At 39.5% G+C, this 142,339-nt stretch overlaps 8 protein-coding genes across 16 annotated transcripts; 6 read left to right on the forward strand and 2 right to left on the reverse strand.

The window, feature by feature from the left end:
* The first annotated feature begins 1,659 nt into the window (after positions 1-1,659).
* On the forward strand, positions 1,660-18,755 carry plat (plasminogen activator, tissue). 4 transcript variants are annotated; one of them, XM_077521975.1, is made up of 15 exons: positions 1,660-1,793; positions 9,135-9,224; positions 9,897-10,020; positions 10,186-10,320; positions 12,190-12,300; positions 13,306-13,480; positions 14,633-14,724; positions 14,947-15,121; positions 15,203-15,288; positions 15,413-15,475; positions 15,569-15,773; positions 16,264-16,400; positions 16,631-16,771; positions 16,860-17,008; positions 17,891-18,755. In XM_077521975.1, the coding sequence occupies exons 2-15, from the start codon at positions 9,168-9,170 to the stop codon at positions 18,056-18,058; spliced, it is 1,818 nt and encodes a 605-aa protein (XP_077378101.1). In that variant the 5' UTR covers positions 1,660-1,793; positions 9,135-9,167; the 3' UTR covers positions 18,059-18,755. The 4 variants fall into 4 exon arrangements, with proteins under 4 accessions (XP_077378101.1, XP_077378103.1, XP_077378104.1 ...); XM_077521977.1 differs by having other exon boundaries at positions 9,897-9,939; XM_077521976.1 differs by lacking the exon at positions 1,660-1,793 and adding an exon at positions 6,270-6,389.
* Positions 18,756-19,304: 549 nt separating this feature from the next.
* On the forward strand, positions 19,305-26,066 carry LOC144019159 (SH2 domain-containing protein 6). Its single transcript, XM_077522024.1, has 19 exons — positions 19,305-19,393; positions 20,566-20,591; positions 20,666-20,694; positions 20,776-20,813; positions 20,979-21,093; positions 21,590-21,660; positions 21,745-21,781; positions 21,974-22,060; positions 22,741-22,769; positions 23,119-23,155; positions 23,264-23,336; positions 23,455-23,481; positions 23,566-23,630; positions 23,847-23,937; positions 24,083-24,120; positions 24,215-24,255; positions 24,330-24,398; positions 25,406-25,564; positions 25,738-26,066. The coding sequence occupies exons 1-19, from the start codon at positions 19,385-19,387 to the stop codon at positions 25,852-25,854; spliced, it is 1,158 nt and encodes a 385-aa protein (XP_077378150.1). The 5' UTR covers positions 19,305-19,384; the 3' UTR covers positions 25,855-26,066.
* A 1,697-nt stretch (positions 26,067-27,763) lies between these two features.
* Positions 27,764-57,521, forward strand: cltcl1 (clathrin, heavy chain-like 1). Of its 2 annotated transcripts, XM_077520902.1 has the most exons (32): positions 27,764-28,223; positions 35,691-35,898; positions 38,614-38,882; positions 39,657-39,818; positions 39,984-40,097; positions 40,175-40,348; positions 40,431-40,628; positions 44,420-44,620; positions 44,739-44,891; positions 45,033-45,155; positions 46,424-46,561; positions 46,640-46,804; positions 46,915-47,095; positions 47,173-47,336; positions 47,434-47,559; positions 47,919-48,061; positions 48,250-48,484; positions 48,599-48,721; positions 48,811-48,956; positions 49,042-49,225; positions 49,573-49,765; positions 49,850-50,007; positions 50,087-50,251; positions 50,348-50,623; positions 51,522-51,671; positions 51,739-51,870; positions 51,961-52,071; positions 52,837-53,007; positions 53,138-53,359; positions 54,080-54,106; positions 55,407-55,482; positions 55,725-57,521. In XM_077520902.1, the coding sequence occupies exons 1-32, from the start codon at positions 28,182-28,184 to the stop codon at positions 55,847-55,849; spliced, it is 5,055 nt and encodes a 1,684-aa protein (XP_077377028.1). In that variant the 5' UTR covers positions 27,764-28,181; the 3' UTR covers positions 55,850-57,521. The 2 variants fall into 2 exon arrangements, with proteins under 2 accessions (XP_077377028.1, XP_077377029.1); XM_077520903.1 differs by lacking the exon at positions 54,080-54,106 and having other exon boundaries at positions 27,765-28,223.
* A 532-nt stretch (positions 57,522-58,053) lies between these two features.
* On the forward strand, positions 58,054-78,708 carry LOC144018585 (tricarboxylate transport protein B, mitochondrial). 3 transcript variants are annotated; one of them, XM_077520905.1, is made up of 10 exons: positions 58,054-58,600; positions 67,470-67,577; positions 69,530-69,629; positions 73,905-74,043; positions 74,188-74,272; positions 74,400-74,504; positions 75,437-75,552; positions 75,616-75,689; positions 76,363-76,522; positions 77,158-78,708. In XM_077520905.1, exons 1-9 carry the CDS (start codon positions 58,489-58,491, stop codon positions 76,475-76,477), a joined length of 954 nt encoding a protein of 317 aa, XP_077377031.1. In that variant the 5' UTR covers positions 58,054-58,488; the 3' UTR covers positions 76,478-76,522; positions 77,158-78,708. The 3 variants fall into 3 exon arrangements, 2 of the variants coding, with proteins under 2 accessions (XP_077377031.1, XP_077377030.1); XR_013283472.1 differs by having other exon boundaries at positions 58,055-58,600; positions 76,363-77,531; positions 77,749-78,708; XM_077520904.1 differs by having other exon boundaries at positions 58,055-58,600; positions 76,363-78,708.
* Positions 78,709-80,045: 1,337 nt separating this feature from the next.
* Positions 80,046-96,756, forward strand: LOC144019675 (somatomedin-B and thrombospondin type-1 domain-containing protein). 2 transcript variants are annotated; one of them, XM_077522883.1, is made up of 5 exons: positions 80,046-80,759; positions 90,125-90,307; positions 90,761-90,851; positions 93,743-93,901; positions 94,146-96,756. In XM_077522883.1, the coding sequence occupies exons 1-5, from the start codon at positions 80,513-80,515 to the stop codon at positions 94,249-94,251; spliced, it is 786 nt and encodes a 261-aa protein (XP_077379009.1). In that variant the 5' UTR covers positions 80,046-80,512; the 3' UTR covers positions 94,252-96,756. The 2 variants fall into 2 exon arrangements, with proteins under 2 accessions (XP_077379009.1, XP_077379008.1); XM_077522882.1 differs by having other exon boundaries at positions 80,047-80,759; positions 90,122-90,307.
* A 3,624-nt stretch (positions 96,757-100,380) lies between these two features.
* On the reverse strand, positions 100,381-104,149 carry snap29 (synaptosome associated protein 29). The gene is made up of 6 exons (XM_077522959.1): positions 104,069-104,149; positions 103,168-103,407; positions 102,889-103,085; positions 101,894-101,979; positions 101,699-101,803; positions 100,381-101,343 (listed from the first exon to the last, which is right to left on the reverse strand). The coding sequence occupies exons 2-6, from the start codon at positions 103,405-103,407 to the stop codon at positions 101,183-101,185; spliced, it is 789 nt and encodes a 262-aa protein (XP_077379085.1). The 5' UTR covers positions 104,069-104,149; the 3' UTR covers positions 100,381-101,182.
* A 193-nt stretch (positions 104,150-104,342) lies between these two features.
* Positions 104,343-132,250, forward strand: pi4kab (phosphatidylinositol 4-kinase, catalytic, alpha b). Of its 2 annotated transcripts, XM_077521033.1 has the most exons (55): positions 104,343-104,535; positions 105,903-106,019; positions 106,360-106,453; positions 107,303-107,391; positions 107,642-107,714; positions 107,788-108,053; positions 108,130-108,196; positions 109,478-109,626; positions 109,718-109,783; positions 109,866-109,962; positions 110,056-110,247; positions 110,350-110,450; positions 110,888-111,017; positions 111,554-111,683; positions 111,775-111,870; positions 111,977-112,160; positions 112,455-112,558; positions 112,737-112,905; positions 112,993-113,043; positions 117,105-117,213; positions 117,541-117,677; positions 117,762-117,895; positions 118,127-118,209; positions 118,287-118,357; positions 118,428-118,552; positions 118,639-118,720; positions 118,818-118,901; positions 119,068-119,157; positions 119,314-119,433; positions 120,501-120,515; positions 120,610-120,702; positions 121,970-122,126; positions 122,207-122,334; positions 122,488-122,646; positions 122,762-122,913; positions 122,990-123,097; positions 123,190-123,317; positions 123,549-123,707; positions 123,786-123,865; positions 123,967-124,166; positions 124,267-124,357; positions 125,038-125,205; positions 125,316-125,369; positions 125,506-125,626; positions 125,708-125,837; positions 126,960-127,103; positions 127,200-127,270; positions 127,858-127,964; positions 128,041-128,145; positions 129,136-129,261; positions 129,334-129,454; positions 129,550-129,709; positions 129,778-129,867; positions 131,272-131,355; positions 131,446-132,250. In XM_077521033.1, exons 1-55 carry the CDS (start codon positions 104,437-104,439, stop codon positions 131,495-131,497), a joined length of 6,312 nt encoding a protein of 2,103 aa, XP_077377159.1. In that variant the 5' UTR covers positions 104,343-104,436; the 3' UTR covers positions 131,498-132,250. The 2 variants fall into 2 exon arrangements, with proteins under 2 accessions (XP_077377159.1, XP_077377160.1); XM_077521034.1 differs by lacking the exon at positions 120,501-120,515.
* Positions 113,331-117,034, reverse strand: serpind1 (serpin peptidase inhibitor, clade D (heparin cofactor), member 1). The gene is made up of 7 exons (XM_077521035.1): positions 116,758-117,034; positions 116,317-116,590; positions 115,609-116,252; positions 115,378-115,526; positions 115,164-115,288; positions 113,863-114,007; positions 113,331-113,785 (listed from the first exon to the last, which is right to left on the reverse strand). The coding sequence occupies exons 2-7, from the start codon at positions 116,580-116,582 to the stop codon at positions 113,594-113,596; spliced, it is 1,521 nt and encodes a 506-aa protein (XP_077377161.1). The 5' UTR covers positions 116,583-116,590; positions 116,758-117,034; the 3' UTR covers positions 113,331-113,593.
* Positions 132,251-142,339: the final 10,089 nt, after the last annotated feature.

Raw genomic sequence — 142,339 nt, forward strand, 5'->3', positions numbered from 1 at the left:
TTTATGAATACAGCACCATTTTATGCTAAAATATGTGGGCCAGTGTCTGATTTCCTCAGGAAGGAGGGAACTGTATGAAAAAAAAAAAAGGTTGTGGTTGTAACAAATGATTCCTGGTGTCTAGTGGTTCATCAGACTGGCATAGAGTCAATAAGAACAACAACCTTAGCAAAGCAAAAGCACCAGAGGTCACAGACAGATGGAAAATGAATCAGGGTGGTAATTCTCTCCAAATTATGAACAGGGAACATCAAAGATACTATGTCACAATGCATTTTATACAATATAAGCTACTCCAACATTAGGAGCCCCTGCACAGTCCACTTCAAAATATTCTGCGTAACCATGGTCGGAGGTCTCAGTAAGGTGTTGAGGAAAAATCAGTTACTTTGTGGTTGGCCTACAGAATTAAGGGCAACAATAGAGACCATGACTGAGAGGAGGATGAAGGACAAAAATCAGGGTTTTCCTGGACAAATCTCCTCACCCAGGAGCAGAAATCAAATTTTCCAACAATCTTTTCGACCACTCCAACTTCAAACTGGCCATGTTTTCTTCAGTGGTGGTAGTAGCTGCTTGGTTTATCAAGAGCAGGTCCTGTTTTCTGAAATTTGTCAAGGATAGCATAAATTTTACAATGTGTTGGAGCAGTGGGATGGCCATAAAGTTAATGGAACTGGCACTGAATTGCAGTCAGGGAGAGAAAAACTTTTTCCCAGTCGGCATTTTTGAAAACCTGCCCCAATTTTGGTTGGGGAGCGTAATGTCATGCTTACAAAAACTGTAAAACCTAAGCTGTAATGTATCCATCCATCCATCCATATTCTTGACCGCTTATTCCTCACAAGGGTCGCGGGGGTGCTGGAGCCTATCTCAGCTGGCTTTGGGCAGTAGGCGGGGTACACCCTGAACTGGTTAAGCTGTAATGTATGTGACCAAATTTAAAATATGAAATAAAATTCAAACTCTTTTAATCTTTTTTCAAAGAAAAAATAGAACACGTGTACTATGCATGTATGATATAGGCCTACAATGTTTTTTTTTTTTTTAAATATGACATAAATTAGTTTAAAATATGTATGACATGATAATTTAATGCTAAGTTATCAAAATACCTGATTTAAATGTCCAGCCATAAAAACGAGATGTTCCTATTTTGGCACTGTTGTATGATTAGCTAAACATCCTTGGGTGATTCAAATTTCTAAGTTCAAATAAGTGTAAAAAAAAAAAAATCATAATTTCTCCTAGAAAGTGAATTTTAATTTTTTGAGAAAGCTAAAGAAATCATCATCAAATACAGTAATACTATGTGTGTTGACTGATTGTTTTGAAATTGAAAGGAAATGATGTTGAAACAACTTACTCATATTAAACTAATGATTTTTAAATCTCTGGAGATGAAATAAAGAAATTTTGAAAATGTTTCACGTTCATATGTGATTTGTGACGTCAATATATAAAAAAAAAGAGAGATGAACTAGAGGGGGAGGGGGGAGGGGCTCTAGATATGTGCGTGGGGAAGTGAGCCCCGCCCTCCCTCTCAGCTGCACCGTCATCATCCAACCGGCAGAGCAGTAGTGTTTCCCTGCTGAGGCCACACACAGCACCCCCCCCCCCCTCCTCCCCACTCATCATCTTTCCTCTCCACTCCTCTCTTCTTCTCTCTCCTCCCCACATGGATCCTTCAAAAGTGAGAACAACGGCCGGAGAAGCTCACTCCCAGCGAGACATCCATCCGGCAAATCACCAGCACCATCATCATCATCATCATCATCAGCTCTAATTTGGTGGTAAGCACTTCTTTACTTTTCTTTGCACATGCACAGCCTTAATGAAATCTTTTTCTGCATAATCGTGTTAGGAGGGTTGAGAGATGCAGTGTTTCATTCTTTGCATGATTATTATTGCTTCATATAATAACTTAAAATTTTGGCTAGGTGTAGTCATTGCTTTAATGCGTAGGTATCGAACTCAAGGCCGAGGGGTCATATCTGGCCCACCATTTCCTTTTATTTTCCTCTATTTTCAAATCTACATCAAAGCACATCAACGTCCATGATTCTTTCTAAAATCTCTAACAAAATTCCAAAATGTCATAGTTAGAATTAACAACATGGACATATTGCCAGCAATTTTCGTGACTGAGCCCCTTTTTACAGTAATTTGAACAACAGTTGAACAAACTACAGCATCATCCTTTGTGTTTCATTAAAAAAAAAAACAAGTTATTTAGTTGTGTATTCGTAATAATAGGACTATGAGTACTGAGGAGGTTAACAAAAATTCGTTTGACGCCCCTGCTTTGTAGGCTTGATTCTGAATATCATAACGCATAATGCTAAATAAAATACAGATAAACCAGAAATGTTGATGTAAAATAATTTAATACAGACTTAATACAATATATACCAAATTTAAAGCTTATTTAAAGCACTAATGTAATTAATTAATTTAATTTATTACATTGTTTTAACTTGCACCACAAGTTTCTCATTTAAAACAAAGAAGAGTGCTATCTATTTATCTATCTATTCATCTATCTATCTATCTATCTATCTATCTATCTATCTATCTATCTATCTATCTATCTATCTATCTATCTGTCTGTCTGTCTGTCTGTCTGTCTGTCTGTCTGTCTGTCTGTCTGTCTGTCTATCTGTCTATCTGTCTATCTATCTATGTCATGTTAATCGTGGGAAAAATTTTGAAAGTCTTTCTGTCATTAAACAAGGGTGTGTAAACTTTTTTTTCTGAATCCAGTGTATCTTTCTACAGTATCTTTTAGCTCTGCAGCTGTTAATTATTTTTTATGAGTTTTTTTTTTCCTGTCCGAACTAAAAATTACTGCAGCATTGTGAGTCAGATTTGAGCCTCCTGCATTCTTCGGTATTCTCGCCGCTGTGGAAGCATACGTCATTCTGATACTTTGCTGATAATGTGCACTGCTACACACTGACGTTGCCATAGTATCGCTTGCGTTTACATTCCAGGCACTGTGGTCACTTGAGTTAATGATGTTTGTGACTTACAAAGTCAGTGGGTTAAAACCTTAGGACTGTTTCTTACATTGCTTATCAGGACAAAAAACAAAAAAACAACAACTCGTAATTAATGTGCTCATCCAGTGTTTTTATCAGAAACCATCAATGCCTTCATCCGTCTCAGTGCAGTTCTGGAAGATGAGATGACTCAGGGCGACTCATTCTTTTTACGCTGACCTCTGGGGTTTTTTACTGCTTCCCATGTTGCAGTTCTCCACTTTCTCTTTTTTTCTCTCCCTTTCATCTCCTGTCATGCAGATGTCTCATCTCCCCATTTTCTCTCCCACCTCTTATTTACCTGTTGCTCTGTGTGTGGATGTTCCCTTTTTTTTTTCTTTTTTTTTTGGAAGGCCTCGTACTGAGCCCCGCATGGGGGGAGGCTTGAAGGCAACAATGCAGCTTTATGTTCCGTGGGACTTTTACAGAGCTGGCGCAGTGAAGCATGCACCATTGCCCTCCCACTGAGTGACTGTGAAGAATGAATAATGCCTGCTAAGTAGCTTTCTGACATAGCATATTGTAGCAGAGTGTAAAGGAACAATGGTCAAATTGAAGCTTAGTCATCCCGGCAGGTCGAATGGGTTCAAAAACATGTTATGACCTGCTGGACAAAAGCAAGTGTAGAGAACAAGGCCACAAATGCAGCCCACAATACACTAAAGATGTTTCCTGTGCCAGTGCCTCTTCTCACATCGAGAGTGTTTGGTCGTTATAAATCCACTCTTGTTTACATGGGCCCCTTGGCAAAGTATGTGAAGCCAACAAGTCTCAAACTTGGGTTTTTAAGTAGACAGTGATTTTAAATTCCATCAGAAAATCTGTATTTAGAAACAGTAATCCATGTCTGTATTACATCTTGGCCGAATTACTGTAATAACTTTATTTTTGGAGTCAGCCAGTCCTTCCAGTTGTCTCAAAATGCTCCTGCTTGCCTCTTAACTGGAGCATGGAAGAGGGAGCACATAATTCAGATTCTGGCCTCACCTCAATGGAGTAGAATTCAATTTTCAAATCACAAAGTCGGCAATTTGGGGGGGAAAAAACTTCTTTTCAGTTGGTTGGTAGGCTTTATTTTTAATATATTATATTTTATTTATTTAGTATCGACAAGTTCAGTAAATAGAGTAAATAAATAGAGGTGCGTATTCATCCTCACACTTCAGTGTGCAGGAGCTAACCTAGAATTAGTCTTTTGACATAGAAATGCAAGTATTTTCCGTGCATTTTCCCACCGTTTTAGGCTTCCACATTTTGTTCTCAATACTGGAAGGCAAGAATGTCTCACCCTCATCTCTTACAACCTCAGCGCTCCGTCATCGTTGTACTTGCTTGCCAACGTGAACTCATGGTAACGAGTCCAAGCAAGTAGTAGGCCTAACGCAATACAGGTCATTTCTTAAATGGGCTGTTGCACCCACTTTTTCACACAAGAAATTATTAAATTGACTTTCCCATTTGTAAACGATTCATCATCATGGGTCCTGATGGAAATGTCACAATGGTAACTCACTACTTCACTCAAACTCCGATTTAATGCATGCCCAGCTGCCTCAGTTGTGCCTCTAATTTAGCCCCCCTTCTGCAAGCCAAGATACACACACTTACAAAAATTGATGAGTAGTCGATCATGTTAAGGCCTCAAAAAAGGTGAAAACACCAAGATGCCAAAAGGACCTTTGCACCGCCTGCTATAAATACAACACAGGGCAAAATTTAGGTCAAATGATATATACAGCTGTGCATGACTTTGTCTTATCCGCCGCACGTGTTTGCCCTACAAACGTGGCAATGTGGTGACTCAGTGTCTGGCTTCTGATCCTCCGACGATGTTTTCACTTGTTCCATTCATGTTTGACCTACTAAAAAACAAAAAAAAACAAAAAAAAAACACGATCATCAAACAATGACTGTATCAGCATCTAGTTAGTGTCTATTAAGTCTACATTCATACTGATGGATTGGAAAATTTTCTTGAGCGTAACTCAAAGGTTGCAAAGGCCCGATTCTTGGATGTCTCCAAAAGATTATTCTGAGTCATTATCCTGTGCTGTTGGGTGGGGGTGTTAAGATGTATATTTTAATCCTTATTGTGCTTGGAAAATCAGTATTTACAATCAAAAGTCTATGTGTGTGTGGTCAACCCCGAATTCTAGTTTCAAATAGGGGTAATGGTTATGTTAAGTGTATAATGTGTCTCATAAATAATTCACCACAATACAAATGAGAAGAAGCATTTGCTAGTACTATTTACCAGATAAGCTAACAGTTAGCCTACAGCCTTATAGTTCTTGTTCTTTGTATTGCTATATGACACTGTGCTGCCTCTCACATGTCATTCTTGGTACTGCAACAGACATATTTCACTGCTCCGTTCTCAACAGTGGTTATCTGGTCCATTAGTAGTTATTATTTGTTACTAGGCCCGAGTCTGTTATCCCCGCACGCTAGCTAGTGGCTAGTGCCTCTTGCCCATTGTGAAAAGCCCTGCCATGACCCGGTGGGATATATTCCAGCTACTGAAGGCTTGAAGTGGATATCCATTTAAATTTTTCAGTATTTTTAACAACACTCTTTTCTGTGTGTCTAACTGTCAAGACACATTTGTCAACTTCAATATGGCTGCTTGTACCCTCCTCAAAACAACTATATAGGCATTCAGTAGAGCAAAGATCTCCAAGTTAAACGATTAGTACAAATAATAATAAATAAATAAAAAAGTGTTGAATGACAACTTTGCACCTGCTTGGCTTTATTTCTACTATACCTGATGGACTATGATCTGAAATTGAAATTAACTAGGTGTATTGTTAAAAATTGGATTCCACATTTTCATATAAACTGACTATGTAGTTGAAGTGTAACTATATTTTAAAAAAAAAGAAAAAAAAGAACAATATGGCATTCAAAACAATACTTCTTGGCTTTGAGTTAGGGAAGTAATATAATTTCATTTTGAGGCTGTGAGCTTAGCCCAAGCAGGGCCTCATGCCTGTGAGATACAACAGGCTTCAAACAGGGTGGGAGGCACATATGTTCACATCTGATGCGGGGGTGTTTGTACGTTGCACGGCTTGATATGTGTTCACCAGCCAGTATTTGAGCAGGAAACACATGTTTTCAACTGACAGGGCCGGTGAGAGAGAGAGAGAGAGGGGGGGGGGGGGGGGGGGGGGGGGGGGCTTAGCTAAGCCACACAGCTGCGCAAAAGGAAAACAAAAAGGAAACTCGCCTGTTGACATGTGAGTCTGTGGGGTTCAGTTTTGGGGGGGTTAAAGCACTCACTGATGGGAAGGTTCATTTGCTTTGTTTTACACATGAACTGGAAAGTGACCTGTCCTTTTAACGGTGAGTGTGTGATTGCTTCAAAAGACAAAGGAGAAGTTCTTATTGGGCTTGTAATTTTTTGCTTTCATGTATATTCTGAGTGTGTTTGTGTGTATACTCGGTGCTATGAAAACACAGTTCTGCTTTCTGTGTGCCCAGTCAAGCAGAGAGGGTGAACCGGCAGACAGCTTAGAATGAAAGCTTTCCCAAGATTAGAGGATCAGACAGAATGTTCAGTTACAATACAAACTTTGAGATGAGGGGGTTGGCAGTACATTATTTGCATTGTACCTTTCAGGGAGCAATGGCTTCCAATGTACTGTTATTGTACCCTTAACCTCACCACATACCTGGAAAGAAACCGACAAAAAAATTCTGTCCCCCCAGGACAATAATTTGACCATTGTGTGTTTGGACTACAGGAAGTGTTGACTAAATTTATTTACAGGCTGAGTCACTGATAGTGTAGTGGTTCACTTGCCTGACTTCCGTTCAGGGAGCGTGGTTTCAGTTCCTTCAACATGAATGGCTGTCTGTCTCTTTGTGTACTCAACTATTTTTCAATTTTATCAACGAATGGCCTGGCTTATGTGTTTTAAAAAGAGAAACAAATTAAACGTAGCCCTTATGCACAAAAGTTTGCCGAACATGGAGACAGAATTTGGAAAGCGCAGAAGAGTACTAAACTACAATAATGCTTTAGTAAAGTCATTACTTCAGTAAATAGTTGTATAAAAACAACTGTTGTACGCCATAAATAAGAAACAATGACATTAACAACAATAAGTACGTCGTTAACTGGAAATGTCACCCTGCACCACATGACAATGTATTTTTACGTCACTGTGTAAAGTAGCTTTTTTACGCGCAATTAGCAATGTCTAAATGTCGGGACTGCTATAAAACAAGGACCTCCTGTAAATTTTAAAGGGTTTCAGAAACGTTCATTAGTTCACTAACTAAAATACACCATGGACACTTGTGCTGTACATAAATAAATGTTGCGGAAAATCAAGAAATAAAAAGGAAGTCTCTGACAAAATATGCGACAATCAATGAAATGGCTCAATTTTTATTGTGAGCTATTTCACTGATTATTGTATTGCATGCATTCCTGCAGCTTTACATGAATTTCTAAACGCTTGTATAGTTTCCTAACAGTAACCTTAATTCAGTTTCCTAAATCTCAACAAACAGTGCCAACTGCTCTTGTATGACTCACGATTACTCAACACTCACTGGAGATTGCCCAGCTGCTCTCTACATAGTAACGTTAAAACGTGTGAAATGGGAGCAACACAAGAGGAAATCGACACATCGGACATCAAGCAATAAAAAGGCAAATAGGGGATGACGTTTTCTTCCTTCGGGTTTCCACTTCTGCTTTCCTCTCATTTCCTGTGCAGTCCATGATTCGTGGTTGTTATGCTGAAGAAGGAATTTTGCAGATACGCTTGGCTGCTGGTTAGAAATTGGGGTCTGCTGATGTAAACAAGAGGTTTTCTGATTAATCTCTGTGTGTAAGGCTTATATGGATGAGGAGGAAATGTATTAATGTATTCTGTATAAAGTCCACATGCTCTTATTGTGTTATCAAAAATTCGAGACAGATAAATTATTATAAAACTTGCGTTATATGACTTCCTGTGTGAGTCAAGGAGTCGAGTCCACACTTCCGCCCACACCTGTCCCACCCTTTCCTCCCAGCGGCCTCCCAGGGACACGCAAGAAGGAAGCAACAAAGGAAACAAAGGAATTGTAGCTAGAATTGTGCAATTATTTTTCCTGCAATTGTTGACGCCACGAGATTCATTCAACAAGGACACACAAGCTGTATTAGTCATCTTCCTGGTTAATTTTCTTGAATCATATATTTATATTTAGTGTCCACGTGTGTGATGATTTTTTAACTCATTCACTCCCAAAAACGTATTTATACGTTTTTTTAATGACCCTTTTTTTTTTTTTATGCAAGAGCATACAGAAGGCTTTCATGCAGCTTCTGACTTGAAGAGGTGGCTTAAAACAATGGCTACTACTACTACTACTACTACTACTACTACACAAAATGGCCAGCAGGTGGCGGCAGAGTGAGATCAGCCAGAGCTATATTGCAACAAGCTCTTTTTGATAGTGTTTTCACCTGGAATGTGAATATCAAGGAAACCTATCTGTATTCTAATGCTATTTGCTACAAAACGGAAACGGACACAAATCTATTTTTTTTTTCCTGTTGAAAGAAAAGACTCTTAATGTTTCTTTTTGTAGGTTCCATGTTTTGATAGCAATAGAACACAATATTCTGTGGGCCTTGCAAAATCAGTCAAAATTCAGTATAACAGCTGGGAGCAAAGGGGGTTGCTTCAGTGAAAATGGCTGGGAGTGAATGAGTTAATAACCCTTACTTACATTTAATTACTTGGCAGTAACCGTGTCAAAAAAAGAGAATTTATTATATAACTGCAAGGGTAATTTCAACAGCATTCCAAACTGTTCCAAAAACAGTGTGTATTACCATTTTTGCTTTTCTGACATAGAGAGAGAGAGAGAGAGAGAGAGAGAGAGAGAGAGAGAGAGAGAGAGAGAGAGAGAGAGAGAGAGAGAGAGAGAGAGAGAGAGAACATAAAAAATTCACACAGGAGAGGATGCCTGAGATGCGAATTAAACCTATGATCTCTTAACTCTAAGACAAATGCAATGTTTGCATATATTTTTACATATTATGAAGTTTGATCGTTCTAATGTTTGTTAATTTTGTGCTTGCAGATAATCGAAGAGCTCCAAAGACCTCCCAAGACCATGACCAGAATACTTGTATTGGTCCTATCTGCTGTTTTCTGCTGCCTTGCGGGCAGTGTAAGTAACAAACTTACACAATCACTATAATTGATTGTAAAGCAATAACGAGACCTCTATTGTTGGCTGTGTGTGGCCACTTGTAATACTTTCTAGTTTCTACCATCAACAAGCTAACCTTAACGTTCTCCCCCAAGTAGAGTTTGTTGAACAATGGAGTGGTCATACTTCATTAATACTGATAACCTCTCACTTTATTGTTTATTAGCAAAATCCTTAAGGGGTCTTAATGTCTCCACAAGGAGGCAAAAATTCCCCATACAATGATTTACATATGATGCTAATATAGTACAATTTCACGTAGCCCCACATATTGTGCATGCCAGGAACCACCACAATTGACAAACGACCCACATTTTATGCATTCCTGCGATAAAATGTCTTCTAGGTTTGGTTCCCCCGTTTGTCCCTTTAAAGTCAAATAAAATCAACAGTCGTCACTTGAAGTACTCTGGCCTGGAACCACTTTTCAAATAGTTTTGAAAAGGTTTAGAGTAGGCTGTCAAAAAAATCTGATCTTAATTATAGTAGACATCACTTGTTGAATTGTGTTTACTTTTATAGAAAATGCTTACCTGTTGTTTGCTCGATAAATTTTTATAGAATGAAAATTGCAGCTACCTAAGTGTCATTCCTGATTTTGAACATTGGTGTGCTTGTGTGCTTTTGCAGGTGGAGCTGCGCCGCTCCAAGAGAGGAACTCGTTTTTACCGAGGTGAGCCTGAGCGGAAGGCATCCAGGCGGGCACTTTTCATTGTTCATATCCAGAAGCCTTCACCTTCCTTTGACACCTCCCGTGAGCCCCTCATTCTTTTTTTCTTTTTGCCTTTCCTAATAACAACATCACCTCAGCCTCAGATTCTTTTGTTCCTCTGTTTGTCCATGTAACAATCACGACTTGTAATCTTCCAGTGTGATTGGCTCATTATTTGCGTGTGCATGTCTGTGTGTGTCTTCTCAGCGCGTTGTGTGGATAGTACAACATCAGCCGTGCATAGTTATGGAGACTCTTGGCTGCGATGGAGGGGACAGCGCGTGGAGTATTGCCGTTGTGCATTAAGAGGACGAGAACTTTGTCACATTGTGCCCGTCATCAGTGAGTGCGACATACTATCGTCAGCAGTCTCCTTTCACATCACAAGTATCCAACATGCACAATCACCATGTTTACATTCTCACAACTTAGCACGGAAATCAATTGATAGTGACCAATTGACAGCTTCGTACAGTTTAAACGTAACATTAAACTTTAATTATTTTAATTATTTTGCCATACATAATAACCTCAGCAGCTTCAATGCAAAAGTAAAAAGTTGGGACACACTGCGGCCAAACATGTAAATCAGGGGAAAAAAGAAACAAATGTTGCTCTTTTCTTCTTAATTAGACTACATTTGGTGGTCATACAGTAGGTGAAGATCTGTTTAGTTGATTAGCTTAAAATGAAATTTACCAGTAACACAGCACAATGTACGTACATCCGAAAAAAATGCCATCGTTGACCCCAGATGACCCTTCCTGTCTGTTTGCTATCCTGTCTTGACTGTGTGTCTTTGATTTTGCCGCTAACTTGCTATAACAAACTATATATTTTTTTAAACTTTTTTTTTGTTCTGCCTTGCTTGTACCCGCTGTCGGCTTTCTGTAGGCGTAGTTTAGTCTGTCATTGCTCTTCCCTGGCGCTTTTTTACCCCCCCACTGACGAATTTTGTGACTTATGGTTGCTTCTCTCTCAGACTAACCACACTGCAGCCGGCCAACTTGTGAGCTCAGGCAGCAGGCGCTGGTTTTATCCTCCAGTTTAGACCTCTTGTAATAATAAATACAGAACCTGACTGCGTGAAACCGTTTTTCCGCCTTTTCTGTAAAGTGATGATGGACTGAGTGTAATATTATTTAAGCCACTGTAACATTATGCGCAGCTTGAACATTAACACTGTGCTTAAAGGGATAAGAAAAAAAAACTAATTAGTACTTTAATTAATATGTATTGCACAGAAAGTTAAATAAAAATGTTGCAAAAATAATTATAAACAAACAATTCTAAAAGATTAAATCCAAATGTACCGTACTGAAAAATTAAATACAAGTAAAGCTTACTAAAAATGTGATGTGCTGGATATAGAAACAAGTTTCGTCTAACATTTTTATTAAAAAACAACAACAACAACAACACTTTTTATAAGCTTAAAAGTAATATAAAGTGACAAATGTGACATCAAATAATGTTAAAAATGTTTTCATTTTATTTTATATTTTTAATATCTTTTCTCCGACGGCGTATTAGGGCCACGTAGAAATGTATTTTATTTTATTAAATTTTTTTTTTAAGATGGCAGGGTAATATGATGAGAAAAAAGTGGCAAATTTGTCAGTTTTTTCTCGTCGCGCGGCTATTTGTGTCAGATGTAGTGCCGGCAGAAAGGAAACGTATGTGTCACTTTGCGCAAGTTACAGTTTGCAAAATGTCTACGGTGGAAGAACTCATTAAAATGTACCGGTACTTTTCGGTCGGGTTTTTAAACAAGGAGATACTAATTGCTTTAGCAGAGATTAACAACATCATAGTTGCCAGTTTATAAAGTGGCAAATTTGCCACTTTTTTTTCTCGTCATATTGCCCCTGCCCTATATATATATTTCTACGTGGCCCTAATACGCCGTCGTGCTTTTCAGTATTTCATTATGATTATTATTATTATTTGTAAGCTTCTGATATGAGACATATGTTTTTAATTTATTATTACAATACGTAACAAATCATTAAATGGATCATGTCATACTTATTTGTCGCTCATTTTTTTTGTCCATTAACATACAATTGGTGTGAAAAACAAAATATTTCAGTGGCTCAGAATCAAACACTTCATCGCTGCTGAACACATCATATGCTGTTTGTTTATTTTGTATGTAGTGACTATGTTGTACATTACATCTAACCTGCTTTGGTTTTCTGCCGCTTCAAGATTGCTACACGTCTCATTGCTACAATGGAGGGACGTGCAAGGAGGCCGTGTACTCTTCGGACTACATTTGTCAGTGCCCCCCAGGTTTCAGTGGCTCCCAGTGTGAGATTAGTAAGTATACAGTAAGGGCCCAGTTCACAATCTCTGTCTCTAGTTGGTGCTGCCGCTAGGATGCCGCCTCGCCACATTATCTTGAAAATGTCATAAAAGCTTGATGTAAGCAAGGCAACTGTGTTTGCGCAGTGGGGTGCAGTCATGCTCGAACAGAGAAGGGCCTTCCCCAAAACTGTCCCCTCAAAGTTGAATTGTCCAAAAGCTCTTATGATGAAAGACTAATAGTCTAGACCAGACCCTGATAAATTTGTGTATCTTAAAGCATTTGGATAAAATATTGCAAAAACTCCATAAACCATACAAAGAGCTCTGATGTATGAATGTTTTTATTTCTGAGGAATTCTTTCTGAGACAGTTAGACACCGCACCCTCGCAGTGGAATAATTACGCATACATCAGTTGTGGCAGTCAGCCAATGATGATCTTAATGAAAGCCAGACTCAATGAACACGATTGGTTTTTAATTGTTTAACGCCGTTGAGGAAATGTTGCAGGTTTTACACATTAACTAGGAGAAAAGCCCCTTAAATTAAATGTACAGTAGCACTTTGACATTTTTTTTCCCATTCAATTTAATTGACATTATGCTGCTCCATCTGTGTGTGCACCTCAGCCACCTGAGGGCAATATAATACAAATTAAGTTCACTGTCACCATACAACATATATATCTAAACTTTTTGCTCTCAAGTCAATTTAAAGGATCGTCTGATTGACCAAAAAAAAAAAAAGTCACTGGAGTCGTATCCTAAGGCACCACTGCAGTTTTATACTGTTTACACTTGAACCATGCACAATCAAGTTCCCTTTGGTATTCAATAAGGAAGTAATGTCAGAGTGATAACATTCAAATGCTGTGAAGAAGTGTTCCGCAACGGGAAATAGGCTTCATCTGCTCAGAATAAATGAATGAGATAAGCCGTTAGAGAGACATTAGTGCCAAGAACAATCAAGGGCATACAGTACCGTTCATGTATCTAATCAGTGAGCTGTTTGTTTCCAGACACCAAAGAGAAGTGCGTTGTGGGAAGTGGGGAGGCCTATCGCGGCCCGTGGAGTATCAGCCAGTCGGGAGCAGAGTGCATCAACTGGAACTCCACGGCTCTCAGGGGAAAGAAGTTCACCGCCAGGAAAGTCGACGCCAGCAGCCTCGGACTGGGCAACCACAACTTCTGCAGGTCTGTGAGCATTAGGAAGAATATATACTTTCAAATTGTACTCTGCCACTAAGGCCTCATTAAATCAACTACTTCCAACGAAGTGTGTGAGCATGTCCCCCATATTGGACCATCTTTTTTGCCCTGACCCTCCTTCTTTATGTTTATTTTTTTCCCCTTCTAAGAAAGTTGGGACACTAGTTAGCGAGCCGCCAGACTTCCTGTTCTAGCTCCCTCTGTTGGTCATTGTTATTTTTTGTGTTTCTTGGACAGGTTGTGACTGCAAAAACAAATCCCTTGTGTGTTTCACCTGGCCAATAAATCTGATACTGATATAATGTCAATGAATCTAGTTAATTGAATACTGCAGATAGAGCTAGGCCAAGGAAAAATATTATATTTTATTTTTTGATGCGATATTAAAATGAGGATTCTTCTTTTTCTTGGTAATCACTTTTGGTCATTTTTTGTTCTACTTTAAGAAAAAACAATCTCATGAATAATTTACAAACCATGATCTCTTGTGATTGTGAACAAAAATATTGAATATTTTTTCGACATGAGGCTGCGATTTCAGATGAGAGATGTGTTTGGTGCACTAAGATATCCACAAAATTAAATGTAGCATAAACAAAATGTATGAGAATCTGGTAATGTTTTTTATTTGTTTATTTAATTTTTAATTGTTGTTATATTGGATATGCTTTGAAAGAGGTAGAGGTGCATCCCAATGAATTAGAATATCACAGAAAAATACTGTTTAAAGTTAAAATTCCCAAAGTGAAACTCGTATGAGGAATCTTTAAACACAAGTGGCCTATTTATAACTGAATTACATTTTGTCACCCTCTTAAAATAATTGCCTACGTCAATTTTTTTTTTGCAAAAATTATCATCGCCTCGTGATGCAAGTGGTTAAATTTTTTTGTTTCCTAAAAAAATATGAAATATGAATCTATATATGAATATGAAATATGTAAAATAGAAAATATGACTTTGGTGATTATTTTTAATAAGGCGTCAATATTAAAAAGTTGATGAATTCCAGGTTGTAACCCATAATCATCAAGTTTATAATAATTAAATGATCCTTTTTTAAACTGCGTCACTCTGTATAAGAAAACTCAGTATATAAATAAAGATGACTTGACTTGACTTGATCCCTTCTCTCAGGAACCCCGACAATGACGGCGCTCCTTGGTGCTACACCTACAAAGGCACTCAAATCATCTGGGAGTTCTGTTCCTTGCCCAAGTGTTCAGAAGGTAACGCTTCACATCAAGTGTGATACTTTTTTTTTTTTTCTGTCATTGCTAAAAGATGATTTTATTTTGTTGTATATATGTACAGTTGTTTACATATATGTATGGATTTCATTTTTTTCCGAATAAAGTTTGTCTGACATTATTTTAAATACACAGTGCTATAGTAGGCCTAATGGATGTTATGTAACCCATACGTGTGCTCCTCTATGTGATTTACATCAGATCAGTACGAAGAATGCATGAGAGGAATCGGTCTGACTTACAGGGGAACGGAGTCCGTCACTAAAAGTGGCGCCCGCTGTCTCCCGTGGGACTCTCCAGCTATCCTGCACAAGTTCAACAACGCTTGGAGGTCCGACGCTCTCGAAGTGGGACTGGGCAGCCACAGCTACTGCAGGTACAAAAGCCGTACTAACGTAACGAAATCGTATCAAGAAATAAAAACAACTCCTAAAATGCATGTGCTTTCTTTCAACAGGAATCCTGATGGCGATGAAGGCCCGTGGTGTCACACCTACAAGAACTTGCAGCTGACCTGGGAGCTCTGTGATGTACCGAAATGCAGTGAGTTGTCCTGTTTTGTTTTGTTTTTTCACAAATGAAATAAATCACCAATAATGTTCCAATTTATTGAATGTCCTCCTTCAAAACTGTGTTCGTCTCACTGAGCGGCTCCTCTTTTTTTCAGCGAGACGTCCGGCCACCGTCACCCCGCTGGGCCCTCGAGGCCCCGTAACCACCAACAACAGAGGTGTGACATCATGATGATGACCTCATCGATCCCCACTCAGTTCGCTTGTGTCATTTGATGCATCATTTCACAACATGTCCGTCCTCTCTGTAGGGACATGTGGCCAGCGTTTGGACAACACCCTAAGCCAGCCGACCTTCCGCATGTTCGGAGGTCGCGAGAGCGACATTACGGAACAACCCTGGCAGGCGGCCATTAACGTTTACCAGGCTCGTCTACGGCAACACTTCCACCGCTGTGGAGGGATTCTCATTGACTCCTGTTGGGTCGTGTCTGCTGCACACTGCTTCGAGGCCACGTAAGAATCTCCCAATAACACACATTTTTTGAGAGTACGAGTAGAAGGACTTGAATATTTGTTGATACCGAGCGCAGATTCCAGATAATGCTAATAAGTCTTGCAATTGTGATGAAAATGTTTTATTTTAATCAAAAATTGTTCAAAAACAAACTTCTCTTAAAATGACACAAAAATAACCTGTGGCCTGTAACACAAGGCATTTCAGTTACATGGTGTCTTTTTCTTATCACTGGGGGACACTAAGAGAAGAAGAAGTAGAGTCTGGTGACTATACAGAGACAGAGAATGCCCGGTTACCACTATGTGTTTTCTAAGAAATAATGTAAGAAAAAACAAATACAAGACTGCTTCTTGGGAATACCTCAAGTTATAAAATTAGACTAATATACATAACAAACGGCTGACGTGACTACTTCTTGGAAGGTATGTTATGTTGATGGAGGGGTGTCCTATCGGAATCATGTAGGCTATGTTCTCATTTGTCCAGGGATAAACCCTCAAAGCTGGAGGTCATCCTGGGCAGGACATTCCGCAAGCAGAATTCCAGCAGTGAGCAGATTTTCAAAGTGCAAAAGTACTGGATCCATGAGAGATTTAACAACGAGACGTTTGACAATGACATAGGTGGGTACAACTCACATTATCAATTATCCTATTATATTGAATTAAGTCACAATGTTTACATATGCATATTTCCCCATTGTACATGTTGTTTTTAGTTTAAGCCACGCCCCTCATTTATGTGCATGAGCAAATTCTCAAATTCACATACAACACACATCCAGCTTCATCAAAATGGCGTAAGCAATACTAAATTACCACACTGATTTTGTTGCATCCAATATCTTCTCCAGCTCTGCTGAAGCTTAAGTCAGACATTGGCGTCTGCGCCGTGGAGTCTCCAGAGGTTCTCCCTGCGTGCCTTCCTGAAGCTGGCCTGGTTCTGCCCGACTGGACCGAGTGTGAGATCTCAGGCTACGGGAAAGACTCCGAGTGTACGCAAGCCGACCTCTGACATTCATTTGACTGTGGCTCTTTTCTCACCTTGGAGATGATGTACAACTTGTCCTTTCTCCTCCATAGTTTCCGCCCATTACTCCGAGCGTGTCAAGAGAGGTTTTGTTCGCCTGTGGCCGAAAGAGCGTTGTGTCCCTGATGTGCTGTCTGGACGTACGGTAACCGCCAACATGCTGTGTGCGGGCGACACCAGAGGTCTGGATGACGCCTGCAAGGTGAGGCACTATAACTAACTAGTCTACAGTATAGTTTAACGATACCTTTATATTTATTACGAGTATTGTAGAACAGCTTGTAAGGTGGAGTAGGGTTTGGGAAAACTTGACCCGACATACTGAGTGACTGGACAAACTAAGATAGGGACATAGCAGCTGCATAACAACTGACCACATTATTTCAACATAAGGAAAATACGAAGTATGTACATAACACTCGGCAAACTAAAAGTGGCTAATATGGCTAAAACGTAATCATCATCATCATCATCATCATCATTATCATCTTCATCACAAAGAACATAGTAACTGCATAACACTTGGCAAACTAAGAGTGGCTAATATGGCTAAATAATAATAATCATTGTCTTCATAAGGAACATAGTAACTGCATAACACTTGGCAAACAAATCATCATCATCATCATCAACATCATCATCATCATCATCAGGGACATAGTAACTGCATAAACATAATACAGCCAAAACATACCCTTTAAATTGGTTTGAACATTTTTACTACCAAAAAAATTGCATTTTTGCACGAAATGTATTATGACAGGCAGAACAATTAAATAATCCTCCACTAGATGGCAGAAGGTACAACTAAATTGTGCGTCCACCTGTTGCCATTCATACAATAAAAAAATAGCTTTGTGTTTAGCTATAGATGCCCAGATTTCACACATTAAATGTGTCATTAAATTGTGACGAGATCAGTTTTTGGGGCGGTGTCACATGAGAATTTTGTTTCGATAATATATGTGCTCTGGTGTATGTTGGGAAACACTGAATTAGGTATTAGCGCATACCTAATGTTGTTTATGTGCAAATGTACTTTTGTCTAGCCATTTTCCTAATTATCTTTTGACCATCCTTGCAGGGAGACTCTGGTGGTCCTCTTGTCTGCCGCACCAATGACAAAATGACCCTGATGGGCGTCATCAGCTGGGGTGACGGGTGCGGCCAGAGGGATAAGCCCGGCGTCTACACCCGTGTCACCCGTTACATCGACTGGATTCATAACAAAATGACGGCCAACCCGATCTGAGTGCCAAGATGACGACGCGTTCACTTCTTTATGCGTGTTGTATCTAAATCCAAATGGTGGATGTTTGAGACCAGCACTTGTTTAGAGGCTTCAAGGGACCAAGAGGAACTTATGTTGCGGGCTCTTAACACTGAACAATTGCTCCACGTTCTTCACTTCCTGTGCTTGAGGGCCCGGCGCATCTCCCCCCCCCCTTTGAGGTCATCTATGTTTGTTTACATGCACGGATGTGTTTAGTTGTTTTTGTCAATTCACCTCTGTGGCGCTGTATGAGGTTGCAGTGGTAAAGGTCAGAGGTCGGCCAAGGCTCAAGACAGACTTGTGCGTCACATCCAGTTCATAAAATCTGCTGGTTCAGATTCCTGCTCGATTTTACACTTTTTCATTTGGGGATGTATAACATGGACTTTTTTGTAACACAACACTCCTGACACATGGATAGAGCCTCGCATGTACAGCAGCAAGCTCAATATAACGTTTGTATGATTGCCTATTTTTATATTTTCATTAACAGTTATCTCCATGCAAATTATTTTATTTGTATTCTCCACAAAGCTGTGTGTTAAACAAAACAAAACAAAAAATGTTTCTACTAATTTAATATTTATGTGTATTTTATAGAAACATACATGTGCTGTAAATAATTTATTCTATAATCACATCTGGGGAAATACAATAAATATTTGGACTCACTACACTCTTTGTGTTTTTATTTTTGGTGCATATTATTATGATTTATGTGATTATTATCAATTCTTAAGACTGTCATCATTCTACAGAACTAAATGATATGATATTGTACTATTACAGGATGCAATTCTTGTTTCAATAATATTTTTTTGGCCATGCAATATGCTGAATTTCCAAATCACACATTTCTTTATTGACACAGTTAGAAGTTAAATAAAAATCAATATACAGTCGCTTTCATCCAACGTTTGATAAAAACCTACTGATCCACTATGCAAACACAATTCCCCTATGTGAAATGGCTCATTGTGTTATAAAAGGTCTACACACCCCTGTTTAAATGCCAGTTTTTTTTAGATCTAAAAAACATTTTTCCCAACATTTATGTGAACTGTAACATGTACAACGCAGGTCAGTTAAAATGCCTGATTGAAAAAATGTACAAAGGGATATCTGATAAACTGTGTCAAGAGGCGGGGATCAATGGCAGGTAAGGAAATGCAAATGAGTCGAGTTAGAACTGTCGTCTGTATAGTCATGTGAGTGCTCTCGCTGCTCGAGTGCATTTGCCTGTGGGACACCAAACAAAGACGCCGATTTCCTCATCACTTGAGTCAAGACACTTCATCTCAAATCATGAAAATGGTAATGTATTATTTGACCAACAGAATGTTAATTTATTGTATCATGTCATTGAGTTTGGATTTTGAATATGACGGATTAAACCTTTGAGCAATTTTGTAAGTCAGTAATTCAATCATAATTTAAGATGCAGTTTGGTATATCTAAGAAGAAAATTGCTCCGCAAAAATTGTTTTACGAAGTCTTTTATGAATGAGTGTAAATTGAAAAGTACTATGACTGATTTTCAAAAAATTCAATATACTGTACTAGATAGTAGACACAGTCATGCTTCTCTTGTATGCAAAGGGCATCATTTGAATGCTGCAGATTTCACTCCATTGTTAAGGGTTTTTATTTCCTTTACCCCCTTTCATAGCACACACTACAGTGTGTTGTTTGTGTGGGTTGTTGGGATATCTCCTGTGATGCAAATTTTCACATTTTTACCATTAAGTAAAAAAAAATAAAATAAAATTCAATTATACGTGCAATTGAATAATCTGGTGAGGATAATTTACATTTTTTTTTTACATGTTTCTTCCTGGTTCTGTTATGTCATTAAAGCAGCATTGTCTGTGAGGGACATGCTATATGTTGGCATGCAAGTGTAATCACACGTAACAGAAAAAAAATCACCCTCTTTGTCCTTCCGTAATCATTTACTCTAGGTCAACACTTTAATGACAATTTACACATGTGGAGTCATATGGGTGAACAGACGGGATTGTCGCTATCACTTCCTGATTTACAATCTTTAATTTTATTTTTTCCAGCAGTGAAACACAGTTTGGAGATTTTTTTTTTATTTTTTTTTTTTATTAAGAGCCCAAATACACACAAATAGTCAGCTACTGTGTCACACACCTTGCACAATGCATTAATTTCAAAGGAGACGAAAAAACAAACCATTTTGTAACAGGCTTATCTTTTGACAACTTAATTGAAATACACATTATCTATTATTGTTCTTTTTTTTTTCTACATTTAACTCTATCTGTCTTTACAGCAAGAATATGTGGTTATGATTTATCCAGCATTGATTTTACTGCCCAAACAAAGCATCTTTATCCAACAGTGAGAGCTTCTTTCTGACTAGTTTGTTTGTCAAACCAAGTCAATGATTAAAGGCACACATTCAAGAGAGCACAAACTTGTAGTAAACAGTTTTCTGAATGTGAATATTTTTCTTGCAGAGTTTATTTGGCAAACTGAAGAACATGTAAGTATAAAGATGTCAAATGTCTATTTTTGTGTAATGCTAAACTGAGACAGGCATCTTTTATTTCCATTCAGAGTCCCTCCGGCGCCACCTAAAAGGACAGGTGATGCCACTTCCCTCTAAAAAGAGCAGTTATGACTTTGTTTCTATAATTACTGCATTACTAATTGTATCATCGTGTCAGGCAACAATGAAGACTTTGGGTGGAAACCGCATGGAGTTGTAAGTAAATTGTTTTATCAGAGCTGATATTCCTCATACATTGGATAAAAAAAAAAATAAAAAAAAAAGTCTACACACCCTGTTCCAATGTCTGGCTTACAATGTTTGGCAAAAATAACTGTCCTTAAGAAAACAGTGAGCCAACCATGTGTGTAAATATTTCAGTGGCAGGAAGATGAAGAAGACGGGGAGGAGGAAAGTGACATGTATGAAGTTCCTCCCTGCGAGCGTCCAGCTGTCACAGTCCCGCCGAGACAAGTGGAAGAAAATGTTTATATGGGTAAGAACACTCACTCACACTCACACAGAAAAGTGACACCTTGAGATACAAGTGAGGCAACTCACAAGTTTTTTGGTTTTTTTTAAGCTATCCAGCCAATTTTTGGCTTTGTCTTATTAGTGCAGACTTGAGGTACAAGCGCCGTAGCTGTGAACATAATTCACTTCACAATAAGCAGCACTTTGACAAAGAGTGAACTATTCATTAAAGATGAAGCTTCAAGCTGAGTTATTGCCACTCCCATTTGAGATTCACTATAGAGTGGAATCAAACAAAGATAATTACACTTTGTGTATTTCAAAAAGCCACGTGGCTTAGCCTTTCAGTCCTCTTGCTTAATGATAGCGCTAATTAGCATTCATGTTAAGGTCCTAAACCACTTTATGTTGTAGACAAACAATATAACAGTACTCACAGTCATTTATTCTTTATCCTCTGTGAAGAACAAGGACAAGTACTATGAGAAATGGATGGATGAATATTTCTAATTGTGCAGAACGAAGCTCCAGTGCTGCAGTCCCACACTGGTTAGCTACACCTGCAGCAAGACTGGGTGGAAAACTTCAGGTCAATATAGCAATGGTGTCCTGGATGTCTTTTTCTGGTCGTTTGGCAATGTATTTGCAAGTGTTTTTCTTCTGTCCCCTTCAGAAACCTCAACATGCTAAGGAGTCCAACGGCAAGAAACGTGAGTCACACCTTACAGTGGCACCGTCCAATAGTGTTTACTTAGCATGTCTGCCTCATGACTCTTGAAAGATTGTGGGTTCATAGTTAGGTCATTCACAGGAGAGGTAAATTGAAATTCATCGATCCAAAATAAATGGATGGATGTTATTCATTATGAACATGGTCTTGAAAGTCTATTGTCATCCTACAGCACCCGAGGTTGACAGAAACGAGAAGCCTGGCAGAAAAAAGATGGCATCTCCTCCTGCTCCCTTTCTTACGTCTACCATGGAGGAAGGTGCAGTAATACATGTCAACTGATACAACTGCAGTTTGTTTTTTGTTTGTTTGTTTGTTTGTTTGTTTGTTTGTTTGTAATGGCAAGGACAACATCTATTTTTAAATAAATATGCATATTTTTTTTATTTATTTATTTTTTGCCACACCGTGAGGACAAAACTAATGGGACATCTGGTCATTGCCCCCGAATGGAAATAAGGGGTTGGTCGCTCTCAAGTTTACAGCTTCTATTCTTCTGGGAAGACTTTCTGACAAGATATTGGAGTGTGTGTGCAGTGCACTATAAGATAGAATCATACAGTAATGGCGCCCTCTTGTGTCTCTGTGCAGCATTTGAGCTGACATATAGTGACCGTACAACAGTAACGGCAGTCAACTTTGCCTATCTATCTATCTATCTATCTATCTATCTATCTATCTATCTATCTATCTATCTATCTATCTATCTATCTATCTATCTATCTATCTATCTATCTATCTATCTATCTATCTATCTATCTATCTATCTATCTATCTATCTATCTATCTATCTATCTATCTATCTATCTATCTATCTATCTATCTATCCATCTATCTATCTATCTATCTATCTATCTGTCTGTCTGTCTGTCTGTCTGTCTATGTGTCTCTGAGCTCTCTATGCGATTCATCTTTATCTATTTTTTGTTTGCATTTCAGATGTATATCTGGATCCGACTGAAGAACAGGTAAATTAATGAAAATGTACCATGTTCTAGTCATCTCATGATCCAACTTCATGGATGTCTAAAACAACAAACTAATTTCAGCATCAATAGGCTACTATTGTAATTATCCAGCAACAAAAATGGAAATGCAGTACATCAGCTGTTTATACCACTGTTAAAATTAAATAAATAAATAAATAAATACAGAATTGAAAACATATGATCATCTTTTGTGTATTTCTTGTTATCAATTATGTGATACAATTCTCCGGAATAAAAGGTGTGTAATTAAATGCTAAATATTAGCCACACATACAGTACAGTGCAGTTCTCACACGACCATCAAACGCTGTGCGTTCTCATGTTTCAGAGGGATAACGACGACCTGTATTTAGAACCAGCAGCTGGTAGGTCGAATGAATGTGGACTAGATTACGTTGATTAAATGTTTGCATAGTTTGTATGAAAAGTCTTCCAGATAAGGATCTTAATTTCATTCCCTTCCTGCCCCTCAGCTTGCCCTCCGGCCCCCCAGGGCCCGATGAGAATGTCTTCATCCACCAAGACATCACTCACGCATTCGCCCATGTATGTGCTCATCTACCATGGATTCATTTGATCAGATGTCCCTAATGTTGTGACATTTGAATGTACAAAAAACAGCCATATTGCACTACATGTAGCCTGACATGCTTTCACTATGCAGGATGAAGCCTCCACTTCCAAGAGCAAAGTCAGTGAGTTGTCAATGTTCCTTTTCCATTTAAAACATTGGAACTTTTCATTCCATTGATATAGATGACGAAATTGAATACAGACAGTTACTTCTGTTTCTTTCCTTTCAGAATTCCTTCCTGCCTTCTTTGGCAGAGGTGAAAACAGGTAGAAACCCCTTAACATTTTTTTTTTTTTACAATGGATGTAAAAAGTCATCACACATTTGTTCACAGTTTTGACATCTTGCTTCCATTTTATTTAAAAAAAATCACATCTTGTCATTCAAACAGGGGTGTGTATACTTTTTTTTTTTAATATCTGCTGTTCTTGCACTAATTAACTTTGAAAATCAACACACGCATTCACATTCAAACATTTCAGCTCCTAATTCTGAAGCAAGATCCATCACCGTCAAACTGCCCTCGCTAACAGAAGGTTTCAAGCCAGCCAGTCTAAAGGACACTATGCTCAGGTCAGTCAAGTGCAATAGAGTCAAGTATGCTAAATATGTGTCATGTTTACAAGAATTTAGATTCAAATTAGCTTTACTTTACAGGCCAATTGTATACTAAAGCTGTTATTGACATTGATTATTTACATTGTGGTCTATATTTCAGCCACGCAAGTTTTCTCACGCTAAAGACTAAGAATGCAAGTAAGATCCTTTATTTTTCACCAAAAATGCATAAATCATCACTGAATTTCAGGTTTTTAGGTTTTAATAAAAACATTTTATTTTCTATTTTGAGCCTCTGGTGGCGGGAGAACAAGCAAACAATTGGGGAATGAGGTAAAGTAAAGAAAAAACGTTGCATAATATTTCATGTTTGCAATTGGTGAAATGTACTTACGTTCATATTATAGGACAAAGAATGGTTTGCTGGTGATTGCAATAGAAAAACAGCAGAAGATCTTTTACTGAGAGCCAATAAGGTACGATAATGCTTTCATGCAGGACAGCGTTTTGAAGTTTTGATCAACTTTACAGGCACATTTTTCTCATTAATGTTGGTTGAATTAAAATTTGTTCAACCTACACTGTAAATAGCATGTGAAAAAATGCATTTAAATAATGAGAGAAAGCCTTTTTATAGTTTTATTTCAGTAATTCAGGATGAAAAGTGAATTTCATTCCCGGTATATTATATAAATTCACTACATAGAGAGTAGAACATTTATTTACCTAATTCATTTATTTTTATTTTATTTGTTTATGATTACAGCTTACATGTAACTACAAACAAACATTACTCATCTGAAAAAATACTATATATATATATATATATATATATATATATATATATATATATATATATATATATATATATATATATATATATATATATATATATATATATATATATATATATATATATATTGTATAAGAAACAATAAAAAAACAAATTTGATTAAGAAGGAATTAGCCTTCTGCAATGTATTTTTACCATTTTTAATAACGCTGTATAGTATGAGTTTCACTTTTAATCAACTTTTTCACAATACTCACATTTATTGAGATGCAACTGTATTTATCTCGATTGTGATCTGTCGAGGGCGGCACGGTGAATGACTGGTTAGCACGTCGCCTCCCAGTTCTGAGGACTCCGGTTTGAGTCCAGGCTTTGGCCATTCCTGGGTGGAGTTTGTATGTTCTCCCTGTGCCTGCGTGGGTCTTCTCCGGGTACTCCGGTCTCCTCCCACATTCCAAAGACATGCATGGCAAGTTAATTGGGCGCTCTGAATTGTCCCTAGGTGTGCGTGTGAGTGTGGATGGTTGTTTGTCTCTGAGTGCCCTGTGATTGGCTGGCAACTAGTCCAGGGTGTCCCCTGCCTACTGCCCAGAGCCAGCTGAGATAGGCGCCAGCGACCCTTGTGAGGAATAAGCGGTCATGAAAATGGATGGATGGTGATCTGTCGACCTCTTTTTTTGTCATTTGTAGGACGGCGCCTTCCTCATCCGACACAGCTCGGCCCAGAGCGCCCGGCAGCCTTTCACCCTCGCTGTGCTCTATCATCAGAAGGTCTACAACATTCCCATCCGATTCCTGGAGGAGATACAGGGCTTTGCTCTGGGAAAGGAGGGGAAGAAAAGTGAAGAGGTAAACTCAAATTGAATGTTGTTAACCTAGACAGTCTAGGCTCCATTCTGGACCATCCTAGACCAATAATCACAGAATGGCAAAAATGAAAATGGGTGTGACACCTCAGCAGATTAGAGGAGAGATGGAAGCCTGTACGAATGATAAATCCAACATTTTCTCTCATCCATCAGGTTTTCACCAGCCTGGATGAGATAGTGATGCACCACAAGAAGAACCAGCTCTATCTGATTGACAGCAAGAGCCAGGCCAAGCACGCAGTCTATTTGTCTCACTTTGCACGCTGTTAACATCACATTTCACAGAATCAGTCACAATCTTCAAAATGATGTCACACTTTATTGGACACAAAAACTGCTTGAAATGACATCTCACAGCATTAGCATTACAGAGCTAAAGAAGGGTACACGCTAATGACCGAACTACAATAGTGCCTTGAGATACGAATGACTCGATGCATTACCAAAAAAAAAATAATAATGTTTTTTGGGTGGATGATGTAATGGTAATTTCAATTGATTTCAATGGAGAAAGGTGATTTTAGATATGGGTGTTTTGATTAACAAGTATGGTCACGTAAACTGAATTGTACACAGATAATAAAAATGCATTTCTTCCAGACTAAACACATTACCACTAGCTCCTTTCCTTTTTGGTTTTCATTTTTATCATGTTTAGACCAAGTCATGTTGGGGAAAAAAACCAAAACAAGTAAGGGTAAATGAATGGTTGAACCTGAAGCTCAGGCAGGCATACTTACAAATAAACAGATTCGAGCTCGAGAGTTTAGATGGCAAAAGAGGTCAGGAAGGAGGACTGTAAACAAACACGCAAGCAGATAAATCAACTGTACAGTAGTCGCAGCATCATTAAATTATCCAGTCACATCCCGTAATAGCTATGCAGCTGTTGCCATGTTATGTTCCTTTGCTTCATATTCTTTTAGAGGAATAGAACAACATAATGTCTCTTTAAGAGAAACGCCTGTGAGTGGTGAGGCTGCTGCAGTGGCTGGTATAGCCTAATAATGAACACTGAATGACTTCCTGGAGACGCTGCAATTTGGCAGCCTGGTGTGAGGCATTCTGCTGTGATGACGTGCCATATATTTCCCAGACTGGCACTCAATAACATCCTGTGCTCACTATTGATAGGAATATGTCATAGTAAAATATATCTATATAATAAATTAAAAACAAAACAAAAAACAGACTGGCTTCAAGTGGATGTTCTTGATTCTTGGGGTAATTTGACGATGACAGAGAACTGATTAAAACTGAAAAATCAATTACAGTTGATGTTTCATTTGGTCATTTAAAAAAAATGACATAATATGAGCAAGAATGTTATTAAATTAAAAAACTTCTGTCATTTTGGGACACCATGTAAATATTGCATTATCATTACCCCGCTCACAAAGAGTACAGTGTATAATTTACTATTTTCTTCACAGAAACTTGTAAGAAAGACTCATACACACGTGTGTCTGATCCATGTCAATTGACTCGTGTTCATCTTTTAAAGCTGGCAGGACACTTAATTAATTCCTTTCTCACACACAACGTAACATCCAGTAGAAGAACTTGAACATGCATTATGCTCTTAAACAGTAGCCCCTTTGATTGGCTCTGCGGTGTTTACATCCTGTGGGTAATTCTGAGTCACTTTCAGCCTCTGTTAAATGTTATTCAGTTCAGTGCACTAATTGTACCTGTATTGTGACTTTAAAATGGGGGTAGTATTTACGCCCATACAGTTTAAAGGCCATTAATCCACTACATTACTATCCACATTCTCTGAAAAGGATGGATGGATGGATGGATGGATGGATGGATGGATGGATGGATGGATGTCTATTCATGGTGCCTAAATCAAGAGCCCCAATCCAGCCTAGATGTTTCATTATCAGGCTTCTGCAAAGCTTACTTATGAGGTAATCATTTGATTCATGTGCATTGGAGGAGGGAGGCATCTAAAACCCCTGTTCCGTAATGGGATCTGGTTGGGCACACCCTATAAAATGCTATGAAAATGTTGAATGGTTCCATATCGCGTGTTTGTGAATTAGTTTGTGTGTGTGCGATACAATTGTGAGCTGGCGAGTGATTTCAAAGTTGGAAATGTTGGGCTGAGGAGTAAACGGAGGAGGTCTTCGGCGGAGGGGTACACACGCACTACACACTACACTTCTGACCTTCTAGCGTTGACAGCCGTGAGAAAAAAACCTCCAAGGACTCACTCGTCTCACTTCTTACACTGTCTCGACGTGGATTTTCTTTTTTGGACTTCCCCCCACGCGTGTGTTTATTCCGGGGACACACGATGGAGCGGTTACACAAGAATCTTGCGCGTTAACGTGCACTAGTTTTCTCGGCGTAGGTGCGGCCGGTTTCACGACTGATTTTGGGGTGGCTCTGAATGGGAGCAGCAGCCAGCCAGTCGCCGTGTGAGAGAGTGAGAATCAAACGTCTCTCCCACTCTTCTTCTGTCATATATTCCACTTTCTAGGGGACGTTGGGAGCGGACACTTAAAAAGAGCACCTCCAAATCCTTCCTGGCTGCCCCCCTTTCCCCTTTCCTTTCTGCGAGGAGCCTTTTGGCAGAGAAATATCTCGAAATGGCCCAGATACTGCCTATACGATTCCAGGAACATCTCCAGGTAAGGCAAAAAAACGCTCCATAAAACCGAACCCCCCTCCCACCTCCTCTTTGGCGCAGTTCCTCGCCCTTGTGTCCGCACACAGGCGGCACATGTCGCATTTAAATGGGAATGTGAAAGCAGAGCTGCGGGCTGTTGCTCAATATAGCCACAGGCCTGGATTAGCCAAAGGATGACTTGGAGAAATTGAACACTGTGCACTGTGCGTGTAGTCATTTTACCTGTTAATAAATACAAAAAAAAAAGTGACTGTCATGTGAACTGCAAGCGTCTACGTCAGTGCAGTCACTTGCGGTGTTTTGACACTTTACATTGCAGTGAAACCAGCCAAGGCTCAGCTGGTCTCTTTTGTAACTGAGACTAAATGGCTTTAAAGCGCTGTGCAGCTTCCATGTTGTCATGCCTTGCAGCAGCATCCTTACTAGCCCCTGGAACTTCGAAAACAAAACAAAAAACTCAGTTTGATTCATATAGTTACAAAGTGTTCATTTTAAGTAAAATAGAGGAAATAAAAAATTTACAAAAAAAAATTAAATGACTCAAAAGTATTGCACACAATAGTTGTATAACAATTGTACCTAAACATTTTTATCAAGCTAATCTTTAAAAGTGAAACACTTGTTAAAGATTAAATGCTAATGTTTTGACTTTAGAAATGAAACACAACTAAATTGTTCTCAGTCAGTGATTATTTTGCATACCAGTAGTATATCGCTGAAAGAATCACTTGGTTTATCATAGGACAGTGATTTGAAATGCAAAATTAATTTGTAACTGACTCTCAATCTCAGTTCTGAGGTTTAGGGTGAGAATCTTGCCTATGTGGAGTTTCCAGATTTCTTCCCACAATCTAAAAATATGCTTTGAAGCGTGATTTGAAGACTTATAATTGTCCATAGGTGTGAATGGTTGTTACAGCTGGGATAGGCTCCAGCTATAGCGGTCCCATGAGGATAAACGATACAGCAAGTTCATGGTCTTGAGGAGCTAAATATTGTGCCCGCTTGAATTCTGCAAAGTAACAAGCGGCTAGAGAAATTCTGCTGACATAAAATTTGTTGGCTACAGCATAATTTCAGATTATTATGACAAATCATTCCCCTTATGTCCTATACTCGAAGAGACCACTTCTCTCAGGATATCTTAACAGTGAGCCAAGTAGACAAATAATGTATTCATTGTTTTATTCACAGGTATCATTTTCTCCATGGCACACAGAAACCTCGAACCCTTCTCTGTTAGGGTCAGACATGCAGCACTGTGCTTTACTGCTCTCTTGGCGCATGTCTCAGGCACACTCGCCCACTTGTCTAGAATATGGTGAATTATGACTCATCTTGCTAGTTCAACCCCCCGCCTGCATGTCAACGGAATTGTGCTGATCGATGTGTTTTCTGCTAGTTTGTACTGAGGGGTTGTGCACATCAACCTTACTGAAAAGGATGTTTCCCAATGTAGTTGAAGTTCCAAGAAGTAACGTCCCAGGTTTGATACTTTAAGGATCCTATACGGAAGTAAAAAATGCCTTATTCCTAATTATGTTAAATATTTGTATGAAAACACATCTAGGCGATAATGATGAAACAGTGAAATGAAAAACTTGAGTATGGCAGTATCGTGTGCTTTTTTTTTTCTTACACCACTACATCAGCAAGTTCATTGCACACTGTTCATAACATTAAAATCTTGTGCTTTATTGGGACTGTTGCAACCAAGGGTTCATTTTTTTCCTACACAGTAGCCGGTTGAACCCTTTATGTTTGTATCTGCCTGCAGAGTCCCAGCAGGGAAGTTTCAAGGTCACTTCCTTTTTTTCCCCCTTGTCATCACCTAACTGGGATCACCTGAGGGTGTTTAGCATATTGCTCTCCACATATGGCGATTGGTTGTTAATTGCCATCTGTCGCTTTAATACAAAAAGTAACTAGAAACTCGGCCGAGGCTGAACAGTCCTTTTTTTTCTTTTTTCTTTTTTTTCCTCCAGTACCATATCGTACACCTTATACTGTACTGCCTCAATATGTCTACAATTTATTTATCATTAGATTACATATACTATTTACAAGAACATAGAAAATCCAATAAAATTGTCACAACAGGAGGAAAGATTTCTCAACAACCCAACTCTTGGACAACATTTTTCATACTGTCACTTAGCAGTGATATACTGTCTTGCAGTTCATTTCCATACTGCCACAACAGAATACAGGAGTCAGAAAAGGCTCAGTGTTCTTCGCTTGGCCGACTTATGGAAAAAAGCCCCTTTAAACAGTCTGGGATTTAGAAAGAGAAACAAACTGAGAGTTATCTGCTTGTCTGTGGAGGAACAATTTCTACCATGATGTCCCATAGCAGCCCCTCTGCTTGGCGTCTTGCTGCCAGAAGACTTTGTGACGTACCCCCTCCTCCTCCCCTCGTCTGTAGCTTGTTGTTATGGTAACAGCAGGCAGTGAAATGGCCTTTCACTAGAAAAAGCACAGAACCCCCACCTTCCCCTCTCTCTCCACCCTCTTCTTCTGGCCAGCAGCCCCACTTTTGCCAGCCAAAGATCCTTTATCCACCAAACTATGAGTGCCTACAGAGCTTGTAGGCTCCTCTGTTGTTAGTGATGCTTGGTACTGCGCTCCCTCGCAATCTTGGGGTTTTTAGTTCAACTGACTTTTAACTTTTGTGTACTCCTTGGCTAGAGATGGTAAAGCAGCTGCTTGAAATCCCGCTCTGGCACAGTCTTACACCCCTGTGAACAAAGTTGGCTCCAGCAGACTGAAAAATGCTTGGAATTTCAAACCGGGGGACTTTGGGCCTCAAATTGTTGAGCATTTTCTTTCAAGGCCTTGTATTTACTGCTATTTCTGCCGTCTGGGTCGGAGTTCATGGATGTAACAACACGGGTCCGGAACCACTGAGTGTTGCGAGTCGATGTATTTTCTTCTTGACTATGTTTAACAAGGAAGTGTTGGAAGAACTGTCATCATCTTCAAGCTGAGGAGCTCCATAATTTATGTCCATCATCATTCTTTGTTGTCTGCTTAATAGATTATTTAAAATATTGCACATTTTATTGTACATTTAGAACAGATATAAAATTTGTGGTTAATCGTGACTTAACTATTGAAGTCGTGTAGTTAATTACGATTAAACATTTTAATCACCTGACACCTGCCAGAAATTGTCTGAAAGCATCAGCAGTGAGAGTAGTTGTTCACATATCTGACTTTCAATTAGATGCCGTGGGAGCAATTCACTTGCGACAAGTTCCAGGGTGTAGTCTGCCTTTCACCTTGAGTTAACTGTGTTACGCTCCAGCCCTGGTCAGAACCTTAATAGAATACGTCTTATGGAGAATGAATGGATGGATCCGTACAATAAGACGATGACTATAGATCACTGAGGCCGTCAAACGGTGGATAACATCTGTGGAAGGCCTTGCAAACATGACAGTCAACTGAGGTTAATGTGGCTTTGCTGCTGGCTGTCTCCGCACAAAGTATGAAACGTTCGCCGGTTCCAAACCGCCGTGTCAATTTGAATGAGACCCAAACCGACCTGCTGCTCTCGTGGCTGCTAAAACCGCTCGGACGTATCTGCGCTGATGGAACCGCGGCCCCGTGTCAGTCCTTTGGATGTGATATACAGACGAGGTCAGCAAATTGTATCAGGGTTCTTCTCCTCAGGATGTGGAGGAAACGTTGATTTCATCACGCTTGTATCTAACAGGGGCGGCACGGTAGTCGAGTGGTTAGCACGTCCGCTTCCCAGTTCTGAGGTCTCCGGTTCGAGTCCAGGCTCGGACCTTCCTGGGTGGAGTTTGCATGTTCTCCCCGTGCCCGCGTGGGTCTTCTCCGGGTACTCCGGTCTCCTCCCACATTCCAAAGACATGCATGGCAGGTTAATTGGGCGCTCCGAATTGTCCCTAGGTGTGCGTGTGAGTGTGGATGGTTGTTTGTCTCTGTGTGCCCTGCGATTGGTTGGCAACCAGTCCAGGGTGTCCCCCGCCTACTGCCCAGAGCCAGCTGAGATAGGCGCCAGCAGCCCCCGCGACCCTTGTGAGGAATAAGCGGTCAAGAAAATGGATGGATGGATGTATCTAACAGGACATGCCTGTGAATGAACTGCGACGTTAAGGGGCATCTGTGTCCAGTCCTCTAACTCAATCACGGATGTCAAGTCATCTTTATTTATATAGCGCTTTTGAACCGTGTGGAAAGTCATTCATGCACTAATTGGGACTCAAAATGGCACCAGACATGAAATCCCACAGATTTTCTTACTGTAAATGCCAGAATACTTTTCATACACACCCTGTCTTGCTCTTAAGCTATAAAAATGAAATGCCCCACCCCCGAACCTCATCCAAAACTGAATGGAATTTTTCCGGCTCTTCTGTTGACTATTGGCAACTTAAAATCCAAGTAAGAATGATCACTACAATGAAAACCAAATACATTTCCACCAATTGCTACAGGTCAGTTAGGTTTGTCACTGTATGATTTGGAACACTAAACCACGATGTGGCTTTGCTTACCATTGTGGTAAGATGGTGATAATTGATCTGGAAACAACAAATACTGTGTTGTAGTCTCATAAATCCTCTTTATGACATTGATGACTATTTAATCGAGAGTCCCAGTTGCTCTCTTACATATATTGTAAACCTGTGCAGCTAAACCGCCAATGAAAATATGTGCCAGAACTATCGTCTCAGTTGTGTTTTTTTTTTCTTTTCCATCTGCTCATGCGTTCGAAAGCTTCCGCATCTGATGTGAGGCGTCAGCAGCGCATCCACCCAGTCGGTCCAGTGACTCACCAGATACCGTCAACCTTGTGTCATCGCTTAAGTTGTTTGCGATTCTTGTGTCAAGTGGGTGAGTTTGGTAAATGCAGCTGTGGTATTGGGAAGGTCCAACATGTGTATGCATGTGTGAGGGTGTATCGCTAGACGTAGTTTGTGCGGCACTTGTGACTGGATGTTGTAGCTGAGCTGTGATTTCTGGTCTGGAAGAAGAGGATGTGGTGGGAGGTGTTTGTTATGCTGAGTCACTCCCCCTAAACCATTTGGATACCAAAGATCTGTTCTAACTGGAATTTACCATTCCAGCTTTCTTTCTTCTTAGTGGTCTCCTTCAAGCACCCCCAATCAGTCCTAGCAGGATTCTAGGCTGGGAACCTCATACTGTTCTTGTCATCTGCTATCCTTACTGCCTCCCTCCTCCACCCCCAGATAGTTTTGGCACTCCAAGGGAGATGCAGCATATGGCTGTAATCCTGCCTCAGGTCTTCTCCTGGGCTTTTCAAGGAGCCTATCGCTTGTACTCCCCCATGTTGCACAATGTAGTCGGCCTCAGTGATATGATGATGTTTTTTTTAAAAGCATTCGTTAAAAGATTGTTTCACAGTTGTGAGATGGAGGTTTCACACAAGACTTGTTTTGTGGCTAACTATTAGTTAGAGAAAAGGTCACTATTACTGTTTCCATTTTGAAGTTGGATGGGCATGCTTGTTATAGCCAAAACATCAATGGAGCTGGGACAATATATCAGACATATAGTATTAAATATGGTATGTGCCCAACAAGCTGCATTACTGTCTTGCATATGACAAATTCTAAACCCATACGCATAAAGACAAACTTCGATTTCCAACTACAGTCTCAAATTCTCATGCATATAGTGCTTTTTAGTCCTGAAAGTGGTATTTGTGTAAAAGTACAAGTATCCTATCAGAAATGACTTTGTAGAAGTTAATCATCTTGGAGAATATTACTTAAGCAAAAGTCTTATAGGAGCTCACATTTGTTGTATTTGAGTATCAATAGTCATTTTTTGATATTGTATACATAATGAATAGAAATAAAAAATGTTCAAAAAAAAAAAGTGCAGATTTAGATTTTTTTATTATTTTAATTTATATGTATTTTTATTGATTTTGTTTACTTCAGTGTTGAAGAAAATAAAACGGGTAATCAGGAAGTCTTTATCTGGACGTATCGGTATTGAGAGTCTTTCTCTCTGTCGCTCATTTCAGCTTGAGGCAAGCAGACGCTAGTGTGGCCAGGTGTACTTCGCTCATTATCCAACACAAATTTTTAACTACAGTTTTTATCCTTTTCATGTTGATAAAGATACAACTTAGTACATACACACTGTTTCACGTTTAATTCTCACCTGGTGTCAAGGAAATGAAAATATAACTTGCCATATCAACCATGTAGATTCCCTCCACTTTTAAATGTGTCTGTAGTCTTGTTTTGGTTCACTCAACCGGCCAGTTGCGAGACAGCCCAGTCTTTGTCATGTGGATTCCTCTCCGCTTGCCTCGGACTGCATAATGTAGTCAGTTGGTCATCAGAAGGAGAGAATCCACACTTGGTCTAACAGTGTGTACATTGTACAATCAAAAATACAGTACATGGAGATGTCAATTTTGAATGAATTACATTAACTGATGGCACTTAAACAAACCTATAGAGGGAAAGTTCTTGTGTATTTCGTGCAGTTCTACTTTCTAAATCTGGAAAAACTTCTTTTGATGGCAGTTTTTATATCAACAATCGGGCATATTCAGGAAGTTCCAGATTAATTGTGCGTTTGCATGTGAATCAACTATTTGGTATTGTTCTGTAAATACTTCTACAGATTTATAGCTGCTGTGAAAAGAATTTTGTTGTCGGCTACATACTGTTTATTATGTGTCTATTGTTCCATGGATTCATGTAATGCTATACATCATTGCTGCACAACAAACAACTTGTTGGAATGTTTTCATAAAACTGACTTGCAGTACTTTTAAGTCGTTGATGGATTGTCTTGGTTTTGCTTTAGAGTAACATAAAAAAAAGGTCTTTTTGTAGTTGAACAACATTAACGGCTCGTAGTTAATTTTATCCAAGGCCCTATTTAACCTTATAGTATTAAAAAATAGTTTATTTTTTGCTACTATAAAATTAAAATTGGAATAATTTTGCATATCTTTACATGTACCAATGCCATTTTGTGAATACTGAAAATCCGCGTATAATTTACAAACATTGAAATATATTGGGGGGGGGAATTAATAAATAAATAAATTCTTCAAAAACTGCTGATAAACATGTACTATAAATTTTCCACAATGCATGTGGACTATACTAAAACTATATTCATAATTTCATATGTACCTGTGAATGAATGAGTCTCTCATGTGAAATATTTTTTATTATTCTCACCCAAGTCGTCTTTCTGTAGCAAACCACTTGGGCTTGCTAGAGGTGAAAAAGGAAAATATCCTGTATGTATAGCCTCAATAGCCTAAGCACGCTTGACGTTTAAGGTTACATGGCATCCATAGATCACATTGCTTAACATGCAGATGTGAGCCATCAACTCATTTTCAAATCTTAAGTCAGGTTCAGCTACATTGTGTAGTTACTGACAGATTTTAAGTGTTTTCACTTCAGGCACCACATTCACTGATGTGTTTCTTCTGTAGTTGCAGAACCTGGGTGTGAACCCAGCCAACATTGGGTTCAGCTATCTGACCATGGAGTCGGACAAGTTCATCTGCATCAGGGAAAAAGTGGGCGAGCAGAACCAGGTGGTCATCGTGGACATGTCCGACCCCACCAACCCAATTAGGCGACCCATCTCCGCTGACAGCGCCATCATGAACCCCACCAGCAAAGTCATTGCCCTGAAAGGTGAGCGTAACATGTAGTTTCCCAGTAGATACATATTGAGAAAAACATAGGCGACGTGGCTTTATTCCAAGAACAATATTATTATTTTCAGACTCATGATGTCTGCATGTTACTCACAATATTTATTTAACTTTAGCTTGAGATTAATCTGTGGGTATTGATGTGGGAATGTCACAGTCATGCCATGACTAATGTTGTAATGTCAATGTCCGAAAGTAAATCAAGATTGATGCTGAGTGCACTCAGCTCTGTAGGCCAATTGTACAAAATTGGTTGTGAAAATTGATTGTGTGCCACACAGAGCGCAAACACAAGCAAGCACTAATCAGGATGATTCGCCTGTAATGCTTCTCTCTCTCTGGTCATAATGTGTTCTTGTTTACCCTCTCTCTTTCATCTGTTTGGCTCTGCTCGTTCTTATCTGACTGACTTTTTGTTTTGCTTTCTCTCCCTGGCTTTCTGTCATTTCTCAGACGGTGAGTTGCTATCCGTCTGCCCGCCTGCCTGACGCTCTGTTGTGATGATACAGTAGGCGTGGCTGTCTCATAAAAGCTTCCAAAATACCTTTCTTGAGTTCACAGACCTATTTTGGCTTCCAATCAATCAGAAGGCAGACAACTGTTTAGGAAAGGCACACACACCCAGGCTGCACATTGCCTCAACTTAACCTGTTGGTACTAATCTTTTTTGAGAAGCTGACTTGTGATAGCATGACCTGGTGCGTGCTACTAGAGTGAATATGCGGTATGCATTGTCGGATATATTACACAACTAAAAGATTGGCACATTGCCACAAGACTCGCTTGACGTATACATGACCTCATCTGAGTGGTCTGTCTTTTTCACATAACTATAATTCCTGAACAGCGTTCATTTGTAACCCTGCAAATTTATGGGTCTATATAGTCTTTTGCCTTATTCACCTTTCTTTAAGCTTGCACAAATTACCACTCGAAGCAAGAATCCTATTGATTTTGAGTAGGAATGGATATTTGACTGCATTTCCTTGCTTGTCTACAACAGTGCTCCTCAAAAGTGTGGTACTAGTACCACTAGTGATAAATGGGCTCCCTCTAGTGGTACATGTGGTTAAATGAGTGGTAAAGGAAATTATGTGATTAAAAAATAAATAAATACATAAATAAATAAAGGCTTAAGTGCCCGGGGAACACCCATGTCGTGTCGTGCGATGGCACGGCTCCGTCCAAAATGTATGGGCAACACAAGGCTACGCTGATGCCGACATTCCCACTTTCAATAGCAGTTTGGCTGCACACTCAGTTTTCCTGCTACAGTTTGAAGCATCCATACATTACCGAAACACTCACACTCAGCACTGACGAGACTGCAGTGACACGCAAACAGCTCCATTCAGGAAGTCCAAATATGGACGTAATTTAGGAGCACCTTAAATAAGGCTCTTCACGCATTTCCGAAATGTTCATGTTTTAATAAATGACATGTTTTCCATTATTTTTGAGTGGATAATGTGATCCCATATTTATACAAATTGTTTTGAAACTTAATTATGCTTAAAATGACCTGTGTGGTTAAAAACAAGTAACAAACTAGGGCTGATTCTAATCGTGTCACAAATCTGATATATAAGTGGTTTGAATTTTTTTGTAACATACATACATCATGTAATTTATGATCTCAGGTTTTGGACATGGGTGATGCTGGCTTGGTCGCCAAGTGCATGTTTTATGTTGCCAAGGGATTACTGTATATATATTGACTAACTCAGCCAATTTTGTCCAAATGGGCTTTTCTTTAATTTAATTGTTCATGGTTTTGACAACGTGATGCGGACAAATCTTTGAGTGAAACTCACAGTAATAGCTTATAAGAGAAAATTTATAAATACATTCTTACTAATGAAATGTGCATGAGAAGCACACACGGTGACATTTTCACCGTAGAAACCATAAATAACATGAAAACGCTGCGGGAAAAATAAACATTTTCAAGTTCACTTCTCGCTATGGTTAATAAGTGGCATTGTGAGTCCATTCATATAAGTCTGTGGATGTTGCTCACCGTAGTCCAAGGAACGCTCAAGATGTTTGTGTGAATGCACAGACGGAAAATTAGAGGGAACATTGGTCACAGAGCATATATAGAGAGAAGCGACAACAATTTGCCTACACAGAAGTCAGGCAAATGAACCGCTGCACCATCAGTGACACAATTCATCACAGCAGCTCTTTATTACGCACAGTAGTGTACATTTGTCTTTGACTCACCAGAGCAACAGCAGTACACAATAGAGGTAGTGAAGGTCACGTAGTCAAGAGGACAAAAATAATTTAGAAAGTCTCCTAAACAATAGTGAAGGACAGTCAGTACAAGTCAGATAAGTCACATTTTAAGTTGGAGTACAAACCTATTGATGACAAACAATATATGTGTGTGTATATATGTAGTGCATAAAGTATATACTGTACAAAAAAATGGAACAGCAATAATAACTATGCATGTTAATTTGCTTTTTGTTTTTTGCTTTTTGGTGACTTTAAACTTAAACTGTCACACATAATGCATTCCTGTTGCTAAAACTGTAATCATATTGTTATGCTAATTGCTCCGTTAAACATTTGAAAATATAATCATATAGAGTAGAAACATATGTGACCTATTTTGTTTGAAAATGTCAAGATTTTTTTTTTTGACTGCTGCCTAAATATTGATGTCCTCTACTGTCCTTCCCTTCAGCTGCAAAGACCCTGCAGATCTTTAACATCGAGATGAAAAGCAAGATGAAGGCTCACTCAATGACAGAGGAGGTCATGTTCTGGAAGTGGATATCAGTAAATACTGTTGCCTTGGTGACGGACACGGCCGTCTATCACTGGAGCATGGAGGGGGATTCCCAACCGAACAAAGTGTTCGATCGGCATGCCAGTCTGGCAGGATGTCAGATCATTAACTACAGAACTGACGAGCAGCAGAAGTGGCTGCTGCTGATTGGGATTTCTGCACAGGTACAAAGTTATTTATTCATGATCATGTAATTTTACAGGAAGTGCAATGCTTGTGCAATCTGGGATGCCTTAACATGATTATGTCCATGACTCATACTAACTTTACTTGACGAGTGTGTGTTTCCTGTGAGGGGAAACTAAATCGAGAAAAATTCTTCAGAAAAAGGAGCCAAGCGCTCGCTTCAAGCCGTTTATTGCCACTCTAAGTTGAAGTTGTCAAACTAAATATAACGTGACGTGACGGTGTATTTAACACAAACACTTAATTTTGCCTTAGATGAAAGTATTCTAGCTTCATGATAACACACAATGCAAAGCACCAAAAATGGACTAACGAAACTAGCATCGATTTTGAGCTGTTGAGCTGGGGGTCAAGGAAAGCCTGGTGGGATACCGGGCTAATAAAACTCTGGGGCAAAACCTGTGAACTATGAATTGATATGAGAGATAGTTTATCTAAATTACAGTTGTACATACTAAACACTTTGAGTTGTAGTCTTTTCAGCATTCATGATGACAACTTCACAAAATTATACCAAACAAATGTGACGGATAACGCAAATAATTTTATTTTAATTTTTTTGTTTATTTTGGGGGCTGAATGGAAATTTCTGTTCGAGTGGGTAAAGATTGAGTGTGTTGAGTTACAAATTCCACTCATAAATCAAGGCACCCTTGTAATTTGAATGGGCAGGAAGAGGAGATTCAGAAATTTTCCAGATTTGCTTGATTTTTTTTGTAATTATTATTTTTATAATCTGTTTGTTGTTGCAGCAAAACCGTGTAGTTGGGGCAATGCAGCTGTATTCCGTGGAGAGAAAAGTGTCCCAGCCAATAGAAGGTCACGCTGCTGCGTTCGGGGAGTTCAAAGTGGAGGGGAACGCCAATACATCCACCCTCTTCTGCTTTGCTGTGCGCTCACAGGCGGGTGGGAAGGTGCGGACCTCTGAACATTGCGCAATCATGTAGGGAACGTGTGAAAAACAGTGGGTTTGTTTCACAGCATAAATAACATCCCACTGTGTGCATGCAAGCGTATTTTCTGTACTCAGTTTTTTTGCACAATTGTGGTCTTATTTTAACATGTTACAATTCATCCAGCTGCACATCATTGAAGTGGGTCAGCCAGCTGCAGGAAACCAGCCATTTGCAAAGAAAGCAGTGGATGTGTTTTTCCCTCCAGAGGCCCAGACAGACTTTCCTGTAGCTATGCAGGTATGTCAAGGAACCCTGCAACTCGGAGGGTGTGGCCTGAGACTGTCCGGTGGTCATCAATTTTGTTTTTCCCACAGATTGGAAGCAAGCACGGTGTCATATATTTAATCACCAAGTACGGTTACATTCACCTGTACGACCTCGAGTCAGGAGTGTGCATCTACATGAACAGAATCAGTGCTGAGACCATCTTTGTCACATCACCTCATGAAGCCAGCTCGGGAATCATCGGAGTTAACAAGAAGGGACAGGTGAGGGGATGCATGCCGATGCTCAGAAAACATATTTGGTCATCCTGCTGATGTCTGTTGTCTTTCTTTTGTTTCCTTTTAGGTCTTGTCAGTATGTGTTGAAGAAGAAAACATTGTCAATTATGCGACGAATGTCCTCCAGAATCCAGACCTGGCCTTAAGGATGGCTGTCAGGTCCAACCTAGCTGGTGCTGAGGAGCTTTTCGCTAGAAAGTTCAACACACTGTTTGCCCAGGGAAGTTATTCAGAGGCGGCAAAGATTGCTGCATCAGCACCCAAGGTTGGTCTATATGTAGCAGGGCCGGCCCTACATAATTTGGTACCCTAGGCGAAAATGTACATGGTAGCCCCCCCCCCCCCCCCAATCCCATAAAAAAAACACACACACAAAAATTATAGATATGTTATATTTAATAGCACACCACGCAATAAATACCAAATTCCACAAACAAATAAAAATAAGAAAAATAACAGAAGTACAATGCAATGCAACTTTTTATTGCAATTTTTGCAAAATGTCAGTATTTAAAACCTCAAAATGTTTTCACTATGTACATTAATAATTGTGTAAGATACAAAAAATAGTAAATGTATCAATATACAAACGTCGATATATCGTAAAACTTTGGCAATAAGGTGAGTCACAGATAATGTGAATAGTGTGCAAAAAAACTTCACTAAATAACTTAGGAACATAACGGCAAATACTTAAAATAGTGCACGCCGGGACCTCCTTGCAGCAAAGGCATCAATTGGTGCGTCAAAGGATAGCTGCCTGGATACTTCTTGATTGATGCTGATAAGTGCCAGTCCAGTTAGCCATTCTTGTGACATGGTAGACCTTAAATAGTTTTTTATTAGTTTAAGCTTGGAAAAGCATCTCTCAGCTGAAGCTACAGTCACTGATATGGTAGCAGCCACTCTGAGTGCTACCCACATGTTGGGATAGATTTTTAGAAGTTTTTTCTCCTCTAGAAAAGTTAAAAGTTCCATGGTTGACATATTGGATTTTGGGCAGGTAGGAAATGACTGCATCTCTGCTAAGTGTTTATTTATTTTTTATTTATTAGAGTACATATTGCACAAATAAGTAGACTTCGAGAAAAAGGCTTGTTAATTCCAGGCCTAGCAGACCTGTTGCTACCCATAACAATCATGGAGATCATAGAAAGTACTAGATGTAGTCGTTTTTGTTGTGGGTTGCATTTTTTTTAATTTTTTTTTGCATTAGTTAATTTGATTAAATTGAAGATTTTGTAATCTATGCATCCTATTACAACCTTACTTTCATGTTGTGAGTCAAGTGCGTATTCTACAGAAAACATTTTGTCAATATTTTGGAAATTGTTCTTTATTTTTTTTTATTTTTTTTTATTTTTTTATTTTATTATTTTTTTTTTTTTCCTAAAGAGCTCAGAATTGTTCATTCGGTAGTCTTACCGATTCAACGTCTTGTCATCATTGCTCTTTTTTTTTTTTTTTTTTTGCGTGCGTGTGCGTGCGTGCAAATACGTATAAATTTATACTCATTCATTCACCTAAAACCTTATAAATATCCCATTACCCTTCGCCTTAACCAGGTACTTCAGAATCTTGCCAGAGTCGTGAGATTTAAATGGTCAGGAGACCAGAGAAAAGGTCAGAAAAAAAAGAAATAAAGAGAAAAGAAAGGTAAATCAAAGTGAAATCCAGCACCGACCAAACACTTCCTGCCTTCCCCATGATTACAAAATCAAAGTCTTACGCCAACCCCGGAAGCCTCTAAATTCCAGCAAATTTAGCGAGATCTCAAGAGCCCAGAGGAAAAACTAAAGAGAGGAAGGAGGGAAGGATCGATAAGGCAGAGTGAGATCCATAGAAGCCAGTACATCCAATCCATCAAAGTGAAGTCCAGCACCAACAAGACCCCTCCTGCGTGGTTACAAAACCAGAGTCTTATGCCAACCCCAGAAACCTCATACTTCTAATAAATTAAGATCTCAAGTGACCAGAGGAAAAACTAAAGAGAGGAAGGAGGGAAGGATAGATAAAGCAAAGTGAGAACCACAGACACCAGCACCAACTGATTCAAGGGGCTGTGGGAGGGAGAGGGTACTTCTGTTGAGTTTCAGTAGATGCTGGTGCGACGGATCTGGCATGCATAAGGACCACCACCAAAGAAAGAAGCCGTCAACCGCGGTCCAGCAAAGCGAGCACCCCCCCCCCCCCCCCCCCCCCGGAATCCCCAGGCCGCAGGAAGCACCAAGGCCACCCCCAAGCCACCCGAGCGGACACCGGTCGGCGAGCCGACCCAGACACCCAGAACACCCCCGCCCCAGCCCCGGCCCACACCCCCGAGCCCAAGGCCGCAGAACGAGGCCCAGCGGGCCCCCACAGCGCCCCACCGGTCCCCAGCCCCCATCCCCCCACGACCCCCCCGCACCCCACCCAAACCCGCCATCCACCACGACCCAGGCCCCACCACCCCCGACCCCCAAACCCCCGAACACACCCCGACCCCCAGCACCCAACCCCCCACCCACCCATACCTCCACCCCCCCCCCAAACAAGCCCCCCCCCCCCCCCCCCCCCGACGGCCGCCACCCCCCCCGCGAACCCGGCCCCCCGCGAGAAACCCCCACCCCCCCCCGGAAACCGGCACCGGGCAGCAGCGCAGAGAGGGAAGGTGTGCCCACCCCAAATTGTTCTTATGTTTATTGAGATATTGAACATCCATCCATCCATCCATCCATTTTCTTGACCGCTTATTCCTCACAAGGGTCGCGGGGAGATATTGAACAAAATCTTTAAATTTTTCAAATTTTTACTCATATATGCTGCTGAGCACTGTACATGATTCAGCAATAGCTGATATATCTGAAATAGTCACCTGGATCTAGAAGATCGAGCTTTGTGTCACTCAAAGTACTGCTGATTGGTGCTTGACTGGCTGTTGCTTCAGCTGTACATTAAACAAAATACATCACTTCAAATTATTTTGGTGTTAAAGCAGGGAAAACAAATCCATTTGCATTATGATAGAATACAATGTAAGAAATTATGGCTGTTTTTTATTAAATGCACCATTCATGCACTTACATTCAGTAGCCTTTGGTGAAGATGACACTGAAGGATTGTTTACCACAGCTTCTGCAGGTGCTTGTTGTGGCTGCAAATATTTTCTCAGTGCATCTAGTTAAAAAAAAAAATGCATTTACTATATAGATTTTTACATTAAACCAGCACATAATTCTTATTTTCAATAAATTAATAAATTAATGTGGTTATGTGAAACAATGACTTATGCAAATCCATTTGCCGGTATCTGGACTTACTGGCTGTTTTAGTTTAAACTCAGCAAGCGTTGCCCCACTCTTGTGTGCAAAGTAGCTACTAGCATGGGTGTAATGGTGCAGTAAACAAGTTATAAGCAAGCTAAGACGCTAACGCTATTTTCGTGTTTATTTTATAAACAATGATGATTGACCGACATACATACCTCTACCCTGGGCCCGTTTTTCCTCCGCCTCCTTTCGCCGCTTTCTTAGTGCAGCACCTGAAGGCTTGGACCTTTTCATTGTTGTCGATGTCAATGTATAAACAACACAAGTGTGCCAACCATCTATCTATCTTTCTAAAGTGCTGCCACTACACTCTGAGATGATATACGACCCCTCCCCCTACCTTTCATTCATTGTAAGCGGCAGCAGCGGGTCTGATTCAGGGCGCCAGGACAGCAGGTCGTGAACTCACAGTCATTTATTTGAAATAGAAGTAATAAAAAAAAGGAACTTAATAAAATAGATTTGCTATATAACATATTTTATGTTAGAAAACACGAGGGTGGGGGTGGGGGTTGTGTTTGGGTTTTTAAAATTTTATTTTTTTTCCTTTCTGCAATTTGGCGCCCCCTTCACAAGATGGCGCCCTAGGCGACCGCCTAGCTCGCCCGTAGCCTAGGCCGGCCCTGATATGTAGAGTACTGAAAAAACAAATTCTTGAAGTTTAAAATTCATGTTTACAGAGAAGTTTCTTTTTTCTTCCTACCATCTTTCCCACAACACTTCCCCAATTCTACTCCACCTGACTCAGGGTGTCCTGCGGACCGCCGAGACCATCCGTCAGTTTCAGAGTGTCCCTGCCCAACCAGGTCAGGCATCTCCGCTGTTGCAGTACTTTGGTATTCTGTTGGACCAGGGTCAGCTCAACAAATTTGAATCCTTGGAGCTGTGCAGGCCTGTCCTGCAGCAGGGCCGCAAGCAGCTGCTGGAGAAGTGGCTGAAGGAGGACAAGGTGAGATTTGACTTGCATAATATGTGGTAATAATGTGAACTATTTTTTTCTGCGACAGCTGGATATGCCATAGTTGTTTGTACTGGCCTGATTTGACTTAAACATATCTGTTTTGTAGCTGGAGTGCTCAGAAGAGCTGGGGGATCTGGTGAAGGCTTCTGATCCGACCCTCGCTCTTAGTGTGTACCTCAGAGCTAACGTCCCTAACAAGGTCATTCAGTGCTTTGCGGAGACCGGGCAGTTCCAGAAGATTGTTCTGTATGCCAAAAAAGTAACTATCAACCGCCTGTATTTTCTGTTATTTCATTTGGTGCACCCCGCCCAATGATATTCAATACCAGGGAGTAGATCTGCATGTTTTAATTCAATATTGGATTTGTAAAATGAACCCCAACTTGCTACATTTCCCCAGGTTGGCTACACCCCTGATTGGGTGTTTTTGCTGAGGAATGTGATGCGCGTCAATCCAGACCAGGGACTGCAATTTGCGCAGATGCTGGTGCAGGATGAAGAGCCACTCGCCAATATCAACCAGGTAACACGTCATCTCATCACCCATACAAATAATCCTGCCTTTTTTTTTTTGTAAACACATCTGCAGAGTTCCCCTTGCACAAGCGTGTACAAGCTGCATTTTATGTTATTCCAGATGTGCCAGCAATGCCAGGAATTCACTAAGTCATGCTTTTCCTCCCTTAAAAGTCACGCCACCGCCTTGCTTTATTCCAGACTCCTCCACCCAATTTAATTTCTTGTCGTTCTCTGAAAATTGATCCATTTACAACGTTATTTAGAAATGTGTCTTTTAAATATTGTAACAATGATGAGTCAATTAGGGATGTAACAATATCCAATTGTCACGATACAATATTATCATGACATGAACCTCACGATACAATAATTATCACGATGGGTAGGATATGAAGGAAAGGTCACAATATTGTTTTAAAAGCACAATATTGTGCTTTTGTAAATAAGTAACAAAAATGCACATAACCTACGATCTCTAATGCACTCACACATTGACTTTCTCCACATATTGACTCGGTTCACAAGCATATTACATTGCCCTTCATCTGACGATTAGCATGGATTTTCGACATAGAAGGGCCAAAACATGTTGTATGAAAAGTAAACTGCACTAAACAACTAACCACCAGAGGGTGCTACAACTGCACAAAAGGTAATCTACTTGACATTTTTATTTTTATTTTTATATTTATTTTTAATTTTTAACACGGACATGCTGCTTTTAATATCGTGACATGACAACGACGATATTGTGGCAGTTTTAATATCACAATATTGCTGTTATCATTAAATCCCTAGAGTCAATACAGCTGCATTGCAGGATTGAATGCAACCAGTAGGGCATAAATTTGCTTGGCACAAAATAATTCACACTTGTTAAGACTTAGGTAAATCGTTTACATGCGTACCGTATGATCTATGATCCATTCTTTGATCTATGATGATGCTGGCCAGCAAGGTGTTGGGCCATTCTGTTCTCTCCTCTGATCTATGCGTCTTTGCAAACTTAGTTTAGTTTTTTGTATTTTCCGGCTTGCTCGACTGTTGGCTGTGTAAGAAAAAATGATCCCTCATAAGCTGTGTGCAGGTTTGTGTGGCCATTTGGACGCAATGCCCTTCAGATGCGCAGACTGCTGCTTGAAACAATCCCTATTTACAAAACATTGATACGGTCATCTGAAAATGACGTGACTGGGACAACTTGACACGGGTGCATCTATCAGATAACGTAGTGACAAACTAACCTCTTTCCTTTCTGATTTGTAATTGTAGATTGTGGATGTGTTCATGGAAGGCAGCCTGATTCAGCAGTGCACGTCCTTCCTGTTGGATGCTTTGAAGAACAACCGCCCAGCTGAAGGACACTTGCAAACACGTCTGCTCGAGATGAACCTCGTACAAGCGCCACAGGTCAACATTCACACAAGAAGCAGACACTTTTGAGGTTTGGTCATTCGTTTGACCGTGCGTGTAACAACTTCTATTTAGGTGGCAGATGCCATCCTGGGCAACCAGATGTTCACACACTACGACCGTGCGCATGTTGCCCAGCTATGTGAGACGGCGGGCCTGCTGCAGAGAGCTCTCGAGCACTACACTGACCTTTATGATATCAAGCGAGCTGTGGTGCACACACATCTGCTCAACCCTGAGGTACATCCAAAGAGAGGGAATCAGTTTTTTATTGGTTAACTTTTTAGGTGATGTGTGAAATTGTCTTCTTTTCAGCTGTTTAACTTTCTTTTTCTTCTTCTTCCTTACAGTGGCTGTTGAACTTCTTTGGCTCTTTATCGGTTGATGACTCATTGGAGTGTCTAAGAGCCATGTTGTCGGCTAACATCAGGCAGAACCTGCAACTATGTGTGCAGGTAGCATCAAAGTATCATGAGCAGTTGGGTACTCAGGCCCTCGTGGAGCTATTTGAGTCCTTCAAGAGTTACGAGGGTATGTGTCCCAAGCACCGTGTGCGCGTGTGTGTGTATCGGCCTAGGTCATGACTTCCTCTTCTCTTTCTATTCAAGGCTTGTTTTACTTCCTCGGCTCGATTGTGAATTTCAGCCAGGAGCCTGACGTTCACTTCAAGTACATCCAGGCGGCCTGCAAGACTGGACAGATCAAAGAAGTTGAGAGGATCTGCAGGGAAAGCAACTGTTATGACCCGGAAAGGGTTAAGAATTTCCTTAAGGTGAAACTGTTCTTGCATCTTCTAATTCCATTATAACTCAGTAAGAAATGTGATGTTTTAATTAACAAAGGAACTTCGTTTTTTTTCCCCTTGCTAGGAAGCCAAGTTGACAGACCAGCTTCCTCTCATTATTGTATGTGACCGCTTTGACTTTGTCCACGACCTGGTACTCTACCTCTACCGCAACACTCTCCAGAAATACATTGAAATCTATGTGCAGAAAGTAAGTCACTGTCATTTCCAGGCTGTTGCCCACCGTTGTCACAGTCCTCAAAGGATTTATCTTGATGTTACTCAAACACGAGAAACAATAGTTCTTTTGGAATGTACAATATTTCTTTGTGCAGTATACGAATTGCACAATGACTTGTATCCCACCAGAAAAACCTGTGGAATACTTATCATTCTTCTGCCACCACAAAATTTGAGTTGCGTAACAGTTTGTAGGGTAAACATACAATAGTATCAAATGTTGGCAAATACACTGTGTTAATAGTAGAATAGTAATAAGATTTTTGTCCTTCCTATAAATGTAACAGGGTTTCTGTGACTTGTTGGCTAATTTCCTATCATGATTTTCAGGTTAACCCTAGTCGATTACCAGTGGTGATAGGCGGCCTGTTGGATGTAGATTGTGCTGAGGATGTCATTAAGAATTTGATCATGGTGGTCAGAGGGCAGTTTTCCACTGATGAGCTTGTGGATGAGGTGGAGAAAAGAAACAGGTAAGAAAGAAGCAGCCAATGTAGTTTTGCTTTTCTTGTGCCATAAAATGCAGGAAACAAAGCTTTACTTTGCCTACAACTCAACTAAGAATGAATGACAAAACTCATAACACCGCCACCTTGTGGTACATCAGCACAATTTACTTCTGAAAAAATCACATATTAGTTATTGATTTTCTTCTTTCTAGGTTAAAGCTCTTGTTACCGTGGTTGGAGTCACGTATCCATGAAGGCTGCGAGGAGCCAGCCACCCACAATGCTCTGGCCAAGATTTACATCGACAGCAACAACACACCGGAACGTTTCCTGAAAGAGAACCCTTACTATGACAGTGCTGTGGTGGGACGCTATTGTGAGAAGAGGGACCCTCACCTTGCCTGTGTGGCTTATGAGAGAGGGCAGTGTGACATGGACCTCATCAAGGTGAGGACCTCAAATTACAGTGCTCAAAATATGAACATCTGTTTAATAAGTATGTATGATCTAATCAAATACTGGTATATGTGCATCTTTTGATTGTTCTTTTTTTTTTGCCAGGTCTGCAATGAGAACTCGTTATTTAAAAGTGAGGCTCGGTATTTGGTGCGACGGAAAGACCCGGAACTTTGGGCCAATGTGTTGGAAGAGAACAACCCCTACAGGAGGCCACTCATCGATCAGGTCAGAGTCTCAAGTGGTGCAGGTTGTTGATTATTATCATTATTATTATGCAACATAATGTTATAGTGTACTTCTTATGTTCATTCCAGGTGGTACAAACTGCGCTGTCAGAGACCCAGGACCCAGAGGAGGTGTCAGTTTCCGTCAAAGCATTCATGACCGCCGACTTACCCAACGAGTTGATTGAACTTCTGGAGAAGATCGTGCTTGACAACTCTGTTTTCAGTGAACATAGGTTCAGATTACTAAGTGCTACATTTGAATTATTTAACCATCATTAATATTTTTTAACATTCCCTTTGTTTTGTATGTTTTCCCAGAAACCTTCAGAACCTGCTGATTTTGACCGCCATCAAGGCGGACCGCACGCGTGTGATGGAATATGTCAATAGGCTGGACAACTACGACGCCCCGGACATTGCTAATATTGCTATCAGCAATGAACTCTTCGAGGAGGCTTTTGCCATTTTTAAGAAGTTTGATGTCAACACGTCGGCAATACAGGTACATGTCTATGAATGTAGTACAGCTAAATATGCACTTGCACATCATCTCATAATGTCAAAACAAACATTTTGTAATCACCCTTTTTTTTTTTTTTTTTAATGAAAAGCTCAACTTGAATTTGTGTCTCTCTTTCTTTTCGCACTGCTGTCTGTTACAGTGACTCGTAAATGATATCTATACTGAAAAACCTTGTGCTTCTTTCATTTACACAGAAATGCCCATGTAATATATTGTAGGCTGTCTTTATCATGGGCAAACGATGGAACTACCTTTATGGTCCTTTTCTTCACATTTATGTATTTCAATTAATGTTATATTATATTAACTCTCCTGCTCACTCGTAGGTATTAATAGAACATATAGGAAACTTGGACAGAGCGTATGAGTTTGCTGAGCGATGCAATGAGCCTGCGGTATGGAGTCAGTTAGCCCGGGCACAGCTGCATCGAGACCTGGTCAAGGAGGCTATTGACTCGTATATTAAAGCTGTGGACCCCTCAGCCTACATGGAGGTGGTCAATGCGGCCAGCAAGAACAGTAAGCCTTTGCTTTTCAGTGCAACTTTTCAGCTATTCAACACGTTGATAAGCGCCCATCTTTGATTAATGCGCTGCTTTGCAGACAACTGGGAAGATTTGGTCAAATTCCTCCAGATGGCTCGGAAGAAAGCACGGGAATCCTACGTGGAGACGGAGCTCATCTTTGCTTTGGCTAAAACAAACCGTCTTGCTGAGTTGGAGGAGTTTGTCAGCGGACCCAACAATGCTCACATCCAACAGGTGAATAGATAACACATAAATGGCTGCACATGGATACACATTCACCATAATAACTAGTTTAATGGTCTATCTCCCACAGGTGGGAGATAGATGTTACGAAGAGGGAATGTATGAGGCTGCTAAGCTCTTGTACAACAACGTGTCAAACTTTGCTCGACTGGCATCCACACTAGTGCACTTGGGAGAGTACCAGGCCGCTGTGGACAGCGCCAGGAAAGCCAACAGTACTCGCACTTGGAAAGAAGTAACTGGCACGTCGAGAAGCATGCCTGCCATTCCCAGGATATTCCGTGAGATCTGATCGTGACGAACGTTCTCTTCCCGTCTTGTCATCCGGCAGGTTTGTTTCTCATGCGTGGACGGCGAGGAATTCCGTCTGGCGCAAATCTGCGGCCTCCATATCGTCATCCATGCCGACGAGCTGGAGGACCTGATCAGCTACTACCAGGACCGAGGCTACTTTGAGGAGCTGATCGCTCTTCTGGAGGCAGCTCTGGGCTTGGAGCGGGCACACATGGGCATGTTCACTGAGCTCGCCATTCTCTACTCCAAGTTCAAGCCTCAGAAAATGAGAGAGCACCTCGAGCTCTTTTGGTCCAGAGTCAACATTCCAAAGGTGGGAACGTCACTACACGCAAGGATCCGAATGCTGTGTCTGCTCAGATGTTCGCCAGATGGTTCATTAGTTAGAGCTTAATGGTATTCATTACAGCAACAAAAAAATGCTTAGTTTGATTAATAACACTCCCAACAGTGTCATTATATACATTTATCATTGTAGTTACTATGCAGTGGTGTAGAACTGTTCTGTCCAACACTGGAAAGTATTTCTAATTTTTCTTATCTATTGAAAGAGTTAAAAGGTTAGGTAAAACTCTGTAGGATTAAGAGCTGGACTACGCCTATGAAAACTTGTGAAAGCACAATAATGAAGAGAATTTTAGTTTAATAAATAAACATTGAGAAATTTTAGTAAAAGATGTCTTTCTATCATGTGTTAGCAAATTATGCATTTACATTTTGAAGAGTCCTATGTAATGTTAATTCAGCTGTTTTTCGTCAAATTTGTTAAGATGTATTGATTTTTTTAAGTAATTTAATTTACTGTAAGTAAGAAAAAATTTTTTTGAACTCAACTTTATTTACAAGACAGCAACCACAGCTGAAACAAAGCTCTGTAGATAAATAAAACGAATAATCTGTACATAAACTACTTGCATATTTCCACACCCGTTTGAACAGTTTTTTTCTATATCTAGAAATTAACGCCCATGTTAATTTTAAAAAATCAAATGTGGCTCAAACAAATCATCAATTGTGGCCTTTGAGGACAAAAGTTTACCCACTGAGATTTTCCGTGTGTACCTAATGTGTGGCCATTATCTGTCAATAATCTCCCATCCATAAACTCAAAAATGTCTCAAGATTGTGAAGTAAGATCTGTTATTTTTTTTTAATTTATTTTTTTTATTTTTTGTTTTTTGTTTTTTTGCATCTCTCTTTTTGCTCACCAGGTTCTGCGTGCAGCAGAGCAGTCCCACTTATGGGGCGAGCTGGTTTTCCTTTACGATAAATACGAAGAGTACGACAACGCAGTGCTCACAATGATGTCCCATCCGACCGACGCGTGGAAAGAAGGACTTTTCAAAGACATTATTGCCAAGGTAAACTGTGGCATGGCTATGCTGGCCGTTTTCTTGTCTCGATTTAACAATTCTTGTTTCTTTATAGGTGGCCAATGTTGAGTTGTACTATAAATCGCTTTCTTTCTACCTGGATTACAAACCTCTTCTACTCAACGACCTGCTGACTATTCTGTCGCCGCGCTTGGATCACAATCGAGCTGTCAACTTTTTCACCAAGGTAATCAACAAGAATCATAAGGTTTTCTTTAAAAATTCTTGGTTGTTGCGATGTTTTTTTTGTATTAATTTATTTATTCCCCCCAACAAGGTGAACCAGCTGAAGCTAGTCAAGCCGTACCTGAGGTCTGTCCAGAATCACAATAACAAGTCTGTTAATGAAGCCCTCAACAACCTGCTGACAGAGGAGGAGGACTACCAGGTCTCTGTCCTTTGCTTCTGAAAATTGCTGCATTTTATTTTACAATGTACAAAGTAATGACTAAACTGTTCTAAGCTACGCAGCCATAATACACTTTACATACAACAAACTCAGGTTACAGTGATCGCAAAGCACACAATTTCGTTGTCAGTTTTGTGTGTGGACCCAAGTAACTTTTTTTATTTTTATTTATTTATTTATTTATTTTTTAACATACCACAGTAAAGTGTAATTTCCCATTCACTACAGTAGGTGGCAGGGTTGCTCTCATTGTCAGAGTGTGCAAGAAGCATTAGCTCCTCTGTAGAGGTGTACTTAACAATTTTACAGACAAATTATACTATTTATAGTCTTCTGAATTCAAGTAACAAAAAAATAATTGAAAAACTGAGTTAGAGTCAAGTCAAAGTTATTTATATAGCTCTTAATTCTAAAGAGTCTCAAATGGCTTCTCAGGCCCACAAATGACAAATATCAATGGCATCTCCTGATCTTAACTGCCCACGAGGGCAAGAGAAAAACTAAAAAAAAATCTCGACTGGGGAACAACGGGAAACGATGAGCCGTAAATAGGAGAGCAGTCACGATAATATAATTATAATCAATGCCCACTTTATGCGCATGTGTCACATCACGGCTACATTTCGTTCATATTAGAAGTCCCATTTGTTTTTGTAATGAACTAGTTGATGAACACTTACAATAATCATGATTTTTTTTGTTTTCATTTTTCATTTATTTATCTATTTATTTATTTTTAAACAGGGCCTCAGAGCATCCATTGACGCCTATGACAATTTTGACACCATCGGCCTCGCCCAGAGGTTAGAAAAACACCAGCTGATTGAGTTTAGACGCATCGCCGCTTATCTGTACAAGGGCAACAACCGCTGGAGACAGAGTGTGGAGCTCTGCAAGAAGGACAAACTCTACAAGGTGAGAAGATAAGGTAGAGGAATGTGGTAGCGTTACCTCACTGCCAGCTGCAAACTCTTTAGACAGATTATTTTTTAAAATTGTTCTGCCGCGAGGAGTAAGTGAGTAATCGCTCATCTATCTTTCCCAGGATGCAATGCTGTTCGCCGCCGAGTCGAAGGATGCTGAGCTCGCGGAGACCTTGCTGCAGTGGTTCCTCCAGGAGGGCAAGAAGGAGTGCTTTGCCGCCTGCCTCTTTGCCTCCTACGACCTGCTCCACCCTGACGTTGTGCTGGAGCTGGCCTGGAGGCACAACATCGTGGACTTTGCCATGCCGTACTTCATTCAGGTCATGAGGGAGTACCTCACAAAGGTTTGTGCTCAGTTAAAGTGTTTAAATCTGTTTTAAATGTATGTAAGAGCTTGTCTATTTTCATGTGGTATCTTGTCTGTTTTTTTTTTTTGCCTTTTTCTGTACTTTGCGCTTAATGACTTGTTTTTCTCTGAAGGATTTCTTGTAGAAACCTATCGCATCAAGTAAGTTTAAGTTAATTGTAGGTATGGGCCACATCTGTGCTTAAACCAGACATTCAATTGAAATATATTTGACCATGCTGCTTAACTGAAAACACTTCTATCTTGAATCATTTGTTCTTATAGAGAACATTAATTCCTGCTCCTCGTACTCCTTCTGGCATTTGCACTTTGTCCACTGGGGGGCAGAATAATACAGACGTATGTGGAGAATTTCACAACGAGGCGACTCCCTAGTCACTGTTAGTTGTTTTTCACTGAATATAAAACCATTTTGCCTGTGAGTATTGTTACATAATTAACTGCTTTCCTGTTTTACTGCACCGTTTGTGTTCAAATATAAGTTGTTTAAGGGTTTTTAGGTAATCAAGTTCACCGCCACCATCTAGCACTCGTAACTAACATTTTCGCTTGCAACTCAAGAAAGAAAGTTGACTGAGCGAAAAACTCACAAGTCGAGGTGCCACTAGTAAAATTTTAACTCCCTCAGAAAGTCAAGTTCCAAATTATAGACCAATGTGGTCACTTGAGGTCATCACTTTGGGTTTCTTTTTTCCAGGTTGATGAATTTGCTGCGAAGGTGACGGTCTCTGGCCCCTTTTTTTACATTTCTCTAATGTGTTGTGTGTGCTGTTGTAACCGCTCTTAAAACCCTGACGTCTCTGATGTAGTAATATAGCATGGACTGTAGACCGACTAAGGCATAACTGGACCTGATAGTGTGTTGGCTTTTGTTCTGATTCAACAACAAAATAGCAAGTTTTCCAATTACTAGTAGGCCTACAGTACAGAGACGACTGCCAGGTGACTAGTCCAGGGTGGGCCTATGTTAGCTGTGATAGGCTCAAGCTCACCTGTGACACTAATCAGGACAAATGCTATAGAAGATGGACGGATGGAGAGTATACATAGAACAGTTTATGGGTTGCCTCAAAATTTAGCTAATCATATATTCATGTTGTTGCCCAAAAGCGACCAGTGTTTGAGTGAATATGTGTAAATCTTGATCTCACTTCATCCACCATGAAAGGATTAACTGTGTTACATTGTAGGCTGGTGATGTGTGCATACAATGACAAAAGCTTTTTATGATACTGCTATCAATATTTGTGCACCCTCTTAATAAGAATGTTGTTGAAAAAACCTTGTCCATTTAATACATTTTACAATGGTTTACCTTGAAGCAGATTTAATCAATCAATAACCAACTGCATTATGTATGATGGCCCACTGAGGTCAATAAAACATCCTCTATCAGCACGTCACAGTCTATAGTTGCTGTTGTTACAAGGCATTTTGCGTTGAAATAAGTAACTAGGCCAAAGTATCTTTTTGTGTTGACGTTTGGAACTGAAGCCTTCACACCGTTGTCCAGCTTTTAAGGATTAGCATTAGCCTGTTCCGGCCTAACAATTACCCCTCACTTCTCTAACGTCTCCAATATGATGCTGTGTGTGTGCGTGTGTTTGTAATAATCCCCTCTGATGGAAAATAATGAGGCTGATGGTTTTATGAGACCCAGGCAGGTATTGCCCTCATGGCAGATGTATGATGCATCCCTGTTTCTAACTCCAGGTTAAAACAATAATAAATTGTGTGCAGGGTTAAACACTAACTCCAAATGTTATATGTTCCTATTTTTGATTTAAATTATTATTTTATATTAATTTGATGACATGCTAGCTGCAATTAATTGGAGGCAGACAAAAATTGCCTCTACAGAGGCAAAATACTGCTTGGATTTGGTTGTAAATGTAATAATATTGCTTGAGACAGTATGTTTAATGTGAATTTAGTTTTCACTGTATCCTGTGCAATTTAAATAAATTATTTACTTTTTATATAGCATGTACATGAAGCTGAATACTGTTCTGTGGTGCCCTCAGGTGGACAAACTGGAGACAGCTGAGAGTCAGAGGCAAACTGAAGAGGAGGTGACAGAGCCTCAGCCGATGGTGTTTGGTAAGTGCTTGAGTTTGTCAACACTGCTAGCTGACCTTATGCTTTCAACTTGTGAATAAGCACAAAACAGGAAGCCAGAGTAATCCGTAAATAAATAGTTTTGACACACTTTTGGCACCAGGATTTTCTTTTTTTTTGTCACATCATAAATCAAACACATTAAGTTATAATGCAGAAAATTTAATTAAAACGAGAAAACGGAAAAATGGTCTCAAACTTGGAATATGTGTTTGTGTGTTCAGGCCAACAGCTGATGCTGACCGGCTCTCCCGCTCCAGTAAACCCCCAGCCGGCATATCCGGGCTATAGTTACCCGGCCAACGCCGCAGGCTACCCCGCTCAGCCCACCTACGGCTACCCCATGTAGAGGATCGAGCCGTCCTCTTCTCACCTTCACTGAACCGAGCTGCTCTGGGTCTCCGAACTTGAACCTCACCTGCAACCAGGCGCCACGCTACTTCACTGAAACCGCAATAACCCCTCCTCCTTGCTATTTCCGAGGGTTGGTATCAACCCTCCTCTCACCCATTTGCGCTCCCCATCTGGATATCACAGTGCACTGAACTGACCACAGCGCATGACCTCACCGCCCCGTTGCTGTTAACGTGTAGATTTCTAGTCCTCACTTGGTTTATGCAGCGGAGCGGAGGAGGCCTCGCCACTTCCCCCAAAGCCTTACATATGAAGCCAGGGGGGAAAAAACGGGCTCCATTTGTTCATGCTGAATCCCACGGCACACTGGGTCGTGAGACTTGTTACCGTGCAATCGCTTTCTTTTCTCTTCACACACGTTTTCAAGCAAGCGTGTGCCGTTAGTGTACTGCGACCAGAGTCTGTTAGTGTGTTGTGTGGTCAGCCTCAAAGGCTTTGAGGCGCGTCACACAACCATGAGACATTCAAAAAAAATTCCACTCTCTCAGCTGCAAATCCCTTTCCTGGGATACAATGGTATGTATCCTGATCCATTGACTTTTCCGCAAGGATGAGTTAAAAAAAGAAAAAAAAAGAAAAAGAAAAAAGTTTTATAGTAAACTAAATGCCATGTGCTGCAGTCTGTGCATGTGCTGCCAAACAATAATGCTGCAAGCAGGAGCACAATTTTCATCTATTAAGTGTATAAAGTATTAATGCGTCCACTGGAACTGTTTCAAGTGACTAACAGAAAATTTGGGGATGAACAGAGGAGGAGGAGAAACATTTGCTGGTGTCCTGGTGCCAGTCGGGTCAACAATAATCATTGTACTGAAAGCAATGTATAAATTAAGATTATTGAAATACTAATCAAAGAATATTATGAAACACCATATGTATTGTCTATAGTGTGTCATTGTAGTCTGAAAAGCATAATGATTTTTGTAAGAAATGAGACAAAATGCCCCCCCAAAAAAACAGCAGTTATTAAATGCTTTTGCGGCTAATTTGGTGGTTTTCTTCACGCCCCTAGATTATTTTTTTTTATTTTATTATGCACACAAATAAAGTTTACATTCAATTTGTTTTTAAATTCCCATCAATGTATGGGTGTGAAGGTTCAGATGTGTTTTCTAATGGAGCTTAGCCCAGCTAACTTTTGGGCAAGAGCAGCAAGATACATGCCGGACCGGTCACCATTCAATCACAAGGTACCCATCAGAATAAGATTTATTGGCCAAGTATGTAAAAAACACACAGTCATCACAACCCATCTGAGAAACATGAAAAAATAATGACCTACATGGGGATACAGAACGGGAAGCCTGGCGGCTTGCTAATTAGCACCACAAGTTCTTAGATGGGGAACAACTTAACATGAGGAAGGACTCAGAAGGGATATAGACAACAACCTTTCACACTCATATCGACAAGGAATTTTGAGTCATAAATGAACCTAACAGTTACATGCATGGTTTGACAATGTGGGCGATGGCTGGAGTACATGGAAAGGAAGCGCCTGAAGAACATGCAAACTCAACACAGGCTGGCCTGGAGCAGATTCGAACCTTGAATCTTTTGATGTTCATTTAACAATGTTCACATAAATGAATGGCTATTTCACATGTCGTAATTGTCACTTGGTCTGTTTTCACTTTAAATGTCCTTTGTTGCAACTTCAGGGCATAGAATAGAAACATAATGGATTTTTCAAATAGATTTTCTTTTAGTTACAAATGAGCCAAAACAAATTATAGAGCCACCATCACTCACATTACGTAGAATGTGTGTGGAAAATAAGTTTTCAAATACTCAACAGGTTGTTGTTTTTTCATACAAATACTTTTATTGTGACTAATAACACCGACGACAAGTTGGTGAAAGTAATTGGACGTCAACATTTTGCCCTAAAGAAGGAAAGTATCACATATGGTTGTCACTAAGTTGCCCTTGTTTTGTCGTTTAATAAAAACAGTCGAGCTGAACTTGATTTCAGTCCCAGTGAGAAGTGTACAGTAGTTGTTTGTGAAAGGCGTCGCCGTGACGTGGACACGCGTTTTGTTTTTTCTTTCTTTGATGATAAAACGTTCACGACTCTTTCCGAAAACAAAGCAAAATAACAATTTTGTTTTTCGCTGTTGCTTCAAATCCCGACATGAGCGAAAGGGCAAGTCTGCGCCACGCCCACCACCTCGCTACCGCTCACGCGCGCACGCGCTTCTCTCCTCTCGTCCACGCGCTTTTCGCGACGACATAAAAGTTCCTCGGAGCTGCAAGTCGCCTTCCATTTCCACCGCCGTTCCCCACTTCCGGGTTGCTTCACATACTTCACCATCTACTTTTCGATTCTCTCGTCGCCATGGCGACACGTAACAGCTACGGTCTCTTAAATTCCCACGGCCAGTCCACGCGTGTCCGACTGTGAGTACACACAAACGGAGCTGGCGCGCGCGTCCACCTGAGTCCGGGAGTGCGCGCAAGACAGCCGACGTACATCCGTGTATGTGTGGCTGGGTCTTTTTTGGAGCTCAGCCTCCACAGAGATTAAACACACACCAAGCAGACATTTTTTGTCGCTGTGATCTTTAAATCCAAATGGAGATAAAAGGACCATTTGGAAGCCCTTTCCACACGCCGAGGTGTCTGGCGGCGGCGGCGCCCGCGGGGAAGTCCAAATTAACCCATCCGGGGAAGGCGATTCTGGCAGGTATGTATTAGATTCATTTTCAAACTACCTCACGTAAAGTGACATAAAATGTCGTCACGTATGATAACTTTTTACAACACCACCACACAATTAATCAGTCCAAGTTGCTATTTTCTCTTTCTTTCTTTCTTTCTTTCTTTCTTTCTTTCTTTCTTTCTTTCTTTCTTTCTTTGATGTGACACTAAGCGGTGTTTCATTACTTTTTTTTTTTTTCATATTTCTCCACCATTTTTTTTTCTAAATTTACTTTACATTCACCATTTCCTGGAGGCATTGCCAAGCACAGTGGTGTCTTGAGATACGAATGTTTAGTGATCATGCAAGTATCTCAAATCATTTCCCCTTCCATTGAAATGAATGAAAATGTGCTTAATCTGCAGAAAACGAATTTATTGTGAAAAAAAAACATGTCAAGCAAAGCCACTATATTTGTAATAAAAACAGATTTAAAACAACAATTAAGGCCTAAAATGTGCAAAACTAACATATTCAATATTGTATAAATAATTTATTTACAGATATATATAATTAAGAAATGCACCCTGACTGACGCTGACTCACCTCCCCCAATTACTCCTTGAAACTTTTTAATCTTTGCTCACAATCACGACCAACGTATACTGCCAACTGCGACATATACTCTTTGTTCTATGCATACACATATGTTCATATGAGCTGCTTGAACTTTTCCTACTGCCCATATTTTAGCATTTTCCTCCCTCATAAATCAATGTAACAAACTGAGACTTTACAAAGCTGTGTTGATCTTAAATCCAAAACTATGCAACGTCAACGGGGATCTGTTTGTCAAACTGTGAAACTGATCAACAAGAAGTGCAAAAATGTCTGTCATTTTTAGTCCTCATGCATGAATCTTGGCATATCCAGGCAGGATGTGTGTGAAGGTGTGCCATTTGGTGCATTTTTATTATTTGGCCTTTTGTGTAGGTCTTCAATTTCTCCCTCTAAGATATTCTATAGTATTTATCTGACACAAAGCTATCGTATTAATCAGGCATTAGTTCACCCCATTTAGCAGTAACCTTTTTGAACCCTTTCTTTCAAAAGGGCTGCGAGCTCACCCCCGCAAAAGGATGGCGGCCTTATCAGAATTTACCTGCCATAGCAATGTAATTTCATTACATGCAGTATCGGTCTTAGCCAGGGCACTCTGCCACTTAATGTGGTTAGAGAGGAGTGATGAATGCAGGAGTGCAGCCTGTTGGACAAAGAGGCAATTATTAGAAAACATGTTTTTTGTTGTTCAGTCCTGCTATGTACTGAAATGTCACAGATAGCGTTTGGTTGCTTTAATTTAAAAATGGAGGGAGAACTTAAAAATCAGGGAAGTTCACCTGATTAGCAACAGAGATCAAATGGGCTCAACAGTTAACAATTTAATGTCTGTATGGGAACAGTAGTATCTATTAACTGATCCAAATTGTTACACTCTTTTGCTGGAAAAGGAAAACATCAGTTTGTTTGGGGTATTTATTTCTCTAAGTTGATGTCAAATGATGGCCGCTCTTTTGGGGAACTGTGATATTTGTGTTTGTGAGAGACACAGCCAGGAAATGTTCTTTTCTTTATTGTTTTAAATGTTGATGTCTTCATTGTTTTTTTGTTTTTTGTTTTTTTGTTTGTTTGTTTTCTGGACTGCACATCAGTCCTTGTTGTTTACGTCCGCCCACTGTGTTGTTGATTAGTGTGCAGCAGCACTTTCAAGTGATTGGAGTGGCGACTTCAGTGGGGTTCCCATGTGGCAACAACTGGCTGTCAGTTGATTTCAGCTGTGTGCGTGTGTACAATAGATGCAAATTTGTGTCAACAGCATTCACACAGACTCTGTCAATATTTGAAGAGCTAGTGAAAACAGGATGCCACACTGTGATCCATTTAAATTGTGGCACTTTATCATGTATGTGAACATTAATATAATGTAAGTACCGATGCCACTGTCGGTGTCAGTGATTATACTGTATGTCTGCACTCAAAAAAAATGCTCCGATACTACAACACGATATCACTTTACCAACCTGATACTTCTCGGGCAGGTGGGATAGGAACCATGTCAAACGTGTGGAGGTGGATACTTGAAGGTAAACATGAATGACAACACTTGGCTAAGCATCTTCAAATTACAGTATTCTCTACAAAATGGATGACGAAGGGCCAGATTGCCAGCTCCACTCTGCATTGCTCAGCTCCAGCCGACCTAGCTTCACTCCAAGCACAACGTGTACCGCATCGAGTAAAGAGTAGTTGTGCTCATCTCAAGAAGCAGCCAACTTCCTATGCCGTGACATGAGGCGCTAGCCACCAGCTAGCTTCTGAGCTAACAGACTCCTGGGGCCCTTCTCAGCTGGCAAAGGTGTGGCGTATTCATCTGAGGTGTCACCTCCTCATTTGGGCATTTAAATAACAAGACCATTGCATTATGTCAAATGTAGCATCCAGATGAGATGCGTTTTCGGCATTGAAGTATTGCTAGTTAGCTGCTTGCTATAATAGTAGAAACGGGCCTAGTAATGATAACGACGTAACTTGAAATTGCATCAGATAACCACTGATGACAACGTCGGCGCTCGAGTTCTTATATAGTGGAGTTGTTGTGTGCCGTTTTAGCCATGTCCAATAAATTAGGAAAAGGGAAGTGCCGATAGCTCCGGTGCTACACAATTTAACAGCCTACTGCATGCAGTGGTTCAGTGTTTTCACTTGTTTTCGCAGAAGTAATTTGAAACAAAGCTCTGAATTCACTTTACAGGGTCTTTATGACGTTAGCCAACAAATTAGCTATATGTCCATTATTGTGTTTAGAAACATCCCTCAGCATATTCTGAACAATTTTAGACCATTAACAAAAAATAAATAAATTAAGCATTTTGTTAAATGAAAACCTCTGAAAAATATCAAATTGAAACTTTATCATGACTGTCTGTAAAGACTGTTCATCTCCAATATTGGATATCATGGTACTGCCCAGGTGTACCTAATAATCAATCTGATGAGTATAGCTTCAACATAGATTATTGGTTGGTTGGTTGGTTGGAAATAAAAATACTGTAATTAAAATATAAAGATTTAAAAGATTTTTTTTTTTTTTTTTACAAACAATAGTCATCATTAAGCACAGTTTTCATGTTCAAAAGGCGGTAGGAAAAAGTAAAACAAAAAATTATCTAGTCCCTTAGAAGAAGAAATAACACATAAACATGCACATATAAACAGCTGCTCTTGCATAGACATTCCAACAAAATTTTGCATTTAGTTGATAAGCTAACACATTTACAGATATATAAATCAGTGCAAAGGCTTACACATCCATTTTTAATTGAACACCGTTTTCTTCATTTGTACTGACTTATACCTGATTTAAATATTATTGTACTTTGTGTTTATATATCTTTTTAAATGACACCTTTTCAGGTTAATTCCAAAATGGTTCCACAAATTTACACCTGTAATTGAAACACTCTTAGATTCCATACTTGACTCAGTTGTGGCATTCTATACAATTTTCCCATGTTGCTTGATGCCATCCTTTCTGTCCCCTTCCCCGACGTCAACCCTCAGCAGCCTGACTGACTGGCTCGGGTCTCTCGTGTTGCACTCTCTCGCTGTAGCTCGTTTCCAGCCTGTCTGTCCAGTTTTGCAACGACAGCAACTGTGATTGTCGCAACTCCTGCGGGCCTCCCTGTCTAAGATGTCGAGATAAAACCCGATTTGGGGTGAGAATGACGGTGCATCTCCTCTCCGGTGACGTTGATGCGCGAGTACTAATTCGCGCCGGTTCGTGTTGTCTGTGTGGAAGGGGAAGAATTTGTAGCGCATGCCTGAGGGCTCCGAGTAGACAAAGCAAGAAGTAGAAGGTCAAAGCTTAATGCACTCCAGCTCACATACAGAGACAGTGAGTGCCAAATTGCCAAAGCTTTCCGTGCTGCCATTGGTTAGTTCAGCTCCTTTCACTCTGCTGATGGTTGAAGTTGGGACACGCAACAAGAGCGACTTTTCGGCCTGGGGGCAGAGAGCAAAAGATCAAAATGGACCTCAGAGTTGTTTTGTTCCTTTAAAGGCCTTTCTGTGACAGATTGAAAGATCGTTTATACAGATTTACCCCTCCCCCCCCCGAAAATTTTCATGTCAATCACGATAGTTTTAGTGGAAATGCCATGTTTCCTGTTTCCTCCATTCTTTGCTTTCGTCACCCTTAGGCAGCCTTCCTGAGTGCTTGTCTCCTCTCGTCAAAGCGAGCGCTTATTTCCTGGGACTTGTCGTCGCTCCCCTCCACACCTCCCACTCCCAGTCAACCAGCTTGTCACTGATTTTTCAGTGGAAGTGGCTCAGCTGAGTGCCTTTTTTGTTCACCTTTTTGTGTTAACGCCTTGTCAACACTGACAATGGTCTTATAATACTTTGTGTATGCATTGCAGCTAACCAAACCACTCCTTTAGAGTACACAGTACAGTCATTTGTTTCTAGATCCTCTTCAGCATTCGTATAATATCCAAACATAAATTAGCCCGTACCTAAGCTCCCCAGTCACAAAATGATATTTACCCTGTGGTAAATGAGCTGACGTCATGATTATAAATCATGCGTGATAAGCATATTGAGCTTGCTGACTAGTGATAGACCGATATGTTTTTTTCAAGGCCGATACCGATACAGATTATTTGTAGTCAAGTCGGCCGATAACCGATATTTCAAGCCGATATTCATTTGCAATAAAATGGGGAGGGGGGGTCAATTCTTTCAAACTATATATAATTTCTCACTGAGTAACAAATTCATGTGAATGTAGCTCATTTGGGGTTTTTGTTAGGGTTCGTAAAAACGTTTCAAAAAGATTTTCGCGGTGAAAAATTGTGTGAATATGTTCCAAATGTGTTTACGACAAATAAAAACTGACTGCGAACATCTTACAAATCCTGATGAAAACCCCAAATTCGCTACGTTCGCAAGTATCCCCTGCTCAGTGAGCTTTATCGGTCTTCAGGTTCAAATAATGGCCGATGCCGATATTTGTCAAAATGCCAAATATCGGCGCCGATAATCGGCCCCGGCCGATTATCGGTCTATCCCTATTGCTGACTAAACAAACAGTAGTACTATTAATGTAAAATCTTGCACAACAGGTGTGCTATTGCCTTCTTATCAGCAGTTTGAACAGTCCTCATGTAAAATGAATTATCATCGTCGGTCCCGAAGAATCCGTGAACCACGAGGGTGTGTTGCCCGGGACATAGGAAGCCTAAAAGGCCACACCGAGAGAAATAATTCTTTTCATCTACCACATCATTGTAAATATTACAAGTCTATTTATAGGAAGCCCTTCCTCTGGCTTCATTCATCACCATTAAATATGGACGTCATAACGTTTTTCTCCATTCTCATCCCAAGACAATTTAAAATGAGCAACATGTGGATTAATAATGAGTTGATAAAGCCACTTATTAATTGGCTGGCACATGCACAGACAAGCATGCATGATGATGGCTCTGCATTATTGATTGTTTGCATTTTAATCTTATCGCCTTTTGGCTGTGGTGTGTGTGATGCTCATCCGTTTTTGAGATTGCTGTACTTCAACTTCGAGTCAGCGTCACTTATAGTTTTCCAAAAGGAAGTTTGTGAGAGAAGCAGATGTGTGGATGATCATTAGAGTCGCAGAAGATGAAAACGTTCCTCCCAGTCAGCTGCTCATTGGCTTGCTCACCTGGCATCTCTTGGACAATTTAGGTTTACATGCGTTAAAAAAATCAATTTAATGGTATTTTCAAACTTTGGACGGAACTAAGACTCAATGTGGGATGCCTCAACCAGTTGGCCTAAGAGAGAGAAAAAGACAAGTGACTAAGACATCAATCTGCATGTATGATAGTCAATCGTAGTTTAAATCCTAAAAGTGCAGTGGTACCGCCATGAGTAAGCCGACTGAGTTGTTTGAGATACTAGTCATCACTCAGAAGTTTTGTTATTGACTTGTGAACAAAAAACATTTGTTTTCAACATTGAAGAGTGGCAGAAAACTTCACAACAAACAGCCTGACCAATTAAATGGCCAATAGCTCTTCAAAAATGAGCCAATAAATTGGCGGATATTATATTAGCTCTTTTACAATTGCTAAATATTGCCTAGTTTTTACTTTATGCCCATTTTGGCTTGGTTCTCAACCCCAAACAACAAAGTATTGTATAAACGTCAAATGTATCTTTTATTGTGGTAAGCGTTATTTTATTCATTTTATTTATTTTAATTAATTGGCCGATTAATTGGTTATCAGAATTTTATTCTCACAAATATCAGAAGTGACTTTGGACTTTAAAAAAAAAAAAAATGCCAAGACAACAAAGGAGTGGCTCAACAAGAAGCATTATTCTTATTCATCATATCGTTAGAACATTTGGATGGAAGGAAAAGTGCTTTAATGTGATAGGAGTTGGCTATTTGGAGACTCGGGACTAAGTAGTTTTGATTCTGGCATTAAAAGGCATACTGTTTTCTGATATGTTTTACACCAAACCAATAATTGAATCACAATTTATGTTAATGAGTTTTTTGGACTGTCAATTTGAAATTATCTTCAGTGTTTGAACAAATGAAAACATCTTCTTCTTTTTTCTTTTTTTTTAATCTGGTTCATTGATTTAACCGACTGCTTCATCAATTCAAACAATAGTTGCAAAACTACTATGTTGTGTTTAGAAATATGACAAGTGTTTTCCCATTTGTCATCCAAACAGCCTGTTTCTATATATCTGACAAGGCAGTTTTTTATCTCCGCCTCTTTGCGCCGAATATCACTCCAGTGCCATTTCCATTTCTTTCTGGCGTAATAGCAAGTGTCAAGGATCTATGTGGATGCATTGATTTTATGACCGCGCGAGGCGAGTCACCTCGGGGGATGAGGATGGAGGATGGGAATGTGCAGCAGCAGAGGTTGAAGATAAAGATTAATGACTATTTGGCACATGTAACCCACGTTTGGCCGTGGCCGCCACACTCGTTTAAAGTGTGTTTGTTTGTGTGAATGTGTGCCAGACTGCAAACGCAGACCAGTATCGACGAGCTACGATGTATCGGCCTCACTGGCTCTTCGATCACGTGTGCCGTGCTGCCGATTGTCGCTTGTTTTCATCTGTGCTGATGAATGAGGTTGATTGTTTCCTCTTGCCCGACCGAGACGCAGCGACCTGATTAGGCCGCATCATCATGGCTGGTATGAAGTGTGGGGAGGATCATGTGATGATGTCTGTTAACCCTTAGAGGGCTGGCTTGTCCCAAGAATGATTGGAATTACGACTAACATGACCTGCTTAGCGGCAAGATGAGTTGCTTCAATGAATGGGGGAAGAATGTATTTTATGAGTGTGTCAGAAAAGTTCCAGGACTTAAGTTATATATGTCAGATATATACAGTATGTCAAATCCAAATGACAATTGTTACCCTTCAGAGTACCCTTACATAATTGCAGTTACCTTTTTAGTTTTTATTTTATTTAATTTTTTTACAGCTGTCAAAATTAATCGATTAATCAGCAAGTAATTGATTATCAAATTAATTAACAACTATTTTAAAGGGAATTGACTTTCTCTTGATTGCTGAAAGCTTTGACATGATCAGACAAATCTTTGAGTAACACCCAGAGATAGAGAAAATTAAAAGTATTTTCTTAGCAATGAAATGTACATGTAGCGGTTCTGCCAGACTCATTAGTACAACTATGTCATACACAGTGGCATTTTCGCCATAGAGGAAGAAAATAACATGGCATTGACAGTCCGGTCATGTATAAGTCCGTGGCGAAAACCCTGACAACAAAACCTCGACATGAACTGCAATGTGACTTTTGTGAAGCGAGATACCAGTCCTGGAATTTTTCTGACACCCCAAAATATTTAAGTATATTTTTTGGTAGGTGGTAATGTGAGTAATTTCTCATTTTAACGTGGTCCAATACAAAAGAATAATCCTTTACAAAGATGATATTGCTAATTTATTTGTGATCATGTCAATTCCTAATCTTCAGAATTGTGTAACAATTTTATGTAGGCTGGTGTATAGCACCTGATTAGATTGAAGTCAGACATCTTCCCTTATTGATTTCCCTTAAATTAGATCAGTTCCTCCTCCTACAGATGGGATGATTAAATTGATAGAAGTAACGATATGGCCAGTAAATGTAATTTAGCTATGTTAGGATGTGATAATGTCTGGAATCCACTTGTGTGTTATTAAAGAATGCCCGTAAAGCATTTTTATTTCCTTTTCACTGGCGTTTTGGTTTCATTTTTCAACCATTTGTAATCTCTCTGCTAATGTGTATGTGTGTGTGTCATTGAGTTAATGGAGGGTCTTGGCCTGTGTAATGGAGCCCCGCCCAGCATGCTGCATGATTTAATTAATGTCATCCTTCTCTGCGTCCTCCCTCCTTCCCGTGTGACTCATCCGTATTGTGCGTTCGACAGCGGGCTTTAGGACAGCCTGACCATGTCTGTGGGAAAATGGCTTCGTATTTTTGTTATTGCGTTCATTTTTCCAGTCGTACTCAAACGTAATAAACCCCAAATGTTCTCCTCGTGACTCCTGTGAGTGGTTTGGGTGTGGCTTTGAGTCAGCTTCAAGCAGCTCAGTCCTCTTCCTCCCTCGCCAGCCCGCCTTTCAGGGTTTATGGAGGGAAAGTCAGTCGTTTTCCAACGATCTGTGACGTCATGGCAGCTTGTTGTCATGCAGGCACAGGACACTGGAACAGGCAGCCTGAAAGCTAAGCTAGTATGCTAAGCTAAGCGCAGTAGTTGTACCCAATTGTGATGATTTTAAAGTTCAGTTTACTTTGTGTTTGACAAGGTTTGCTCACTTTCCAGGTGGTATTGCTGGCGGTATCGAGATTTGCATCACCTTCCCCACAGAGTATGTGAAGACCCAATTGCAGCTGGATGAGAAGGCCAACCCTCCCAAGTACAGAGGAATAGGTGAGTTTGGCCACTTTCATGCAAATTGGAGATATAGGGAAAAACATCATAGCTGTTGAGAGGCCACACACGTCATATCCTTTCATTTCAGCATGATTTATGGCCTGTGTTGATTATTACCTATTAACTGATACTCATATTTTACTTCAATTGTCATAAGTAAAAGCACTACAGGTATATAGTATAAAAAATATAAAAGTAAAATGTTGTACCTCCGCCTTGAAGGACACAAACTGCCAAAATTAAAAATAAATGAATAAATAAATGAATAAATAAAACTGAAATTAAAAACGGATATAAAATATAATTCAAAAATTAAATACAAACAATAAATATAAATGGAAATAAAAACAACTATATATATATATATATTTCCATTTATACATTTTTTATTTAATTTTTCAGTTATATATTTTTTATATCCGTTTTTATTTATTTATTTTTTGAATCTCATTTTTTATTTTTGTATTTATTTTTACCTTTATTTATTTATTTATTTATTTTTTTTTAATCTCGTTTTTTATTTGTGTATTTATTTTTACCTTTATTTATTTATTTATTTTTATTTTTTTAATCTCGTTTTTTATTTGTGTATTTATTTTTACCTTTATTTATTTATTTATGTATTTATTTATACAAATAAATATTTATTTATGATATATATTTTGGGGTTTTTATTTCCATTTATACATTTTTTTTATTGAATTTTTATTTCACTTAAGACACAGAAGAAAACAAAACCAATGTCAACATGCACATACGCAAGCCATACGCGTGCGCAGTTGCGGACGCACAACTCCACACAGGATCTGTTGACGTGTCTTGCGTTTTGGGGGAACATGCTAATGAGCGCTCCCGAGTCCTGACAGCTGCTGCTGCTTCTGCTCGCTGGTGCGTCGCTTTGGCGCAGTAGTTTTTTTTTTTGTTTTTTTTTGTCACCTCTGAAGATGTGTAAATAGGCGAATGTTGGCTAACAGACTTGCCGGTAGTAAAATAAAAAAAAGTAAAAAATTAACATCCGCCCAGAAATTTATAAAGCAGTTCGGTCTCACGCCATTTTACATTATTGGGCTCTTTTTGGCCACGGATGGGTAAATTTTTTCCTGTTATGAGCCACCGAGGCCGTTCCAAGTCAATGAATTATTACTGGTTCTTAATGATATGATAATCATACAAATGTAATCACAGAACATTTATTTTTCCTCTTATTTTTTAAGTGACTTTCATTTCCACAAAAGCCCGTTCTCGCAAATAGTATTCACAAATCTGTCTGAATATGTTAGTGAGCATTTCTCCTTTGCCGAGAAAATATTACGATGCTGATTAGACAGGTGTAGTTTAGGAAAGATGCCTACAACAAAAAGATCACTCCAAAATCTATATGTACTGTATATCATAATTAATACAGTCAAATTACAAAGAAATCTGAATCATTCTGTAGTCTAATAAGAGGCAATTCTTGATGTACTAAAAACTATGAGTGGGATGATTAGTAAAATCACGATGTTTGCTGCCATAAACGTTAAATCACATCAACTACATTTTATTTATTTATTTTTTTAATCAATGGGCAATACAACGTCTAAGTGCAGCGCTGCGTGGTCAATGGGTTGTGGAATCACTCAGTCAATATGGTCAGTAGATGGCATTGTATCTCTTTTCAATGGGCTGCCGGTGTATGAAATTACAATGAGACATGACGGAATCTGATGAAATAGAACGTTTTCCAGGATGATGTAAATGATCAAAACCTTTGTCATATTAAAGTTTTTTCGCTAACGTGGCAGTAAAAGAGTTAAAATAAATAAATACATAAATTATTTGCAGTAAATAGATTTTTTTTTTTGTTGACTAAGTGAAATTGAATCATTTCCTGATGATGACTCATGGCAACAGTTGGGAATCACTGCCAATCTTTTAGCTCATCTCGTATATTTTATTTCATCCACTAGGTGACTGCGTGAAGCAGACGGTGCAGGGTCACGGTGTCAAAGGGCTCTACAGAGGACTCAGCTCGCTGCTCTATGGATCCATTCCCAAATCTGCAGTCAGGTATTGCAATAAACTCGCAAAACACAAGCGGAGGTAAACGTGAGCGGCCGATGGGAACGGGATTTAATGAACCGATCCAGATGAGCTGATATGGTGAACGCAGCTTATTACAATGGTGATAAAACTGACAATTATTAACACAAGGAACACATGACAGCATCCGGTTTGCGGCTGCGTGCACGTGGTAGAAGGTTAAACATCGAATCGTTTTTTGTTTTTTTTGTTTTGTTTTTTTACCGCTTGCTTGTGGAAGGCTCGAGTAAAAAAAAAAAACGCGCGGCAGCCGTCATACCTTGAAGCGTTCGCTCACAGCGTCCAATTATTCTAGTCCATTACCCGCCACGCATAGCAGAAATGCCACGCCACTCTGGAGAGTGATGGTGGTGTTGTTCTCGCACAGCCATGACATTTATCTCCTGTCAAATACAAAACACTGAATATAGCCAAGGTGGGGAGGGGGGCGGGGGTGCTTGATTTGGTTTTGTATTGTTTGCATACCTGCACGTATGTGTGTGTGTGTGTTTTGCTGGAGGATCGAGTTGGTCCGTGTGATGAAGAGACGGGTCCAGTCAAGCGGAGCAAAGATGCCACTCAAACCCAGACAGGGTCTCAGTGGGCCACACACTGGGGAGGCTTTGTCAGTTTGTTTATATTTGTTGGTGGGAGCCATGTTGAATTCTACACCACGGCGGGAACATTTTCACTAGGGCCTGGTATCGATTCGAATTTCCTCAATCAATTTGATGTCGATTCACAAGAGTGCGGTTTGTTTCGATTTGGATTTTTTCCAATTCGATTCACTACACTTCAACTCAATATTGATTAATTATGGAATTAATTGTGGATCAATTCTTCTTAAAGAGATACTTCACTTATTTAGCCCATTATAGCAATAAAAAGTTAATATTTGGTCTATAATTAATTTGATACTTTTTATTATATTTCACGTATAATTAGTACCTTTAAAAACACATTTTGCAACTTGCTGTTGACTGAAAATGACATCACAGGGGCTCAGGTAACCAATCATAGCTCACCTGTTTTCTAGGTTTGGTCATGTGACATTCACAAGCGAAGCTGTGATTGGTTACCTGAGCCCTTGTGATGTCATTTTCAGTCGACAGCAAGTTGCAAAATGTGTTTTTAAAGGTACTAATTGTACATGAAAAATAATGAAAATATCAAATTTATAGGCAAAATATTAATGTTTGACTGCCAAAAATTGCTAAATAAGTAAAGTATCCCTTTAAAGATCAATGACATGATTAATAACGCCACATTATTATATTCCATTAAAATTTTGCAGAGGCAGAAACTGGTTAAATGATTGAGTTTATTAATGAAAGTAACATGTATTGTAATCACATAAGTTTTAACCAACCATTTACATCAGCAAGGATATTATTTTTTTTCCATAGTTCATAAATTAGAAAGATTCTGAAATGTCTTCAAGTGAAATAAGTCAGGTCTTTCATAAATGTAAGAAAATACTTTTACATTCATGTGAACGGTAAATTTCAAGAAAACGGTAAGATAAAAATTAACCTTTAAAATTCTGAATTTATGGGAAAAAGATATACTAATCAATTCATGGTTTTATGACTCAATATCAGGATCAAAAAGGAAAATCATTCAATATTGTTTTTTATTATTATTTTTTTCTTTTTTTTTTAAACCCAGGCCTAACTTTCACAGAGTGAAAGTGAGGACATCGCCATTTTTTTTTTTACATTCTATTTTATGTTATGACTGTAACTATTGATGCAGTAAAATAATGTATTGTGTTGTTTTCTTATTAAAACATAAAAAATTGTTGTTTTTTGGTGGGGGTGTCGGGAATGCAATAATAGGATTTTAATTCATTTTAATCGTGAACATTTATTTGAGACAAAACTGATTTGAGTTGCGAGCATGGTCACGGAACAAATTTTACCTCATAAATCAAACCTTTCTGATGTTGCAATCCAGTCTTTAGGCCAGTGCAGGTCCTGTTCCATGTAATTAGTTTGATGCCATTTAGGCAGCAGTGTAATCAAGCAGCGACATTGATATTAATCAGCCTTATGATGAGTCGCAATGATAAAAGGCTAATGTCAGGCACTTACAGTCGTTTAATGTATAATGTATAATGGTTTCACATCAGATTGTTTTAGAGCAAACTATATTAGATCATTTTGAATAACTTATCTTGAGGAGCATTTTGCTTTCTTTTTTTTTTCTCTCATCTCATCTCTTCATTTAATTTGAGCTCCGTCCATTAAGTAATTTTTCAAGTACTATTTTTTTTTTTTTTTACTCCCATCTTCCATCTGATTCACCCCAATTACTTTGTGTGACTCCCTCCCGTCTGCCACTGCCCTTTTTTTTTTTTTCTTGTGTCTCCCCCATCCCATTAAGTGATTGCCTGCACACCATCATGTTCCACAAAGTCCATTTGTGGGTCATCCGAAAGACCAAAATATAAATAATCGTTTGAATAATCGTGATTTCAATTATTGCCAAAATAATGGTGATTGTTATTTTTTCCATAATCGAGCACAGCCCTTTGATAAATTTCTGATGAATGACAAAATCAAAAGTGCTGTCTTTGTGCTGGCAGAACGTTTGGATCCAGTTCTTGTATTTAAATGTACTCCATCGTTTTTGTTTTAAGTCGTGAGTGAATTCTCATTTCCTCTCCTTTACTTCATCCCCTCACTGAAGCTGACCTTGTACAAAGATCCTCTAATGAAGAGTGTTCGTTCGGCGCTCTGACTCATCTCGGACGCTCAGCCAGGACATAAGGGCACATTCTAAGCAAAGGAAGCTTGGACCGCTTACATTGGCAATGGGCAAATTGGCAGCCACAGAACAGCTTGACTCTCCAATTTAATAAAAAGTGGAGTGTTACAGGGTTGGCAGTCAAGTGAACTGCCACTTTTTCTTTTTTTTTTCATTACCAGATGTGGGCAAGAGGTATGAAGATAGCAAGTAGTGTGTGACAGAAGAGCAGATGCGGGGAGTTAATGAGCAGAGGAAAATCCTGCAATAAACAGATGAAGTTAAAAAGGAAAAGGTGGGCATGCGGGACTTTGTGCACACTTATTAGGATGGCAAGTAAACAACTTAAGCAGAACGGGAGAAGCCGAACAAGAAAACAACATCAGTCTGTCCTCCCTTGCCCATTTTTATTTTTTATAGATTGACCGGGCAGCATCCTCCTGAAGCACTCCATAAATAACCTTCTTGTAAAGGACACGCTGGTACGAGAATGTCTGATTGCATTGTCACTTATAGCCCACCTCCATCTTTCTCTTGAAGCTTGGCTGGCTCCCATGGCAGCCATCTCTCATCCCTTACTGTTTAATTAAGGATGTAACGATAACGGCAATGTCGTGATATTGCGATATTAAAACTGCCACAATATATCGCGTCATGTATTAAAAGCAGCACATCTGTTTAAAAAAAAAAAAAAAAAAAAAAAGTCTGGTTGGTTTCCATTTGTGCAGTTCTAGCACCCTCTGGTGGCTAGTTTTTCAGTGTAGTTTAATTTTCACAAGGCATTTTTTTGGCCCTTCTATGTTTAAAATCCACGCTAATGGTCAAATGAAGGGGCACATATGCTTGTGAACCGAGTCAATATGTGCTTGCATTAGCAAATAAGTGACTCTATATACATCATATTTATAGATTTTTTAATATTTAATATTTATATTTTTTAATGTATGTACAAAAGCACAATATAGTTTTTAGTATGAGCTTTTTTTTTTTAAATTTTTTTATTTATTTTTTTACAATGTGACCTTTTTTGTATCGCCAACCTCTCCACAATATCATGAGAATTATTGTATTCATATTTTGATCTTGTATTTATATAAATTTAGATATTATTACATCACTACTGGTTAACCAACAATTAATTTGTCTTCTTTGTGGATACAGGCAGGACCATACAGATCCCAGTGTATAATGGTGCAAACTTATTCCTGCTGTCAGGAATTTTAATATTTTAATAACATCATGTTCAAAATTGTGACTTTAAACTCAAAATATACAGCTTTATTTTCGTCAAGACTACGTCTATAACCTTGAAGTGTATTTTGCTTTCTTTTCAATGTTTCTCTAACAGTCCTTCATATTTAAAAGATATTCCATTAATTTACATTGGATTTTAATACGACTCATATTCGATCTCATTAAATTGTTACTTGAAGCTAATTAGGTGTCCCTCAACTCAGTGTTTGCTCTGCACTTATCGGGCTATTCTGTGAAATCCATTGTTGTGTTTGTGGTCAGGTTTGGAGTATTTGAGTTCCTCAGTAACCAGGCAAAGGATGAGTCGGGTCGACTGGACAGCACTCGAGGGCTGCTGTGTGGGCTCGGAGCTGGGGTGATGGAGGCCGTGTTGGTGGTCTGTCCCATGGAAACGATCAAGGTGTGTTTGTTTATTTATTTTGTTTCCACAGTGCGTTCTAATCCAGTCAATACATAGTGAGCAATCATTACTGTGTGACAAATTGACAATGTATGGTGCATTCATTCAATGGATGTGACCACATTTAATTTTCATCCCATCAAGGTGAAATTCATCCATGACCAGACTTCCGCGAACCCAAAGTACAGGGGTTTCTACCATGGAGTGAGAGAGATAGTCAGAGCTCAAGGTACAGGTCTCCCGATGGCATCAACATGGTTACCCCGCCCTCTACTGGCCGAACGCAGCAGTGCAGCTGCACATCATGCCACATCCCACCCTGATGAATTTTGACATCCTCTTTTACGCCTGACCAGGTCTAAGAGGGACCTACCAGGGGCTCACTGCGACCGTGCTCAAACAAGGCTCCAATCAGGCCATTCGCTTCTTTGTGATGACCTCGCTCAAGAACTGGTACAAAGGTCAGAATATACTTGAGTGCAAATGCTTTGAAATGGATTGAGAATAGCATGTAAATGTTATTTTGTATTATTTTTTATTTTATTTTTCTGCTTCCTTGAACTATGCTAACCACGCTGCTAACCAAAACAGCAGCACCTAGAATGTTGTTGTTGTTATTATTATTATTATTATCATTGTTATTATTATCATTGTTATTATTGTTATGTGTCCATAGACATCACAAATTTATACTATTATTCAGTCCAGATTTTGGAGGTACACAGATTCAACCTGATTTAATGAAAATTCTTCATACTATTTTATTTTATTTTTTTACCCTAATATACGTACGTAATATATATAATTAACAATATCTTATTAACTCATTCACTCCCAGCCATTTTCATGAAGCAACCGCCTTCGCTCCCAGCTGTTTTACTGGCTTTTGACTTATTTTGCCAGGCTCACAGAATGTTATATTGCTATAAAAACATGGAACCTACCAAAAGAAAGATTAAAGTCTCTTCTTTCATCAGGAAAAAAAAATACATTTCTGTCTGTTTCTGTTTTTACAGTAATTAGCATTAGATTATAGCTATGTTTAATCATTATTCAAAAATCTGTTGGGAAAACAGCTTTGTTGCACATGGCCCTGGTTGATCTCTTATACTCTGATGCCACCTGCCATTTTTGTAATAACTACCATTGCCTCAAGCATTCTCTTCAGTTCAGAGGCTGCATCAAAGCCTTCTGTATGCTCTAGCATTAAAAAAAAAAAAAAAAAAAAAAGTCATAAAAGCGTATAAATACGTATTTGGGAGCATGGTAATATTTCAAATAGAACGTATTTATGCGTTTTTGGGAGCCAATGACTAAATTATTAAAATGTTGAAAAAATAATAGCCTCTTATTTGAGTTTAAAGTTTTGTTGTTATGTGATTGTTCCCACTAGGTGATGACCCCGATAAATCGATCAATCCTGTCATGACTGGAACGTTCGGCGCTATAGCTGGAGCAGCAAGCGTGTTTGGAAACACTCCGCTAGATGTCATCAAGACAAGGATGCAGGTACAAAGTTGTTTGTGTTTGTTGCGGCCATCTTGAATGTTACACTTGTGTTTCCTTCCAAAGGGTCTTGAAGCGCATAAGTACAAGAGCACGCTGGACTGTGCAGTGAAGATTCTGCGACATGAAGGCTTGCCAGCGTGAGTCCGTTTTTGCTTGTATTTTTGTTTGTTGGCTTTGGTAGGGGGGAAAAAAAAAATCTAACTTTTTCCACCAACAAAATGTGACCTATAGAACACAATTAAAAAAGATCACAAGCGCATTCGAGAGTGTGTGTTATGGCTGGATCAGAGCAATTTTTTTTTTTTTTTTTTTTATTATTACAAAATTCATTTGGTGAAAACACAACATTGCCCATCACCAGAATCATCATCATACTTAGGGGCTGTTTTCTTCAGCTGAAATTGGATATATATTGTTATACATAACAATGTTATTATTATTAGTAGTAGTGTTATTTTGTTGTTGTTATTATTATGATTATTATTATTATTATTATTATTATGTTATGATGTTCATGCATGCACACATTGAGTTCCTCCACATATTGACTTGCTTTCACAGACATATTACGTGTCCCTTCATCTGACAATTAGCGTAGATTTTAATCATAGAAAGGCCAAAACATCCCTAATGAAAATTAAATGGCACTAAAAATAGCCACCAGAGAGAGCTACAACTGCACAAATAGAAATCAACCTGACTTTTTTTTTTTTTCCTCCAGTGCATTTTACAACCACAATGTTGTTCTTTGAATACTTCTGTTCCTGCTATTCTTAATTTTATATTCTCTCGTGTGTCCCCCATCAATAGTTTCTATAAAGGGACCGTTCCTCGTCTGGGTCGCGTATGTCTGGATGTGGCGATCGTGTTCATCATCTACGAGGAGGTGGTCAAGGTTCTGAACAGAGTGTGGAAGACGGAGTGAGCTGCGGGATGGCCGCTTGCTGCCTCCGACACACATCCCAGTTCGGTAGGCGGCTGTTGGTTAATCCTAAATTTAAGTGCTGAGATTCAGAATGTTCACATGATGACATGAAATCAAAATAGCCAAGTAGGTCGTCTGTCGCCCTCCAGTGGTTGGTTAGGTATGTGCAGCTATAAGAGTATTTGATTAGATATGAGTTTTGGAATGAACTGGAATCTTTTTGATCACATTTCAATTTGTTAAAATAATACTTGACTATTGCAGTTGTTTGCATTTTGCAGCTACATGCTTTGGACATTCATTCAGATAAACTACAGTCGCATCCATAAACAAAGCCTTTAATAGAATGATTTTATCATTTAAAGACACAGTTTATTTTTATAAATTTATTTAATTTGTCATCATGATAGTTTCATTATAAAGTATAGCTATATTTTATCTGTGTCAAATGCCAAACACAAAAATGTAATGTATAAAGATATAGAATGTTATGGTGTATTTATTGATTCGAATATTTGGTATCTGTATGTTTAAAAAAAAAAAAAAAAAAAAAAAAAACTTACGGTAATTGCTGTTGTGTCATTGTCTTTCCCCCAAAAAATCCAGTCTGGATGTAATGCTGTTGCAAGATGTAAAAAAAATATATATACCTAATATATATCCAATTGCTGTATTTGAAGTTGAACTGAGACCCAACATGAAGACCTTCAAGTGCTTTTCACCTTAGCAGGCTGCTGGATGCTGATGTGTCTTTGGTTTACTTTTTATTATTATTATTATTATTTTTATTCTTCATCTAAAAAGGTATATTTTTTTCAGTGTTGTGATTCTCATGAAACTGTGGTAGGAAATTGTACAAAAGAAGAAATAAGTAATTGGACTTGTACTTTATATTTGAATCAAGTAGGACATAATTGTGACTTAAATTTAGCACATAATGCTGCATTCGAGGATAGTCGGAAGTCGGAAATACCATTTTTTTTTGTTTTTTTTTTAAGCATTTATTTATCAACAAATGTTGAAACTTCCCAGTTCCGATCTCAAAGCGTTCGAGGTGAACGTAAAAAATTGTACAAAAGAAGAAATAAGTAATTGGACTTGTACTTTATATTTGAATCAAGTAGGACATAATTATGACTTAAATTTAGCACATAATGCTGCATTCGAGGATAGTCGGAAGTCGGAAATACCATTTTTTTGGTTTGTTTTTTAAAGCATTTATTTATCAACAAATGTTGAAACTTCCCAGTTCCGATCTCAAAGCGTTCGAGGTGAACGTAAACAACCAAAATGGCGGATAGTGATAAATTGTTTTTTATTTTGGTCCTCAAAACTCAATTTGACCTCCAGAAAATTTACCTTTTTGCAATTTTGATCTGTGTTCAGCTTTTGAACTTTTTTTTTGTACAACATCCTACTAAACTATCCTGAGAACACATTCTATAAGGTGCCATGCTACAATGGGAGCTTGCTTGAAACGGTTCACTCATGTGCCTTTTTGGGTCAGTATCACTATGAAGTGTCCTCACTGGCTGCTAACATTTAAAAAAAAACTTTAGAATTTTGTCTTTTTTCTATTAGGCTAAAAAGTGGATTGAAGAATAAATATTTACACTTACTGCATGTACCGTAATTTTCATTATATTATGAGTGCAGCTGGGTGCTGTCAAGCTTAACATGTCCACCCTGTCATAGTGAAATATCAATTACTGTAAAAAAAAAAAAAAATCTTTCAGAAATTTTAAACACCATTCTTAAACAGTACACTGTCAGCTTACTAACTGAATCATGTTGCCAACGGAAGGTCCACCATGTGCTCATTAAATGCTAACATTAGCCAAAAATGTCCACCCCTGTCATTGTTAACCATATTTTGCATAAACAAACAAACAATGGGAGTTTGACCAATATCAAATTCTAACAGCCAAGTCTCAAATACACCTCATGGTGATATTGACTCTTTTATGTACTGTACTTACTATTACTGATTTGAATAGTATTGCTCATGTAACATTCCTGACAAGCAGCCATGTTTAAAAAAAAAAAAGGAGGGGAAAGTCTCTTTCGTTCCAGCACTGTGAAACATGATTGAATATATAAGTACCGGTACTTGTTTTTTTTTTTTTTTTTCTCATTGGCCAAAGATATTTTGTGTACTGTATTCCCCTTTGTGTCACATGTTCATGTCTTTATGAAGCCTTTGTGCAATAAAAACTGTTATGTTGGTTCAATGAGTATCCATCCATCCATCTATCCATGTTGTCCATCCATCCTGTTATGTTGGTTCAATGAGTATCCATAGTTCATAAAAAAAAAAAAAATAAATAAATAAAAAGTTTAAAACACTTAAAATTGGAAGTCAAGTCAAAAATTGTCTTTGCAATAATCAGCTCTGTGCGCATGCTAGTGTAAACATGGCGTAATATTGTGTTTGTGGAATATGGATTATGCAGAAAAAAACAGCCATCTTTTACCATTTTATGCTGCATTCGAGGATAGTCGGAAGTCGGACTTTTCCGAGTTCAAACCAGGAAGTGTGTACGCCGGGAACGCCCCCTTGAACTCGGAAATTCCACTTGTGAAGTCGGAAGAAAAAAGGACCCCGATTTCACCGGGGGATTACAATGTGACGTCACTCTGAATGGTAAAACACAATTTACTCAAGTATAAAAACACAATTTACTCAAGTATAAAACTAGATAGCTTTCTTCATTCATAAATATTCGCCATAACCTCACGCAACGTACGTGACAGTATTGCCGCTATATCCATGCATGAAATTATACGGTCAACTACTTAACTGTGTGGAATGCTTATGAAATAAGATTAAAACAATAAATGAAGCAAAATTGCAAAAAGGTAAATTTTCTGGAGGTCAAATTGAGTTTTGAGGACCAAAATAAAAAACAATTTATCACTATCCGCCATTTTGGTTGTTTACGTTCACCTCAACGCTTTGAGATCGGAACTGGGAAGTTTCAACATTTGTTGATAAATAAATGCTTAAAAAACAACAAAAAAATGGTATTTCCGACTTCCGACTATCCTCGAATGCAGCATAAGTGGCTGCTACGACGTTGGCGTACCTGTGACGTCAATTTCCGTCGACAGCAGAGGGCAGTATAATGTGAAAATGGCTAAAACGTCTGAATTTAAACTTAGTTCTTATTCCATCAATGCAATATGTGCAAAGACAGTTGTGGTCTTCCACTTCTAATGTATGTATGGGGTGATGCTATAACAATCTAATCCATGGAAGGCAGGTAGTCAAGGATTTAAACCGCAAACTCTTTGTTTCAGATTTGGCTTTTGACATTTTTTTTCTAACAATTTTTTTTGTCATCTCCTGTGAAGAACATGGGGGATTTGCGCTTAATAAAAACACAGTCTTGTAATAGAAGCATTGACAATTTAGCAAAAGCTTCATCTTGTGTAGCATCAAACAAACACTGGAGCGATTATTTCCCTCTGGCACTCGACCCAGTGATGAGAGAGGGCTCGTCACCGTGCACAATGAAGTTTTATGAGGAGCCTCCATTCATCCCATCATCATCATTATCATCATCACTACCTACTCTTTGTCATTTTGTTCTCTGATGGTGCAGAGATGTTTTGATCCAATAAGATGAACTGAAAGGAGTTTAGACGTAACAATTTTGATGGGTTAAAAATAAAAATGAATTACAATTTTATACCAAGTATGAACTGACGAGAGAGAGAGAGAGAGAGAGAGAGAGAGAGAGAGAGAGAGACAGTGGTACAGTAAAAGTTTGGCAACGGGCAACAATAATAGCTCTAAGGGGCGTGTCCCAGGGGCTCATAGAGGAGAGCTGGTGCGCGCTCTTGGTCCACTTTTACGCATCACTAGCTTCTCATTGTCACCCATCCCGGAGCAGGGCCATGCGGTGTGGCGCTTTCGTGTAACAAAACCCACGAGGAAATTCTTTTTCTGCACTTTCCCCCCCACACACACATAAACACAGATTGAAAAAGAAGATTGCGTAATCTTGTGCGGCCGTGTGGAGCACCTTGGTCATGGGCGCGCACGAACGGAGCTCCGCGCGTCTCGGATCTGTCCTCGGATGTTTGGCCTTGCTGTGCGGGGTGACGGTGCCCCGAGTGGAGGCCGGTTGCCGGGAGCGTGACAGCCCCAACTGCTGCACCGGCCGGAACAACGACTGCTTTGACTACACGCGGAGGAAGGCGGTGTGCTACTGCGACACGTACTGTCAGAAGACCGGAGACTGCTGCGACGACTATCAGAGTGTGTGCCAAATATCCGGTGAGTCTCCCAAGCACTTTTACTTTGGAACTACTGTATAACAGTGCCATCAGTTCGAATCTGAAAGCGGTGTTTAAAAAATAAAATAAAATAAAATAAAATAAAATAAAATAAAATAAAATAAAATAAAATAAAATAAACACCGAAGTCACAAATTTCGTGAGTTACGACTTGTGCCCAATTTGACCACCGGAGGGCAGTTTTATGCAACCGAAGAAGAACGGTGCTGATTCATTCTTTCTTCTTCTACGATTAGTGCAGGTGACTCGTAAGTACTGTTAGTCTTTTTTTTTTTTTTTTTTTTTTTTAAGCGGACAGAGACTATAAGCTTAGTACTGTTATATTATCTGCCTTGCATATGTTTTGCCAACGTTTGTGTTCAAATATCTGTTGTTTAAAGGGTTCTAAAATCACCACTATCGATTAGCATGTCAATGGTGTTTTCTATTATAGGCTATGTTGTTATTAAGCTAGCGGGCGAATCACTTATCAAGCACAGTTCAGTCCTGTACAAATTGTTTGGTTTTTAAACTTATTTAGCTACATTTTTTTTATTTTACTTTTTTTTTTTTTTGGTGGGATACGTTTTAATTCAATCATCAAGAACGGTTTCCCCTTGATTTTTAAGAGCAGTTTTTATATTAAAACTGCAATGTTCCAGGGCCTTTAGAATAATACACAAAAGTATACTTTTTGGGAATACAACCAATCTTCTATTAATTTCTCTGACTTGTACTCTCTTCAAGTCTGGTGCGTTCTAATTGTTGCTCCCATGGGATGACAGTGAAGCGCACAAAGTGTGCCCATTCGTGATGTTTGCTTTAAACCGGATGTGACCCCATGACAAGTGGCTTTTTTGGGGGGTCATTTAGTGGTCAACTTACGTAGCCTTTCACCTTTGCATGAAAACTTTAAAATGCACACACTAGACAGGGAAACTGGTCTGAAACTAATCTCTAAAACAAACCAGTCAATGGCCCTTATTAGGGATGCACCAATACCACTTGTACTTGATAATCAATATTGGATATTACACCTTGCAATTCTGATGAAAATTAGTTTTATTTTAATCAAATGCTGTTTAAAGACACAACTTTCTCAAACACGGCATATTTACTCATACATAACCCATTTCTGAGTAACAACTTGTCATTATTGACATTTTAGCATCCAATAAGTTTTTCAAACTTGAATTACGTAATTTTATTATTGATTAATCACACTAATATGCAAGAACTCGTACTATTTAATATTTTTCTAGTTAGCACTAGCACTTTTAGTAGTGGAAAGTCATCAAATGGTCAAAAGGCAAGTTTGGGGTTGTAAGTCTGATGTCATGCTGCTGACTGATGCTATATAAGGACAAAGGAGTGTGGGGGTGCCATGGAAACACACGGCCAAAGATGGTTAGGATTACAGTAGGGAAGTAAAAAGCAGTGAGTGAGGTCCGCTCTCGTGGAGTGTGTGGAAACATCTCAAGGGGACATTGGAGGGATTGTGTGCCGGTGGATGTTGTTTCTTAAGTGCTCACTAACAAGCACCTGCAGGGAACAATGGTGGATTCTAAGAGCTCTTAAAACACTGGCGGGCCCTCTAGTTAAGTAAGCACACACATGCGCACTCAACCTTGACTTGACCCATCGTGAACTAAGTAACAAAAATATCGCTTGCTATGGAAATTTACTGTAAAACCTACGACAAAGAGAAGAACATTCTCATATGTTTGCTAGCTTAATGCTAACACAGGGCTGGGCTAATTAAACTGAGAGATGTGCGTAAAGCTATTCCACTGTTTTGACAAAAAGTCTATTTTCAAGGAGTCCAATGTAGCAGTATATAGGCCTATAAGAGAAATATAGACATAACAACAGACAAATTTATCATCTGTAAGGTAGCTTTGACACGCCCATGACGCTGAACACATAAAAAGTCCTCGGTGTCTGCACTGTGCAGGACTCATTAGGATTCCTAAAAAATTCGAGTTTGATAAGATGGTTCGGTATCTTGAGGGTGAGGAAAAAAAAAACACCTTGACTTCCTGTGTAACTTCCTGTGTCCTTGGCTCCGTTCCATACCAGACTCCACCTGCACTTATCAGATTCCGATGCTGCAGGTCTGCTCTGCGTCAACATCTGTCTCGCGCTGTGTGATGCTGAACCTGCGGCAGCTGCAGTAGTTGGCTGGCATCACGGCCACCTTGTTTGACACTATGGCACTTAAACAACATGCTTGTGTGTGGATGTGGACCAAGGGTGGGCAAACGTGTTCAAGGAAATGGCGAGTTTTAGCATTTGTAAAGTTGTTCAAATGAAAAAATAATTTGGTTTAACACTCTTCATGACACTTGACTCTCCTAACTTGTGTTCCAATTGTTACATTGATAATCATTCATATGAAAGTGTTATTCGCAGCTAGCCAGGTGGTGTCCATAGCTAGCGGTTAGTAGTGGCACTAGTAGCTAGCGTTAGCCTTTGTCCAAATTACTGTGGATTTGACAAAGTTGGTAAATCAAGGGTTACCAACAAAATAGCCCAGTAGTCCGTGAGCCTGTTCTATATGTAGCTCACCAGTGATGAGACATTGTGATTTTCTAGGAATGTTTTAGAAGTAGGCATTTTAAGTTGTATGATGATTTTGACTGTTTTTTTTTGTTTGTTTTTTCTTTTCTTTTTTTTAAAGTGAACCCTTTTGATTTCATCATGCATGCTATTTTTTACAAACCATGAGGTGAATGTTCAAACTGTTCTGATCAAAGTTCACAGTTAGTAAGCCTCAGTCCAATGATGCAAGACAAAATGGTGGTGCCTGGTGGTTGTTGCCTTCAGCAGTTTGCTCATCATTCATCTGGCACGTCTGCTTCTCCTCCCGCCTCTGGGGAACTGTATGTTGTTCACGTCCTGACCCGGACACTCACTCCTCGCTCTTCCCGCCTTCCATCCCACATGTTCCTGTCTTTGACCCGCGTGCAGAGTCGATGTTTTTACCTAGAATGTTTGAAACGGGCCAGCTGGACCAACAGCTGTTTGCGCCAACTGTCATACACGCGTGTTTCTGCTTGCATTTCTTATTACTAGTACCTTCTTATTACTAGTACCTTCTTGTTTGTTTCAATCCTTTTTGCATCGTGCTGGGCCTTTTGCACGACTGCAGCACCTTTGGCCATATTGTTTTTTCGAAAATAACGGCGTGATTGGACTTTCACGCTTTGTGTACAATGCTAAAATCGCTTCACCAGAGGAGATATGGAGAGAGACCAAAGCCAGTACTAAAAGTGACGTGAGAGAGAGAGAGCTGATTTGAACGACTCTTTCTGTTGTTACCCAACGGACAAAGTATCGGCTTTTAGAAAACTCATTAGCCTGAGCGTAGCCTGGTGAGGGTGGGGGGCGTACAGCTAATAAAGCCTGACATAGATTTATTAATATGTATGTGCTCATGCAAAATCGAAATTGTTTGATGGGCGATTCTGTTGTTGAAATCCAGGAGAAACAGTTGAATTGTGAAATGTAATGTTGCGTAATACATCTCAGCATATCATTACAATCTCCTCTAGGGGCCGTGAGCAGAATAGCAATGACGTCAGTACACTATGATTGGACATTTAATTGAAAAGTGCTTCGAGGTAGTGTCATGACATCAGACACACTACAATTTGCCACATGTTTTTCTATCCATGAGCTCACCTTTAATTGAGACTTGTAGAAAAAGTCCAATATTTCTGAACTAGTAAATCAAGGAAACGATGCTGTGCATTATGTTTATATGATGACTTGACTTGACATACCAGCATCGTATGGCTGATATGCTCTGTTGGTGAAGGTTCTTGAACTCATCTTACATTTACTACAGTTTGGTTAAAGATGTAATCTCTACAGTTGGGGCCAAGTTCAAACCTCTGAAGGTTCTTGAATCCACCTCACACGCATACATCCATTTGGACGATGTTCGGGACCTGTTCTTGGTTCTTGAACGCATCTCACAGGCGCCAATTTAACCAGGTTGAATTCCTTTTGACCATTCTTGAATGCACCCACGTGCACCACAGATCTCAGATCTACTTCAACTTTGACTAAGTTGTAACTCTTGATGATGACTCCTGAACGCACCTCACATCTTGGTGCAACATTTTGGACCAATTTGAAACCCCCGTTGATGGTTATTGAATTCACCTCACGTCCACCACATTTTGGACCATGATCTAACCCTTAGTGACGGTTCTTGAACGCACCTCACACGTGTTTTGTTGTGTTTGTGATGAGTTTTGATGATCAGTCATTTTGTCTGTTAGGAAATAATTGTGTGAGAACCTGTGAAAATTTTTCCTGTTAACAGCCTTGTAGTCCGGCCCCAATGTCACTGGCTGGGAGGGTTTCTGAGGAAGTGTTTTTTTTTTTTTTTTTTTTTTTTTATTAGGGTGACTGTTGTCCCCCCAAAAACAACCGGACATCTGGGTCCCATCAGCCAGGAGGAGGTGCAAGGCGCCCGAAGAGAAGGGGGTGGGAGTCTGTTCAAAAACAGACAGATGGAGGGAAAGAAGAAGGTGATTAAAGGAGAAGGAGAGAAAGCAAATTGTCCAAGCAGCTCTGATAAGTCCTTTGTCACGACACCCTAAAATGGAAGCAGAATGGAGGCCAGGATGAAAAAGAAAAGCGAGCGACCTGAAAAGTTAGATAGCGCTCAATTATCGCAGAGTGTGACTGGAGATTTTGCGACAAGCCCGAGGACAAAAGTACTGATTTGGGGTACACAAATCAGCGGTTTGCTCCATTTCACCACGTTCGTGTGAAGTCTTGCCAGGAAGAATTACTGGAACTGCCTCCAAGCAAGACCGTTTTGACCCTCTTTTATTATTTCTCTCTGTTTGGACCAAAAACACTGTTGCCCCTGTAAAGTTTGTTTGTTGAAGTTAGTGTATCTAAGCCGTGTGTTTTGGTTCATCTCAAATAACATTCAGTAGAGTGCCAAGGTTAAACTAGTAAAGTTTAAAAAAATAACTAAGTGTCGTGTTTTTGTTTGTTTGACCACAATGTGGCAATTTTCTGCAATTACCAGTGTGTTTTGTCAAGAATGAGGCAGCAGATGGCAATTACCAGTAATAGCCTTTATTATGCAGACACACACTGACAAACAGTTAGTTCAACCTAATAGTGTCATTTTACCACATTAGTCGACATAAACAATCAAAATTGAGTAAAAAGAGGATCAAGAGACATAGCAGCTCCTTAGTATATCGCTCGTGTCAGCATAGCTCAGGTGGTAGAGTGGCAAGCTCCGAAGCTAAAGTTTGTGAGTTTGTTCCTCAACCCTTGTGTAGCTTTTGTTTTTTTGTTTTTTTTTAAATAAATACAAACGTAGACAAAATCTATCCTTGCAAAATTTACTAATGGGAGAGGCAAATTCTCTTGTACACTCTAAAAATACTTTGAGTTAGGGCTGCTCGATTATGAAGAAAATATAAATCCCGATTATTTTGGTAATAATTGAAATCATAATTAAGACGATCACTTGTTTTTTTTTTTGGTATTTAAATGTAAAAATTATTAAGACAAAATTCTTTCAAACACTATAATTTTGCAAGTTCCTTTTGGATAAAACCAAATTTATTAAATTAGTTTTGAATTTAAAAAAAGGTGCAAATGTATATAGCTACGTTTAAACAACTCAACTCAAAATTAGTACTAATAATCTTATTTTATGATTATGCAGATTTTGTCATTTTGGCGTGTAATATTTGTGGGAATGCTGTAGCATTCCCATATGTTATTGTAATTTTTATTCCCCATACTTTTTTTGCCGCGTAACAACTCCCACGTAATACTACCAATTTACACTGTTCAAATTTCAAATAGCTTAAAAAATTTAAGCCTCCCGGGGTATATATCGTCGGATTCCACATTACTTACAGTATTTGCACAATTTAATGTTTAATATCAACGTTACCCTATTCATTTTCAATGGGACAGACATTGAACTTTTTCTAAGTATCACTTTCCACGGCCACTTTCATACGTATAACTTATCATCATTACCAGGTGTCTGATACTGCTCAGTGGCACAATTGGTAAAGCGCATTGTCCAGTAACCAGGAGGTTATAATTTCATAATTTATTTCTCAATGTGCTTTCAGCATTCCCACGCAATTTCTCCAGAAATTGCACTTAGTCTAGTTGAAATTATAATTGAATTTCGATTAATTGCACAGCCCTACTTTTAGTAAAATTTACTCTGAATATTTTATTCTCTTCCAAATGTAAATTTTATTCTGTTTAAAGTGGGACCAAATAGACTCTGTTTACAGTACAATATACTCGGTGGATGAAAAGTACTAATTGTGGGAATGCTGTAGCATCATTACCATGTGTCTGATACTGCTTGGTGGCACAGTTGGTAAAGCGCATTGTCCAGTAACCAGGAGGTTATAATTAATAATTTACCTCTCAATTTATGTCATAAGCATTCCACATGCATTCGAATCTTAGCATTCCGCTATTAGCATTCAGTTTCAGCATTCCCACGCAATTTCTCCAGAAATTGCCCTTCGTCTAGTTGTAGTTTAGTTTTGGTATCGGTGACTTCTCAAGAATTGAGCCCGAATATTTCAAATGTGGGCTAATCGTTTCTGTGGATCCTCGACACATTGACAAAAAACACTTGTTTTCTCCCCACGGGGTAAGAGGTCAGAGGTGGCGGCGACGAGCTGAGCGGCGGGTCAGACTGTCAGCAGGGCTTGTCACGTGGGTGGCGACTCTTGTCTCTTGTCACACTACTGGTACCAGAAACATAGAGCAGGACCACCGCGGCTCAGCAATTACCTCCTGACCTCTGGTGGGCTCGACTCACAGGGTGCCATGTTGCTGCAGGGGGGTTTTCACCACCTACCTACCTCCCCCCTCGGGTGCGGGAACTCGACGACCCTATCCATTTCATTGTGTGCCCTTTTCACCAAAGACCCTAATTGGCCGTGTGGCCCACAGTGAAAAGAAACGTGTGTGAGGGGTGGATAGGAAGAAGAATGAGCAGGAAGTTGGCTCCAGATTAATCCAAAATAAAGGTACAAGTGCGTTTTCCAGTGATGACTGCAAATGGAATGAGCCCAAGTGGTCTGACAAATGAGTATGTGTGTGGTGATCTGGAAAAGGCGGGTGTCAGGTGGGCAGCACTAATGTGCAGGAATGCAGAGATTCCACAGTGGCTTTGTGGACTGGCTGTGTCACTGAGACAGACGGCCCCCGACACCACCATGGGAATGAACAGAACGCGGCGGCACCTTGAAAGCGCTCTCACTGCACACACACGCGCACGCACACGCGCGCATACACACAATGAAGGTGGAGTGGACATGCAGGGAGTCACTCTTTAGTTCATGGTTCTTCATCCTCTCCTTCCCCCGGATGCACCTGCTCCCCTCATTGTCTATTTTGCCGCTCATTTTCACTGTAGTTTTTCCCTTTTAAAAAAAAAAGTAACCTTTAATCTATAATTTCAAAGAAATATCAGACTGTTGGTCTGTCCACACGTTGTCTGTTATTTCAGTTTTCAACACTCGAAATAAGCGTTTTTGCGTCACAAGTTGCGAGATAACATTTGCATTTCGCGGCTTACACTGCACCAGCTAGTTAGCTAACTAGCTAGCAATAAGCTTCGGCTAGCTACTGCTGCGTCTAAACACTTTGCGGAGTCGCTCCAAATTCAATATTTATTTCCTCTGTGGCGGTGTATAAGCGACAAGTCTGACAAGTATCGTTCTGACGACGGAAGAAGCTATGCTATTGCTAATTGCTAAGCTAACCTAGTGTTGACATGGCTAACGTTAGAATTTTTTTTACAGACATCTAGCTACAACTGCACGGAAATGGAGAGCATCCAACTTTGAACAGCAAAAGAGCAGACAAATATGAATGTCTGGGCTCTGGAGAGAAAAATTTACTCGCTTAACAGAACCAGAAACTAAAACAGTACGCTATGCCGTAGCCTAAATATGCTGCATTTGAGGATGGTTGGAAGTCGGATTGATCTGAGTTATTTTTTTCCCAGTTCCAACTTGAAAGCGTTCAAGGTGAAAGTAAACAACCAAAATGGCAGATAGTGATAAACTGTTTTTTATTTTGGGCCTTAAAACTCATTTTGACTTCCAGCAAGCAATACTTATTGCAATTTTGCTTCATTTATTGTTTTTTTATTTCATACAAATGTCATACAGTTCAGTAGTTGTAATTTCATGCAGGGAGATACCTGCACATACATTGTGTTACATGTAGTTATGTCGAGTATTTATGAATGAAGAAAGCTATCTAGTTTTATATTTCAGTAAATTGTGTTTTACCCTTCATAGTCTGTGTTTTCAAAGGGGTCGCCATTGTAGAGTGAAGTCACATTGTAGTACGTCGGTGAAATCCTTTTTTCTCCCCCGACTTCGCAAGTGGGCTTCCCGAGTTCAAGAGGGCGTTCCCGTACAGACTTCCTGATTTGAAGTCTGAAAAGTCCGACTTCCGACCATCCTCAATAAAGCAATAGGTCAAGAGTATAAGTTTAAGTAAGACTTTTAAGGTCTAACAAATGACAATTGTTATAATTATATTTAATTAATTTTGTTAGCTTCTAGATGAGAAAATCCAGTTTGCTGCGATACACAATTGGTGAATTTAAGAAATAAGAAATGTTGATTAATTGAAAAAAAAAATTTGGTGTCATACTTTTATTTTATTGTTTAACAAAACCAATAAATTCAACAAACAATCCAGCATGTTTGAAGATTGCTTTCAGAACATTAGAAGCACAAAAATCAATCAATGTGCACCTCCCCTCACCTTCTTTGTTTGTGTTTATGAAGTGTGCACTTCCTGAAAAAAGAAGCCTGTTAGAGGTCAACTGCTGTTAAATGTTACTGATTTCCCGCTGGAGCTGCTGAGCTTTGATCAATACCACTTCCTCTTTAGATTGATATAATTGGTTCATTCAACGTGATTGCTGCTGCTTCTATATTTGTGTTTGTTCAAGTGTGGCAGTGAGTGAAAGCAGAGAGGAAGAAAAGAAAGTACAGTGGGGGCCACTTTTGCACACATCCTGCTTGCACTTATGTTGACATGAGTGGATGCCAATCACCCACTCACCTGCCTCTTACCTGAGGCTACTGTCGCACATTCACTTTACACATATACACCGGACAATTCATTAGGTACACTTTCACAAGCAATCAGCCTTAAAAAAAATAACAGGAAGATGGGTTGCTGTTTGTAATAATGCTAAGCTAACATTTTACCACTTCTGTTCAAGTCTCGAACACATGCAACTCTAATGACAACTAAAGTGTAAGAAAACTTTCATGTTTTTTACTGATCTCTTGTTTACATGTGCTTCCCTAGCAGCCATCGACTGCGTGGTGGGCTCATGGGGCCCCTGGTCGTCATGCACGTCTCCATGCGGGGTGGGCAGCACCGAAAGGAGTCGGCAAGTGTCTGTCCCGCCTCGAAACGGGGGGACGCCCTGCCCGGACCTCAAACAGCGCCGCGGGTGTTTCGGAAACAACGAAATATGCAGTTCGGCGAAAGGTGAGAGTTGCCATTCTGTTAAGTATTAATGTACGCCTCTGGGGAACTTTGAGATCCGTTACACATTTATTGTATAGGGACCACATGTTCCATGAGGCTTTGTGTGCACCTGCACTGTCCTAAGAATTTAACAGAAAACACAACAAACACTAACAGCAGAGATGACAGTATTATTCCCACATTGTACTTCAGTAGAAGTAAAAATAAATGTAAACTCTACTAAAAAAATGTGTACTAATTTAACTCCTTCAATTAAGTAAAAATGTACAAACACTAACATCTACATAATGGTAGTGCTATTTCTCATCTTTTGATGATCAATCAATCAAGATGGCAAACACAGTTGACTTTCAAATGTTGGGTGGAAAAATAAAAAGTTGTATTAGGCTCAAGCAAACTTTTTGATTTCTTATTTGCATTTCCATGTCTCTCCGCTGCCATGGCGGCCTACAGAGGTGGCCAAGATCCTTCCAGATTCCTTCAAGAGGAACTTTAAGGACCCTTGGAGGAGGCCTCACATGCTGATGAAGGAGGAGAAGGCCAGGTAAGGTCGACAAACACACAAAGCCAGCTTCCTAATTCACAGCATTCCGTGTAAATGCCACCAAACAATTTGTCCTAACCTATAGGAAATTCCGGTAATGTAAATAGTAGTCATCTGTATCTGGGCCAAATATGTTTTTATGTAACTTTCTTATATTCTTAACAGGTTTGCAAGCATAAAATTACTGTTAATTGTATAATGCACTATAGGGCTGTGCAATTAATCGAAATACACTTACAATTTCAATTATTATACTCCAAAATTACAAAATCAGCATAATCGAGAAAAAAAAAAAAAAAAAGCTTATTAATACTAATTCTTGAGTTGTTTAAATTTGTACATTTTCACTATTTTTTAAAATTTTAAAATAACAAATTTAATAAATTTTGTTTCACCCAAAAGGAACTTGCATAATTATGGTGTTTCAAAGAATTTTATTTGTCTTACTATTTTTTTTATTTGTTTTTTACATTGAAACATTTTCTTGTTTTGTACTAAAAAAATTATAATAATCCTACTGCACAGTGCACATGCTGCACTCCAACTCCAACATAAATAAATAAATATATATTATTATAAAGATATATTATTATAAATTCTGTTTGGTCCAAAAGGAACTTACATAATTATAGTGTTTCTATTTTTTTAAAATTGGTCTTAATATTTTTAAATGCGTAAACATGTTCTTGTTTTGTCCCAAAAAATAATTGTGATTATTATTTTTTCTATAATCAAGCAGCCCTAATGCACAGATTCTCCAAGCCCATGAATTGCGAAAATGTGCGCAGTATTGAAGGCCCCTAAAATGTATTAGGTAGAAACTGGGAGACAACAAGAAATTGAAAAAAAATAAAAATAAATCAAATAAAATCTCCCTCTAGTGGTAGGTGAAAGAATCACTGCCTGCGTACAGCTTGCGTTTTATCTTTGAAAGTTTGTTTTAAAATATTTATTCAGGTACAATTTTGATATAACTTTTGTGTGCATTACATTTTGATTGAATAATGATTTAGTACAGTCGTTTTATTTTCCCATATTTAACACATTCACTGTTGGCCATTTCCAAATAGTTGCTATTTTTTTGCTATTTTTTCCACTGTTGTCATTTTTTTCCGCTAACGGCAACGAAAACAGGAGACTTTCTGTGAGCGAACTTGGCTCGACGGATAAAGGAAGTCCACGGCAGCAAGCTGTGTTTTAATGGCGCCCCGAGGCAGACAAAAGAGCAATCAAGGCTCAGATAACAGAGCGGCGTCATTTGAAGATGATCCAGCAGTGTCATGTCACCTGCAGCATATCCTAATATCAACACAGCTCCGCCTGCGCTCCGGAGACAATAATAATGTGCTCTCTGGCAGATGCTTTGTACTCACACTCTTATTTGTTTTGTCTCTCATTCAGTCATCTGTGACAAAACATCATCCCCATTGACGGTTGGCTTTGAGAAAACACTTCCATTTCTTTTTTTCTTCTTCTTTGCTCAAGTGAGAAACATCTTTTTTTTCTCCTTATTTAACTCTTATTTTTTTATCTTCCTATTCTGGCCTCCTTCCTCCTGGCTAATTATGCCCTTATAAGTTCATTATGAAATGCTTTCTGTTGTTTTTAAATCTCTAAATAAATGAAGTTCAGTTGAAGAATTTAGCTTGCTGACCTTAAAACATCATTATCTTTTTTTTTTTTTTTTTTTTTTTTTTTTTTTTTTTAAATAACTACACATATTGTTGCCAACAAATTGGAGAATCTATGTTGGTTAAATTGGCTAATTCCAATCTTCCTGAAAGCTCAGTTATTTATATGCCTTGACTGACTTTTCAAGTTATTATCTATGTCAGTTTTCTGACATCAGAAATCTTTTAATGCACCAGAGGACACTTTTAATCCACTTCCTCCTCCATGAATGTCTTATTTTCTTGAGTAATGTGCATCCAGGGCGCTGATAGTCCGTGAAAACACGGGAGTCCAATGTCACTTCTAATCAGCGAGAAAGGCTGTAAGGCCTTTTTGGAAAACGGCCATGACTTTATATCCTCGCCTATGAGAACATCTGCAATCACATCCAAGAAGGACGGCTGTACTTCTTTTTTTTTATTTTGTATTTTATTTTTTTTTTACCCGGATTACAGGGGCTTTATCAGCACAGGTCAGATCACCATGCACATGGACACTGTTCATTTTACAGCCAAAGCAATCTCAAGGTTCTGGTTGCTATGACAACTTTGGCCTTGGCTCTTCTCCTCAAGTCTCATTGGAGCACAAAGTTGAATTAGTCTTGTACTGATGGCAAGAAGCCTTCTAGACACTATCAAATGTGTAAATGATGAGAAATGTTGATTTAACATGAAGACAATTGGACTTTGTTGTTTGGGTCAAAACATTGTAATTAAACGCTCACTGCACGCATGAATAGTTATACAGTGGAAGCTTTAGAGCTCATTGCTTTTAAAGTCATAATTCTGAATTCAGTCAATACCTTCAAAGAAAATTTGCCTCTAAATTCATGGGAAAAAAATACTGTGTGAACCACTGACATTGGTGCATTATATTTGATATTTACATACATTATTGCTGTATCCTTTTTGAATAGAGTTAAAGTAAAATAAATAAATAAATAAATAAAAAATCCATTCCACAGTAAATTCCTGCCTCAACAAGTTAAAAAATATATTTTTTTTTTTACCATCTGTTTTCTCGCTACGATGCACAAGGCGGGTGTTTTTTCATCACGGCGATCCTTGAAAAATGTAAAATGATGCACACTGTGCTTTACCATATCCCAGACAGCTTTTCTTGGTTGATTAATTTCACGACTCTGAGACCAGACTATTTGGGTACAAACAATTAAAAAGTTACTTATTTATTTTGCCCATCTTATTTATTTATTTTTTTAGCTACTGTGTGTACTTGAGAGTGAAACAAGCGAGTGCGGCGTGCAGACTGAAACTGTGGAGTGCCCAGCTGGTGAGAGAGAGGCTGGTGTGCGCCGAGTGCCAGAGTGACGCCATGTCCAAGTCAGACCGATGTGGAGGAGACGGCCTGGAGGCCACCAGGTAAAACAAATTATTCTTACATTTTTGACATACTGTATTTTAGGGTTTTAATGTGAGGTACAATGTACGTTTAACAATTTCTGGAGGGAACATGCAAACTATTAATTTTCGATGAAGATCCTTCCGTTCCTTCAAAATGTGTATTTTATTGCCCCCTGGTGGCCAAGGTGCACACAAGAAGGAGCAATAGTCAAACTAGCCAAAAGTATTGAGACACCCCTGTCTTTTCCGTTGCCTTTTTTAGAACCTTCTGGTCAGCAGCTTCCGGCATAGGCTGCCACGGCTCGTGGGTGCGAGAGTCGTCGTCCAAAGGCTGCCGATGCCCCCCTTACTCTGTCCTCTTTGTGTGAGCAGCCATGCGTCAAGTCAAACACACGTCCACGTTGGAGGGACCGCATCGTCCTCGTCGGCTCCTGCAAAACCCGTTGCAGAAGCCCTGCCAGTCAAGCCCTCGGATCCAGAATTCCTGGATGGCTTTACTCAAGGAGATCAGCAGCATCCTGCCACTTTTTTTCTTTTTATCTTCCACATCATACTCTGTACTGTATTGCTTACTACGCACGCAGCTAACATTTGCAAATAACGTTCCAATTTTACTGCCACCTTGTTATACTCCTCCAAAGCACAGCGACCTCGGTACATATTTTTACCTTTCTATCTACCTCCATAAATTGCGTTTTGATAATATAAATATTATTTAGCTTTATACATTTTATACTCTTGATTTCTATGTGTCATGTAAAGTAGCGACACATTTTTGTATCTGGATGTTTTTACACCAAACGGCAGTGACTGCACTCACATTAAGCCCCGATTCACTGTTTCATTTTTCATTGTTTGCTCTCCATGTCAGTTCAGTGGAACCTCTAAAAACTCGCAATTTGGCACAAATGGTCGGTGTAAATAAGAATTCTTATGTGGCAAAAAGGAAGTGGAACTGAATTTAGTGTGACACAGAAAAGCAAAAGCAAAGTCGACTGTTTTGTCTTGTGAAAAGACTCACCTCTCCTTATGATTGGTCATCAAGGGTGAGTACACATTTTAATGTTTCATTCTAACAGCTTTTGACTTCTTTTTACACAAAGAATGTCAAAAAGTGAAATATGTGGCGAGTAGTAATTATGCTTATTCATTCAATTTTGAAAAAGAACTGAAAGTTGAAGTACAGTGTTGAGATGTGACTGATCTGATTTACAGGTTTTTGTAAAAAGACAATGTTAGAATACTCACATGCACATATATTCTTTATCCTCTGCGAAGAATGACAAATATCACTGCGGCTTGTTCAGGAGCAGAAGTACTGCCCCCAGGTGGCCAAGGTGTGCACACCAGAAGGAGCAGCATAATGTCCATTGAACTAATGGTGGCAAAACTTAAATTTCTTTCAAATCTATTTAAGTATGTCATTATTGTTTTTAATAGAATATTATAGAGTGCTATTTTTCATATTAAAATATCTTAGAATTTTTTTTGTTGGGATTTTTAGGAAGCTGGAATGGATGAATGGCATTTCCATTCATTTCAATGGAGAATGTGTTTTGTTAAGCTGGTATCTTAAGGCACCACTGTATGTGAAGTTATAAAAGTCACATTTTAAATTTGAAAAATGTTCAAACATTACTAATCTAAAGATAATTTCCTCCATACTGTATGTTTGTGCGTAATACTGTGATTTTTTTTTTTCTCGAAAACCAACGATCATCATAACTTTTTTTCCACACAAAATTACAACTTTATTTTCATGATACTACTTTTATGATTTATGATATCAATTAGCATTATTTTTCCACTTTTGTGACAGTTCCATATGTTAACATTTTGCATCAAGATTTTGCATTGACGATGGTTTCACAACAATTGAAATCTTGTTTCCACTATTCCAAAAAATTAATAACTATAAAATAAATCTAAATAAACAGAGCTCAAAGCACATTATATTTGACCATAGAGGTTCCACTGTATTCCTGGTCACATAAACGAAAAAAAAAAGAAAAAAAGGTTACAAGCAGCAATTTCTCAGGTGCTAGGTTTTGCCTCCCATCTCTTCCATTGATCCATTATTATGGTCTTAAATGGTGAAAGCAGCTCTTTTAGCTGAACGTTTTATTGTTACGAGAATTTCAGCATCCTCAAGGAATTGCTAGTTTTCACTCCCTCTCCCCTTCATTTAACTTTGTGGGAGTTTTATTAGTAATGTATCAATAAGGCTACTTTTATACTATGTTCCTGGTGCCCAAAACAGCCCCATTTGCCCAGAATTTAGTACACCAGGCAACTTTGGAGCACATTTGTGGCGTCAGCAAAGTCAAATAAAGCAAACGTATACTTAAGCTCAATAAATGTTTGGTAATATTAGTTTTCTGTCAACAACTACACAAGTCCATCTCTTGTACTAAAAGATGCAGAATAGCACGTGATTAATTAACATATACACAGTGCACAGTGGGCTTACTCACTCTCATGAGCCGTCTGTTAATTAGCAACATCGGGTCTAACCATGCGGCCATGGCTAAGTAAATGAAGCCTAACCTCCTTCCTACTCCGCGTTTTATTCGTTAATAAGACATAAAGGTCAGACAAAACACTTCTCTGTGCTTGTGGTTTTTCTGTGTGTATTATCTTTTCCTCGGAAGAAATAGCAGAATAACATAACATTCCTGACTTGAACGACACAGGTCATTCAAGCACATGAATTCCAAACACCACAAACACATACCAGAAAGTTCCTTAAAAGTGGAAAGCTGTGATTTGTTGTTCTCTCGCCACATATCTGTATATTTTATTTATTATAAAACAATGATTTGATGCTTTGTACACTGTCCATTAGTAAAAAATAAACAACTATAACTGTCATATTTCAACGTGTTGTGATATGTTTTGATTGGTACTCTATTATTATTGGGTTGTTGTTGTCTTACGCACGAGTGATGTTAGATACCCCTCACTTTAACAGGTGTTTACTTGCAGCAGTTGAGAGAAAAAATGTGCAAGAGTGGAGGTAAGCACATGCAAACAATATAATTTACCTGCATTCTGTCTCGCGGCGTAATACGGGATGATGACAGCTCAAAGGACTAACTTGTGTATACAATCATGTTGTGGTTTGTTTGTTTTTTTGGCAATTTGGGGAAGACTTGTGTTATGATGTAACCGTCAGAGATGCTGTGTGGAAACATAAGTCACCTGAATTCAGAGAATGTCATTTAATATTGGAGAGTGAAACTGTAAAAGGATTCATTTCAATACAGTAGCAGCTGGTGTAGTTACAATTTTTAATGAAAAGTTAAGTTGCATAGTAACTGTTTATAGTCACAACCTTGCCATCGAAGTGCGCATCTCGAAATCAAGGTGCAATATGGTTAATTCAAGGTGCATTATGGGTAGTTTTTTTAGGTAGGCGAAACTACCAAACGGTCATTGAAAATGAATTAGATCCAATGAAATCAGCTCTGATAGAAACGTTTCAACCGCTCGAAAGTTGCTGTTTTTTATTAACATGCAGAGCATGTGGTTTACTGACATCGAGTAAGTTGACTTGCAAGCTTTAAAGTGTACAGTTACGCAAAAATTGTCACCACTCTAATCTCTGCCATTCAAATTGATAGGGTAGTTGGTAGCCTCTGGGTTTTTTGTTTGTTTTTTTTTTTGTTTTTTTTGTTTTTTCCCTTGCGCATGCGCAAATTAATGCGCACTTCGCTTATAGTAGCTAGCACTTGAACTTAACCCTCTTTATCAATCTTTACCTGACACAACAGCCCTCAGTCTAGTCAGCACAACGATCCCCTCTTTGTCCATCCCCTCCGCAGCCCCCCCAAGCTACTACCGCCGCTAACCCACCCTCCAAAGGGCATAAAGACCCATCTCTGGCCCGGTGCCTGATGGACTCCGACAGCAGTGTGTTCTGGGATTAGGCGCGGTGAAAAGGGGGGCATTCCAGTACCAGCGGCCTTTGTCACAGGCGAACCACTGTTTGCTTTTGACAAGACAGCTGTTCAAAGCCCACTCGACCCCGCGCACGGCGTGAAGGGAATGCGTTCAAGGGGGGTGACTGACTTCCGTTTATTGCTTTTGTTGGTGGTGGATGTGTAGGACAGTTTCTGTAGTCACCGCTTGTATTTACATCCCCTATGTATATAAAAAGGGTATTTCTGTATTGTGGATTTGACTTGCGGTGGTGTGTGGAAGGTTTCATTACCTACTTCAATCAGTGGCAGATATATTGTTAGCTCAGGGCCCTTCATTTTAGCCGGTCCCCCGTTATGTGTGTTTAGCAAAGTCTTGACCGTAATTAAACAGGCTTGCAGTCACTCGTTGCCAGCTGGTGCTTGCAGACTATGGGGTTCCATAAGTGCCAAAAATATGTCTTTGCGCCTATGTCTTATGTCTATGGCCGTGTGACGTGACATATGTTTGTGTTTATCGAATGATGAAGGGTCCTTGTGTCCATGCTAGCTGTCTATGTACGTGTTTATGCTAGTTGCATATGTACATGTCTATGCTATGTGTAAATGCTAATGCATATGCTAGTTGCACATGTACGTGTATATGCTAGTTGCATATGTACGTGTATATGCTATGCGCATATGCTAGGTGTCTACGTGTATATGCTAGTTGCATATATACGTTTCTATGCTAGTTGTTTATGCTAGGTGTCTGTACGCGTATATGCTAGTTGCATACGTGCGTGTCTATGCTATGTGTATATGCTAATGCATGTGCTAGTTGCATATGTACGTTTCTATGCTAGTTGCTTATGCTAGGTGTCTATGTACATGTATATGCTAGTTGCATATGTGCGTGTCTATGTTATGTGTATATGCTAATGCATATGTACGTGTATATGCTAGTTGCATTCAATGAACCTAGCATGCTTTGGGAATGTGGGAGGAAGTTGCAGAGAAAATATGTAAGCACCACACTGGAGGGCCCGAGCCATGTTTTGAACACAGAACCTCTCGTGTGATGCAAATGTGTCCGCCGCTGACGCACCGTGCTGCCTCAAAAGTTGGTTTTAGAAGAAATGATAAATGCTATGTATTTGTGTATGTCAAGTGATGTCAAATAAACATGCTGATAATTGTTGTGCACAGTACAGTTTATATAAAAACGGCACACACTTGTAGTGTTAAAAACTCTACATTATCAATCAATCAAATCAATTTATTTCACTCTTTAAAAAGAAATATAAGGGGACAGAAAGAAGTAAAACTTCTTTTGTCTGCGCCTAATCAACACACAAAAAAGAATCAACACAAAATCAATGACAGCAAGCGGTCAAGACACTTTTGATGTTACAGTACTACCAAACAATTAAAAAATAATTCAACTGCATGTCCTTTTGTGATATATATTTTTGCAGTAAATGTGCTTTCATACATTTTTTTAAAAATGCAAATAGATTGAGAAGATTTTGTTTTACAATCCAAATTGTTCCATAGACTGACACCACGAGTTGAAATACATCGTTCTTTTTTTGTTTTGTATTTAGGTTAAGAGAAAATGTGTACTCCTCTTGGTTTATACTCACTTTACCTTTTTTTTTTTTTTTTTTTTTTTTTTATAAATCTACTTTGTATATTAACTGGTAGAATTTCACGGTGGGCTTTATACAATATTTTAAGGTGGTTAAACTCCATCAATTCATTACATTTTAAAATCTTTAGTTGTATAAATGGATTTGTGTGGTCTCTAAATCCACAACCTAAAATAACACGGGTTGCATGTTTCTGTAAAACAGCTACAGTTTTGGACTGACGGTCCGACGGACTGATGGATTGACGAACGGACTGACGATTGACGGACGAACCGGATTGACGGACGGGCTGAGGGGCCAACGGATTGACGGACATCCGTCAGTCCGTCGGCCCGTCCGTCAATTCGTCAGTCCGTCGGCCAGTCAGTCCGTCAATTCGTCAGTTCGTCGGCCAGTCAGTCCGTCAATTCGTCAGTCCGTCGGCCCGTCAATACGTCCGTCCGTTCATCAATCCGTCAGTCCGTCCGTCGCCTGTCCGTCAATCCGTCAGTCTTCCGTCAATCCGTTCGTCAATCCGTCGATCCTTCAGTCCGTCCGTCAATCTGGCAGTCCGGGAAAAAATGTGACCGAAGCGGTGTTTTAATTAAAAAAAAAACTTTTCAGAGGCAACATCTTTCTGAAACAATTTTCGTACATGCAGCTATTGTTCTGTTTATGGGAGAAACAAATTGCACCAATTTCAGTTTTGTTTTGTTTTTTATCAATAAATCAACTAGATCAAACTAACTTTACTAAGGTGCTAAACACTAGTCAACGTGACTATCTGGCCTTGACTCTGACCCTTCATCTTCATTGGATCGTAAAGTGTTCCGTTCTAATCTTCTGACACTGTTGAAGTTTTTTTTTGTTGTTGTTGTTGAATATCCCCATCTTGTGGTAATTTACCTCGTGCTGTATTGGTTTCCAGTTTACAAAAAGAGAACAAAAAGAGAATCAGAGACATATGTTGTATTCCATCAACTTTAATGTTACTTCAGTAATTCCAGTTCAATCACATTTGTCACTCATCCTTTACACTGTAACATTCGGCAACATTCAAATCTAAACAATTAATGTTTTAACGCAACGGCTCAGGAAAGAATTAAAAAAAAAAAGAACGTTTTTTTTGAAGAGTCAAACTGATGTTTGATGCTTGACAGAAATAAAACGTGTTTACAGCTGTATGTATAAAATTGTAGGCAGCATGGTTTTGTACATATTGTTTGGAAGTACAGATGCATTTCAATGAATTAGAATATCAGAAAAGTTAATTTATTTCAGTACGGTGAAATAGTGAAACTATATATGTATTACACACATTACCAACAATAATACTTTCAGCTGGCCCATTTTTAGACAATTTCTTTATTAAAGTCTTTGAATATCAATATGGTGATTTGTTTTTTTTTTGCTAACTTTAAATCCATATTTTAAAGATAATAACCATGACATATTTTAGTATCTGTGGTAAATCTATTTTTGAGTTTCACTTTTTGATTTGATTATTTGAACTGCTGAAATAAATTCAGTTTTACACAATAATCTAATTTATTGAAATGCTGTGTATAGGCTGATGGAGAAGACCGCCGACATTTACAAATATGAACACGGAGTCTTCCCTTTAATGCACACAATTCAAATAGAATGGGTGGGGGCATACATTTATATATAAAAAAAAAGGCAAAAAAAATATTCTAATTTATTCTGGATGTAAAAACAAGTGACGACTTATAAGGTGTCAGTGAGGTCTGAAGTGCAAAGCGTTTGTTTCATTTGAGCCTTTTAATCTGCTGGTTTGTGCTATTGATCTTTGTGTCCATCTTGTCCGCTTTGTTGAGCAGAGAATCGATGGAGTCATCCTGGCTGTCAATCTCAGACTGCAGACCCAACCCAAGGTTCTTAAGGCGGCTCAAGCCATCTGCCATTTCATCTACACAAGGTAAAAACAACATGCGACAGTAAACTGACTGGACATGTACATGTACATTTCGGCAAATTGATCTTGAGCTGAGCTAAAGTCACACTGTGGATTTTTTATTTAATCATATTTTTTGTGTTGTATGTGTGATGAAACTAGAACTGAACAATTAATTGAATTCAAATTGACATCGCAATTTAGTAGAATACAGATTGCAATGGCAGCAATTTGGCAACAACTGTTTAAATGTGTCTTTTTTTTTCAACATGTTTTTTGTTATTATAATGCATTTGTAAATAGATGTTATACTTGTATGTAGCTTCCGCGATAAATGGGAGAATGTAGATATTTAGAGAATATTCTGTACCTAAATTGTTGTCCAAGGTCTGGTGAGCTTGTCGAAGGTGTCTGTTCTGAGGATATCCATTTTGTGCGAAGGAACTGCCATCTCCCGATGCCTCGGCTCCAAACCCTAATAATAATAATAATAATAAATCTGACCTCAGCACACACTTCAGATTGTAATTTGTGTATTGTTAGGTTCTTATCCGTCGGAGTGTACCTCCTGTCTGCAGCTTTCTTAGGTTGGGATGACTTGCTTGGTACTTGTCTTCTTGCCCCCTACTGGTGGCCAAGGCATTCTGTAGTCTGATGAAAGAAAATGATTTTCAAATCAGCTACTGAAATAAATCACATTTCCAACCATATAATAATTCATTGAGATGCACATGAATGGATTGATGCTGTTAACCCTGAATTGACTTGGAATTACTAATCGGGTACATGTTACATGGGTGTCAAACTCAAGCCCGCCACATCATTTTACGTAGCCCAATAAAGCAAATACAGACACTGGTGTCTTAAGTTTCTTGCTAAATTGATTTATTCGGTACCAACATTTTCTTCCCCTTCACTATAACAATTTTAACCAATTTTTTATTGTCCCCAAATCCCTTCTTAATTTAAATTAAACAATAGTTCTATAACAAAATAGTTGCTTGGTATCCATTTTCAATAACTTCTGATTTCAATTTTAATGTGTTTTTAAAAATACATACAATAACAAAAAAATATAGGGGCTAAATTTTTATATGCTGCGTATGTAACAATATAATGAAGTGACGAGTGAACTTTTTTTTGCCCCACGTGTGGCATTTAGTACAGAATGTATTGTTTTGTTTTATATAAAACATTATTTGATATTATTTACAATAGGCATGTCATAAGTACAGATACCAAATCTTGGCATGGTTCCAGGCTGCATTTCAAGTTACTACTTCTCGTGCCCATTTTATGATCAGAAAACAGAAAATTGCCATTAATTTCATGCAATTTTAAGGAAAATTGCTATATTGGGATATTTTGGTCTCATTGTTTTTTGGGGGCAAATTGTATGTATCAAAAGTACTAGTGGTATCAGTACTTTGTATCCTTGTATCCTATCAGTGACTACTCAAGAATTGAGTACTTGTATTGGTCTGGGAAAAAAAAAAAAAACTGGTATCGAACATCCCTAATTTAAATGTTTCATAATTCTTTTATTAAGGCTGCTATCACCTGTCACTGGCCTCGTAGGGCTTGGGCTCCTCTGGTGGTGGTTTGGTCTGCTCAGGTTTGCCCTTGAAGTAATTAACCAGGCCCCCCCAAACACTCTTGATGCTGTTGATGTGCTTCTGACTCGTCTTCAGCTCCTCATCCATGTTGTCCAACATTTTGTCCGTCCTTTTTAGAACTTCCCCCTGACGCATCAGCTCCTACACAAACAACAACGAGATGAGAATGATGACTATGCAACCATCCGTGTGCCGGACAAATTCTGTTAGCGTCACACATTACCTCCGCTGTTTCCACACCCATCTTCTCAGAGTCATAAATGAGGCCGATTGAACGGTAGCTGCTGTCCACCGCGGACTGAGCTGTGCGCATCACTTCCTGCTGCAGGTAGCGCTGCCTCCTCTCCGCGTCGCTTAGTCCGCTGTCGCCGTCATCGCTGTCGAAGTCCCGGTTTGTAGGCCGGAAGCTCTCTTCATCGTCATCGTCGTCTGCAAACGGGTTGTGGGACTTTGGATAAGCCATCTAAGGGGCACACAAAGCACACTTTTCACAACTCAGTGCCTAATTTCGAGCTTTCACGACACTTTGGATTGCAGTTTCCATGTTTTGTGACACACAGTTTTGTTTGGCAAGAGTCTGTAGTTCTTTCGAAGCCATGTATCTGCATCTTCCTGCCATTATGAACACCACCACAGGTGTGCCTTGACTTACACATTTTAATTCCTTCTGTGAACACGTTCGTAACTCAAAACAGTACCTCAAATCGCCCGCACCAATTGAAATGTACAGAAATGCATTTGAAACAACAATATAAATAAAAATAAAACAAATAGAAGAGCACGCGATACAGGAATTACTAACATTATTACATATCAACGTACACGTGTTGATTTGAAAATTAGCAATGATTTATGATAAAAACAAGACGTTATATTCAGTAAATTGCGGCAGTTCACACATCAAATAAACGAATATTTCGTGAAAACATGTAATAGAATCACAACGTTATGTGGCAACTAATCGTACATAAGCTTGTTTAACGGAAACTGTCAAAAAAACACACCCACAGCCCGAAACAAGTCGGCTATGTACCAACAATGCCCCGCGTATGAATGCAGGACACATTAGGTTTGACATAAAATATTTTTAAAAAAGATGGATAACAGTCAATAACATAACAAACCTGTGGCCGATGTGCTAGCTGCTGTGCCTGTTGCCAGATCAGCTGACTGAAATTAAAACACAACACTTCCTGCCTGACGTCGGCAAGTCTCACGGACCCGGATGGTAATGTTGCGCAACAAAAACGCATTAAAATAATTACAACTGTGCAGAAATGTGAGATTTGACAACACATAATATACACTAATGTCATTTCAACGCTAGATTAATTTTAAAAAATGTATTAATTACATCTTAAAGGATGTGTTTATTGGATAAAATTTGTCCTCCCTGACTGCCCGTACTGCGGCTGGCAGAAGCGCGAGCGGCCGTTCTCTCTCGCTTGTTTCCCCTCCGCGCTGCGGAGAGTCGCCTGATGTGGAGGTAAACATGTCGGTGACAGGAGGTGGCCACAGAGGTTTTTATTTCAACACAGTTCTGTCACTGGCACGCTCTTTGGCCGCCCACCAGCCCGCGCCGGTAGAAAAGGTGAGCCAAGGCAACATGTTTCGATACAATTTGCTGTGTAAACATGAGCAACAGGACAAATGAGGTCCGCTTCCGCACTGGAGGCGACGGCGGCTTCTTCTTTTGATGGCTGGCTGACTTTTGACTTTGACAGGTGTTTTCCGTCTGAAATTATATTTCAGTGACTTTTCGCTTTTCTTCGCCGTGTCGGCATTTTACTTAGGGGGTTTTCGTTGTCTAGTTTGGCGTTGCGCTGCAGAGACTAAATAGTCCGTGTTCATAAGCGCTGCAGTCAAACAGGTTTGAGGTAACCGTGTTGCAAGCAACCTTATTTATTTCATTCGCTAGTAAGGCTATTTTGGTGACAGTAATGAGGGGAAAAAAAGAGCAAAAATAAATTGGAGGTTGTGGGTTTGCAATTATGTATTCACTGGCTGTGTGACAATTTTGATTTGACTTACGTTTTTACACGTTTTGTGAATGAACAAGGGTACCTAATAATGCCATCCAATGAAGCATTCAAAATATCTTTCACTATACGCCACTGGCATAGATATTTGGTCAAAGAAAAAATATTTGGAGTAAATAAATATTACTTCTCTGACCAGTAACGTGAACTTAGATATAGATCTTGGGACTGCTCTCAAGCACATTGCAGGCGAAATGTAATTCAGATACCATTCAACAAAATATTTCTGATTATCATGTTTTACCATCACTGGGTATGTGTATCACTTTATCATCTATCTATCTATCTATCTATCTATCTATCTATCTATCTATCTATCCCTCCATCCCTCCATCCCCCCCCCCCCCCCCCCCACACACACACACACACACAGGGCCCGTACTCATTAGGGTCACAGGTGAGTTTATCCCTCCCTGCTGACTTATGTGGTTGACAGCTGAGCGGATCATAGCGCATAATGTCGATATACAACAACAAATCACACTGACACCCATGGACATTAATAAAGAATCTTCAATGACCCTACATGAATGTTTTTGGAAGCCAGAGTAAACCCATGTCAAACAGGGAGAATGTACATTACAAACTCCACACACAGGAAGGCCAGAGCCAGATGGCTCCAGCAAAAAATTACCGGTACATAAGGATTAATCCATGTCGCCAAGTTGAATTTATACTTCTCAATAGCCTGCATTCGTCTGATGCTTTACAAGAAACTCCTGTCTGGTTAAATACACTGTTATGTCATAATATATTCTAATAGATGGAAAAAAAAAAAAAGACAAAGTCTCTGTGAAATTTAAGCAGGATTTGCTATGTAGACATTCTTGGAGAATAATATCGGCAACTCTGCACACTCAGGGTGATCATTTCTGTTATTAATGTGCTAACAAAAATCAATTTCTTTGAGCCTTTTTAGGTCCAGAAGCTACAATGCATGTGTCCATTGGAGTCGCGAGGCGTGTTCTCTCTCGACGTGCGCCGCATCGATGCCGTCGTAGCGCTGGCTGTCTTTTTAGTGGAATCTGGCTTACAGGTGGGCTTCAGTGGTGCTGGACCTTTACATCATTAGCGATTTAGTGCACTTGTAACCACATTCTGCCGGGACTCCTCCAACTTTCTATCACCATGATAAGATTATACCTTTAATCTCATTAAGCCTGTGATTAGACATGCACCAGGCCTCGTAAGCGTCTAATCCACCATGCACTGAAACTCAGGAATCTTCCATCTAATTACTTTGAAATATATTCCCTTTATAAGTTGTTTGTTTCTGTGTGGCAATGTTTTTCTTACTTAAAACCTATCACTTGTTATTTGAAACAAAGTGCAGTTGTTTGCATTTGTGTGTGTAATTATTTGCCTTGTACCAACAGCACAAAGACACACTTGTTTCCTACTTGCTGAGCCTACTGAGAGGCCTCCCACGTGTCCAGTGGATCGAAGAAGGCTTGGGAAAGAAAGGAAAGGGTAAGGACAATCCTCTTATAGGCAACATTCCCCTTTTTAAGTGTTTCACTTGGATTCAGATATCAGTCGTCATCATTATCATAGGCAGCCACTAAGCACATTGATTCTGTTCACATGTCCACGGCCTTTCTCTACAATGCATCCAGAAAGTATTCACGCTTCTTCCACATTTTGTAATGTTACAGCCAGAGATTGGTATAGTACTAGTTGCCAAAAATTGTAGTACTTTTGTACGCAATTGTAGTCCGCACACCCTGAATACATTATTTAGCTTCATTCGTCAAACTGAATGTATGCTTGTGTTGGGGCTGGACATACTCAAAGAGTTCATTATGATGATTGTTTGGAATTGTCAGTGGATATTAATCCTGTCTTGAAGCAAGTGAGGCAAAATGTAGATCTGTTGATTCAGTCTCAACTCGGCTATCTAAAGATGTACAAGATGACGTCCGCTATGGAAGTTGAGAATTGAGATACACCCACGCAGACTTCTGCTATAGCAACTCCTCCGGGCATTGTTCTGCTTAGTGTAATACTTGCATGGTATTCGATGGGAATTCAAGACATCCTCAAAGAGAAGCTATTATTCCTTTGAATTGCATTAAAAAGATAACAAATATATTTGGTCTTTTTTTGTTTTCAAGGTAATGTCAAGAGTAGTCATCCCCAGTTTCTGTACGTTGCTGCTACCTTTATGAATGTATTCAGTTTTTTATTATTATTATTATTATTATTATTATTATTATTTTATTTTATTTTTTTATTTTTTTTATTTTTTTATTTTTTTATTTTTTTATTTTAATGTATGAATGACTTGTTTCTTTTTGTGTTTGGCCATGTGTTCTCCAGAGTTTCTCCCGGTTGCCGAAAACTTCAGCTTCTGTTTAGTGACTCTTTTAGCAGATGTGGCTCAGAGCGACCAAGACTATAGGCAAGAGGTAGGTCTTCTGCAGGTGTTGCAGGCAACACAACACAACTGATAAACTTTGGGGATATTTTTTCTAATCTATCTGCAGTTATATATATATATATATATATATATATATATATATATATTATATATATATATATATATATATATATATATATATATATACATTTCAGGTTGTAAGATCATACGCTTGGTCATGCTTTCGCTCCATCCTTTGTTGAGATGTAACTTTGCTCACTTGTCCTGATGTTCTGCAGATATTGAACACCATCGTAGAAGTCATGCAGTCATTGCAGGATATGTGCCAAACACCTGATAATCATGACAAAGGTATAAACACACACGCACCACATTGTAAAGTCACAGTCCTTCAGAATCCCTGAGAATTTCTCCCTATCTCTAGTCTACCTGTGCAGGTACATCGTGCCCAGCTTGTTCGGCATGACGCGAGCGTTTGGCCGCTACAGCGTCACAGATGAAGCCCTGTTGTCCAAGTTGTTCCCCAAACACTCGCCTCAGACTCATAATCGCGTCGCAGAGGAAACCGAGGGCGTGCGTCGCCGATCCTTCAATGACTTCCGGTCCATCATTCCCAACTCCTTGCTGACGGTGTACCAGAGTGACACGTTGCGCCGTCGCACTGCAACCAACCCTGACTCCTCTACAAAGGTATCCATTTTAGGAAATACGTTTTTGTACTTTGATTTTGTTAGGTTGGGGTTTTAAAACAGGTTCATTGTCATAGGTTTGTGCAGAGGCAGGAGGCCACTCACCCTGCTCACCCACCACACCTGGCCCACATTACTTTGAAGGTAAAACAGGCGCTAAAATGCAGCAAATGGCAGTACAGTATTACTTTTACGATGTGTTTATAATTGTGGTTGTAGTTTGTGATGTAGAACTGAACTCCATCATACTGAGAGCTGTTAATATTTTCATCTGTCTTAAAAATAAAGAATCCACAAATTAAAAACAGCTCTCAGTATCATGAAGTGCAATTCTACACCAAACTGGAGATGGTGATTGAGCCTGGTCATGAATAGCAAGAAATGATGCAGGCTTTTTTTTTTTTTTTTTTTTTTTTTTTTTTTCTTGACCGCTTATTCCTCACAAGGGTCGCAGGGGCTGCTGGCGCCTATCTCAGCTGGCTCTGGGCAGTAGGCGGGGGACACCCTGGACTGGTTGCCAGGCAATCGCAGGGCACACAGAGACGAACAACCATCCACACTCACAAGCACACCTAGGGACAATTCGGAGCACCCAATTAACCTGTCATGCATGTCTTTGGAATGTGGGAGGAGACCGGAGTACCCGGAGAAGACCCACGCGGGCACGGGGAGAACATGCAAACTCCACCCAGGAAGGTCCGAGCCTGGACTCGAACCGGAGACCTCAGAACTGGGAAGCGGACGTGCTAACCACTCGACTACCGTGCCGCTGATGCAGGCTTCAAATTTTTATTTTATTTTTTGTGGTCAGTCATGACTAAATTGATGACATCATTGGTATTTTTTTCAGGTGTCACTGAGTCATTCTCCCCCATCATATTCACTTGCACAGGCCCCACCCAATTGGCTCTTTCGTCCAATCAGATTTGGACACCTTCATTGCCTTGCAGAGTGTCAGAAATTTTCAAACTCAAGTGACACAACTGCAGGTGGAGGGGTTGTGCATTGTGAGCATGTTTGCATGTTAAAGGCTGATGGTTGAGAGGAACACTATTTTTCTTTCCTGCCATATAACTGTTAATTTTTACACTATAGAGGTTGTTGATCGACCACTGCTTGTCTACATTTCGTCGTCTAAGCAGACGCCACAGTATGTCACCTGTCTTTTGACAGTTACAGAATGGCTTTTGGTTAGCATAGTTGTTAACCCCTAAATGTGCCCCCACAATGTTACACTTAGAATATTTGGTTCAACTTCCAGAACCCATGACAATCTTAGGTCCTCCTGAAAATACAAAGCATCTCAAAGATGAGCAAACGAGATGTAGTAACACTAGTTTATTAAGTGTATCTAGATAAATCTTGCATTTTGACTGCTGGGCTCTTAGGTTTTTCCATCTATGTCCTTGTTCCCTGACATTCTAGGTTCCTACCTCCCAGACAGCAGCACAGTGGATCCTGACTACTATTTTTCCACAGTTAGCTCCAGTTTCTCTGTGTCTCCTCTCTTCCTGGGATCAGGAGAAAATGAGGTTGAGGTGCCAGTCGATCTGCTCCGGCAGCTCCTCACCATGGTCTGTGTCCACTCTAATGCCGATACCGTCCTATCGCACTTATCACACTGCAAAGTAGTTTCCTTAGACTGTGTCTTTTGTCCTCATTCAGGTGAAGACATTTGTTTCAGAATCTTTTTTGAAAACCCTTGACGCAACCATGGATGAAGTGGCAGGGGTAATTAGGATTTGCAATAAACTTGGAAAAAAAGTCACATTATGTATCTAATATGTTTTTGTCTCTCATGTTGGTCATGAAGTCTAACCCCGGAATCCACCTCTATTACAAAACCTTCAGTGACCCTCTCTACGTGTGTGTGTTCAAAATGCTGAGGGACACCCTATACAACATGAACGGTAAAACACTCATGCTTATTAAATCCATATTTATTCCTTCAGCCAGTGAAATACTTGAAGCCACTTGACTTTGTGACACTTTTTGGATGTCAGCTTTACAACCGGGTTATGTGCGGGAAGTCCACGACTTTGTCCTGGAACAATTTAGCAGCAGTCAGTCGGAGCTGCAGCGGGTACTTCATGACGCGGGGGTGTTGCCGGGGGAACAGAGCCCCCTCAAGCTCCGTTGCCAAGCCAACGCAGCCTGCGTGGACCTCATGGTGTGGGCCGTCAAAGATGAGCAAGGTAATCGATCTCTAGCCTGGAGGGTGGCCAGTGTTGAGGTGAGGTGAATGTGTGTGTGTGTGTGTGTGTGTGTGACTTTAACCCATGTTGTTTAAAAAACAGGAGCTGAGAACTTGTGCACCAAATTGACCGAGAAGCTTCAGTCAAAAACCTCGAGTAAAGTCATCATCGCTCACATGCCCCTGCTCATCTGTTGCCTGCAGGTAAAACAACTGAAATAACTAGACTAAGTGCAATTGCTGGAAAAATTGCGAGGGAATGCTGAAAGCTGAATGCTAATCAATGAATGCTAGGCTGAATGCTTATGAAGGAAATTGAAAGATAAATTATGTGAAAATTACAAAGTATGACTTGTATTTGAAAGATAAATGAATAAAAAGAACTATTGAACATAGGAGGCGTGAATATTTTAAGCAAGTTGAAATTGTTATGGAAAAGTGCTAATTAATGATATCCATTGGAAAAATGCAAAAAAACAAAAAAAATCACTCAATAGAGCCACGTAGACATGCATTACCCTCTATTAATTTAGATGGTAAAGTGGAACTAATGATATCCAATGGAAAATTGGGGGGGAAAAAAACCAAAAAACATTTTCAAGTCAATTAATTTTAATCACTGTTGTTTCTGTGATTGTCAGGGCCTGGGGCGTCTTTGTGAGAGGTTTCCTGTGGTGGCTCACTCGGCTACAACATCTCTTAGGGACTTCCTGGTGGTTCCTTCACCTGTCATCATCAAACTCTACAAGTACCACAGCCAGTACAGCACAGGTACACAAGCTCTAGCGTGCACAGTAAACGATATTTTTCAAAGCAGGTAAATTTGCACCCAGCTACAGTTATGAACAAGTAGAGCACTACAACACACAGGGATTAGATAACTGTCATTTCCTGATCTGTGTCTCATCCAGTATTGATTAGTACACAGTGTTCATTGGCCAGTGGCAAAAAGATACATCACCCGCTGTGTTCTGCTACACAGTCAATCAATCAACTCCCAACTTTGTCAAACAAACGTTGCTGGTGCACATTAGAGTGTCATACGAAAAATCAAACTATTGTTAACCTGGCAATGTTCTAAGTAGCATATTGATCAGCTGAACTGTTCATAGAAGTGTTAAACGAAGTTAACCGCTGAATAGTGAAGTTGAAAAACAATAAATTGTGTTTTCACCTGTAACGTGATGATCATGCTGAGGAGATTATTGAATGCGTTTGGGAGTTGACTTCTTAACAAGACATAAAAGGGACTGCTAGCTTACTTCATTTTACAAGTACATTATATTTTTCTCTGGTTTGAAATCAAGGCACTGGAGAAATCAGGATCAATGTGACCAATGAGCACTCTCAGTCCACAGTCAACATTCTGTCCAGCAGGAAAGACCAGCAATCCATGTACGAGCAGCTCCGAGACATTTCCATCGACAACATCTGCAGGTCAGTCACAAATAGCTGATTCAGATTCGTTAAGAGAAAATGATCTATAGTAGTTGTTAAAAATATTGAGGATTCGTCTTTGTCTGCCCAGATGTCTGAAAGCTGGTCTTACCATGGACAACGTGATCGTGGAGGCTTTTCTTGCTAGTCTGTCTAATCGTTTGTACATTTCACAGGAGAATGACAAGTGAGTAACCTTCATATCTGCGTCATATCTGATTTTCATTTGGAATATCAACAGTGAGCTCTTTTTTTTTTCTTTTTTTTTTTTAAACTTCTTGTCTCCCTTCCAGGGATGCGCACCTCATCCCAGATCACACCATTCGGACGCTCGGCCACATCGCCGTTGCCCTGAGAGACACGCCGAAAGTGATGGAGCACATCCTGCAGATCTTGCAGCAGAAATTCTGTCAACCTCCGTCCCAGCTGGACGTACTCATCATAGACCAGCTGGGCTGCATGGTCATTACAGGGAATGTGAGTCCAAATGACCATCTGGCTTCCTCTACTGCTTTTGTTCTATTTAAAAGAGCAGTCTTGGCTCTGACTCATTTTGGAAAAGGTTTCGTGAAAATAGAACTCGGAGTACTCTCTATCTCTAATTTGTTGTTGTTGTTGTTGTTGTTGTTGTTTTTAAACAAAATGCAAAAAAATGTAAAAGCACTTGTGGATGTACTGAATGTGTTTAATTAGACTGTGACATTATGAACCTACGAAGCAATTTCACTGCATAGATGTTGTTAAATATTGTTTACATTTTCTGTGCTATAGCAATATATCTACCAGGAAGTTTGGAACCTATTTCAACAAATCAGCGTAAAGGCCAGCTCAGTTGTCTACTCGGCTACTAAAGATGCCAGAGATCATGGCTACAGGTGAGTGTCGGTGCTGCTTTTGTCAGTATAAACTAGTGATAGACCGATATGGCCACTTCTACCATAACATGCATCCAATTACCACTGGACAGAATGCTATTAGGTTGCTCATAAACCATACACGCTGAATAATAAAAATGTGTTGGTCATGCTCGGCTTGTTTCTATTTTCTCTCAAGGCACTGTTCTCTGGCTGTGATAAATGCTTTGGCCAACATTGCTGCCAACCTGCAGGGGGAGCAACTGGTGGATGAACTCATGGTGAACCTTTTAGAACTTTTTGTCCAGCTGGGCCTGGAAGGGAAGCGAGCCAGTGAGCGGGCGTCAGATAAGGGGCCAGCGCTCAAAGTATGTGTTTGGATACATCTACATGCATGCGCCACGTAACCTTTGGTATCAGAATACAAAAAAAAAGTTTCTGTCATCTTTTTACAGGCATCGAGTAGCGCTGGGAATCTGGGCGTTCTCATCCCAGTGATTGCTGTGGTGAGTTGGTACCTTTTGAATTCATAAGTAACATTTCTGACTTTATGGTGAATGTGAATTCAAGCTATTTGTTAGCATACTAGGCAATGAATAAATATTTATGTAGTTGTCTGCGGTGCAAACAGCTGTTAATAATATCACAAAAAATAGATTTTACAATTTTGAGTCTCTCAAAGTTGCTCTTAAGAGACACATTTTGCAAATAAGAAGTTGCTTATTGAGCATACAATATCATATTTTGTCCTTTTAATACAACTGTGTGCTCTATTATAATGGACAATCATGAAATATTTTATATTTATATCTACTTTTGTTTTTATTTGAATCTTGAAGGAGGAAATTTCTCCACAAAAATCACTGCAAAAAAGATAAAACACTGACACACAAACTCACCTTGACAATCTCAATTTTCAGTTACACAACAACCACACTCTTAAGGTGACTTCTCCCTTTTACATTCGTGTTTTGCACTAGAGAAAGTGTGTTCATTCACATGACCTACCCCAACTCTGACATTGGAAGGAACAATTGGAACTGCATTTTTTCAAATTTAGTTTTGTGCCGGGTTGGCCACTCGGCCCATGAACACAACGCAGTCCGTACGGTGCTCGTAGATGAGGAAGAGGAACGGGTGGTCCACTACGAAGCGGATCTGGGAGGAGAGAGGCATGAAGCCCACCTGGGTCAGAGCAGCCGCCTCCGTTCCTTCCTCGTTCACAGTGATGGTTCCTTGGTGCTTAAGCTTGATGAGAATTCATAAAAATCAGTCAAAGCTACTTCTCTCCTCTGCTGACTTTATAGCGAGTTCTGCCGACTCACCCAGTTCAAAGCCACCTTTTCTGAGGTCATTCCAGAAAGGTCTGCGCCATCCTGGAACAAGTCAGTCAGACCCATCTCCTTCAGATTCGCAATCAAGTCGTAGTTCTGCTCCAGTTTAAAGCGAGGTAGCACCACCTCACGGGTCCTGCAGGGAGTCCATAAATGTGCATCTTACAGACATGCTTGTGTCCAAAGAGCTCCAAAATCTTGGGCTACAACCATCATTTTTTCCCCCCCATTTGCATTAGTTCTCCCCAGGAGTACTACCATAACATAGTCATGGTTACATATCTCAGGTCTAAACTAGAGGTGCACCGATCACAATTTTCCGGCCAATCACAGATAACCGATCTTTTAAAAAGTCTGACCTGCCGATGCCGATTATTTATTTATTTTTATTTTTATTTTTTTTTCATAACAAGCAGCATATACCTTCAATGTTCCAATCTTATTTTATTGGAAAACATTGCACAATATCGGTGAAATAATACAAATGGGTTGTTTTAACTGCACATGAATTTGTTTTCTTAAATAAAAATGAAAATCTTAGTCATCTCAGCAGAAGAGGACAGTGGCTGTCTTTTTCAGACATCTGAGGAGTGAGATGAGATTGGTGGAAAAGATCGGTTCATTTTTAAGGGATCAGCCGATCACTGATCTCCAAAAATTAAGGAAATTGGGGCCAATAAATTGGCTGGCCGATCGATCGGCCGTGATCACCCTTAGTCTAAACTATGGAGGACCAAAACTGCTATATATATATGTATATATATATGTATATATATATATATATATATATATATATATATATATATATATATATATATATATATATATATATATATATTACTTTTTGTATTTAATTTTTGAATTAATTTTTTTATATATACGGTTTTATTTTCACTTTTATTTATTTAGTCGTTTATTTTTAATTTTGGCACTTTTGGCCCTCCATATAAACACTAAAACAAACATGTTGCCCTGTGGAGTTTGTTTGTGATTTGACAGTCTGCAGATAATCCATGTGACCTGGAATTGGAATTGGTATCAGCCGATCCCACTCGTAGATAACCAGTATTGGAATCAGCAGCATAAATGTCTGGAACATCCCAACATATTTTCTCTTAACGCAACGAAGATGCCTTGCTCAAGGGCACTGCTCGGAAGTTAAATACTGTAATCCCCTGAGCAATATTTCTTATCTGATCTGGAACGTTAAACCAAGTTCCCAAGTGCAAGACTGAGCTACTGCTACTCACAATCTTGTGCAATTTCTCATTTGCCGGAAGGACACTACTGACCTGTTGGTCATGTTTTTGAGCCACTTGTTGACCACTGTGGGCGAGATCTCCTGCTCCAAGTTCCTCATACCTGTTATCTTCCTCGGCAAGGCGATGAGCATGCTGATGTCTCCTGAGTACGGAAGCTGAAAAGTCCAGCATAACACTACTCAGATCATCTGCCTTTTCGCGTCTCCATTGTCATGTCTCAAAATGGAGGAATCCTGCAACTCGCCTGTAGGATGTCACAGTCTAGTTCGTGGTCGGCAGCGGCCAGGTAGTTCCCCTTGTTGGTCATCATCGGCACTCGTACGGTTGTCTTGTCATTCACTCGGAAGTTGCGGTAGTGGGTCATCTCTTTGGGGAATTTCTGTTCCCATGTTCCTGGTAGTACAAGAGTGAATGGTTGTATGGTGTGTTGTGATTGAAGCATGCTTGAGAAGTCCCTTTTAAAATATATACCCACCTTTAAAGTATAAATAGTTGAGCAGCATAAGCACCATATTCGGGTCTACGCTCTTGAGCGGCTCCTTGATGAGTCCCTTAGTGATCTTTAGGATTCGACTGTTGGCCTTGTTCAAGAAGGCAGCGTCGCTAAAGTCCACAGATTGCGGCTCTGCGAAATAATAAGCCTTCGTCTCTGCACGGAATGTATCTTTCACCGACACGTTCTTCTTTACGTAGACGTCGTTGACGGAGCGGAGCGTGTAGCCATAATTTCTCCGGAAGAGCCTGTGGGTCAACTTCCTGAAAAGTTTATGCACTGTGCTGTTGTCATAGTGACTGCTGGCGTTGACAAATTCGGCGAACCCCAGAACTTTGTAGATCTGTTCCTGGGTCGCGGGTCCGCCTCCTAATGACATCATTCCCATGGCGATGGAGATCCCAGCAGGTGCGAGGAGAATGTTGTCGCTCTGGTTGACATCGTTACGGAGACTTCGATAGAGGTTGAAGCCGAAGAGGGCATTGGCGATGTTGAGGCGTTGGAGGCGGGAGCGGCCGTGGAAGAGCCGCAGGAGTCTGGCGCGACGAATCTTTGGGTCGGACGGTTCGGCGAATATGTCAATGTCGGGGGCGGGAGTGGCAATCTCGTCAATCTCATCCCCTTCACTGGAAAACGATGAATTTGTCATACATGCATGCAAATAACGAATGGTCTCAAAACAATACTCACATGTAGTCGTCACTGCCTGCAGACAGGATCTTATCAAAATCAATGTAGTCTTGGTCTTCAAAGCCATCAAACACCAGGTCGTTGGTGATGGTGTTTTCTTTGTGGAACTCCAAGGGGATATCTTCCATATCCCCTGCACCGTTTGCTTGAAATCCTCTGGGGTCCGGGTTAGATTGACTAAAGTGTGAACTGAGGTCTTTGATGCCAGCCAGTGCTGGACTAACCAGTAGGCAGGCCACAGAGACGATTGTGACTATCAACTGCATCCTGAAGGCTTCGCATGGAACAAAAGGAGAATGGAAAAACAACAACAACAACAAAAAAAGACTTGTTAAATAGACACACAATACCAAATCAAGATATCAAATTAAATTAGGTCTGAAAAATACAAGTGAAAAAGTTTAAACATGAGTGCATCTCCATGTTTCTCCTTGGCCTTACCTTCGCTGTGTGCTGCTTTTGTGTTTGTGAGGTGCAAGCAGTGAATTGAATACAAAACTGAACTTTGACGTGGTCTCCTCCTGAACAAATAGACCAGATCAAACAGACTCAAAAGTCCTGCATGTGACTGAATAACATTTCTCTTAACTCAGTTCAACTTTTCTGTTAACAATAGTGGATACTTGTCTCAATACCCAAACATATATAAGAAAATAATGATCTAATGTGTGGATTGGTTCAATTCTTGATTTTCTTTTCGGTATAACTATTTATCCAAATGTAGCCTTTTCATGACTTGTGTTTTTCCCCCACCCCAGCTGAACTATGAACATTTCTCTACCTCACAGTTGACCAGACGACTGCCGCCAATCAAAGAGGCTAAGCCCCGCCTCCAGAAGCTGTTTCGAGATTTCTGGTTGTACTCAGTGGTGATGGGTTTTGCTGTGGAAGGATCAGGTTGGATGAAAAGCTACAGTATATTGCAACTTTATGCATGACTCATTCGGCACAGTTCTATTTTTTTATTTTTTATTTTTTTTTTGGGGGGGGGGGGCGTATTCAAGTAGCTGAATAGTCTGGTGCACATGCATACCACAATAGACTTAACCGTAATGATGAACATGTTTTTAAGTGAAAGTCAGTCAAAACTATAACCGTAATAGATTTCTAAAAACATTTGATTTAATACATCCCATCAGATTGAAAGGTATCTGTTGACTATTAGTAGTTTTAAATATTTAATATGGTGATGGCTCATAATGTATCTGCTCTCTGTCTTTGCAGGTCTCTGGCCCAAAGAGTGGTATGAAGGTGTTTGTGAAATTGCTACCAAGTCTCCTCTCCTGACCTTCCCCAGTGGAGAGCCCCTTCGCTCAGAACTGCAGTACAACTCCGCCTTGAAAAATGACACCGTCACACCGGTAGTGCTGAGAAAGCAACAGTCTTATCATTCCAGCACGTTACTTGTGTGACTGCGGTATTGAAAACGTCTTTTCCTCCTCCAGGCAGAGTTGAACGATTTGCGAGCGACCATCAACAATCTCCTGGACCCCTCCCCAGAAGCATCTGCTCTTATTAACAAGCTTGACTTCGCCATGTCCACCTACCTGCTCTCCGTCTACAGATTAGAATATATGAGGTCTGCACCATGTTCTGAGACAAAATCTCTTCCTCAGTTAGGACCCGAATACGAATATGTAGCTTGCACTGTTGATTTACTAAGCTTGTGATCTTTTACTAAGATCTTAACTTCATGTTCACTCGGCCTAACAGATTGTGCCTGCTTTTGACCACTTGAAATATTTCCCAGCCACTACATCAGTGTGTTGACCAAGCATGTGCTGTGCTTCTATCATTTGCACCCTTGCAGGATGTTACACTCCAACGATCCTGACCGCTTCCAGGTCATGTTCCGCTATTTTGAAGACAAAGCGATTCAGAAAGACAAATCTGGTGAGCGCTTTATGCGTTGCATCCACGTCTTCATCTCTTCACAAAGGCTTATCTTCCCCAAATTTCTCTTTCATCAGGAATGATGCAGTGTATCATTTGTGTCGGCGACAAGGTGTTTGATGTTTTCCTCCAAATGATGGCTGACAAGGTGAGTGTGACTTCTCCCAAGAGCGGAACATTTGCGTTTTATTCACCAACATTTCTCATTTATGTTAAAGCCAAAGACCAAAGAGCACGAGGAGGAACTGGAGCGTCATGCCCAATTCTTGTTAATTAACTTCAACCACACCCACAAGAGGATCCGCAGGGTGGCTGATAAATATCTTTCTGGTTTGGCCGAGACGTGAGTTGTCCTTACTGTTGCTTCGACTACATCAAACATGTTAAAAATTCTTGTTTTTGTAAGCTCTATCTGCCGGCTTTTACCAGATTCCCACATCTGCTTTGGAATGGCCGTGTGCTGAAGACCATGTTAGACATTTTGCAGACCCTCTCGCTCTCTCTAAGTGCAGTAAGTATCAGGGAAGGTTGTTGTTGTACAAAATAGGAAGACACTGGTGTAATAATATGGTTAAAAGTGATACATCAAATGTTTGCCACTTATTCAGGACATCCACAAGGATCAACCTTATTACGACATTCCGGATACCCCATACAGCATCACTGTGCCGGATACGTATGAGGCAAGAGAGGTAGGTTTTTGTGTCCACTAGAGGGAAGCACAATATTGGTTTAGAAACAAATTGGTACTCGCACACCACTTTGCAAATTACTGGCATAATTATTTCTATTGTACGTTAATGACATGTCTTTATTTTGCCCCACTTGCTGATTATTATTGTTTATTTTATTTCTCAGAGTATCGTGAAGGACTTTGCTGCTCGTTGTGGGGAGATCCTGAAAGAAGCGATGAAATGGGCCCCTTCAGTCACAAAGTCCCACCTGCAGGTTTGTAATTTCTCACAACAACATGAACTCAAAGATGTTTACCCAGAATGTGTCTCTCTCAGGAACGCACACACTGCGGATACACCACATATTGTTCCAACATCGGGTTGTTTCAAGTTGTTCATCTTCTTGTCTCCTCTTGCATGTCTCGAGCAGGAGTACTTGAACAAGCATCAGAACTGGGTGTCGGGTCTGTCCCAGCACACGGGCCTGGCCATGGCCACAGAGAGCATCCTGCACTTTGCCGGCTACAACAGGCAAAGTACCACACTGGGCGTGAGTCTCACGCACGCACGCACGCACGCACGCACGCACGCACACATACACACATATATGGGGTCCATTTGTCTGCAAATGAGCCCTTTTTGATCGCTGCAGAGGTTTAGATTCACCGCACAATCAGTATTGCATAGTTCCATTTTCAACAGTGCTTAATCTGTTACAGTGAAACTAGAGTCTACCTTAGATAGGTGAGGTTTGTACAAACAAGACTGATCACCTACTGTATCAATCATAGGACGGACACATTGAGACAGACAAACATAAGCAGCAGCTTTCACACCTAACATGTATGTTAAAGGTATTCTGTGCCAATAAATATTACACCTGGGTTAGGTTAAGTTAATTGAACTTAAACGTTACTATTGTATAAAATCTAGCAAACTACTGTTTTGATAAATACCATCTAATTAATTAGCTTTTGAACCTAACAGCAAACGTTAGCTGCTTGCTCACATTTGTTAGTTGTGCCTACATTGTGCTTAGTATATGTGCATGTCGATGTGTTTATTGAGTTGTATCATCTGTTAACTTAGATATTTATAATAATGTTTATTGCTCATATCAATACACATTTGATATACAGTATATCTGATTTCAAATTTGTCACTGACTGACTGAATGAAAACATGTTTAATCGCATATCTCACATATCTCCATCAAGTTTATATCAGTTTATTTTATTATTGCTACATTTCTTATTTTACAAGAGGCTTTTGTGTACTTACACATGAAAAAAAAAGTTCCTCCTATTACAAACTAGATTTGAGTGTGACTTACAACTTTAATGACTTACCAATGCATGTGTACACTAGTATCGTGTGTCCATGTTGTTGTGCGTGCGGCATACGTGTTCGTCAGCTTGCTTTCCGCTATTTGCGCCTTTCATTTGCTTCATTTGTTTTATTTGTCTCTATCAAACCGTATCCTGGTTGGTTGGCTGCTTAACGGATTTTGCTGGTTACCTGGTTACTTGGCTGCAATGGAAATGGTGGGTTGTATGGCTGGATGGTTGCCCATGTGGCTAACGGTTATGCTGGTACCTCCTCTGGCCCGCACCGTAGGCTGCGTTCCCTCAGGTTGGTGTGAACAATGAATACGAGCGAGTAAGACGGGGCTTGCCACACTTGTCGACTGCTGAGCCACAAGTGACATTTGTGTTTGCCTCTCCAGACCACCCAACTGACAGAGAGACCTGCATGTGTGAAAAAAGATTACTCCAACTTCATGGCGTCTCTCAACCTGCGCAACCGATACACTGGAGAGGTATGCGGTACTTTTTTTAAAATCCTGCGCCCACGTTGATTCAAAGTCACAACGTTGTCTAAAGGTGTCATGTAAGAGTTTTAAGAATGCTTTTGAAAGACATTTGAGGTATTCATTAAATTAATAGTTTTTTATTTTGTTTATTATTGTGGCGGTAGTCAGGGGCATAGCTAGTTATTTGGGGGTCCACATCAACATGGAACTAAGTGCATTTCCTCAAATTTGTTCATACCTTCTGCCTGTCAAACTAGTATCACCAAAGATATTGCATATTAATCAACTAAAAAGTGTGAATATGAGAACATTCTCCCATTCTTCTCTGAGCTTCCTTAATATCCTTTGTTCTGTATTTATTTGACAAAACAGTATTACTTATTTGACATAAGCAAAATACGATTTACAGTATATTTTTATATTATTATTTTATTATTAATATATATTTATATATATTTAATATATATAAATAATATAATATATATTTTATATATTATTATTATTATTATTTATATATTTTTTTTATTTTATATTTTATATGAACCAGGCGTGTAAAGCGATTACATTTTTTATTCATAATTAATCGCATGACTTGAGTAGTTTACTCACGATTATTCGCAAATTTTATATCTGTTCTAAATGTGCAATAAAATGTACAATAATAATGATATTAAAAATAATAGTTTTCATACTCTTGTTAACATAAAAGTGGAAACAATGTTTAACGAATAGAAACATGGCTGCATCTTTAAGTTATTGATACAGTCATTTAATAACAATTCATAAAATTTAGTTAAAATTAAAAAGCTGTCATGTACTGTAAAAAAGTGTGATATTGATTTGCATTGAGGTCATTTTTCTGCTACTATGTGGCATAATTGCATTTATGAGACAGCGGTGACAGCTCAGTGCAGTTTTCTTTTCATATTAAGTGCTATCGAATCTTTAACATGAAGTAACTTGTGAAATTTCGCACATTTTTAAAATCGTAAAATACTATTTGACCCTGTCTCCACAAATATATGGATTATTATGAAATTTATTACTGCTAAATTTTGACATGAACGTGTCTACTGCTTTGCGACTGGAATTCCCAGTACAGACTTTCCAAGTAAGGGGCAGTCATTAATCGCGCATTAAACAAAAAATAGTGGCTTTAAAAAAACTTTAAATTAACTCAAAATTAACCCACTAATTTTGACACCCCTAATATGAACTCGTACATTTTTGTTGCAAAATCTATAAAAGTTCTTAAATGTGTTTGTGTTCTGAGGTGGCCGGCATGATCCAATTTTCCGAGGCGACGCACAGCCAGTCAGACCTGAACAAGTTGATGATTGAGCAGATGATGAGTGCTCTAGACAGCCGAGATCCAGAAGCTTTCACCCAGGCCATGTTCAAGATGGCAGCCTTGCTTATAATCACCAGAAGTGAGTCATTCCGCACTAACAATGTGGAAACTGTCCAACAATTCAATTTTGTGCTAAATGGAGTCCTCCTTTGCAATCAGACTGCAACCCTCAGCTGCTGCACCATCTGTGCTGGTCGCCCTTGAAGATGTTCACTGAACATGGCATGGAAACGGCCATCGCTTGCTGGGAGTGGCTTCTGGCGGCGCACAATGGGGTCGAAGTGCCAGTGAGTGTCACTCTGCTTGGATTATGCGCTACATAGAACGAAAAAAATAATAATAAAAAAAAATATATATATATATATATATATATATATATATATATATATATATATATATATATATATATATATAACTTGTCGTGTTTCCTTTGTGTCCAGTTCATGCGTGAGATGGCGGGCGCTTGGCAGATGACGGTGGAGCTGAAGATGGGCTTGTTCTCCGTCGCCAAGGAGGAGGCGGGCCCTCTGGCCGTGTCAGAAGAGAGCCAGCCTGCACCCTGCGCACCTGACGTCATACCCCACTTCTTATGGATAGAGGTCAGTGACGCTGTTCAGCACACTTACAGGATATCTTTTCCTGGGATTCAATTTTTTTCATTCAGTCAAGACTTCTTTGGGGTCAGGTCCATGGTTTGCTTTTTTCTTCTTCCAGTTTCTGGTGCAGAGGTTCGAAATAGCCAAATACAGCAGCTCGGACCAGGTGGAGATTTTTACCACCATCCTGCAGAGGTCGCTATCTCTGAGCGTCGGAGGAGCCAAAAGCAACCTGAACACGCACGTCGCCGCCATCGGGCCGAGATTTCGGTGTGCTTCAAAAGACTATCGTCAGTGCTAGACACAATAATAAGATTATTGTGCTAACTCTGTTTTATTATTGTAGACTACTTACTCTGGGTTTAACTCTCCTGCATGCTGACGTGGTGACAAACGCCACCATCAAAAACGTGCTGCGGGAGAAGATCTATTCCACAGCTTTTGACTACTTCAGGTAGAAATGATGGGCGTTGCAGGGGAGGAAAGAAAACTTGTCACTGTATTAATTTGTTTTTGTTTGTTTTTTTCCCTGACTCTTGCTTGTAGCGTCAATCCCAAATTTCCCACTCAAGCTGACCAAAGGTTGAGAGAAGACATCAGCATCATGATCAAGTTCTACGCTTGCCTGCAGTCTGACAAAAAGTATCTTGCTGCCAATCAGCTGGTTCCACCAGGTTCAACACTTTAAATATAGGCTACTGTACACCGACTGGCCAAAATATTAGGTACTCTTTCAAAATACAGTGAGGTCAAGCAAGTGAGTACCGGTAAAAACAAATTATTACTGTTTTACAGTGCATCTCTGGATTCTGCAGGTGTATCTAATATTGTGGCGAGAAGGTGTTGTTTTCTCCGTGGTCTGTGGTGCACCAAGGTGCTAAATGCAATTATTTGGCCTTGTTTAGATCCACAAGACATGTCGGTGAACAGCTTGTCAGTGATGGCGGTGACGGACAGCCGCAATAACCTGGATGCGGCGATGGGTCAGAGGCAGCAGGTGGCTCAGGGATGGATTAACACCTACCCACTGTCCTCTGGGATGTCCACCATATCCAAGAAATCTGGTGAAAATCATGCACACTATCTCTACTTGTGTAAAAAAAAAAAGAGATTGCTGATACATTTCTCTTGGAATGTTTAAGGCCTCTCCAAAAAAAGCAACAGAGGCTCTCAACTGCACAAGTACTACATGAAACGTCGTACCCTCTTATTGGCTTTACTGGTAACTATATTTGATCACACTGTCTATATTCACGCACAAAAAAGGCATCAAATCATGCTTCTTCTTTTTTTTTTTTTGTCTGTCGCTTTCCTGTCTCGTAGGCCAGCGAGATTGAGCGGCTGACGACATGGTACAACCCCTTGTCAACTCAAGAGCTCGCCATCGCCACTGAGCAGTCTGTGGAGACCAGCATCGCCAACTGGAGGTCCAAATACATCAGCTTGACGGAGAAACAGTGGAAGGACAACGTCAATCTGGCGTGGAGCATTGCACCCTACCTGGCGCTGCAGCTACCTGCCAGGTCTGCACGACGGGCTTCGGTTCCTAATACGCTCGATAAATAAAATGTCATGAATATGACAAATACAGATTATCTGACTGACCCAATGTTCGCTTCTCAGGTTTAAACACACTGAAGCAATCGTGTCTGAGGTGACACGTCTGGTGCGTCTGGATCCAGCTGCTGTGTGCGACGTCCCTGAAGCCGTCAAGGTGAGTTGTTGTGGACCTGGCGTGTTGCAATGCAACAGAAAAAAAGAGAGCAGGAAAGGCCCTTGTTCAAAGTAGTCAAGTAATTATAAAGCCAAATGTGTCATCATTAAATACAAGACATTTTGAGCTCTCTATTTAATGAGTGTAATATTTTTTTCCCTTAAAACCCTGATGTATATGATCTGACACATGCATTGCATGGATAATCCATTAGAGGGCAGTATCACCCATTTGATGGCTTTTCTAGCGACCTTGCAAGATAACCGCAATTGAAAAAGGAGACACCTATACTTAGGTAGCTCAAGGAAAGAATGTAGTGTATGTATGTATGTATTTATTTATTTATTACAACTTGAGGTAAAATGTGTTTTACTGAAGGCCTTTAATCTGTATCATTTGCATTTTAAATGCAATGATAAAATCTTGAGTGCAAGTGCTTTGCCGTGAGCCAGAATTTCTCAAGGGAAAGGTTTTTCATAATGAGGTGATGCTCCACTCCCTCCAGATTCCTTCCAAAGCGCTTAATGGATGTTTTAATGAGTCTCTCACATGTGTAATGAAGAGTAAAAGACAACATGTCACTCATTGCCTTCACCATTCAGAAATTGCTCCTTCTTGACACCCTGTAGTTGATTCCAGCCATTTTAGTTTTGATGTAAAACACGTGCATTTCTCCACAGTTCCTCGTGACGTGGCACACAATCGACGCCGACTCTCCCGAGCTGAGTCACATCCTGTGCTGGGCGCCCGCAGATCCACCAACGGGACTGTCCTACTTCTCCTCCATGTACCCTCCTCACCCACTCACGGCACAATACGGGGTCAAAGTGCTCCGCTCTTTTCCTCCCGTACGCTCACACCTGTTCACCTGTTGCGGTTGTATTTTTTTTTTTTTTTTTTTTTTTTTTTTTTAAGTGTCGGTTTGAACTTGTAACATCTTTCGACTGCTTTTTTCTAGGACGCCATCTTGTTTTACATTCCACAAATTGTCCAAGCACTTCGTTATGACAAGGTGAATAAGTTTTTATATCTAAACATAATATAGACTAAAGCTAGCAAGATTTTAATGAATGTAGCCTCACTATACTAGCGTTCACGTTTGGTTGTTGCAACCCAGTCTTGGTATCTGCATCTGTGTCATGGTCTAGATGGGTTACGTGAGGGAATACATCATGTGGGCCGCTCAGAAGTCGCAGCTCCTCGCCCATCAATTCATCTGGAACATGAAGACCAACATCTACCTGGACGAAGAGGCCCACCAGAAAGACCGTGAGAGATAACTCTTGAAAGAAATGTAAACGCAAAAGCGTGCACAAAAAAAAACGTAATCTTCTCTCTCCCCGCCTGCAGCCGACATTGGTGAGCTGTTGGAGCAGATGGTGGAGGAGATCACAAGCAGCTTGTCTGGACCGGCCAAAGACTTCTATCAGCGAGAGTTTGACTTTTTCAATAAGATCACCAACGTGTCGGCCACTATCAAGTACGAACACACACAAATGCACATCACAAAATTTAAGATGGAAATAACCTTTGTGTGCTTATTTTAACCGTAAGAGCCTTGGAATGGCTTCAGCAAGGGAACATTTAAAGGGTTAGTCAACCCAAACACATTTTTCTGACAATAATATGCTCTATGCAGCACCACTAGTCTAAATATGGTTAATATTGCATTAGTAGAATATGAGTTAGGCAGCAAAATCCAGCAGTTTTTATCAATACCAGAAGGCGGCCATTTTGCCACTTGCTGTCGAGTAAAATGACATCACGATTGCTCAGGTCTCAGGTAACAACTAATCACAGCGCAGCTTCAGAAAAGCTGTGACCTGTGATTGGTTGTTGCCTGAGCCCTGAGCACCTGTGATGTCCTCTTCAGACAGCAAGTGGCAAAATGGCTGCCTTCTGATATTGATAAAAAAATAAAAAAAACGGCTGGATTTTACTTCACAACTCATATTCCACAAATGTAATATTAATCAGAATGTAATTTTAGAGTAGAGAGGTCACATATAACATATTGTCAAAAATGTTTAAGGTTGACTTCCACTTTAAAAAGGTAGAGAAATGTATTGGACGGCATGATTAGCAAACATTTAAATCTGATGTCTGTTTAGTTTTGTTTTGGTCCATCAAGGAAATGGAGTAAAAAGTGAAGAAATGTTTAATAAACTATTGTACAAAACCTTCAAGAAGGAATAGACTCACGTCACCAACAAACTGTGCCCTCTTGATAATTGCATTGTTTACAACATGGAGTTTTCCCGCGTGTTGTCATGTTTTGCTCGTCTCCTGCCTTGAGCTACTCGCGCTCCCCTTCCGAACCACCTTGGCTGATCATTTCCGAAGTGTTGTTTGCTTTGACGTCCCACCGATTACACGCCGGTCTGGAAGCTGCTCACTGAAGCTAATTATTTGTACCGCTCAGCGATGACAAAACTCCCCTCTGTTCTCATTACAACAATCATGGCAAATATCCAGAGGCGAATGTCCCTCCCTTGTGGACAACAACAGAACCGAGCTGTCACCTGTGGTGTGAAATCATCCTGTGAGATCATCCCATGCATGCTGATGCTCACATCACTTTGTTTGTGTTTGGCTCAATCAGACCTTATCCCAAAGGGGAGGAGCGGAAAAAGGCCTGCCTGGAAGCACTGTCCCAAATCAAAGTCCAGCCTGGCTGCTATCTGCCCAGTAACCCAGAGGCCATCGTGTTAGATATCGACTACAAATCAGGGACCCCAATGCAAAGGTGGGCCCCATGTTTGCGCTGAACATTCAACATTCATTTACCACACGGATGCATGTCAAAAATTAACACCAAACCTTGTGTCAAAAATGTGCCTAGTGCTGCCAAAGCTCCTTACCTGGCCAAATTCAAAGTGAAGAGGTGTGGCGTCAGCGAGCTGGAAAAAGAAGGTAGTGTCACTGATGCTTATTGCAGCTGGGTATCGATTCGAATTTCCTCAATCGATTTTATTTCGACTCACAAGAGTTCAGCTTGATTTCATTTGGATTTTTTCCAATTAGATCCTATCCGATTCAATTCAATCGATATTAATGAATAATCAAACATCAATTCTCCTTAAAGATCAAGGACATGATTAAAAATTGCATTTTGTGAAGTTCAATTATTTTTTTTAAACCCAGCCCTAAGGTGTGTTGGGTCATCCATGGGAAATTTTTACTAAGAAAAAAAAAATTCACAGGTCACAAGCGTTTTAAAGACAGTCATCCAAATCTGTTTTGACCAATCATGGCTCAGCTTCAGAAAACAGATGAGCCGTGATTGGTCGTTGAGAAAAGGTGATGTCATTTTCAGTCGACAGCAAGTGTCAAAATGGCCGCCCCGAGATAAAACGGGTGGATTTTGCTGCCTAACTCGTATTCCACAATCTTAATATTAATCAGAATGTCGTGTCTAGACTGCATCGAACATATTGTCAAGAAAATATTTGGTTTGACTTCTCTTTGTAATTAAAGCAATCCCTGCAAATTCCCTTCAGGTCTGCGGTGTCGCTCCGACTCTGCGGATGAGGAGAAAAGTGAAGAGGAGGCCAAGCGAATCTGCTGGCAGGCGGCCATCTTTAAAGTGGGCGACGACTGCCGACAAGTACTGACCTTCCGCCGACGCGAATCCAACGTTGCCGCCATTTTATTTCATACTTTTGTTTTTGTTTTGTGTTTAGGACATGCTAGCGCTTCAAATCATCAGCTTGTTCAAGAACATCTTCCAGCTGGTGGGCTTGGACCTCTACGTGTTCCCTTACAGGGTGGTGGCCACGGCTCCAGGAGTAAGACAAATTCAAAACTAACTAGAGCATGCACTTTCTGTAGAAATTGCGTGAGAAGGCTGTGAGGCAGAATAAAAAACAAGTATTATCTGGAATGATGTTGAAGGATATTAAATGACATGGAATGATAGCTGAACATGTTGAAGTTGAAATCCTTTGAATCCATCAAGAAATGTTAAAGGAGGAACAACAGTGGAATTATAATAATAAAGTTGAAGGAAACAAAGAATACAAGAAAGGAGCGAGGGAATGAGTAAGCCATGGAGTAAGGCGAGAGGAATTGAGTAACAATGGAGGAGTAATGAGCGAGGAATCGAATAAGCAATGGTGTAAAAAGCGTGCAGTCAAGTAAGCAATGGAATAAGGATCACTTCCTGTTGAAATCAGGCCACTTCCAGTTCACTTCCTGTTGAAATCAGACCACTTCCTGTTGAAATCAGGTCACTTCCAGTTCACTTCCTGTTGAAATCAGACCACTTCCTGTTGAAATCAGGTCACTTCCAGTTCACTTCCTGTTGAAATCAGACCACTTCCTGTTGAAAACAGGTCACTTCTTGTTGAAATCAGATCACTTCCTGTTGAAATCAGATCACTTCCTGTTGAAATCATGCCACTTCCTATTGAAATGATGTAAATGTGTAACGTTGAATCTGCCATTGGGAATGAATGGGGAATAGTAAGTACAAAATCGGGAATTGTGGGTCAATTGGTGAGTTTTTGGAATAAAAAAAAAAATGGATCTAACCATGGCTTAAATATTTGGAACGTTAAATTTGGAATGGCAAAAATCAAATGAGTGACATGTTGAATCTGACATTGAGAATGAATGGGGAATGTTAGGGTACAAAATTGCGAATTGTGGGGGTAAGGTGTGAATTTTGGGAGTGACGTAAATGGATCCCATCATGGCGTGAATATTTATAATATGTTAAAATTGGAATGGCGATAATCAGATGAATGTCATGTCAACTTGTTTTATTTTTATCCCAGTGCGGCGTGATCGAGTGCATTCCCGACTGCAAGTCTCGGGATCAGCTGGGCCGCCAGACGGACTTCGGCATGTACGATTATTTCCGCAACCAGTACGGCGATGAATCCACGCTGGCCTTCCAGAAGGTAACGCTTTGTTTGTCGCCAGAAAGCAGCCCGCCACGAATGAGACTCGCCACTTCCTGTTTGTCCTCGCAGGCGCGCTACAACTTCATTCGCAGCATGGCGGCGTACAGCCTGCTGCTCTTCCTGCTGCAGATTAAAGACCGGCACAACGGCAACATCATGCTGGACAGCCAGGGGCACCTCATCCACATCGGTGTGTTGGTCGCAAACTATAATCCAAAACTTTTGTTGTTTGGTGGGAAATCTTCCCTATCTGCTGACACTTTTGGGGCACTTTTTGATCCGCAGACTTCGGCTTCATGTTCGAAAGCTCGCCCGGCGGCAACCTGGGCTGGGAGCCCGACATCAAGCTGACGGACGAGATGGTGATGATCATGGGCGGCAAGATGGAGGCCACGCCCTTTAAGTGGTTCATGGAGATGTGCGTGAGGGGTTACCTGGCAGTCAGGTGAGTAGCGCGTACCTCAAGTAGTTCCCGTTGCAACGTGATTGGCACTGACAGACGTCAGAATTTAGACCCTACATGGACGGCGTGGTCTCCTTGGTGAACCTCATGTTGGACACGGGGCTCCCCTGCTTCAGAGGGCAAACCATCAAGTTGCTCAAGTGAGTTGACATTTGATTTTTTATTTTTTATTTATTTTTTTTTAATGTAAGAGCAGAACACAGTTCAGTTTGTTTATTCTAAGATCAGGTTCACATTTTGCACAAGGATTTTTGTTATATTATATTTCTAATGTTTTATTTTCGGTGGTGGCAGCAGTTTGTCAACAAAGTGTTTCAGGCTGTTTATTGCCGCTTCCAGTTCAACTTTACTGTGTAAACGTAACAAAGGTAACTACACTTTTGTATTTACACAAAACACAGAACTTTGCCTTACTAAGTAAGCACTTCTAGCTTAATGCTAACATATAATGGGAAATACAATTGATGTGCTATGAAATTAGCATTAAGTAGGTATAAAACCTAAAACAGAGTAACCAGATTTAAGCATAAACAATACGAACACATGCAGACAGGCTGTATATCAAGGTTATTTTAGTTAACTAAAACTAATGAAAAAACTGAAACTAAAATTAAAAAAAACAATTTCGGTACGAAATAAAGTAACGAAAACCAACTGAAACTACATTTTATGTTTACGAAACTAACTAAAACTAACAATAATTATAGCATTAATGTCCTTTGTTTTAGTCTTTGGTAAATAATTTAACACATGAGCTTTTGGGGATGATTTTAAATGTGATAATAAGTAGATTTATTTTGATATTAACCGGACGTTTGAAAGCGTGTCACTCAAAAGTGATGTCATCTCGGAGCAGCCGATAGAAAAGCACCTTCAGATGATGTCATGTCACTCCCATGATGTTTTTTAAATATTGCGCACAAGTAATACACTTTCAAAAAAAACTAAGCATTTATTAAATAACTAAAACTAAAAAAAATAACAGAACCACCCTGAAAACTAATTAAAACTAATTAAATTAAAAAACAAAATTCAAAGTAAAAACTAACTAAAATGAAAAATTCCAAAATTATAATAACCCTTCTGTATTTACTGTTAACAGTTTTTACAAGCATGTGTTCTTTATCCTCTGTGAAGAACTACAATTACTACAGTTTTGTTGTGACAATATTCTGTTGTTTTTATAAAGTACATATACAGTAGAGTGCTATTTTTCGTGTTAAATACAAACCTTTTTTGTTTGTGTTTTTCTTAAGGTGGTTGGAATAGATTAATGGCATTTCCGTTCATTTGAGTGGGGAAAGATGATTTGAGATGGAAATGTTTTGAGTTACTTTCATTTCTATGTCAGGGTGCAACTAGGGTGCCTGTTTCTCTGTAATCTGTTCCCGCTTATTTGCTTTTTAAAAAAAAAAAAAACACTCCTCTATTGGTGTATTTTTATTTAGTTTGTAACTTTGTACCCAAGCCCTGTCTAATGGTAAACGAGTGCATTGGTGTCAAGGAAGTACGTTGAAGTGATGTTGACTTTGCGGTGGTTGCAGGCAGCGCTTCAATCCGGGTTTAAGTGAGAAAGAAGCAGCTGCCTTCATCATTAAAGTGATCCAGAACTGCTTCCTGAGCAGCAGGTTCGTCACAAAACTCCTCACTCACATTTTGCTTCCATCAAGTCAAATATTCACCACCGCACCATTTCTTCTTTCGTTATTCTCCCGCAGGAGTCGAACCTACGACATGATCCAGTATTACCAAAACCAGATCCCCTACTAAACGCTTGTGCCTGAGCATGTGCACCACCAGCTGGCATGCATGCGTGTGTATGTGCGTGCCTTTAAATGAATAACGCTCGACATTGATGACAGCGGCTCCTTCAACATCACATTGTTTGATGTCGTCTTGCCTTTTTTCTTTCCGCGGATGAAGTCGTTTATTTCCCTTCTGAGCTAAGTGTTGTTATTGACCAATGAATATACTGTTGCATCTTGAATTGTGTGCACTCAAATCTGATGTTAGTTTGCAAGTTCATTCAAAATGTGCCAATTTTAAATGATTGTTGATAAAAATGTGATTGTTTGGTAGCGACCCGTGTGGCCTATTCTGGCCTCTTGTACTTACTTCTTGTACTGCACTCGTCTTTTTTCAAGGACCAATCAGAGGATCGGTACTCGTCTGGTTCATAGCACTGTCGGTGGTTGCCGTGGTGATGCTGCACTAAATTCTTCCAAAGGGAAGAGTTGCTTTTGTTTGGATGAAGGTGACAATTTAAATGTTGCATGAAGAAGTTCCGTTCAGGTCCGCTTGCCGTGAAGATTTTTGGTGAATGTTTTTCAGATGAGTCAAACATACCATGCGCCACTTGTTAGTTGTAATGTCACTATTTGTAAAAGAAATCTGCATCTCTTTGTACATTTTTAGGCGTGACCCATTCTCTGTCTCCTTTTTCTATATATTTATGCCTTTTGAATCAGAATGCATAAGATGTCAAATCAAATAAAGAATATATTAATTTAAAGAAATGCGCATATGTTGAAATGTTTATGTACTGTGTTAGAAAATACAAATATTTAAGTAAATACAAGTTAATATAGAGGTTTTGACTGAGAGCTGTCCTGCTTCTCTTCCCATCATTTTTTTTAGGATATTTATTATGGTGTTGTTGTTTTTTAAATTATACTGTATTCTCCTAATTTAGGCAGTCCACTAACCTAGATCGCCTCAAGCGTTTTTCCATAATGTCCACTAGAGGGCGGCACAGCACAACATTCGTTCCACCCAAACCAAATGACTTCGTTTTTTTTTTTAGATAAACGCTTAATTAATCTTTTAAGGATAACAAATGTTACATGAAATAGTATTTTAAAAATCTAAATTTCAACCTACGTGCTATCACTAACAAATTGTAGATTGATTAGGCTATACTCAGATAAACGTAATTTTATTTACAAGAGCATTTCAAGTGACACTTTCTAGCTGACAACAGAAGATAACAAACCAAGCCAGAAAACGTTCAAATGCTCGCCTCCTTCCGTTGTAGTCAGAAAACGCATACAGTTTTCACGGGGGTGAATTTTAGTGCAGACATTTTTACACACAGACCTTGTATATAAGTGCTAATGTTCAGATTAATTAAGTGACCCTGCTGTTGAATGATTTCATGGACAGTCAAAACCAATCTCTCCAGACTGAGACATCATGTCCAAATGCAATTCGAAAGAAACTATACCTCCAGAATGTGGTTTCAATCCATCTTGCAAAAATCAGATTTCATGTGCTTTGTGACTGTTCAGACTACAAAAGAGCCATCCAGTTTTATTGCAGAATGAACAATCGAAGTGCTTTGACCTTAGGGTGATGTTTGCCTTGTTTAGACACCCGTATATAGCACACAGCCTTACTATACATGGTTATTTTTTATTATTATTATTTATGCATGTATTTATTTATTTATTTATTTATTTATTTAGTTTGTTTTGTTAAAAAAAATATATATATATCCCACCTGACTCAGGGAAATTGAGACGATCAATTGTAAATGCTGCGCTGCTATAATGTGAAGGATCTGTTGGCCCTCTGGAGACCACTGCTGGCAATGGGGCGTCTTGCCGAAAGTTTTTTTTTTTTTGTACCAGATGTGATCGGGCTGCCAGATTGTATCGGGTCGCCTGCAGATGACATCACGCTACAGGATTGTCCAGAAATTGTCCGTTTACAATTGTTCTAAATAACAAAATTTATGGACTAAAATTGTAAAAACGCAAATAAACCTAAAAATATAAACTCATGATACTTTAAGAGTGGGGGAAAAAAGCGCCTTTGAGCTTGCCAGTGACATCAGTACAGCAGCGCTAACGAAGTTAGCTTCAGTTTGATTTCTTTTTTAGGTGGTCACAAATCAACCACAATAACAAAAAACAGTCTTAATGATAATAGGAACACATTAACAATCTAAACTGGCGATATTTGTCACATCTGAGACATTATTTTGTGTATTTATCATTTAGTCAATCTTATTTTATTATTTATTCAATATATTTTGTGTTTATATTCAGGTTTAATACATTTTTACAATTTCAGTCTGTACATTTTGTTATTTAAATGACATCTTTAGTATTTTCTTTCCAATGTTTGACATCAACTGGATAATTTCCAGCCAATCCCGTAGCGGGACGTGTTCGGTTAGGCGACCCCGATCACATCCAGTGCCGACACCGGCGGAACACGCCGACAAATCCCAAGCTAGCAAGCTGAACGCTGTGCAAAAACACAACCCCCATCATCACTACACGTCTTGTGACGGCGCGTTCATGCTTGTTGGCCCACAGCGCAATGTGGCGGCCATGTGCCGGCCGATAATGAACTGTTAAAGTGTCGCTGGAGAAAAGGCCAAATTGTCCAAAGGCCGTGTGCAGACAGTCAGGCCCATTGTTGACATGCTGCATCTAATCACCAATAGCATCAGTTCTGTATGTATGGGGGCATTCTCCTCCATTATGACTTGATTTTTTTCCAGAAATAAACATTAGTTGTACTTTTCAGGTTGATAACGCAACCCTGTATTATAACACACAAGTAGCTAGCATACATGTAGCAGGAAACGACACTACACGACATGTTTGACTGCCTCACAGTGTGGGGGTACCCTTAACCCACTTAAGGGTATCAAATCATGAACCACCCATGAGAGGGCTCATCAACTACCAAAAGAAAATTAAAAACTCTTCTTTCTGTCTTGTGGTCTGCATTTGTGTGTGTGTCGTATGTGTCGGTGGCCACGCGTTATCCAACAATTGGCGCAGGCTGTTGAATGGGCCCCCTGTGTTCGCCTTCTCCTTATCATGTGACCTTTGATCTGTTTGGACAGCGTGACCAACAGACACGCTGTGACGGACGGATACGTTCAAAATAGAAACAATGCGGCACGGGACGGGGATGATAGATTCGTTTTGAAAAGCGACAGCTAGCAGGCAGAATCCATTTTGTTTATTAAGTGACCACAATGCATCCCAGCATGCTTCTGTGAATTGTTTTTGATACTGTACCATTAATGTTCGCACCTTAACAAGGTCAGAAAGCATTCCATTGATCTGATTGATTAACTGATATATCTTTTCTTCCAAACACTCAGAGTGTGTGATTGGTCAGACTGCAAAGCGGACGATATTATCTAAGGAGGAACTCCACAACTTTATGGTCAAAAGATGAATACGTTTACTTGATTATAATACTTAATAGCTACTTATACTAATAATACTTTATGCTTGGTACTTTTAATTTTGAAAATACAGTGGTGTAGGTGGAGCTTCCACAACTTTGTTATAAATGTATTATTTTTTTGTAACATAAATATTTATTATTAAAAAAAAAAATGATTTTATTGCCAAAGCACCCTTCAAAAAAATGAGATGCTTAAAAAAAAAAGCCTTATTTTCATTAGATTACATCTAAAAAAAAAAAATACACTTTCTGATACTACCCCAAAATATATTGTTGGAAAATCATTCATTATATTAGATGATTTTTTTTTTTTTAAGTGCTAGTTGTTTTTTGTTTTTGTTTTTTTGAATTTTTTATTAGGACTTTATTCTAGTACAATTTTATTATCACAAATAACACAGTTTTGTATGAGTAAAGCTTTAACCTTAAAAAAAAAAAAAAGATTGTAAAAGTGGAACTTTTTTCCTAAAAATTGAAAAAAAAAAATTTTTTAATTCTTAAAAACGCTACTTGCTAAAGTATGGCTTGATTATCTTCCGAATATTGCTTGGAAAAACACAAACAAACATGACTATTCTTGAAAAATACAAAATTATTCTCATATTACAATATTTTTCTTGGATGAAATACAGTTTTTTTTTTGTTAAAAATATGCACAACCTTAGTGTTGTATATAACTTTTTAAAAGTATTTTTTAAAATGTTTTCAATAACTGATATCAAAATACAGCTGTATCATCATTAGAGTTAGGATGTATTCCTAAAAAAATAAAAATCAGACTTAATTCTCACAATGTTACAAAAAAAAAAGAAAAAAAAAAAGTATAATACTTCTAATGGAGAAGTTTAGAATGAAACATGAACTGAGTTTGATCTGAAGGACATATTTTCCTGCTCCTCTCTTGTGCATGCAACCACTCCGGCCTAAAATGATTTGGCATCAGCTGAAAGTTATCAACCGTCCCCGAACGAGATCCACTTGCCGCCCGTGGCAACCGGCCGCCACAAAAGCCTCTGCCACTCTCTCCGAAGCAGCCCGCCACCACCGCAGTTGCCACGGAGACCCATTGAGATGCCCGGTGGTGACCCCTGACCCGAGGGGAGGCTGGTGAATGTGGCTGAAAGGCCGGGGCATCTGGGCTATCATCTGGCGTCTCACAAAAGCCCCCTCGCCAGCTGGGGAGGAGGGCAGGAGACGGGGGGCACCAAAAAACAGAGTGAGCGTCTTTTTTTTTTCTCTCTCTCTCTCTCTCCTTCTTGTCCTCTTCAGAGAGAGTGGCCATTGACACTGTGCATCTCATTAAGATCTGTGCCCCCTCCCGACCCCCCTTTGCGCCCTTCCTGGGGTCTGGAGCCCAGAGTCTAGGCAGCTGCTTGGAGCATTCAAGCTCAAGTGCAGTGGTTGGAGGGGAAGACGGGAGGGAGGGAGGAGATGTGGGGGTCTTGGACATATGCCATCACCACTGGGACTATTTCAGCAGTGAAAGCGTGTAAATGTATCAACGCTAGCGGTGTAACAGGCTGCTAGCTTAATGCTAACGCTAATTAGCATTTATTTATTTATTTAACAGATGTCCGGGAAAGATTGTGGCCATGTGTTTGTCGGACAAATAAATAAATTTATGAATGACTGACTGAATGAATGAATGAATGAATGAATGAATGAAAGTGGGCCACATGCCTTGAGTTTGCTTGTTCTACAATGTCCGAATTATTACCTGTTCATCTATCTGAGAAAAGATTAAGAACAATTCCGTGTTCTTCCACTAGATGGCAGAAGGGATACAATTACCCTGTAAATAAACTTCTTCTTTTTTTCATGTATTTTTTTTTATGTATGTTTTGGTTGTGTTGAATATGTTTAGATGTTTCTAACGTAATGTGCTTTGGCTCAGTAAAGGCTAAACAAGAATTATAAATTGAAAAATATGAATATGGCCCTCAATTCATGCAGGCTTTTTCATATTTATTATTTATTTATTTATTTTTAAGGATGAGAGAGTGTCATGAATTGGCCTCAGCCTCCTCCGCCAATTACAAGATAGCGTTGAAAAATATATTATAACGGCCGGGTGGCAACCCGCGTTGTCACAGATGCAAACAAGCAACTGCACCTTACCGCAAAATAAATAAATAAAGTTTCATTTTGTTACCTGTGAGATATTTATTATGTGGACATTCGGGATATGTGTGCGTGTCAAGGGAACGCAGCAGGACTGTCGTCAAAACAAAATGTAAAAAAATGGTGAGGGGTGGGGCAGAGTGGGGGCGGGGCATATGCTAATGAGGTGCTACAGGTGTCACAGAATGCAACATCTCCGTGGCTTTATTTACACAAAAGACAGTTGCAGATTGTGAGCATGCCAGCGTTCCAAGAAAAAAAATAAAAAATACTATCACGTCTTCAGAAATCCGACTCAACCCCCCCCCATCTGTCATCTGTGCTGATGAATGGGGGCTTTGCGTGTGGATTTTAATTACTGCTCAGTGGAGGTGGGAATTGGCCATGCATTAAATTGGAATGAGACGCATTTTTCCCCCCCAGCAGGGGAGTTAGCAGCACAGGCGGGAGAAAGCGGTTACTGTATATTAATTGCACCATCCAGTAGCTCAAAGTTGAGGCTTGGAAGGCCCTCACAAGTGCTCGCAGGAAAGACGATTACGGAGGCTTGTGCAAAGTGAAAAGATCCATTTTGAGCCTGAAAGAAAAATGATTTTGTTCCCCTCGGTGGAAAACATAAATAAAAGTGAGTTGCTGGCTGAGTTCAAGGCCACGTGGCTTCAACTCCCTTGATTGTTGCCTTAGTTGAATGGTGCTCGGCTGACATGATTGAAGGTCTTCCTGTTCCGTTGGCGCAGAACAAATTGCATGTTGCACGGAAGCCATCAAATAACATTCAGAAGTCCTTTCATACACGCGCAGAAAAGACTCTTGAAAGTGCTGCAGCTAACATGAAGAGTACGTATACAGTCTTCCCTCGCTATAACGCGGTTCACTTTTCGCGGTCTCGCTGTATCGCGGATTTTTTTTTAAAGTGCAATTTTGCATATATTTTTTACAGTAATATACCCATTTTATAAAATTTATGAAGGTTTGAACATTGTCAATGTTTGAACAAGAGAGAAATGTGAGAACATGTAAATGCCTCAATGAGAAAAGTGTCTAAATTGTGTGGTAGGGGATTTTAGAGCCTTAAAACATTTATAAGAGTTGTAAAACATAAAGCTAACTACTTCGCGGATTTCATTTAATGCGGGTATTTTTTGGAACCTAACCCCAGCGGAAAACGAGGGAACACTGTATAACAAAAAACGTGCTTGGTTTTCATCTTTTTCAATTAATTTCATATGTGAGCTTTTAGGTTGATTTCTGTATTGTACAGTATTTATTTAAGTATTACCGCTATTCAAAAGGACGGTTGAACACTAGTTTGGGAATTGTAGTCTTCTTTATTGCATAATATCCTTAAACTAACCCAATTTGGGGCCAACTTAACCGACTTTGAGTTATTGTGTGTGTGTGTGTTTATATATATATATATATATATATATATATATATATATATATATATATATATATATATATATATATATATATATATATATATATATATATATATATATATATATATATGTATAAAACTCAATTATTTTTAGGTAGTTTTGTACAAAACAAACCAGAAAGTTGCATCAAATTGACCGAAGTAGCAGGTTGGTCCAATTTTTGACCCAAATTGGGTTATTTTTGACCCAGAAATTTTTAGACTAGTGATCTTGCAATCGTTAAATACTTCATATAATAATAATAATAATTAAAAAAAAAAAAAAAACTAAAAATAATTAAAAAAACAAACAAAACAAAAACAACTAATAAGCAATATTAAAAGAAGCATTTTCACACAAAAAAAATACAAATAAAAACTAACAAACCCTCCCTAAAATCTAATTAAAACAAACTGAATGTAAAAAGCGAACGTCTAAACGATATAAAAACTGACCATATTGAAAAATCCAAAACTATTAGAGCCCTGCTCAGGGGGTACAGGTAACTTTTTTCAGACAGAGTACTGACCGGTATTTCGAGGTTTCTGGGGTTCATGAAAGATTCTGGTTTTGTAATCCTGTGAGTTGCAGGTGGTGTCTGGTTGGTGCTGGATTTCACTTTGTTTCATCTTTCTTTCCTTTGACCCTTCCTCTGGTCTCCTGACAACTTCATAACTCTGGCGGGACTCTGAGGTATCCAGTTAAGGTGAAGGGTATAGAATTTTTAATAGGTTTCAGGTGAAAAAAAAAAAAAAAAAGAGCACAAACTAACACACATGCATGCACACACGCACTCAAACACAAAGGTTATTTTAGTTAACTAAAACTAATAAAAAAAACTAAAACTAAAATTCAAAAAAAAAAATAATTAACGAAATAAAATAGCAAAAATGCTTTTAAAAAAAACCTAAAATTAACTGAAACTAACTAATTATAGCAACAATGTTCTTCGTCTTTGGTAATTAATTTAATGCATGAGCCTTTGAGGATGATTTTAAATGTGATTTTAAGTAGATTTATACTAAACAAATCAAGAGCACTGGAGAAACCAGAACCTCCCAAATGTGAAACCGATGTGCTCACCACTCGTCCACCATGCCGCCAAAGTATCTTTATTACAGTTTGTGTTGACTACAAATCCAAAATTGTGTCTGCCTGACGGAAAATGTGATGCCGGTCAGCCTGTCATCCTCGGAAGCAGGAGGGTGGTGGCCATCGAATCGAATGAATTGATGGATCTCTTATATGGTGATCAAAATTGATAAAAGGCGAGAGCGTCGGCAATTCCTGTGGATGATTAACCGTCGGTTGATAAGAACGTGACCTCAAGTGGCTCCACTTGATCGCACTTGTTTCATGCACGTCTCCTGTTGTGCCCCAAAGATAGATGAGCATGTGCAGCTGACAAACACACCATCACATGATGTGCGCCGAGGTCTCGGCGGGGTCAACACATGGTCATCTGTAGTCAGCTGAGAGGCTGAGCCCTCTGCCTGTTGATAAGAGTCCAGACGGGCAAAGGACAGCAAAGGCACGACTTGGCAAACAACACGTGCAACAATCTTTTTCTACGTTGGGCACTATTGTGCTTACGAATGGACTGTTTTCTTGTTTGTTTTCAGTTTTCTATCATACTGTACGTGGTATTGTAGCGTCTATATAGCAAACAAGATCTGCACCCAGCATCATCAACACGGCACAAAAAAAAAAAATCATTGTCTGCTCACTGCCCACTAGAGGGCTTAATCAAAACGCTTCACTTTGGCAGATTAGCAGCAATAAAGGACAGAACACAAATGGGACGTCACGTCATCTTTTCCAGCTGTAGACTTGTGCAACCACATTATGTCTCCTATCAAAAAAATGATGAAAAATGTAATTACAGATAACCAAAATATTTTCACAACTTATAGGTTACTTACGTTAATGGTGGAAAAAGTTTTAAAAACATTTCGGGGGGGTTTCTCACAAAAACCTGGCATTTGGTGTGAAGACTTTTCATATCCACTCTCCACCACACCATAACGCACTTGTTCATACATATTCAATTGTACCTCCACTTATGGAAGCCACTGAATTATATAAGTCAATTTTGTGGAAAGGCACAAAACATTTCCAAACAGTCAGTAGTTAGTTATTTAGTTAGCTAGATAGCATGGTTAATTATCTAGTTGACTAGCTAGTAAACTGCAACAAGGAATGATTTTGTTGTAATTAGTTATAAAGATGGGCAGTAAATTGGTGGTGAAGCTACATTTAGTTAGTCACTACATTTAGTTGGCTAGTTAGCTGGGTGATTAGCTAGTTGGCTAGTTAGCTAACTCGTAAATAGGGTGAAGGAAAGATATTGTAATTACAAAGTAAGTTAGTAAGTGGTGAAACTACATTCTGATAGTTATTTATTTAGCTAGTTAACTGGTTAATTAGCTAGTTGACTAATTAGTTAGCTCATAAATTGGTGTGAAGGACAGATTTATGGATAGAAAGTAAGTTAATTAGTGGTGAAGCTACATTTAGTTAATCAATACATTTAGTTGGCTAGTTAGCTGGGTGATTAGCTACTTGGCTAGTTGGTTAGTTAGCTAGTAAATTGGTGTGAGGGAATGATATTGTAATCACAAAGTAAGCAAGCTACATTCTGATTTATTTAGCTAGTTAGCTGGTTAATTAGGTAGTTGGCTAGTCAGTTACCGAGTAAATTGGTGTCAAGTAAATATTTGTTGTACTTAATCAAACGACAGTAAGTAAATCAATGGTTAAGATACTTTTTTTTTTTTTTAATTCCCTAGTTGCAGTAATGAGTTAAAATTTGAGTTACGTCAGAACAGTGGCTGTATTTTGTAGATTTTAAAGTTTAGTTTAGTGAAATTCATTCCGATTCAATTCACCATATCTGGGTTTTCATTCTTAGTTCCCGGCACCGCCCAGAATTTTTTTCTCTCCTGGGGCTAAAGGTTGTCTTGACCTCTAACTTGGGTGGTGGGGTCTAAATAATTTATAAATATCAAATATAGCTAATAGCCCAAGGAGCCGCTAGCTATTCCCAAATTCTTTTTTTTTTCTGGACTCAGATTTAGAAGTAAATAAATCTTCACACCAGAAGGTTATGTTCCCATACTGGGAGTTGAACCCGAGCCGCCCGGGTGAAAACCAGGAATCCTAACTACTAGAACATATGGGACCTGCCAGCTTCTTTCACTTCCTGTCATAGCCCATTAACCAATGTTCAATGAACCCGTGAAGGCCCATCATTAGCCGATTAGCACCAATGTAATTAATATTTTCTTTATTTCCGCCAGGTTCTTAACAAAACTCGTTCTTTCATCTTCCTCTTTGCATCCTCTTTTATGCACTCGTGAGGACCACCTCCCTCCTTCACTACACGCTTTCTCCCCAACCCCTGTGATTCTCTCTCGGAGGGTTGGCAGCGAGCCATGCACGGTAAAGGCCTTCCTCCGACGGTCTTCCCTTCTTGGCACAACGCCCAGTGCGTGGGTGTGTGTGCGTGTGTGTGTGTGTGCACACAGTGGAGGGGGCAGCTTTCTCATAATCGTTGCCATTCAACACCTCGTCGGAGTGTGTCCGTGTTTACACGAGAGGGGTCAAGGAGCAGGCAACAACTCTCTCTCCTTCGTTTTCCCTCTTTTGACAAACACGCACGCGTACACCAAAAAACATCTTTCACAAAAGCAAACGCATCATCATTAAAAAAAATAAAAATAACAAAAATAAATATCATACTCAGAAATAGAAATGAAAAGGAAATAGAGTAAATTGTAAATTACATAAAATGTTAAATAATCTGTGCAAGTGTTGGGTCCAAAGAGACCTGCAGCAGAATTATTAACTTTGAGTA

The sequence above is a fragment of the Festucalex cinctus genome, chromosome 5 (assembly GCF_051991245.1).
Source record: "Festucalex cinctus isolate MCC-2025b chromosome 5, RoL_Fcin_1.0, whole genome shotgun sequence".
NCBI classification, from domain to species: domain Eukaryota; kingdom Metazoa; phylum Chordata; class Actinopteri; order Syngnathiformes; family Syngnathidae; genus Festucalex; species Festucalex cinctus.

Bases quoted from the DNA above. Each gene is read 5' to 3' on its own strand.
- plat (XM_077521975.1), top strand. From the start codon at position 9,168: ATGACCAGAATACTTGTATTGGTCCTATCTGCTGTTTTCTGCTGCCTT. The intron at 15,476-15,568 runs GTGTGACATCAT...TCCTCTCTGTAG, and splicing joins CGTAACCACCAACAACAGAG to GGACATGTGGCCAGCGTTTG. The intron at 16,772-16,859 runs GTACGCAAGCCG...TCTCCTCCATAG, and splicing joins CTACGGGAAAGACTCCGAGT to TTTCCGCCCATTACTCCGAG.
- LOC144019159 (XM_077522024.1), top strand. The intron at 20,592-20,665 runs GTAAGTATAAAG...ATTTCCATTCAG, and splicing joins TTTGGCAAACTGAAGAACAT to AGTCCCTCCGGCGCCACCTA. The intron at 22,770-23,118 runs GTAAATTAATGA...CTCATGTTTCAG, and splicing joins TGGATCCGACTGAAGAACAG to AGGGATAACGACGACCTGTA.
- cltcl1 (XM_077520902.1), top strand. From the start codon at position 28,182: ATGGCCCAGATACTGCCTATACGATTCCAGGAACATCTCCAG. The intron at 47,560-47,918 runs GTAAGTCACTGT...CATGATTTTCAG, and splicing joins TTGAAATCTATGTGCAGAAA to GTTAACCCTAGTCGATTACC. The intron at 48,957-49,041 runs GTTCAGATTACT...ATGTTTTCCCAG, and splicing joins TCTGTTTTCAGTGAACATAG to AAACCTTCAGAACCTGCTGA.
- LOC144018585 (XM_077520905.1), top strand. From the start codon at position 58,489: ATGGAGATAAAAGGACCATTTGGAAGCCCTTTCCACACGCCGAGGTGT. The intron at 67,578-69,529 runs GTGAGTTTGGCC...TTCATCCACTAG, and splicing joins TCCCAAGTACAGAGGAATAG to GTGACTGCGTGAAGCAGACG. The intron at 74,273-74,399 runs GTACAGGTCTCC...ACGCCTGACCAG, and splicing joins AGAGATAGTCAGAGCTCAAG to GTCTAAGAGGGACCTACCAG.
- LOC144019675 (XM_077522882.1), top strand. From the start codon at position 80,513: ATGGGCGCGCACGAACGGAGCTCCGCGCGTCTCGGATCTGTCCTCGGA. The intron at 90,308-90,760 runs GTGAGAGTTGCC...GGCGGCCTACAG, and splicing joins AATATGCAGTTCGGCGAAAG to AGGTGGCCAAGATCCTTCCA. The intron at 90,852-93,742 runs GTAAGGTCGACA...TTATTTTTTTAG, and splicing joins ATGAAGGAGGAGAAGGCCAG to CTACTGTGTGTACTTGAGAG.
- snap29 (XM_077522959.1), bottom strand. From the start codon at position 103,407: ATGGCTTATCCAAAGTCCCACAACCCGTTTGCAGACGACGATGACGAT. The intron at 103,086-103,167 runs GTAATGTGTGAC...TTGTTTGTGTAG, and splicing joins TGGGTGTGGAAACAGCGGAG to GAGCTGATGCGTCAGGGGGA. The intron at 101,344-101,698 runs GTACAGAATATT...TACCTTGTGTAG, and splicing joins GACCTTGGACAACAATTTAG to ATGAAATGGCAGATGGCTTG.
- pi4kab (XM_077521033.1), top strand. From the start codon at position 104,437: ATGTCGGTGACAGGAGGTGGCCACAGAGGTTTTTATTTCAACACAGTT. The intron at 117,678-117,761 runs GTAGTGCTGAGA...TTCCTCCTCCAG, and splicing joins AAAATGACACCGTCACACCG to GCAGAGTTGAACGATTTGCG. The intron at 123,866-123,966 runs GTAACTATATTT...CCTGTCTCGTAG, and splicing joins CCCTCTTATTGGCTTTACTG to GCCAGCGAGATTGAGCGGCT.
- serpind1 (XM_077521035.1), bottom strand. From the start codon at position 116,582: ATGCAGTTGATAGTCACAATCGTCTCTGTGGCCTGCCTACTGGTTAGT. The intron at 115,289-115,377 runs GCGAGTTGCAGG...TGGACTTTTCAG, and splicing joins TAGACTGTGACATCCTACAG to CTTCCGTACTCAGGAGACAT. The intron at 113,786-113,862 runs GTGAGTCGGCAG...ATTCTCATCAAG, and splicing joins AAAAGGTGGCTTTGAACTGG to CTTAAGCACCAAGGAACCAT.